The sequence below is a fragment of the Mus musculus genome, chromosome 14, assembly GCF_000001635.26.
Source record: "Mus musculus strain C57BL/6J chromosome 14, GRCm38.p6 C57BL/6J".
Lineage (NCBI taxonomy): Eukaryota > Metazoa > Chordata > Mammalia > Rodentia > Muridae > Mus > Mus musculus.
The window spans coordinates 25,829,310-25,970,404 of NC_000080.6; the positions used below are offsets into that span (position 1 = coordinate 25,829,310).

Consider the following 141,095-nt stretch of genomic DNA (forward strand, 5'->3'; position numbering starts at 1 on the left):
TGGGTTCTTGTCTCTGTATAAACTGAGGACATGAAGACTGAGAGGAGGCAGGGGAATGAGAGAGGAAGACAAAGGGAGTGTGGGCAAAGGAGACTGAGAAAGAAGAGTGGAGGGGAGAGAGAGAGAGACAGACAGACAGAGAGAGAGAGAGAGAGAGAGAGAGAGAGAGAGAGAGAGAGAGAGAGAAATGGCAAAGTTATATGGGACTGAGAAGCTGGGTAGCAAAGCCCAGGCACTGGAGAGGTTTAGGATAGCGGGCATGGTGAGACGAGCTAAGAAGAGCCAGGGTGCCAGTGAGGACTCTGTTACAGGTATCTGTGAAGCTGAGAGCACCTTCTGGCCAGCTTGTGATTTGGTATGCTAATAGACAAAATGATAGCCATTTGTTTCGGGTTTTTATTTTGTTTGTTTGTTTTAACCTGAAAGTCTCTCAGGTGTGAAGAACTTAGAGTCCCAGACTGCAAAGGGGGGGGGGGTGATTTTTAGAAAGAAGTATTTTATGATGGGGGCTTAAGAGAAAAAGAAAGCAGAGTGAGTATCTCGTCAGCTAGTGGAGCTCTGGGAAGTGGGGTGTCAAGCTGCTAGCCTGGGGTTGTTAAGGATTTATGGAAGAACCTGGGGTGAGCTGTGAGGAGGGTGATGTCCTGGCCAGCCTAGGAGGCCCAGCCAGGTGTCTGGGTGCCTCCTCTCACTCTTTGGAGTGTGTGATCTTGTAGAGGGAGCCTTTAGAACAGTGGTTCTCGACCTCTGGGTCACCACCCCTTTTGGGGTCACATATCCTACATGTCAGATATTTACCTTATGATCCACAACAGTAGCACAATTACAGTTATGAAGTAGCAACAAAAACACTTTTATGGGGCTAGAGAAATGGCTCAGTGGTTAAGAGCACTGGCTGCTCTTCCCAAGGTTCTGAGTTCAATTCTCAGCAACCACATGGTGCCTCACAATCATCTGTAATGAGATCTGACGCCCTCTTCTGGTGTGTCTGAAGACAGCTACAGTGTACTTACATATAATAAACAAACAAACAAATCTTTAAAAAATAGTTCTATATTGGGGGGTCTCCAGCACACATATTAAGGGGTCGCAGCATCAGGGAAGTTGAGAACAGATGTTTTAGATCCGTTATAGGGAGGAGCTTATTTCAGAGAGGAAACAGGAACCTAACCTCTTTACTGGAATTGCTGCTCTTGGGGGAATCTCTGCCCTCCAGGGACATTTTCTAGCTCCTGTTCTCATTATCTTCAAACTAACTAGCAGTTAGAGATGTTATCGACACACGTGTGCTTGCGTTCGTAGGAACAGCCCTGTTTTGCAGGTGAAGATGAAGAAGATACAAGATTTTTACAGCTGAATTTAGGAGAGTTAAAATTTGAATGTAGCCAAACCCATACCTTTTTTTTCTTTGATAATTTATTTATTTTTGTTCACTTTACATCCCGATTGCAGGCCCCCTCCTCCCAGTCCCACCCTCACAAATCCCTCCTCTCATCACTCCCTCCCCTACTCTGAGGAGAAGGGGGCGCTCCCCTTGGGTACCACCCCACCCTAGTCCCAGCAGGATGAGGTTCATCCTTTCTTACTGAGGCCCACACAGGTAGGGAGAGAGGATCCAATGGCAGCTAGCAGAGTCAGAGAGCCCTCACTCCAGTTAACTAGGGGACCCACATGAAGTTCAAGCTACATATCTGCTACAAATGTTTGAGGGACCTCCTAGCTCCACGCCACATGCTCTTTGGTTGGTGGTTCAGTCTCTGTGAGCCCCACTGGGCTCAGGTTAGTTGACCTACAGTCTTCTTGTGGTATCCTTGACCCCTCTGACCCCAGAGTTTAACAATAGGCCTTCTGACTCTAGAAATCTACCTACATTTTTTCCACTTTAAATTCCTCGGCTCACATAATACCAATGAACTTTAGGGTGAGAACGTGCCTAGACCTGGGGACCAGGAGTGAAACAATGGGAAACATATAGTATCTGACTCACCCCCAGGCCCTGGTGCTCCCAGTGATGTGGTCCGTGTGTGTTAACAGGAATATGAACTGGTGAGAGAAAGGAACAAGGGAGAAGACCATGTTTGTCTTCAAGATTCTGGTGTCAATCTGGGTCCTGCTGCCTGAGGCTAGGTGCCTCACAAAAGGAGGCTGATTCAGCTCACAGCTTTGGAGCTGAGAATTCAAAGAGCATGGCTTTATCTCCAGCAAGAACCTCCTGCTTTTATCACTAGGTGGTGATAGCATCACTGTGGGAATACAAGAAGGAATGAGAGATTGCATAATGGGACAAGAAGCAAAGAAGAGAAAAAGCTCCTGCCTTGTCCATTTGTAACACTTCACAATCTCAGGAACTGATAGAGGTCCCATGAGAAGGGCATCGATTTTTTCAGATGGCAGTACCCATACTGAGAGACAATACACCACACTAGGATCCTCCTTTTAAAGGTTCCACCTTCTCCATCATGGAGGCCTGACCTTCAGTCTCCTGCACAAAACTGATTTGTAGGATCTGTTCGTCTCCAATTCTGTCCCTCAGAGGAGATTCCCCAGAATTCAACATCTGCCTGTAGCAAGCTAAGCCTTTAGAGCAATCAATCTGTGGGTTGTGACCCCTTTTGGGGGGGTCACATGTCAGACATTTACAGCATAATTCATACCAGTACCAAAATTATAGTTATAAAATAGTGACTGGATGACTTTATGGCTGGGGTCACCACAACATGAGAAACTGTCTTAAAGGGTCGCAGCCTGAGAAACATCAAGAGCCACTGCTGTAGAGTATCTTGCCAATGACACACACACCCGTGTCTGTACCCCCAACTGTGGAGACCTGAATGGTTAGTCCTGTTTCTATGGTTTCCCATCATTTCCAGTTTAGCTCTCTATAGCTGATGGGGAGAAATAGGACCCTGCTCCATCTGCTGAGATGAAAAAGCGCATTCTTCTGGAGTCTCGTAGAAGGTCCCCATCTTCAGCAGCACCCCCTACAACAGAGAGGCGACTCAAGTTCAAATAACACATCGATTATCTCAATCCACGTCGATTGAGAGCTGCCAAAGTGGCAAGTGTTAAAGCAATTCCTCAAGGACTCGGTAGGGGGCACGCAAGCGCACAGCACCGCCGCTCTGCTAAACCCCACCCTGTACTTCAGACCACTAGCCTTGGAGACAGGCAGTGCTTTGAAAGCACTTAACCACTACGAGACCTTTTTCTTACTCGGCTTTGCAAAGGCACAGTGTGGCTGTGAAGCTGAGATCGCTTTAGGGTGCTACTTTCCACTGCCAATTACGGGATGAGTCATACTTTAAAAATAAGCTGAGCTGAGACTTCACTTAGACACCCAGGAAAACTCAAGCATCAGGGAGAGCTTGTAGCTGCGGGAAGGTCAAGGATGCGCTCGAAGGCAGAACTGGACTTCTCTGCAGGAGGAACTTTGAGAATCCTTCAGCATATGACAAACGGGTCATCGTTACATTAGCAATACAAATCCCCTTGGAAAAACTGTGAAGTGGGTATGTAACCACATGGCCCACTTTTCATGCTCCACACCACAACAGATCCTCCTGGTTAAACTGGCTGGGAAACTCATATACAAAGTAGCTAACACACAGGATCATTTATTTACTGTTTGTTATAATGTGCTTTCTGGGTCTGGCGGGATGGCTTAGTGGTCAAGGGCACTTCCAGAGGTCTTGAGTTCAATTCCCAGCAACCACATGGTGGCTCACAACCATCTGTAATAGCATCTGATGCTCTCTTCTGGTGTGTCTGAAGACAGTGACAGTGTACTCACACACATTAAATAAATAAATAAATAAATAAATAAATAAATAAATAAATAAATAAATCTTTAAAAAAATAATTCTATAAACCTCCTGAAAGCTGAAGATGATCCAGGAAGAAGGGACAGTGTGAGCCAGGGGCGGAGTCAGGACCCAGGCGAACTGGGGGAGGGCACATTCAGGGCACCTGGCTGCTGAGTCCGGGCTGGAAAGAGGCAGTCTACTGAGAAAACAGCCATTTTGTTCACGAGAGCCATTTCCAGTCCATAGCCAAGTTAGGGACTGAATTTGCTCCTGGAGAATCTGCGGAAGTTTCTAGACAGTGGCAAAGTTAGATCTGCATCTTGCTCACCTTGGAAGGGAGATGTGAGGGAAGTGGGATTCAGGAAGACCTATGAGAATGAAGGCCCCAAGAGGCCAGCTTAGCAGAGGCTCAGTGTAGACCACGAGGACCTGCAGCCCAGGATCTTGGGGGGGTGGGGGTGGGGGAGAATAGGGCTTACAGTCAGAAAATATAGAGGAAATAAAGTTTATAGCTGAAGAGGCTTTCTGACAGTGTTTTCAGGAAATCTACGAAGACTCTTCAGTTTTCTCAGGATGGTCACAAGGTTCATGTCTCTCCCTTGTTCCTTCTTCCTTCCTTTCTTCTAGTACTGGGGATTGAATCCAGAACCTTCCACATGCTAAGCTCTCTCTCACTGAGCTACATCCTAGTTCCTTGGTTTTATTTTGTTGAGACAGAGCCTCATTATACAGTCCAAGTTAGCCTTGAGCTTGATATGAAACACGGGTTGCAACGTCTCAAACTCTCGGTCCTCCCATCTCATCTTTTTCAGTGTTGGGATTACAGATGTGTGGTACCACATCTTGCAAAAGTTTGCTATTTTAACTGAAAATACATGCTTTTGTAGAAAAAAAGGGATCTCAACATAGCTCATAGTGGCCTCAAACTCTTGATCTTCTTGCCTCACCTTCTTAATAGTTGGTATTATAGGCATGGACCATCCATTGTAACTTTTAACATGAATTTTTTACTTTTTATTTTTTTTTATTTTTTAATTTTTGGTTTTTTGAGACAGGGTTTCTCTGTATAGTCCTGGCTGTCCTGGAACTCACTCTGTAGACCAGGCTGATCTCGAACTCAGAAATCCACCTGGCTCTGCCTCCTGAGTGTTGGGATTAAAAGTGTGTGCCACCACAGCCAGCTTTAACATGAAAATTTTAATGATAGCTGTCAGTGTTGATATTATTTCTGTACAGTTTCATGCTTTTGCCTCTCAGTGTCGAATCTTGTACTTACTGCATAGTCTTACTGTAGTGTTGGGTCAAGGTCTTTGTTATCCTTGTTGATATGTTTTATACTAAGTTATTATTATGTTTAATCTTTCTTAGTGAATGTAGGACATCAGAAAAAGTAGGTCCAATAAACCAAGATCCAGTCAAGATGGTGGTATCGAATAGCTCTTTTATCTAATTGAAACCTTCCCTCCTAAATGCCAGGTAAGGCTCAGGAAGTAACTTAAATTTACAAGCTCAGGAAGTAAAAAGAAACTCAGAAGCCTCAGGAAAGTCCTGAAATTACAAGATCCACACTTGGCCCCTTTCCAAGGTTCTATAACCAGTAACAATTATAGGGGTAGAAGAGACTCTCCGGCCAGCCCTGCTCCAGCTTTTATCCGTCTTTGTGGCAATACAGCTGTCTTTGAGTCATTCTGAAAGTAACCCCTCACCCACACTCTGGTAGGTAACCCCAACTCAACTCACTGCTTCACTAAGCTAGACTGGGGTGAAATCATTTCTTTGATTTGTCATTAATACCCCATCTGGGATGAGCATTATTTATTGTTCATATATCTCCAGGAAAGGTTACTCACCAGGCAGAGGATAAGATCCCATTTTACACACAGGCATGCTCCTATTCACAGTACTTTTATGGTTTGTGGCTTACCATGGAAAAATTCTAAGACACATTTACCAAAGTTGCTTGTAAAAAGTATTTATATTTATTTGACGTAATTGTAGATGTTTCTTTGCTGAGCACAATCCCTATAGGAGAGAATTTCTGTTTTAAATAGTATGGATGAAACATGGCGTCTCCCGCTTATGACTTTGTACACAGGGTGGTGGGAAGAGTTTCCATAGATTAGCTCCTGGTTCCATGTATGTCAACACGTGTTCCTCCTCTGTGCAGACACATTCCTGCGTGCGTGTGCTTCGGCACAGGTGCTGCTGAGATCTCGGAATCTCGGAGTCTGTTGCTGAGTCAGAAGAGCGTTCCTGGGGGGTCAGTCCTACACCCAGCAGGGATATGTAGCAGCCACACCTCGAACTGACTGTAAATGCTACCTCCGTTTCCTATCTCTGACCAGGTCTCCTGTGAATACTTTAATGTGAAATGCATGAGAAATGAGTTGCAGAGGAAGTCGGGATGGAAGATCCAGCCACCTTAAGCACTTGAACATAAGATAGTTGTTGTTGTTGTTGTTGTTGTTTTTGTTGTTGTTGTTCTCCTCCTCCTCCTCCTCCTTCTTTTTAAATTCTGCAGCAAAGTAAGACAAGGCTTAAACAAGGCTGAGCCTCTCCCTCCATAACCGTGTAAAGAGTTCATCCAGGAATGGGTCCCGCAGCATCTAGATAAATCTGTCCCTATTTATAGGTCTTGAGAAGTGATTCTGGTGAGGGAACACCGGTTGATATCAAATTGCCTGCTGGAATCATGTGGTGGGAAGTATTACACTCCAGAGATTCACAACCTGTGGGGAAAAGCGGGTGTGTGGGAAGAGGGGACAACTTTGTTTTCTGATGTGACGAATTAGATTCTGTCAGGGTCCCATGTAGACCAGGCTAGCCTCAAAGATGTTATGTAATTAGGATGACTTTGAATTTCGGATTCTCCTGCCTTACCTTCCCAAGTGTTGGGGTTATAAGTGTGTCTCACTATGGCTGGCTTGTGGAGATTTGGGGATTGAACAAGGGCTTCGTAAAATAGGCAAGCATTCTATCTACTGAGCTGCACAGCCAGCTTTACATATTTATTTTCATTTAGTCGAGATTTATTTCAGGGCCCACAAACATCTAGACTAATCAAAACAGAAGCAGTGCGATTTCTTATTGTCAGATCCAAAGGAAGCTCCGTTTCCCCAAACTCCAAATATCCGGAAATGAGGGCACCCTGAACTATAGGTGAATTTCTGGTGGTTGAACAAAAGCCTCATTCCTCAGGAACATGTGAAACTGCTTTCCCTCTCCCAAAAGGAGTCTTTTTTTTTAAAAGATTTATTTATTTATTTATTATGTATATATGAGTACACTGTAGCTGTACAGATGGTTGTGAGCCATCATGTGGTTTCTGGGAATTGAACTCAGGACCTCTGCTCGCTCTGGCTCCGCTCGCTCCAACTTCACTCACAACAGCCCAAAGATTTATTATATGTAAGTACACTGTAGCTGTCTTCAGACACACCAGAAGAGGGCGTCTGATCTCACTACGGATGACTGTGAACCACCATGTAGTTGCTGGGATTTGAACTCAGGACCTTTGGAAGAGCAATCAGTGCCTTAACCGCTGAGCCATCTCAACAGCCCCCAAAAGGAGTCTTATGGCTACCTGTGGTGCCTATTGTCATGCCAAAGCATGCTGGCTCCCTCATTATCACTAGTACCAGTTACACATTTCAAAGGCCATGCTAGCATCCCAGCCATTCTCAGCTCTTCACCTACCCTAAATTCCCTCCCTCCAGCCCACTGGCTACCTTCTCCTTATAACCCCACTATTTTTCTATTTTTGCTGTTTCCTCTCTCCTTCCTTCTCTCCCTCCCTCCCTCCCTCTGCTCTGCTTCTGTTTCTCTCCACATATTTTCTTTATTCTTTACCCTCTGCTAGTCCCACCTTTCTTGCAGACAGCCTGGCCATGTCTACTCTGCTCCCTATGTTTAGTCTTCAACTTTCTCTCTCTGCTCTGCCAGATGCCTCCGGCTATTCTTTCTCTCATAGCTACAATAAAAACCTTTGCCTTACCCGAACCATGGAGTGACCATGTCATTAGCGGATGCATTTACAGTGTGCATAAACACTTAATATAAACTTTTGAAAGTGCAGACAGTCGAGCCAGTGAGATGGCTCAGCAGGTGAAGGTACTTGCTACCAAATCTGATGATTTGAGTTTGATCCTTGTGCCTCAAGTGATAGAGAGAAAAATAACAGTAGCTCTCTGACCCCCACATGAGTGCACCCATGTGCTAACACATGCACAATAAGTAGATAAATGTGATTTTTAAAAGTTAAATACAGATCATGAAAGAAGTCTTAACACTGTATGCATTTTCCAAAAGCAATGTCTATTGAACAAAACACTAATTAAAGTAAAAGATTAATGAACTTTCAGATATTGATAGCCTCATTAATGGCTATTCACACTAAACAAACACAAATCTGTTTTTACAAAATGTTTTTAGTCTTGCTTCATAAAGCTATTTATAATTAAGGCTTTGGGGGCTGGAGAGATGGCTCAGAGGTTAAGCGCACTGGTTGTTCTTCCAGAGGCTCTGGGTTCAAATACCAGCAACCACATGGTGGTTCACAACCATCTGTAATGGAATCCGATACCCTCTTCTGGTGTGTCTGAGAACAACTACAGTGCACTCATATACATAAAATAAATAAAATCTTTTAAAAAATAATTGAGGCTTCATTCTTTCAAATATGTGAACTTTAACATTAGCAACTGTATTTTTAGGGCCAGTGAGATGGCTCAGAGGATAAAGGACACTACTAAGCCTCATTACTTGTGTTTGATGCTCTGGACCCCAGCCTTGCACTGGCTCTTAGGTCCCCAGATCAGGGGAAGCCTAGTGATGGGAATGAAGGGGGAGGGGTTTGAAGATTTTAGGGCAAGAGCTGTCTACCAGTCAGGATGAGAGAACTCCAGCATGTGATAGTTCACAGGGCTACAACAATGAGTTCTAGGTGAGCATGTGGTAGCTCTCACACAGAGGGCAGAAATAACCCCAAATATTGAGTGCATTGTTATCAATATGAACTGGTTAAATGAACTACCTAAAGAACTACTATACTCGGGTAGGATTCTTAGAACCTTATGAAAAGTGATGCTCTCTCCAAGAAACAGCTGAGACAGCAACGCTAGGAGAAAACAGGAGAAAAGAACAGATGAAAGGCCTAAGCAGCCTGTCTTGCAAGCTCAGAGTGATTTAGAAGTGAGGTTTGCATGTACTCTAAAGCTACGTTCATAAAAACTAGAACGGCCAAAAATAGGGCCACCGAGGAAGATGGCCTTCTAAAGGGAGTGCATTTTCTTATCTGCAAGCATTAAAGGGAGGAATAAATGACAAGAAGAACCGATTTCTTTACAAAAGTCTTAAATTTTAAAATAAAAATTGGAAATGTACTCATAACCCATAGATTAAGGATGAATTTCTAACGACGTCCTCCAATTGTTTATTTATAACTGAGAGGTGATGACAGCACCGAGCGTTTAAACTTGGCAAGAAGCTAAGACAGGATTTAGAGGGAGATTTATAATGAATACATTTACTAGAAAACAGCCAAGACTGTGAAAACATTCCGTCTCCATGGTGAGCTCTACAAATCTGACCATCAATGGTGAGCCTAAGAGAGGTAACCGCAAAGATAAAAGCAGGAGTCATAGCAAAAAGCTACTTCAAAATGAACTAACATGCTCAAAATAGCTAAAAGTTGATGCGTGTGCAGCGTGCGAGTGTGCTTTGTGTGGAGGTCAGGGGTCAGCATCAGGAGGCTTCCTCAGTCACTTTCTACCTCGTTGCTGGGGACAAGTCTTTTCTTTTCTTTTTCTTTTTCTTTTTCTTTTTTTTTTAAGATTTATCTATTTTAATTTTATTATATGTGAGTACACTGTAGCTGTCTTCAGACACTCCAGAAGAGGGCGTCAGATCTTGTTACGGATGGTTGTGAGCCACCATGTGGTTGCTGGGATTTGAACTCAGGAACTTCGGAAGAGCAGTCGGTGCTCTTAACCGCTGAGCCATCTCACCAGCCCGACAAGTCTTTTCTTTTCTTTTCTTTTCTTTTTTTTTTTTTTTAATTTTTTATTAGGTATTTAGCTCATTTACATTTCCAATGCTATACCAAAAGTCCCCCATACCCACCCACCCCCACTCCCCTACCCACCCACTCCCCCTTTTTGGCCCTGGCGTTCCCCCTGTACTGGGGCATATAAAATTTGCATGTCCAATGGGCCTCTCTTTCCAGTGATGGCCGACTAGGCCATCTTTTGATATATATGCAGCTAGAGTCAAGAGCTCTGGGGTACTGGTTAGTTCATAATGTTGTTCCACCTATAGGGTTGCAGATCCCTTTAGCTCCTTGGGTACTTTCTCTAGCTCCTCCATTGGGAGCCCTGTGATCCATCCCGACAAGTCTTTTCTTACTGAGCCTAGAGCTTGGCCAGAGTGGCTGGCCAGTGAGCCTCAGGACAGCCTTGTCTGTCCCCAACTATGATGCTTTGTCCAAATTTCTCCCCCCTCAAGACAGAGTTTCTGTGTGCAGCCCTGGTCATCCTGGAACTCGCTGTTGTAGTCCATGCTAGTCTTGAACTCAAAGATCTACCTGCCTCTGCCTCCTAGGTGCTGGGATTAAAGATATGCACCCCCACCCATCCACCTGCATCACCTCTGGTGATGTGTCATGTCCTGGTGACCTCAACCACAAAATTATTTTCTTTGCTACGTCATAACAGTAATTTTGCTACTATTATGAATCATAATGTAAATATCTGATATGCAGATCGCCTTGGGGTACTTCTGTGAAAGTCATTTGACCCTGAGGAGTCGTGACACATAGGTTGAGAAACGCTGCCCTAAATGATTTATTTTTACATTCATATTCTCAGAAGCATTGGCTCCACCCCAGAGAAAAGCAGCCTATCAGGAGCCTACATTCGTAGCCTTTGTGGGAGGACCAGTTAAGTGCAAGAATGGGCCAGAGGAGTGGGGTTGCAGCCAGGTGACTCCACCCCCCCCCCGCCCCCCCACCATGAGAGTGTATGATAACAGTCGCTCCCTGGAGTCCAGAAAGGCTTGGGGCTGGTTTGGTGGCAGACTTCACAAGTCCCATGTCCCCACCATGTCCCCCTGTTCTTTCTGCCCTTCTGCCTGCCCCCATGCCTGCCCCCATCCCCTTTTGGTTTTCTTTCTTTTAAAGATTTATTTATTTATTTATTAAGTGTTCCCCCATCCCCTTTTGGTTTTCTTTCTTTTTTTTTTTAAGATTTATTTATCTATTTATTAAATGTTCTGCCTGCCTACAAGTCAGGAGAGGGCACTAGTCCTCATTACAAATGCTTGTGAGCCACCATGTGGTTGCTGGGAATTGAACTCATGACCTCTGGAAGAGCAGACAGTGCTCTTAACCTCTGAGCCATCTCTCCAGCCTGGAGGTTTTCTATGTGATGTTTTGTGTTAGGTTTCAAACCCTGGACCCTCAGAATTCCTCAGTCCTTACCTTACAGCCTGTGGCTGGCATACCCTGCCTTACCTTACAGCCTGTGGCTGGCATACCCTGCCTTACCTTACAGCCTGTGGCTGGCATAACCTGCCTTCTACCCACAACTCTGCAGGCCACGGTACAGGGCTGCTTTTCTCTACATAATATAATGATTTTAGTTACCCCTCCCCCTTTATTTTGTACCTTTAGCTTCTAGCTGCTGTACCTGGTTCTCCTCTCTCACCCATCTCCTTTCCCCTCCCCACTCTCCTCACAAGGCTCTGGGTCATGACCATTCTGGATTCTCCCAGATGTGTCTGCCTTTGACTATGTCTCTTTTTTCTCTACAATAAACCTTCTCCTTCACCATACCTAGGAGTAATCATGTTCCTCTGCTATTTATTTATTTATTTATTTATTTATTTATTTATTCATTCACTCTGAAACCTTAAGCCTGAGTTTCCCGCTGTGAGGCAGTAGCCTGGCAGGCTAGCTCATTCCGATCTGCTGGAGCAAGCAGACCACACCTGCCAACCAGGCTTCTTCCGGCTCTTACAGTCCACTGGGCTCCTAAAATGCAAATGACAAATGGCTTGTTTGCAAATCAAAAGTGGGCCATGAAAGAAGTGTACCCCAGGTGGGAGCTAGATAGTGAAGAATCCGTAAGGGGTGGGGGGAGATCCTGTGCAGTCTTCCGAAGAACCTGGTTGGTCCTGGGGCGTCAGTTGAAAGGACACTCGAATATAAAGTGAGGGGAAAAAAAAATACTGCAATCCTGTTTTATAAACAAATACATTTGCTTAAGCACAGCAAGCAACACAAACGTAGAAGTGTGTTGAACATCTGGAAGGAGGTGCCTAAATGTGAGCTGGGGAGAGTAAGAGACTTAATTTTTATTTTTAAATGTTACACAATCATACTCACTATACTACCTTTTTCTAAATAAACAACCAACGTGGGTCTTCTCCTGTTATTAACATATTAGTATTTTTGCTACAATAGATGTACCAATATTGATGCATTGTTATTAAATCTATATATGGTCCAGATGTCATTGTTTTTTTTAACTTAGTGTCCTTTTCCCAGGATCCCATCCAAGATGTCACATTACTTAGTTTTCATATCTCCATGTGACAGCTTCTCAGACTCCTCTTGTTTTGACAACCTTGAGAGTTTTGGACAGTCCTGAGTTCCTCAATTGGGGCTTGTCTGATATTTCTGCACGATTACTATGGGGTCATGTGTCTCCAGGAGGAAGACACCACACGACAGAAGATCAATATAAATTACCACTGCTGATGTTGGCCCTGGTCACTGGTTGAGGTGGTAATTTTTTCCATTGTGAAGTTTCCTCCTGCCGTACACAGTGACTGTTTTAAGTTTTTTTTCGCTGTCAAACTCCTGAAAATAAACACCCGCGAGAATGTCCTCTCATCCTGAGGTCTAGAGCGGCTTTGCTCCGGAAAGCTCGGGGCTTCCTACAAAGCTACCACTGAAGCGCAACCCTCACCTGTGGGCGTGGTCCCACGCACCCCGCCCCTCCAGAGAGGCTCCGCCCATCTCGTGCGGCTCCGCCCCGGGGCGACAAACGCGGCCGCGCCCGGAGAGTTTTCCGCCTTGCCGGCTCCTCCTTCGACCGTGCGCAGACACTCTCGGGTTAGGATCCAGGAAAGCGGGAGTAGGAAGGAGTTGCTATCCGAGCTCAGTGTCCCGGTCCCTGGTGCCAGGTGCGTGAGGGTCCCGGCGGGCGGCTTCCGCATGAGGGGTATTCGCGCGTGGCGTGGGGTGCAATGTTCCCCCGAGGACAAGGCCCGGAGTTGAACGGGGTCAGGGCAGGTGAGCCTGGGACCGCAGGGTCCCAGGGTGTGCGAACTTGGGGGTGACTGAGGTCTTACCTCAGTGCGCTTCCGGGAGAAGCTTGAGCGGAGCCCAGCGGGCCGAGAAAGCTGTCTTTGGGAACTTTGCTCCGGAACTGCAGGGCGCGGGTTCCTGGACCTGCCACCCTGGGTTTATATAAGGCAGGCTCCTAAGCGGTCCAGAGAATGCACGATTGTGCCAGATGCCGTGTTGCCTGCCTGTCTTCCTTACCGCGTATCCAGCTAGGATCCCTCTGCCCCTGCCCCCGCTTCTCGTTCCAGAGTCTTCAAGAACGCTTGCTTGAGCTTGGCAACCCGGACGTCCCGTGGGCTCAGGCCAGTCTCCTAAAGGCGTACAAGGTGTCAAACAAATCTGGGGGAGAATAGCTAAACTCATGCTGGGCACATTCTCTTTAGAGATTTTTCTCCCCGCCGGCTAATCAGTGGGCGTCCTTGGAGATTGGGTTTCCCAGACCCTACACCTAGAGTGTCAGCCTACCTGTCTGATCCCTTTACAGGATTCAACTAGCTTGCTCCCTGCTTGCTCCGAGGCTGCCTTGCCCCGAGGCTGCCTTATTGCGGAAGAAAGCTACAAATGCGGCCCTGGGTTGGGCTGTTCAACTTTGTTGATGGCGGTGTGTGTCATTGTCGAAAGGATGACTAGACTTGGACCCAGATCCTTGCGGGGAAGGGCCAGGTGTCTTGCTCACCCTCAGCCTGCTCCCATTATTCTCCTTCATTATTTTCTTGCTTCCGTCAGTTGTTGGGAATTCCTGGAGGATTAACAGGGCTGTTCCCCCAAGGCTTTGTCTGTTCTCGGGATTCTCTAGCTGGGGAAGCAAGGTGAGCTCACCCACACAGTCTGTTGCTCTAAGACAGGTGTCCACTTCGGATTCCTCCATCCCTTCCTGATACCTCATTAATTTCTGCACTGTAAAATGAGGGTAATTATAATTCTTATTTCATAGACTCACTGTGAGGATTGTGTGAGTTAATTTGTTGTCTTGTTAATTTGGGGTGGGGGTTGTTGTTGTTTGTTTGTTTGCTTGCTTTTGAAACAAGGTCTACCAATTTAGCATTGGCTGGCCTGGAACTTGCTTTGTAGACCAGTCTGGTCCCAAACTTCAATATCAAGACTCATACAGACCTCTGCCTCCTGAGTGCTGGGATTAAAGGTTTGTGCCACCGGCCAGCAAGTTAATATTTTTAAAAAAGCATTTATATTATTTTTAGTTAAGTGTGTGTATATTCAGTTCCGCTGGAGCTGAAGTTACAAGTTGTGAACGTCCTGAGTCTGAAATCTGGTCCTCATCAAGAGCAGTATTCACTCTTATCCACGGAGAGAGCTTTCCTGTCCTATGGTTAATCTAGTTTTACCTTTCTTGTTTGTTTTTTTGTGTGTCGCCCTGACTGTTCTGGAACTCACTCTATAGACTCTGTTGGCCTTGAACTCAAAGATTTGATTGTCTATGCTTCCTGAGGGCTGGGATCAAAGTTGTATCCCACTACACCAGGCTTATTTTTACAATTTTTAAACAAATTTCATTTTGTATTTATAAGTGTTTTTGTCTTCATGTATGTCTGTGTACCATGTGGGTAGCTGGTGCCCTTGTAAGACAAAGAGGGCATTGGATACCCTTGAACCGGAGTTGTGAACTGCCATGGGGCTACAAGTGCTCTTAACTGCTGAGCCATCACTCCAGCCTCTTGAGTTGTTTTTCTTTTTTTCTTTTTTCTTTTCTGAGACAGTCTCTCTCTCTCTAGTTCTGACTGTCCTGGAACTCACTCTGTAGGCCAGGCTGGCATCAAACTCAGAGAGATCCACCTGCCTCTTCCTCCTGAGTGCTGGGATTAAAAGCATGTATTACCATGCCCAGCAAGTTAATGGGTTTTTAGGGTTTGGGTTTTTGTTGTTGTTGTTTGTTTGTTTGAGACAGAGTTTCTCTGTGTAGTCCTGGCTGTTCTGGAATTCACTCTATAGATCAAGTAGGCCTTGAATTCACAGAGATCTGCCTGCCTTATCTCCCAAATGCTGGGATCAAAGGTGTGTGCCACCATTGCATGGTGCAGGTTGGCCACTGCTGCCTGGCACAAGTTGATGTTTTTAACAGTTCTGCCATGCTCAGGTACTGAGCGGTTAGAACCAGTGGCAACTGATGCACTGTACCTGTGTATCACGGGTGGCTGGAGGATGCATAAAGCACACAAGGCAAAGTGGTGGTGTATAAGTAATCAAATGCGACAGCTAGTAGATAGTACAGCGATAACAAGAGCACAAGGTGCAGCCAGCTTGAACTGCCCTGTCCCAGCACACACCTCTCTGCTCTCTTTTCTTTGTTTGTCCATTCCTTACTTACAAGCCATTCTCTTTAACCTCTCTGTTATTGGCCCAGTTCTCCAGACAGGCCTTGGAAGGATTTGTATGACCACATATTTAGCCTTTGTGCCTTTGGAGGGTGGAGACTTTCTGAATCTTTCTAAGAGCCCATGTGGGTCCTCTTTCAAGTATTTTCTCTGTAGCTCTAGTTGACCTGGAACTCTCTCCGTAGACCAGGCTGGCCTCAAACTCACAGAGATGAGTGGGATTGCATATTTTGTTTCCTGAAGGCCAGAGATGATCTCTTCTTCCCTTCCTAGATGCTTTGCTTCCTCTTGAGCCCAAAGCAGTTTCTAGCATTGGGTCCCACGGGATTGGGAGAGTTGGTGTGGCTATACTTCACAGGCCTAGCCAGGGGAACACACTCCAGTTTCTATTAACCTTCTCGTTACCCACTGAGCTCATTCCTTCCAGAGCATCACGCATTTGTGTGTTGCTTAGATAGGACAGCGCTGAGAATAAATGGAATCTGGTTTCCTTGGTGGGAGTTGGCATTTCTAAGAACAGTTGTTGAACTCTGTTTGGAATGGAACCGTCCAATAACCTCTAAAACCGGTTGGCCTACATTAGGCTTGTTGACCATAACTCATGAAAGTTCCCAGGGCCACTTGGCTGGTGGTCATAGGGGAGAAGAGCAGCAATGTAGTGAAATGGTCAGCCCACACTGACAGGAGAAAGAATGGTGTTCCAGGGGGCTGGAGAGATGGCTCAGTGGTTAGGAGTACTCAATGCTCTTCTGAAGGTCCTGAGTTCAATTCCCAGCACTTATGTGACAGCTCATACCTGTCTGGTGCCACCTTCTGGTGTACAGATGTACATGCAGACAAAGTGTTCATACATAAAATGCATAGAGAGAGAGAGAGAGAGAGAGAGAGAGAGAGAGAGAGAGAGAGAGAATGGAGTGACTGCCTCTGAACAGTTAGGGGACAGGGGCTGGAGAGCTGGTTCAGTGCTTAAGAGCAGGTATCAGGTACTCTGCTGCTGCTGTGACAAAACACCATGGCCAAGGCAACTTAGAAAAGAAAGCGTTTGATAGGACTTATGCCTTCAGAGGGTCAGAGTCCATAATGGTGGAGCAAAGTCACTTGGCAGCAGAAACAGCGGAGAGCTCACATCTTGACTCAGAGAGAACTAACAGTGGGTCTTTTGAACCCTCAAAGCACACTTCTAGTGACACACTGCACCAGCAAGGCCACACCTAATCCTTCCCAGCAGCCACCAACTGGAAACCAGCTGCTCAAACATGTGAGCTTGTGAGGACTAGTCTCTGTTCAAACCACCACCCAGCACTTGTTGCTCTTACAGAGCACCCAGGCTTCCCTCCAGCACCCACATGGCCCCTCACAGCCATCTAAAGCATCCAGGGGCTCTGACGTCTGGAGGGCACCAGTCATGTAAGTGTTTACATAGGTAGATGTAGGCATAGCACCCATAAAGTAATAAAGAACTAGAGGATTAGAGGACAATTCATCTTCCAGCTAGTCGGAGACAAGCCATGTCGCCACATGGTCCCAGTTTTCTGGGTGATAAATGGTTGCCTCCAACAGAGAATCAGATGACTATGTTTGCGGAACGGTTTTGAGATTATTGAGGGAGCAGCGATGATCCTGATATTGTGGGTGTGTTACTAAGGAAGCTGGAACCTTAAGGTGGAGCATATCATGGTCAAAGCTGGCTCTGTGATTATTAGTGTTAGTTTTTTGGGGATTGTGTTCCTGAAGGTCCCACTGTCTTAGCAGCAAAGAAGATAGTCGAAGGACTCAGGGACCGGAGCCCTTCAGTGGAGGCTGGCTTGCAAGAGGAGTGAGAATTCCGAGTGAGGGAGAGAAGAATCTGGACACTGTGGACAGGGAGAACGTGAAGCCTGGTGTTCAAACCGTCTTTGGGGGAACAGGGTGTGTAACGGGGCAGGGCCAGCGTCAATGAACGAGAGCTTGCTGTGCCCACCACAAAGGGCACAGGTATTTTTAGTAATTGGGTGACAAGGCATGTTTCTGTTGAAATCTTTAGTGACTGACCACTGCTTGTCCAGCCAGTTCTGTATGCCCAAAAGGAGACCTAGTGTCCCTGGGGATATCAAGGGCTGCCCCCTCTTTGAGTTCTTAGTCTTGTTAGTAAGAGAATTTAGGAAAGGACTTGGAAGGATGTTCAAAGACAGTTTTGTTAGAGTTAGAAAGGAAAACCCAGGCACACGGTGAATCACAGTAGATACCAAGAGGAAGGAGATGGAGGAGAGGAAGAGAGAAGGCAGGCATGCCATCGAGCCTGGTGGTGGCCACATCCTTAATCCCAGCACTTGGGAGGCAGAGGCAGGGGACCACTGTGAGTTCGAGCCTAGCCTGGTCTACGGAGCAAGTTCCAGGACAGCCCGGGCTACACAGAGAAACCCTGTCTGGAAACGAACGAAACAAAATGAAAGAAAAGAAAAGAAAGACAGGCAGGAAAGAATGAAGAGAAAGAAAAGGAAGAAAGAAAACAAGCAGGTAGGTTAAGTAATGGGGGTCAGCAAATTGCCTCTTGGCTGACAAGCAGCCACATGGCCGAAGGGAAGAGAAAAGGAGTGACAAAGCAGCCCAGAGGGTCTGGAAGAGCGTGCCCAGGCTGTGTGTAATATCTGAAAGGAAAGAAGACTGGGGGCGGGGGCGGGGGCGGGGGCGGGGGCGGGGGCGGGGGCGGGGGCGGGAAAGTTGTTTTCCTAAGTAGTGCAGAGAAGTAGGTAGTTACAGTGCCACACGTGGGAAGCTCTGTAGGACTGCAGGGGGTAAGGACAGCATTCCACGAAGGAAAATCCTCCTATCTCCTAATCATGACTTTAGGAGTGATTGCAGCAATGTGAATTAACGTTTGGTCAGGTGATTGACAGGCCCAGCTCATTTCACTCTTAGAGAGGAGCCTGTAGTATCCAGGGATCTAATCTTTGGAGTAGATCAAAATGTCATGTGTCTGCCCAGAGCCAGAGGTAGATTCAGTCCATCATTTGACCCGGGAGAGAGCTTTTCCTTAACAGGCTTCCCCCAGAGCCCTGATAGCCATCTGCAGCGGCCTCCAGCCTACCGGAACGCTGGCTTTACCCTGTGTGTGACCCATGAGACTGGATGAGGACCCAGTTTGGAAGGTGGAGAAGGTCGTGAACTTTGTTTACCCTCACGTTTCATTTCAGGAGGGAGTCGTTGGAGACTAAGTGGGGGTGGAGGCCGGCAGGACTGAGGAATTGAATCGTCTGGGCTAGACAGGCAATTTTGTCTAGGTTGTATTTATATTTGAAGTCAAGGGCATGGTGATGTTAAAGACCCCCTGGGATAGCTGAGTAGAGGAAAGTGAGCAGCAGAAGAGATGATAGGTAGGTAGGCAGGCAGGCAGACTGACTGACAGATAGATAATCGATAGATAGATGATTGATAGACAGACAGACAGACAGACAGAGGAGTCTGCACAGCATTGTTGGGACAGCCAGGGATGGGAAAGAAGAGCTGGAGCAAACCTCAGGAGCAGCTGAAGGAGGAGAGGCTGAGAGCGAGCCCAGGCTCTGTCACCTGAGGAGTGTCGGTGCTGGAGGCCACAGCCCCTGTACCTCATACTGCAGCTTCTGTGTATGACTTGTTTATTGCGACAGTAACCAACTGGGTGACTGTTGCTCCAGGTCAGCCGCAGTGGAATGTTCTCATTGCAGAATTACCATAATTTATTCAGTCTTCCCCTCGCTCGTGGGTTATGAGTTCTTTTCCTGTTTTTATTGACTTAAAGCAGAGTTGGGTCAAAGAAACTGTCTCCTTGGAATGTTCCAGAATGTATTTATTTAGGAAGTGTTGATTTTTTTAAATGCTTTTAAGTTCTCTAAATAAAGAAATAAGATTCTAGGGGCTGGTGAGATGGCTCAACAGATAAGAGCACCCGACTGTTCTTCTGAAGGTCCTGAGTTCAATTCCCAGCAACCACATGGTGGCTCACAACCATCCCTAACAAGATCTGGCGCCCTCTTCTGGAGTGTCTGAAGACAGCTACAGTGTACTTACATATAATAAATAAATAAATCTTTAAAAAAAAAAAAAAAAAAAAAAAAAAGAAATAAGATTCTAGTTGCTTTCAGTAGTGTGTGTTGTGTATGTTGTATGTGTGTATGTGTGCAGAGGGCATCAATTTTAACTTTTATCCATTCCTTCCCATTTTTAGTTCACTTTGTTGCTTTCTTGTCATTGAAAAACCCTACCGCCATCAGTTCTGTCCTTTGGATATAATGCTAGCGGGTGGCTTTCCACAGTCTTAGTTACTGTTTATTGCTGTGAAGAGACACAATGACCACGGCAACTCTTATAAAGGAAATGATTTAATTGGGGCTGCCTTACAGAACAGAGGTTTAGTCCATTATCATCTTGGTGGGAAGCACGGTGGCAGGCAGGCAGACATGGTGCTGGAGAAGGAACCCTGAGTTCTACAACTGGATCCACAGGCATCAGAAAGAGAAGGACATACTGGGCCTTGGCTTGAGTTTATGAAACTTCAAAGTCCACCCCCAGTGACACACTTCTTCCAACATGGCCACACCTCCTAATAGTGCCACTCCCTGTGAGTGTGTCTACGGGGACCATTTTCTTCGTTTTGTTTTGTTTTGTTTCGAGACAGGGTTTCTCTGTATAGCCCTGGCTGCCCTGGAGCTCACTTTGTAGCCCAGGCTGGCCTCGAACTCAGAAATCCTCCTGCCTCTGCCTCCTGAGTGCTGGGATTAAAGGCGTGCGCCACCACCGCCCAGCTGATCATTTTCATTTAAATGGCTGCACATGCAAAGCACCCGGTTCTACCTTACAGTCCTGGTTACTGTAAACCAGCTCTGATATAGGGACTATTCAGGAAAACTGTCCTGAATTCCCAGTTGGTAGTGTCGTGGACAGGCTGACTGCTTCAGGTTGAGTCCTGGTTTTAGGGGACTGTGACTAGCAGAGGACAGCAAATGTCTCTTTTCGACTGCATGAAGTCCTCCTTGTAGCTGATAGTGTTAAAGTGTACCTTCAAATTCAACGTGATCTTTTCTTATCACTGAGAGATGTATCAGAAATTCCCACTATAAAACCAATTCTGGTGGCATGGACCAGTAGTCATAGTGTGCTGGAGGCTGAGGCAGGAGGCTCATGAGTTCAGGACCAACATGGACTGTATATAAAGTTTAAGGCCGGCCTAGGTTGTATATAATCAGTCCTTAAAAAAAAAAAAGACTAAATAATTCTCACTGTAAATCAAGCTCAATTTGTCCTTGGCAATGGTTCTGGCTTTTACGAACTTGGCTTTCATGTTTCGAGTTAACAGGTTTTTCAGGCCTGCTTTGTGGTTTGTATTGTGTGATCTTTGGTGTTCAGGTCTGTATTATTTATGTTTTAGGAATAGCCAAGAGGTGGGATAATGTCTTTTCTTACAATCCTAAAATTAATAAAAACACATTTTATGAAACAGCAGGACCCAGGCGTTTAGAGGCAGTGTCCTGACAGACTTCAGGCTATGCCCCTGTGCCCTTCAAGCTAGGCACTGGTGGAATAGTTTGTAGTAGGGTCTTGCTTCTCAGCCTGCTGATGACAGTAAGCACCCCTCCCTCAGTGTCCCAGTGGTCCTTGTCCTTATGACAGCCAGGCTTTTGGAAAGAGTGGATAAAACAAGACTTAACCTGTAAACGCTTGGGGGTCTTAGTCTGTTTCTGATGCTATAACAAAATATCTGAAGCTGGGTAGCAAATAAAGAGAAGTTGATTCCGCTCTGTTCTGGCAACTGTTTGCTGCCTCACAGTATGGCAGACTAGGAAGGAGAAGGAAGAAAGGATGAGGCCACTGGTGTTATAATAACCAGTTTCCACATCTCCCTCAGCCCACTTCCTAAAGCCCTGTCACTTCTCAGTGCCACTGTACAAAGCATCATGCTTCCACTAAGTGGGCCTTTAGGGGACAAACCATACAAGATCTATACCAGCACCATGGCAGGAAATCCTCCTCACCCCCAACACACACACACACACACACACACACACACACACACACACACACACACACACAGCTTTGGGCCCCTTCCTAGGTGTCCAGGGATGTCAGGGCTGGCCACACATCCTGGGCATGCATCCTTTCTCATCTGAGGCAACAAGATGGGTTTTCTCCGTCCTGGAAATGCCAATGCAGTTACTATACAAGGGTACAGAGGGACAAATGAGCAGAAGCCTGCTGTGGAGTATCTATGCTCTTTTCCTTCTCTGGACTGTGCTGGCCTGGAGCCTGGTTTTCTAACTCTCACTGAGCTTAGACATTTTCTAAGGCCTATGCTTTCAGGCAGACAAACAACTGAACACATAGCTGGAAAAGTTCTTGGTTTGCTGGGGCAGGATTATGAAAAAAGTACTCAAGGGGAATGTGGGTGTGTGTGGGTGTGTATGTGTCTCTGTGTGTGTCTGTGTGTGTCTGTGTGTCTGTCTGTCTGTGTGTGTGTGTGTGTCTGTGCCATGCACACGTGGAGATTTAGATCGGATGTTGTCCTCTGTCACTCTACTTTGTCTGTTGAGATAGTGTCTCTCGCTGCCTCTAGAACTTGCCAATGTGCTGATTTATTAGGCTGAATGCCCAGCAGGCCGAGTGATCTTCCCGTCTCCACTACACTCCAAGTGCTGGGATTGTTGGCATGTCCCTCCACACCTGGCATTTACATGGGTGCTGGGGACTTGAACTCAGGTCCTCATGCTTGCAAAGCATTTTATCTATTGAAATATTTCAACCATCAACACATTTTTAATATTAATATTCCACGCCTCATGTTTGCTTTCTTTGTATCTCTTTGACTTATCGTGAATTTTTAATCATTTACACTTTAAAAATGTGTTTCTCTTCTAATCATCTCATGTTCTGGGCTTGGAGAGAAAGGGGGTGGCTGGAGGCTGTGCCTGCTACCATCCTCTCTGGAGGACTTTGATAGAGGGAGTGACACTCTTCCTGTTGTGGCTGGCTGTAATTTGATTCTGTGTTGTCCTTGCTGTTTGTTAGGCATGGAGGTTGTTTTCTTTCCCGTCTTGTTTCTTGCTAGATCCATTCAGTGCCTCATCACTCCTCTGCCCCTGCTGTTAGGATTCAGACTTATTCGTTTATCAAAGAAGACTTGTCTCTGTCTCTCTCCAGACGTCAGAGGCTAGGTTTTTACCACAGGGTAGTCCAGGCACCAGGCTCCTAACATTAATCACATCAGGCATTTTCTAAGGCTGTGTTTTTCACACTTGAACATGTGTGAGGCTTGCTGAAACACAGTTCTAGATCCCAGCTGCTGACCGGGGGCATGTGCCTGTGTGTCTGTATATCTGTGTATGCGTATGTGTCGTCTGAGGGTTTGAATTCTGGCGGGTGTCCAGGATGTACTAATACATCCAGTCCCAGGATCACATGTGGGTGATGCTCTCCTTCACCCGTGTGGTCCAGATCAGCCTAGTGCAGTCCTCACTGGCAGGCGCTGCAGAGCGGATGGAGATCCAGGAAACATGGTTTTGGGGTTGCTGTGTGCCGGGTTATAGTGAGCGTTCTGTTCCTAAAAGTGAGACAGGACAGATGGTTCAGGGGTAACAGTCAGAAGGTTTGGGAACACCACCCACTTTTCTCCTTAGTACAAAATTAAGATGTTTCTCCTCTTGTCATTGGCTGAGCTGGCACTACACAGGTTAGGGAGTGGGAACTGAGCCGTATGTCGTAGCAGCCGGAAGCCATCAGGGCATACAGCAGGGCAGCTCTGTCCCTGGGGGTTAGGGAACATGCTGGCAGGCCTCTATTCCTCCGCCCTCTTCTAAGAGGCCTAGCTTGTTGGCTCATGCTGTGATCTGCACCCTCAGGTCTTCCAGTCCCCATGAAACACAGTGGTTTCCAAGACCCAACTTTGGGATGGAAAGTCCTTACTATGTCACCTTCTCCCAGGTTGCTTCTTTAACTCTAAATATGGCATGTAGGGCACTCTTGTCATGGCAACAGTCGTGAATGGTGAGCTGAGGCCAGTGGTCTCTATGGGTCCTCACATTCACGAGGGATACATTTGCGGCTGCCCACTCTGGCTTCTCTGCTGTCATTCTTAGCTCCCTGAAACAGATGACACTCTGTGTATAACTCAGTTTATGTGGGAGTTGTTGGGAAGGTTACCGTCTGTACCTCAGTTTGGTTTTCTCAGGTTGACCTTCATGTCTCTCAGCTTTCCCTCCAGCCGGGTTTGAGTGTGATGAAGCCTAGAGAGCACAGTGTCAGCTCGGGCTGAGATGCTCTAGCCAGGAAGTCAGCAGATAACGGTTTCAGGCCTTGTGTTGTCCTCAGCCAGCCTGGAGAACTCAGGTCTATCTCTCCTGCTCCCTGGGCCTTGGCACATACCAAATCAAGTCAGCCACAGACTCAATTGGGCTCAGTGATGGCACAGTTCTGGAGCAACCCAAATGCCACTGGGGCTGGCTTTTTATTTCTAAGAAGGTTCTTTCAGGTTTGTTCCCTCAGGCTCTGCTCCTTGGTGGGGCCCTAGCAATTGCTGTGGCTACTCTCCTGCCAGCTTTGCCCAGAATTTCTCTAGGTTGGGCTGCCCCAGAGACAGTCTTGGATGGTGGCGTCTGCCCTGCCGCCCCGAGAATGATTGATGTCAATTCTGCTATTTTTAATTCCTGGTATGTGGGTGGGGAGCTGAATGCCTGCCTCCACCTTCAGTGGGCCTTTTGTGTAGTGCCTGGGAAAATGGAGTCACGGTTGGTGAATGCTGCCTGAGGGCTCTCCGGCTTGTGTCAGTCACCTAATGGCACTCATGACCCACATTGGGGAGGTTAGTGTCCCATGATCACAGGGTGTGGGACTGTAGACCTGCAAGAGCCAGGATGTTCGTACAACTTCTTGCATCATTTAGGGTCCTGTTTGGGATGGGAGGGAGAAGGGAATCTTCTAGATTGTCTGGCTTGTCTCCTAAATTCCTAGAGTCTATTTACCAACAGGCTCTCAGGGCAGGAGCCAGCTAGAGCGAGGAGAGATGAGTCGGGAACTCGTGGTCCTAGTGGGATGCGGCTAAGTCTAATATCCCAATGGCAGCTCTGCTGGGCCTCGGTGGGAAGCAGCAAGGAGAACAGGCTATCTGATAATACGTAGCACCCATCATCCTCCTGGGTGGCCCAGTGCAAGCCATCCTGGCACCGCCCCTTGACCTCCGAGCTTTGTTCCCTGGTGTATAAAATGGGAGTATGGTGGTATGCAGCCAAGAGATTGCTAGAAAGGTTGATGAACCGTTCAGTGAGGAGATGCCTAGCCTAGAAACTGGAAGGAAGGTGTGGACAGAGAGAGAGCATGCTAGGCTGAGTGCGGCAAGAGTTCCAGAAAGAGGCATCATTGTGAGTGGGAAGGACACCCCTGAAAGGGGTGGGACCTCATGTGTGGCCTCCGGGAAGTTGGCTGACCAGTTGTCTAAGATGGAGATTGCCAAGCTTGGATAAATGAGGAACAGAATATTTCCTGGCTTCTTCCTGTCACGTGCATTCCTTGGGGGTGTCTTTTGGACCTCCTGTCTTTTTGCTATTCCTCAGTGGCTCAGTGTAACCCCGAGTGCAGAGGGCCAGGATCCGACAGAGAACCTTACTCCTGGTTGATCTGCGTGTTCTTCGGGGACTTCCTTTCAGTTTCTGGCCTTAGCACTACAGAAGACTCGACTCTAAGGGCTATTTAAACCCCAAGGCTTCTAGGCAGGGCTGCACGTCGGTGTGTTCCAGGTGTGAAGGCACTGAACGTGCAGGGCAGATGAACGGCTGATGAGCACGCGACAGTGATACAGGATCAGAGCCCCTGCAGTCTGTAGACCAGGGTCTCAGCCTCCTGCCCTCTGTCCCTTGCTGGGGCAATAGGGTGTAGCAGTGCCTTCCAGAGGAGAGAGATGGCCTCTAGGGCCCAGCCCCTCCTGTTCCACTTCTGAAAAAGTTTGAGTCCTAGATTCCCTCTTCATTCCTTCTGTTTCTCCAAGGAAGTAACTTTGAGCCCAGAACCTTCCTGATGGTGGATACTTTCACGAAGCCCAGGCTTCCTGGAGAGGGGAGCTTGAGGAACCGTGGGGAGTCTGAGCCTACCTGGGTCCACTGGAGAGAATCATTTCCTCACACCCTGGTGTAGTCCCCAAAATTACATTCCACCCTCTCAGGCTTTCCCCACCCCCACGAGGGAAGGAAGAATGGCTTTGAAATGCCGTGTGTGTTTTCTGGACACAAATGGACATGACAACATTGGCATAAAGTAAGGTGTTTTATGTTCTTTCCTTAAGTGGGCTCCTACAACCCTGTACGAGGTATGCTCCACAAACCTCTATCTATGTCTGTAGATGTTCATAAACCAAAAACTCAGGGACAGGTGTGTGTGTGAGAGAGAGGGGGGGGAGAGGGAGAGAGAGAGAGTGAGAGAGAGTGAGAACAAATGGTGTTTCAGCTTTCAGCTAAGAAGTGTGTTTATGTTTCAGAGAGTAGTTGAATACTGGAGCTCAGGTGTGCTGACAGTTGTCCATTTTTAGTTAGGTGTCAGGATCCCTGTCCTGTGTAACACTTTATGTAGCTGCATTATAAAACGCATAGCTTGCTGAATGAGGAAACTCAACCCTATTGGTCTGAAGGGCTTATAATGAAACCAGCTGTCTGCCCATGCACCCGCCCCTTTGTCTGCCTCTGTATAGATAACTGTCTCTCCTTAATATGTTTAACTAAATGATTGGCTTACAGTTCTGCTTGCTAATTTGTCAACTGAGACATTATTTGCTGGCGTGCTGCTTGGGTAGATAGGAATCAATACATATCAGGATTTAATTCTTGCAAAACTACGACTGCAGTAGGTACTGCTCACTCCTGCCCCAGGCCATCCGTGTGGTTACGCTGTGCAGGGCTACCAGGTGACTTCCTGTCCTGCGGTGAGTCACTGTTCTCTTAGCTTTGAGTTTTTTCCATACCGGTTGCCCTGAGCTGGACAAGTTGTTCTCCAAGCCTGTCACTCAGTTATCATCTTGGGACCACCTTTTAAACATCTGTGTTAGATTCCCTTTGTGTTGGGGGGAGGTAGGCTGCTTTGTGCCTTTTTTAAAGTCTTTGTGGAAAAGTCTGCGGCATCCGGTTGCTAGGTGGGTGATTTAGCCGGCCTTAGGAATGAACCGCTGAAACCAGTTTCTCCTGAGAAGCTTGAAGGGAGGAGCTATCTCCTAGTTCCCACCAGGAGTCGAGGAGTCCAGAGCTATCTTCCCCTGAGGAACCTTAGGTCCTTTCTTCTCCTCAAAGCTTGTAGTATTGTCTCTCTGCCTCTGAGTTGGCAAGTGTCCGCTGGGTGAGCTTTGCTGATGGTGTCTTTTCACCTTATGCTTTCTGCTCAGGTGGTAGTGTTATATCATCACCACCATCACCTAGTGTGTGTGTGTGTGTGTGTGTGTGTGTGTGTGTGTGTGTGTGTGTGTGTGTGAGATATAGACATGTATGTGCCTATGTGTGTGTACAGAAGCCAGAAGAGGATACTGAATGTCCTTCTCCATCACTCTTTCCTGTTCCCTTGAGGAATCCCCAGGGATCCACCTGCCTCTGCCTCCCCAGCACTCACATTCTAAGCATATCACCGTGTCTGGCTCTTGATGTGAGTGCTGGGAATTAGACCCTGGTCGTCATGCTTGTGCATACACACATTATGATTGACTATGGCCTCTCTCTAGCTGCTGTTTGTTGGCTTGCTTCTGTCTTCACATAAGATCCCATGCAGTAAAGCCAGGTCTCAGTGACTTCCAGGTCCCCTGCCTCTGCTACTGAGTGCTGGGACTGCAGGCATCGCTCACAACACCCAGCTTCCTGTGGCTCTTTTTTCTCTGGATTTTTCCTGTGCTCTTTTCTCTAACCCTTGTGTTGAATGGTTGAGTTGTCTGTTTTTCAGTTCCTTAACATGAACATTTCATTGGCTGCTGATCTATTGAACTTTGATTTTTTTAAAAAATAACATTTTCCCTTTTCAGTTTCTAAGAGACTTTACTGCTTCCTCAGTGTTCCATGTGTACAGCATTTCCTTTCTGTTTTGCTTTATGAGTAGATTTCCTCTGTGTCTCCGAGCATATCACTTGTATTCCCTCTGATACGTCTCATCAATGGCTCTCTACCCTCTGAGTCTTCTCTTGGTCTCTCCTGTTCTTACTGGAGATCTTGTTCAGTGTGCTGGGATCCTGCATTGTCAATTTACACACAAACAGTGCTGAGTCCTTGGGCGTGGCTCGAGGGAGGTGTCAGGCAGGGCTCTATACCACTTCTCCCTGTGTAAAATCATCCTTTGGTCTTGCTGGTCTTCTGCACATTACCTACCTTAGGTTGAGGCATTGGGCCTACCTAGAACTCTTACTCTTTCAGAGCTTTTGATAAAGGGAAGTGGGTCCCTATTGAGCTGGGAACCTGTGCTGGTGCCACACCCTGTGCTTCATAGTACTTGGTAAGGAGGCAAGAGGTCCAGGGCTGGCCCCTTGCTGTGTCATGGTGGCAAGCCACTTCCTCTCTGGTTGTCAGTTTCTCCATATGTAAAGGGTGGGGGAGAAAAGGGGTCAGCTTTGGCTGACCAGCTGGCCAGAATGCTCTGTTACCTGCATGCTTAAATCATGTCAGGTGCTTAGTTCCCCTCCCCATTGCTGGCTGGGTTTGTTGCCTGACCACAGAAAACCCAGCTCTTATTGTGGTGACTCACGGTGACCATGGTGACTGTGTTGACCTATCACACAAGTGAGCGAGCCTTATCTGAGCCCCTTCTCCAGGGCAGGGGGAGCGCCCTTTGGCTTTTGTTGTAGAAATGATTTGTTGTGGTGTCAGGGCTTTGGTGCTTCTCCTGTCAAAGAGGCTGGCCAGGCTGTATGGGCTGGTGGCAGACCTCAGCCAGGAAGGGGTCTGGAGGAAGGGAGAGGTGGCTACTGTATAGGCTAGTCTGCTATTCCTGTTCTTGGAGACAAACTTAGTACATGTTTTGGTGGTAGTATACATGCCATGAGGTTTGCCGTGTTGACTAATTTTAGATGTGCAGTTCAGTGACATTGAACATTCACTTTGTATGCATCCCTCACCACAGTCTGTTTCCAGAACTTTCTCATCGTCCCAAGCTTACTGTCCCCATTTAACAATCTTCCCATTTCCCTTTTGCCCCAGCCTCCGAGGCAGCCATGTCTTTCTGTCTGAGTGGAATTAGGCAGCACTTACCTTTCTGTGGCTGCCTTATTTCAGTTAGTGTGCTGGCTTCATCCGTGCCATCGCACGCATCAGGATGGCCCCCGTTTTCAGAGTGAGCAGCTGATTTTCTTTATCTGTTCATCACGTGGCTAGCTGAGAGAGGTCTTGCTTTTGCTTGTGGGATCCTGTGGCAGTTCTGTGTTGAGTTTCGTTTTTAGGAGCCTTTACTGTTCTCTGCAGTCGCTGTGGCCTTGTGGCTTGTCTAGCAGTTTGATCTCACAGTCTAGTCTCATGATTGTGACTGTCATGTTAAGGTGCTCACAGAGTTGTTCCTTAACTGGGAATGATCTGATTGCTTGGTGTCTCTGGTGCTGGTAGCCATCCCGGTCTTTGTGGCCCATTCCTCTTCAGGTGGGGCCATTGTTGGCTTTCCATTGTTGGTGTTCCATAGAGGGGAAGAGTTTCCACTTGTAAGGGCGCCTGCAGTTGGATTGATCTGTCCTGGGTAATCCAGATTCAGACCACGCTCACCCAGTGTGTAATCTCAGTCACTCTGGACTGACTCTTCGGCCATAGGAGGCGGCATTTTCAGGTTCTCTGGAGCACTGGGACTGAAGACTGTATCTAGGATAGATTTGGAGGATAATGGCCTTGTATCAGGCTTTGGGGTACCCTCTCCTCCCTAATGGCCAATCAGCCTGCCCACCACCCTATGGCTCAGCTCCTGGTAATTAGATGCGCACACCAGTTTGATGAGCTCGCGAGTTTTGATCCTTTATGATCCTATCCCTCTTGAGTTATTGGAAGGATGGTGTGGCACAGAGGCAGTGAGTGGGCACAGCAGGACTTAGTGTATAGAGCATCTCCAGCCTGGGGGATTTGGGAGAAACCCAGCTGGGCTTTGCCAGAGCTGGAGAGACCAGACACCTTGGGTGTGTGTGGGGCACTCTCAGATATTGCCATTGCTCCACAATGCTGAGCCCATGGCCATCAGGTCCCTTTGACTGTGCTCCATAGATAGTCCTAGTAGACCCTCTTTCAGACCTGGGGCATAACCAATAGTGGGGAATGGTGACACAAAAGAACAGACCTGGGGCTGGAGAGATGGCTCAGTGGTTAAGAGCACTGGCTGCTCTTCTGAAGGTCTCGAGTTCAATTCCCAGCAACCACATGGTGTCTCACAACCATCTGTAATTGGATATAATGCCCTCTTCTGGTGTGTCTGAAGACAGTGACAGTGTACTCATATACATAAAATAAATAAATAAGTCTTAAAAAAAAGATAGGGTTTCTATAAAAAACAAACAAAAAAAACAGACCTGCACTCCCATATCCAAACTGTGCTCAAACATAACCTAATCTCTCTCTCCTTCTCCCTCTTCCCCACTCTCTTGTTTATGTGTGTGTGTCCTTCTGTCTCTGTCTGAGTGTGTATGTGCACATGTGTGTTCAAGTGCCCAGAGTCCAGATAGATACCTGTTTTGTGTAAGGCCAGAAGCAAGTGTCGGATCTACCCGCTGGAGCTAGAGTTCCAAGTAGTTGAGGGCTGTGATGCAGGGATCAGAATTCTGGTCCCGGTGCTCTTAACTACCTGAGCCATCCTTCCAGCCTTGCATACGTGTTTCTTTAAGCTTGCCTCGGTCTGTTTGAACTGCTGTAATGGAATACTGTGAACGAGAAAGGCTTAGACAGCAGAAGCGTTTTGCTCACAGTAGAAGCTGTAAAGCACACATCAAGTGTCTGCTGAGGAATTGGGTCTGGCTCTGTAGCTTGGCCACTTCCCTCCGTGTGCTTACAAAGTAGTCTCTCTCTGTTCGGAGAGCTCTGCTATTGTGACCTAGCCACCGCAGTGCCCTGCTTTCTCATTGCTTCTCGATGGGCCTCAGGATTATAATGGGGTTCATCTGGGAGACAGGTGCACTCTGCTGCTGCCCGAAGCAGTCAGCTAAAAAGCCATAAGGATGGCTTCAGAGGTCCTGCCTGGGCTGCTGCTTTGCTCATCACAGTGCACTGCGGTGTGTGGTTGTAGCATGCTTACCCCATGGCAGCCAAGATGCAGTGAGGAAAGGCTTGGATCCCAGTGTCTCCTTCACAGACATTTACCCAGTGGCCTAGGACCTGCCAGCAGCAGTCTCTCATCCCCCAAAGGTTCCACTGCCTACCAGTATGCCCCAGGGGCTTGGGACTCAGCCTCCAACAGACACGGACCTTTGGGGGCCTTTCTAGACCCATGTGGTAGCACTGCCCTTGCTAGCCTCTGCCTTTCAAACTATTCCAACCTCACCCCCACCCCTTTGCCCTGCCAAGTCCCTCTTTGACTCACTCCCCCAGCCCCCACAGCTCTCCTTAGCACATGCCCCAGGGGCTTCTGGGACCTCCCGAACTCAGTTTGCTGTTTTATATCGGGACAACCCAATGGATGAAAGGCAAAATGATACAATGAGAGCATACTCAGTAGGGGAGACTGTTGTATTCCTGTTTAATAGAGGTGAGAAGCTGGCCAAAGGAAGGCTCAGTAATTTGACCAGGACCACCCAGCTAGTAGGAACCCCACTTGGATTTGAACTTACGTAGTCTGCCTTCAAATTTTGTGTTCATCCTGTTGTCCTACATTGCCATTAAGAACACGGGGTTTAGCTGGGTGTGGTGGCTCACGCCTTTAGTCCCAGCAGAGGCAGGTGGATCTCTGTAAGTTTGAGGCCAGCCTGGCTGGTCTACAAAGTGAGATTCAGGACAGCTAGGGCTACACAGAGAAACCCTGTCTTGATAAAAAACAAACAAACAAACAAACAGAAAAAGTGGGAGCTTGGTTGGTGATCATTGGCTATAGAAACCACAGGTGTGTCCTGATTCTTAACTCCATGCTATTCTGTCACATGAGCGTGAAGCTCAGCCTCTGAGATTACTGTTGCCAGCATCAGTAGGTCCTGTGCAAAAGTATAGTGTAGTGGCGAAAGCCCTGGGATTCAAAGCCAGGAGGACAGGATTTGAGTCCTGCCTCCACCATTCACAGATACCTGGGACCATAGAGGCTTGCTCAGGACTCCCTGGTCCAGGTCCTTGGTAGGTTGGGCCTCTGGTCCCCTTGCCTGGACAGGTACCTTCAAGTATTCCATGCTCCCACTTCCCCTAAGATAATCAACACCTGAGTGCTGTGTGTTGGCTGTCATAGGAACTCAGGGTTAACATGTAGTGAGAGAGAGAGAGAGAGAGAGAGAGAGAGAGAGAGAGAGAAAGAGAGAGAGAGACAGACAGAGAGAGAGACAGAGAGAGACAGAGAGAGAAGACATACACTTAAGAGTTGATAGTACTTAGAGACATGAAAAATTACCCAGGAAATAGTTTATGGTGCCTGGAATTTTCTTAAACAAACAAGCAGGGCAGTGGATAGGCCTAGAGCAGTGGTCCTCACCCTTCCTAATGCTGCAACCACTTGATACAGTTCCTCATGTTGTAGTGATCTCCCACCTATAAAATCATTTTTGTTGCTACTTCATAACTATAATTTTGCTACTGTTATGAATCATAACCTAAGCATCTGATATTCGGGATGTATTTTCATTAATATGAAATGACCCAAGGGTCATGACCCACAGGTTGAGAACTGCTGGTCCAGATGAGTGGCAAAATTGGCCTTGAAGCAATGTTTTTTGTTTTTTTTTAACTTTAGTTCTTTTAATACATCATTTAGTTTTATCTTATGTACAATGGTGTTTTGCCTGTCTATCAGTGTGAGGTGTCAGAAGCTCTGGAACTGGAGTTGCTTACAGACAGTTGTAAGTTGCCATGTAGGTGCTGGGAATTGAACCCAGGGCCTCTAGAAGAGCAGTTGGTGCTCTTGACCACTGAGCCACCTCTGAGCCATCCATCCCTTCAGCTCCCTGAAACACTGCTTTGCTGAAGCTGAGGGTTGAGCATCTGTTGTCCTATTCTGCTTATAGATAGTCTACATGCCAACCATTGCTCATCAGAGCCTCGATCATATGAGTCATTTCGTGAAACTGCAAACCATTGCTGCGTATGCGTGGTACGAGGCCAGCCCTGATGACTCTGAGTGTGTGCTTACGTAGGGACTGGGTGTATCTGACTGCCCTCTTCCCTCAAGCCAGTAGCCCGATCTTCCCGGAGAGGGAAGGAAGTTCTGTGGGTTGAGACGCTAAAAGTTCTAGAAACCTCCAGTTTAAAACCTGTCCCCTGTATCCCTGTACCATTTCTCCTGTCCTTGGAAGGAGGCTCTGTCAGCCTCCTGGGGCCATCAGACCAATGGTTACCCGTGTAGGGACTCAGCCCTGTTTGGGAAGAGGGCAGCTTTTCTGACTGCTACCCCAGATCACGTTCTACCACATCCTGGCTCCTTGATCTGATGTGCTCTAGTGACAAATCCAAGGGCTGTGGGAGCCAGATAAGTCTCCACCTCCATCCTGGTGACCTGAGACAGATAAGTAAGTTCCAGGGTAGACACACACTGCACATAAATTAGTAAAGAAATAACATACGTACATATAGAATTAAAAAAGAAAGGGAAAGGGTTTGAGGCCAATCTGGGCTGCATCGCAACACTGTGTGTGTGTGTGTGTGTGTGTGTGAGAGAGAGAGACAGACAGACAGACAGACAGAGACAGAGACAGAGAGAATATGAAAGAAAAAACTTACCTGTTTTCAAACAGGTGAACCAAATACATATGTGTGTATGTTTTTATATATATGCAGATGCTTTGTAAATATATGCATACATGTATGTGTGTGTTAACTTATAGGTTCGAAGGCTTAGTGGTTGCCTCTGGGAGAGGGGATAGTGTCCTGTCCGTCTGCCTTGGGTTTCTATGGATTGCTTATATTTTGTATTTTCAAAATAAAATTTACAGACTCTTGTCTTTTTGAGACAGCGTCTTCCTGTTTAGCCCAGGTTGGCCTTGAACGCATGATCCTCCTCCCACAGCGTCCCTACTTTTGCCAGGTGGATTATTTGCATGCACCAGCACCCCAGTTTGTGCCGGGCCGGGGATCAAGTCCTGGGCCTCACTGAGCCAGAGGAAGCAAGCGCAGGACCAGCTGCAGCCCGGCTGGCTCATTGCTGGCTTGATGTCCGGTAATGCTTAGTTTTCTGAAGATTGGATTGCAGTGTATCCATCCATCTGCCAGTGGGCAGTTGTGGCTAACACTGCTACACTGGGATCTGAGCCACAACCCCAAAGGCTTGCTTGTAGGAAGCGTGTGGGGTCTTCATTAGGGGTGCTCTTGAGGAATGTATCGAGATTCTAACCCTCCCTTTTCTTCCTCTCCACCCCTCTATTGAAACTTCTGAAACCCTGTCTTAAAATGAACCTTTCTTCCTTCTAACTTGTTTATCGCTGGCATTTTGTTACAGTGACAAAAGGCTGGTTCACACTGTCATCCTATAAGTTTTTATCTCACTTGGCCCAATACCAAGATCATGCTAGTTGCTGGTTTCACAAAATATGTTTAGTTTTGTAGGAAAGTGCAAAAAATTCTCTTCCTAAGGTGTTGTACCATTTAGCATTCCCCACAGTATTTGCTGGCTCTCTCTCTTCTGGGCATGGACATTCTTATAGCTGTGCCGCCTGTTTCCATTTATAACAGGTTCCTCTCTGTGTACTGTCACCTCTGTGGACCTTCTGGTAAGGGACCTTCTCCCGTCTCTTTCCTATTATTTGTCTCTATCACTATATCAGATCTTTTAGGAATGTATTCAGCCATTGTGTAGTTTTGTGGGGTGGGTTGTTTTTGTTTTGAAACAAGCTCTTGTTATTTTGCATAGGCTGGCCTCAAATCCTTGGCCATAAGGAATCCATCTATCCTCCTGCCTCAGCTTCCTGAGCAGTTGAAATTACAGGGTTTATTTTAGCACCATGTCTGGCTTTCTTTCATTTACTTGGGGAAAAAAAAAATATGTCAGTAAGGATTGTCAGTGCCGGGTGATTTGAACTGTTTATTTACGTGTTGAGTGAGAGCAAGTGGCTCTTTATAGCCAACAGCTGGGGAAAGCAGAGTGGTAGACCACAACCACCACCCCCCCCAAGAAAAAAAATGTAAGTCCTGATTTGTCTGCTTGAGTGCCAAGGGGCTCTGGGCCCTGGTGTGGCTCTTTAGACCTCTGCCTGTCAGCATCAGCCTTTTGGACCTGTACTTCAGGCCTGGTACTTCAGCCAACCACCTAGTTCCTCCTGGCTTCCCTGCCCTGCTCTTGGTCAGCTTCCATCCCTTTGCCGAAAGGCCAGACCATTCTTCCCCAGCACCTGCAGCCAGCTCTTATCCTTTCTGTACAGAAAAGCTATTGACAGCCAGGCGTGTTGGTGCACGCCTTCAATCCCAGCACTTGGGAGGCAGAGGCAGGCAGATTTCTGAGTTCAAGGCCAGCCTGGTTTACAAAGTGAGTTCCAGGACAGCCAGGGCTATACAGAGAAACCCTGTCTCGAAAAACAAAAACAAACAAACAAAAAAAGCTATTAGCATAGTGGGAGAGGTCTACAATTTACTCACTCTGAGCCAATCAGCAATGGGAATGGCAGCTTGCTTATTAACATGATAATCGCAGAGGATCTTCTCCTGTGCGGGTGAGGAAGTGTCAAAAATTTACCTATCCTGCCGCCAGGCACCCGGCTGATGCCCTCATAGCAATTAAGCAATTAACAATTAAGAAAATAGGAACTAGGCTTGGTGTGGTGCCACATGCCTTTAGTTCCAACCCTTGGTTGGCAGAGGTTACCCTGGCCTACAGAGGTCCAGGACAGCCAGGGCTAGCTATACAGAGAAACTGTCTCCAAAAAAAAAAAAAAAAAAAAAAAGTGTTCACAAACTTTCATAGCCAGTTGATAGAACACGTGTGGCGTAGATTGTTCCCTAAAGCCAGTGAACCTTAAATTTCAAGGGTCACTACTTTATAGGCAAAAATCTAGACATAGAACAAGAGGAAAAAGAATGGAATTCCCCTCCCTAGACTCAGCCACCCCCCACCCACCCATCCCATGTAAAACCTCGTGCTTCCCACCCTAGTAGGAAGAGATGGAGACCTGCAGCAAAATCAGCCTATTTGTACTCTCCCGTTTCTAGAGGCCCTGAAGAGACTGCCCCATCAAACAGGCCAACAGTCTTAATACTATACAGGTGTCTCTGTGTCTTTATTGTTGAACCCCAGAGACTCCCCAAAGCCCCTGACAATACAAGCCCTCACATACTCCAAAAGAAGCCGCCCAGGTGGGTTCTGTATCGACAGGATACCCTGAGGCTTAGTCCTAAAGGATGCTGGATGCCAGGATGCGGGGCTGCGTTTGGTGCTCTTGTATGAAGGAGCAGTCCCACACTCATCAAGGCCCAGCCGTCTGGGTTTTATCATTCTCCACAAAGGACTTTTATGGAAGCGCGGTGTCCTGGGTAATTTTACTTCAGCTTGACACAAGCTAGACTCATGAGAGAGGAGGGAAGTTCAATTTGGAAAATGCCTCCATAAGACTGGGCTGTAGGCAAGCCTGTGACACATTTTCTAAATCAGTGATAAGTGTGGGAGGGCTTAGCCGGTTGTGGGTGGTACCATTCCTGGGATGGTGGTTTTGGGGCCTCTGCGTCAGCTCCTGCCTCCAGGGGCCTGCCCTGCTTGAGTTCCTGTCCTGACTTCTTTGATGATGAACAGTGATGCATAAGTGTAAGCTGCAATAATTCCCTTTCTTCCCAAGTTGCTTTTGGTCATGTTTTTATTACAGCAATAGAGACCCTAAGCCACCTATAGTTGTCTTATAAGATGGAGAGGGCCACAGCTGTTTGAATCTGCACAGCTGCATTTGCATGGTTCCAGGGAGGAAGGAAGGGTGACCTTTGTGCTGTAGTGTTCCTGAGAGAGTCAGAGCCAGAAGCTAGAAGTTCTCTAGAGGCAGGGTTATCAGAATTAGAGCCAGATGTCTGTCCTATGCAGGTGGACTCTCCATGAGGTCCCATGTTTGAATGCCAGAAGGAGGCATATGGGACAGATGTGCCTGGCTGTCCAAATCACATTAGCCTTGGGAAGTATCACTCACCTGTGTATTTTTCTTCTCTGTTGGAAGATAAAGTAAGAGAAGGCTTTGGTCAAGTGGAAGGTAGCAAGTGGGTCTATTGGACAGTAGCCCACCACATTGTCCCATTTGTCACGGAGTGCGAGCACTGGAAAGGGTGAGGTCCCCAGATGTTCTCATTCTGCCCCCTTGGGAGCTGAGGCGAGCCCGAAGGCCTTGCTGCTCAGCTGGTGATTCTTGCCCTGGGAGTTGTAGGTGCTTAGCTGCAGAGTATCGCACATGTGGGTTAATTATCTCTGGGTCCCAGTGAGTACACCACCTAACAGAGTATAAGAGGGGATGTGTAGGCTGCCATGATGGAGGAAGCACAGCAGGATTCGAATGCAAAGCAGAGGCTCTTCACATCCCTGTGGACTAGGGAGTGGAAAAAGCAGGCCTGGGACCTTCATGGAGCTAGCCTTCCTTCTAAGGGCTATCCCTATTGGCTTACTGCCTTCAGCCTGCCCTACCTCCTGAGACTCTACAGCCTTCTAAAATATCACGCTGTCTTAAACAGGTGTTCATATTATGAAAGGGACACTTGTGATTCCTATCAGTTACTTGGAAGAACATAATGCCGTGCACACCAAATCGGTGGTTACGGAACAGCTGAGAGAGCTAAGAGGGTCACAGTGAGTCACCGTAGCCAGAGACTGAGGGGGGACGGAAAACTGGCAGACCCACCCACAAGAGAGAGTTCACAGGAGTCCCTATAATGGCTCTATCACCCAGAGAACCAAGTTCCCATGCAGTGGAGGGGGAAGCAACCCACCTGCACTGGGATCTCGGGCTACCCTGTGCTTCGGGTCCTGACAGGCCTCAGGAGGGAAAGAGACGAGGGAACAGATTCCAACAATTCCAGATGGAAGTTGGTGTGAAAATGAACGAGAGGGAGAGGCTGGAAGCTAAGTCCGGTGGGAGGAAGGACCCAAGGTCACTGCGGGAAGAGTTGCAGTGGAGTGGCCTTGGCAGGGCTCCTTCCAGGAGCTGGGTGCTGCTTTAGCCAGGGAACTCCGCCACAGCTCTCCCTCCCCGGAGGGAGGCCTACCCTCCGGTGTCCCGGCTGTTGGTGCTAAATGAGCTCTGTGTGTGTCATTTTTATTTGTGGAAGGTACACCAAGGCCGTGTGGGATGGAAGGGGGTAGCTTCGTGTGTGGTTAGAAGTGCCTGTCTGAATGAATCGGACCTTTTCTTAAAGTTGCTTTTACTAGGCAATCATGAACACATCTTGTCTATACATGGAACGCATCTTGTCTGTTTAGCCTGTTTTCCTTCCAGAGGTGACTGGCGTTATCCAGTAACTGTGTACAGTGCCAAGGGTGGTCTGTGCATGTGTATACCCCACACCTCTTAGTCTGCATGTTTCTGCCTTCTTTCTTTAAAAACAAGTGTGTGTGTGTGTGTGTGTGTGTGTGTGTGTGTTGCATGTGCACGGGTGTCAGGATCACCCTGGAGCTGGAGTTACAGGCAGTCAAGAGTGGACATACATGTTAGGAACTGTACATACATAGGGGTCCTGAAAAAACAGCCGTGTAAAGGGCGAGGGTCTGTAGGCTGCCAGATCTCCATCCCTCCAAGGCCATTTCCTATTGTATTGTCCACTGTCCTCTCTCAACTCAGAGGCCAAAAAGTGGGATAAAAGTCAGGTCCCCTTTGTGGGACCAGTGATACCTTAAGGAAATTCTGCGGCTTCCCAGGGACAGCATCCTGAGTTCTTCAGGGAAGCCAACGATTGGCAGCTAGAATATCTTAGACGGAGACTGTCTAGACAGTAGTTATTAAAATGGGGACCCCAGATCTAGTACTGTGACCTGGGAACTTGTTCAGAATAGGGACCAAACAAAGGTGGAGCCCTTGACGTTTTAATAGTCCCCTAGCATAAATAATGCCCCTGTGAGAAACAGTGGCTGTCCTGGAACCTGTGGGCATGGCTGTTGAGACCACGCATTTCTCGTCATGGCCTTGGCCTGCACCTCTGTGCTTATTACAGCAGCAGTAGCTGCTGTGTGGCAAGAGCAGGCAGGTTGCAGGGCAGTGGCTGACCTTTGTTCCTCTGGGGCCTTTTAATTGACATGGGACGTTGCTGAAGACTTGTGTACAGCGGGCAGCGAGAGCAGGTGTTCTGTCTGCTTCCCTGGGCTCTTTCTTGCCCTTGTGGCCTCATTTCCATGTAACTCTTACTTTCTTTGGGCTTTGGTACCTGCCAGGCCCTTCTGAGGGCATCTCTTGTTTCCAAGAATGATGACTCCCACAATAATCAGGTTATTTTATGTTAGTGGAATGCTCAGGAGAGACACAGACCTGCTATTAAAGATTGTGACAGCCAGTCTATGCTTGCAGCTTGCAGCTTGCATCTTGCATCTTGCATCTTGCAGCTTGGGTCTGACCCAGAGGCGCGCGTGTGTGTGTGTGTGTATGTGTGTGTGTGTGTATGTGTGTGTTGGTTGGTGTTGTGGTGAGCTTGAGGGTTGTACATGGGATGCAGGGAAACAGGGTCCTTCATTGTTGTGGAAGGATAGTAATAAGGACAAGTAGACTCTGAGTCTTGGGCGATGCTCTACCTAGAATATGATGTCAGAGAGCGTGTTGGTGGAAACAGAAACCAGGCCTGGAGGAGCAGTTGTCAAGGAATCAGGCAGCTGGATTATGGTGTTGTCCCCTCCTGTAGCTCTGGGTGGGCCTGATGAAGCTGGGGACACCCCCCCCCCCCCCCGCAGGAAGTGTGGGCTGGGGCATGGGAAGCCAATCCCTTCTATAGTGGCCTGGCCTTGGGCTCTGTTCCCAAGATGCAGATCTCAGCAGGCCTGCTCGGAGCCCCTCCACATGATCTGAATGCACTCTCTCTTCTTCTCCAGCTCTAGCCATGAGCTACCCAGGCTACCCTCCACCTGCCGGTGGCTACCCTCCAGCTGCACCAGGTAAGAGGACCCAGGGGATTGACTCTTTCTGCAGACTGGGGGCTGGAGAGGACTGGGGAGGCCTGCTCTACTCTGAGACTCTTTCTCTTTGGCAAAATAGCTTGACGGCTCTTTCCCTCCCCTGGCTGTCCCCAGGGGACAAGACAGGGAGTCACAACCTACAGGAGTATCCTGCAAAGTGTTGCTACTAACACACCCACTCTGTTTCAAGGAGTATGATTTTGGATTTTGCAGCATCGGGGTCTCTCCTACTGAGGCCAATACCAAAGGCCACTGTCCCTTTCTGTATCCCCTTCCCCATGGCTTCCAGGATCCCCTGGTGATGGGGTGAGACCACCCAACTGGGGCAGTGACTCAGCTAATCTTCCTTCTGAAGACTCGCCTGCCCTGCCCTACCCTGAACTGTTTCCTGAAAACATTTGGTTTCCATGGTAGTAAGGAAACTGAGGGATTCTGGGTAAGGAGACAGGGGCCACTGCACTGCAAAGATAGTTACCATTGAGGGAATCCAGCAGAAACGAACAAACGGACCAGGGAAGTACCTTGATCACTGTCACAGAGCATATCTAGCCAAGCTAGACCTTTCTCTGATCTGGCAGTAGTGACCTCAGTCCCCTCTTCAGCAAAAACACTGCCGTCTGTGACATCACATGTCAACTCCTCAGCCCTTACCTCAGCAGCTGGAGGTCACACTTCTGCAGACATGAATGAGTGGTTCAGAGCCTTGCCCCAGGACACACAGCCAGCCATGTGGTCTCCCAACGGGCTCCTTGATACCGTCCTTCACAGTGTCCCTGCCCTCTGACGTGGCTTCATTTCTCTCCATCTGAGAATCCTCAGCATTCCTGGAGTCCATGGCTGTCACATGCTCAGCTCCGCACAGAGCCTAAGGATGGATCTGTCCTCTCACCCAGTGGTGCTGGCTTTGAGAGGACAAAGCATGCCTGACTCCCCACTGGGGCTGGACCTGCCTTCTTCCTCTGCTTTCCCTGGCCCTCTTGTTCCATTCTTTCTGGGTCTTTATAACATTGGCTGGATGCTGGTCTTCCTTGGTTATCACAGCAGCCCCTCTGCAGCCCTCTTTTCTGTTCTGTCAGTGGGCCAGGGATACAGAGCTAATAATGGCTTGGTGTTGCTTTCAGGTGGTGGTCCCTGGGGAGGTGCTGGCTACCCTCCTCCCAGCATGCCCCCTATCGGGCTGGATAACGTAGCCAACTATGCGGGGCAGTTCAACCAGGACTACCTCTCAGGCATGGTAAGTCAGGCCCCTGCCAAGGTATCCCTGGGCCAGGGCTATAGGGATCAAGGCTGCTTACCCCAAGTTCTCAGGGAGACCTCATGCCTGTTTCTGTGAGCATAGAATGCTGAGCAGCAACTTAGAATATGAGGTCATCTACTTAACACCCACCCTACTCTGGCTCCCCCCTCCCCCCATCTATATTAGAGGAAGAGATTCTTGGCACTGAAGGTCTCTCAGGTCCGAGGAGATTGGGTTAGGCTGGTGCCTGCAGGAAGTTTATTGGGAATTTCTCATGAGCTGAGCACGAAGCCTGCAGGGAGGTGAGCATATGTGTGGAGAGCTGCGGGGGCGAGCACGTACAAGGCTGTTCTGGTTGGGTCTTGGTGCCGTGAAGCAGGTAGGTTAGAATGTACATGCTTTTATTTGTTGTTTTGCTTTTTAAAGGATGTTATTTTATAATCGGAAACCAAATGTGTGTTTAGGGGAAACACTGCTACTAGAAGGTACCCAAATTTATGCCAAGGCCCAGTTCTAGGTGCTGGGAATATGTGAGTGCAGCAAACAAAACCCCTGGGCTAGAGAGATAGCCAGGTCTAAGGTGCTTATTCCATACCAGCATTAGGCCGAGTGCAGTTCCCAGGACCCATGTGTACAAAGGCAGGCGTTGTCCTTGTAATCCCAGTGCTAGGGAGGCAGAGACTGGCAGATCCATTGGACTGGCTGACTAGCCAGTCTAGCCTACATGGTGATTCCATGACCAGTGATAAATACTGTGCCAAAAAAGGAGGACTTCTGTCTCCACATGCATCTGCGCACACACAAATCTCAGTCCAGGCACACTTAGCATCTGTGTCAAGGAGACAGGACATGATGTAAGTTAGCAGGTGACAATACTGATCAGTGGCAGGCACTTCTGGGCATCACAGCAAATGCTTAACATTTGGTAGGTGAATCTGTGAAGATGAAGACTTCAAACTCAGCCTGGGCAACATAGAGAGGCCCGGTCTTCGAGGGAAGGGCAGAGGTGGTTGAGGGAGGGAGAGAAGAGCAAGAAGCTAGGAAAGTAGATACACGGCCCTGATAGCATAGGCCTCTAACCTTAGCTTCTTGGAAAACTGAAGCAGGAGGATCCCAAGTTCATGACCTGTTTGGGCTACAAAGTGAGTTCAAGGCCTCCCTGGACAACTTAGACATTGTCTCAAAATAAAAAGGAGAAAAGAAAAAGAAAAGGAAAAGGAAAAGAAAAAGAAGCAGAAAGAGAATGGGGATGTACTGTTAGTAGTAGAGTGCTTACCTAGAATATGTGAGGCCATAAACTCAAGCCCCAGCCCAGGGCGGGAGGGATGGACAGGACAGTAATAATACAGGAGAGGTTCAGAGGTGCTGGTGGGGACTGGAAAGGGACCCTGAGCCAGGTGGTAGTGGTGCACACCTTTAATCCCAGCACTTGGGAGTTCAGGGGCAGCCTGGTCTACAGAGCAGGTTCCAGAACAGCCAGGGCTACACAGAGAAACCCTGTCTCGAAAAGTTGTTGTTGTTGTTGTTGTGGAGGAGGAGGAGGAGGAGGAGGAGGAGGAGGAGGAGGAGGAGGAGGAGACCTCAAACAAAGATCTGACATGGTAGAGAAATGTACTATGCAAATTTCTAGGGATGGCCAGTCCTTAAGGTGCCGTGGACCTGATGACCTTGGGGACAGTGAGCAGGCCTTGGTCATTAAAGAGGGGACGTGAGGGATAGGTAGGGTGAGGGATGAAGATATTGGGACCCATTTCTCAGTGGCATAAGAGGCTGAGGTGAGGATTCAGGCTTTTGTTCTGGGCATGTGCCGGGCCTCACCTACCTCACCTTGACTGACTGTTAGCAGACTGGTGTGACAGGGCCACCTCATGCCTGCAGAAGGAACCCCTGTACTTTCTGGGTCTTTGAGTGGTTAGCTCTACCTAGTTAGTGGCTCTTGGTTGGAAGAAGTAGCTTCCTCTTTCAGGTTCCCATGCTTCTTGCAGAAGGGACAGATTAGAAGTTCTGGTTCACATGCAGAGTCCATGTCAGAGCCCAGCTGCCCTGCATACACTGAGCCAGTGTACCATCATCAGTGGCCAGATTGTCCTTCTTGTCCCATAGTGGGGTGGCAGCAAGCCTGAGCCTAGCATTGTGTGCTGAGCCTAGCATTGTGATGCCTGCATCTATTGCTAGGTATACATAGTGCTGGGGGAGTGGTGGGGGGCGGTTCTGTAGGAGGCTCCCTGCCTAGAGCCATTGCAGAACTCTATAAGGGAAGGGTAAACAGACAAGGTGCTGTCTTTCTGGGCCTATGTTTCTCAGGCTCTGTTTTGTGTACTTGGCAGGCAGCCAACATGTCTGGAACATTTGGAGGAGCCAACGTGCCAAATCTGTATCCTGGGGCTCCTGGGGGTGGCTATCCTCCAGTCCCTCCTGGTGGCTTTGGGCAGCCCCCTCCTGCCCAGCAGCCTGTCCCTCCTTATGGAATGTATCCGCCCCCAGGAGGAAACCCACCTCCTGGGATGCCTTCATATCCAGCCTACCCAGGGGCCCCTGTGCCAGGCCAGCCTATGCCACCCACTGGGCAGCAGCCCCCAGGGGCCTATCCTGGGCAGCCTCCAATGACCTATCCTGGGCAGTCACCAATGCCACCCCCTGGGCAGCAGCCAGTGCCAAGTTACCCAGGATACTCGGGATCTAGTACCATCACCCCTGCTGTGCCACCAGCCCAGGTAAGTGCTTGTCCAAACTGCGTTCAAGCACAGATCTCTGGTCTAGCCAACAAGTTCTTAGAGGATTGAAGGGAAGGCTCAGGCCTCCAGCTACAACATACAAAAGAGCTCTAATTTCTCTTGTGTGCCCACCGAAGGCAAACACACAAGGTCTGGAAGCACAGCCCTGGTGGTTGCTCTTCCGTGAGATTACTCCAGAGGCTTCCAGCATCATGGCCTCATGCCCAGTAGGCCCCTTCTGTGACTTCCTAGACAAATGTGAAGGAGTCTCAGAATCCTCTCTGGATAGGGAAGATTGGCAGCTCCTCCAGGATTTATTTTGGCTCATTCTGGAGATCAGTTTGTGTTAGCAATGCCTGGAATTCATTGTCATGGTTACATGGCCAAACCAGCCAAGCACAGGGCTGGTGGTATGCGCTGGCTGCCTAGTTTTAGACTATTCTAGAGGGTCCATCACCTCCTTGCTTTCATTCCACTGCAACACTGCCCACTCTTCCCCACCCTGAGCGGCTGCCCACTGTTGCTCCCGTCTGTTCCCCATCATGCCCCTTATTGCGGTGATAACCAGCGTGTTCTAGCCACTAGAAAGGCCACTCACTAGGCTACAATAAGCCTGTTTGTAAACACCTGAGGGGAGCACACCTTAAAAGGAGGAAGGTTGATTAGGGCTCATGGTTTCCATCGATGGCTTCTTGGCTTTGTGACTGTGGGCCTGTGGTGGGCAGAACATTGTGGCAGAGAACACTTGGTAAACCAAAGCATAGCAGACTGGAAGTAAATAATGAAAGGGGCTCGGGCCCCAATATTCCCCTCAAGGACCTGCTCCGTCTCTAGTGACCTAATATCTTTCCAGCCGCTACTTCCTAAACACCACATTGACCCGTGAACCTTGGGGCTATTTGTCCAGTGCTTTTGATTTCCTGCTCCTTTAGGTACCTCAGTGCTTAGAGAAGGGGGTGTTTGTGGGATACGAAGAGGTAGAAGAGTCTTACACCTCGGGGCGGCATGGGTGGGTCATCTTACCTGTGGCTATTTGTCTGAGTAGTTTGGAAACCGAGGTACCATCACTGCTGCTTCTGGATTTGACCCCTTGCGAGATGCCGAGGTCCTGCGCAAGGCTATGAAGGGCTTTGGTAAGAGAGCAGACTGACTCCAAACTCACCCCTGCCCCTAGTTCCCTGTGCAGGTCACTGTGTAGGCCCCTGGGAGATGGAGGAGGAGCTGTGTTATGGAAGGCCCTAGGCCGGGAGAGTCCATGGCCACTGAGCATCCTCATATCCCACAGTGTGCCTACTCCTGCCTCTTTCCTAGGAACGGATGAGCAGGCCATCATCGACTGCCTGGGGAGCCGGTCCAACAAGCAGCGTCAGCAGATCCTCCTATCCTTCAAGACGGCCTATGGCAAGGTGAGGTGCAGAGAGGGAGGGCAGGAAGACAGTGAGGGCCTGCGCCAGCACAGCTCCAGGCCCACTGACTCTGCTGAGGCTGGACCTCCAGGATGACCATGAGCTTAGTTAGGGTAGGTTTGCCAAGATAAGCCTGTAGATACAACACTTCTTCCCTGCCCGGCCTCACTTGCCCCTCCTCTGCTTTCGGGCCTCCTGGGAGGTTTAGTTGGTGTAAGTGTTTGGAGGAAAAGGCTTCCAGTACACGAGTACTGCCTGTGTTAGTGCTCCAGCTCAGGGTGCTCCCCGTGGCTGGTATTGACACCGTCGGCTCTATCATCTCCAACGCTCTTCATCTGTGGAGCTTTCATTTGTTTATCCAATCAGGATTTGATCAAAGACCTAAAATCAGAACTGTCGGGAAACTTTGAGAAGACTATCCTGGCCCTGATGAAGACCCCGGTCCTGTTTGATGTCTATGAGATAAAGGAAGCTATCAAGGTGTGTCATTGTGCTTGTGTGAGTCCGCATAGCCACAGCCCAGGCGGAGGGGGGCTGGGCGCCGTGTTACCCACTGACCAGTTGCTACCTAGCCTGACTTCTGTGCGTTCCTGGCTACAGCCCATGAGCGTTAGAAGGAGCAACTGGTAGTTTTTCCAAGATGCAGATAACATGCCATCTTCTCACAGGAAATACCTATGTCTCCATTTCAAGAAATGGCCAGGCTAGGGTTGTGGAGGACATGGGTGATAACAAGAAGGGGTGCCAGGCTGTTGCAGGACTCTTACTAGCAAATAACAGCAACATGTCTAAGGGGCCCAAGCAGCAGAGGCAGGGACCCAGGTGAGGTGGGAAGAAGTAGGGCTAGAACGAAGACAGTGGAAGACAGAGAAGTCCTACCAGTCCCCGAGCTTTCTGAGCACCCACCTGTCTGCCATGTCTGTCCCCACTTCTGTGTACACCCCGACATCCAGCTCTAGATGAACCGAATTCCACACAGGCCCAAATCCCGCATCTTAGCTTGGGCTCGCTCTCTCCCTAGATCTAGTTTGATTTTGACCAGGAAGCAAGTCCTGTCAGGGCTTTACAGCCATCTGGCGGTGTGTGTTCTGTGAGTAGAGGGTCCTTCTCTAGTCAGGCACCATGAAAGAACTACGCACTCAGAGGCACGCTGGGCACGGAGTCTACCTCCACTGGACGATGAGAGTTTTGTGCATGATCTGGAAGGGAAAGGAGACTGGCTGAAGCCCAGCTGCCTGTTAGAGTCTAGAGGGTGGTAAGGGGTGGGGTGTGATGGGGGGCACGTTGGCAATGGCCTGGGCCCAGGAGTGGCTAGTACCCACCTCCAGCACGAGAAGTTGGTGGAATGCTCAAACACAGCAGGCAAGGGGCTAACTGTGCTGGATAGCTGTTGTGTACAGGAATATCCATGATGGAGACAGTGGGTGTTCTTTCAGGACACACAGGTAGTTTCAGGTAAGGGGCTAACATGCACATCCTTTGTAAGTCCCAATAAGCTGCTGGTAGCATTAGGGCAGTACTAAGCATAAAAACACCAGCGTGTCAGCTGTTCGTTCCGCATAGATGAGCCCATTTAGCCCCATTAAGGACTCCTTAGGAGGTAGGTATATATACGGTCCCTTTATAGCCAAGAAATTTGGCACAAGAAGTTAAGCACTTTAGCTGAGGTCACACAGTAAGCTGCAGAGTCAAGATTCAGCCTGATATAAAAGCCAAGCCTCTGCCCCTACTTTCTATCTTCTGCTATCCGGGGCACAGCCATTCCGTTCCTCTCTGCTGCCTTCCTTTCCTTGCTATCTCCAGACAGTTCACTCAGGACTCTAACCTTTTTACATCCATCATGATGGTGCTTTTAGAAACAGAAGATGATCTGCACCTCAGCCTGACCCAGCACGCCGTGTCCATTGCACAGTCACTGTACACACACATACACACACACACACACACACACACCACACACACACACACACACACTTACACACATGCACACGCATACACTCACAACACCACACTCACACACACACACACACACACACACACACAGAGGCACGCACTCACACACACTCACACACACTCACAACACTCACACACACACACCATTAAGTTTCCTGGCCCATGTGACCCTCATGTGATACCTACTCATTGTCCTTGTCCTCATCTCATTGTCTGGGGCTAGGAGGGGAGCTGGCTTTTGAGACATGAGTTTTGTGTGTGTGTGCGTGTGCGTGTGCGTGTGCGTGTGCGTGTGTGTGTGTGTGTCAGGGCCTCTGTTGCTGAGTGGCACCTGCTGTCCTTCCTGGATGCCAATATGAGCCTGGTCACCAGCATGAGATCTGTTCTTTCTATACTGTCATAGGGGGCTGGTACTGATGAGGCCTGCCTGATTGAGATCTTCGCTTCCAGAAGTAACGAACACATCCGGGAGCTAAGCAGGGCCTACAAAACAGGTCTGAAGCTCCCTGGTCACACCCTCTTGCCTTCGTCCTTCTTGTCCCCCGTTTCCTGTCACACCCAACTCACTGGGCTTTGACCCAAGGCCTAACCCTGCCTGCTGTTTACACACAGGGCAGGTGCTTACGGTTGGAAGGGGCTGAGAAAATCTTAAGTGGATTTGGGCCAGGTCTGAGCACAGGCCAGGTCACCCTGGAGTCACAGCTTGTATGAAGCCTGGAAAGTTACATAGGTCACCTGTCACCTCCAGCCCGAGCCCTCTGGACCCTTGTCATGCCAATGTCCCCTACTAACTATGTATGTCTTTAGAGATAACAGACCTGTAGGATAGACCCTGGTGTCTGTCTTTTCAGAGTTCCAAAAAACTCTGGAGGAGGCCATTCGAAGCGACACATCAGGACACTTCCAGCGGCTCCTCATCTCTCTCTCTCAGGTACCTTCCTCACCACAGGATATTAGAGAGGGAATTGGAAGGGGGATATGGGGGGAGGTTGTGGGTGAGAGGGACTGGGATCAAAACACTGACAAATGAGTTAGGAGGGAGAGGGTATGCTCTTCCAAAGAGTGGCTAGGCCTTATACCCTCTTCCTTTCAGGGAAACCGTGATGAGAGCACAAATGTGGACATGTCCCTTGTCCAGAGAGATGTCCAGGTGAGTCTGGTGGCTGGCGAGGTGCCAGTATGGGCTAGCTGAACCACCACACTGTGTGGGGTCACGCTTCTTGCTTTGTGGCGAGGTACCTGAAAATTGAAAAACCATGGATACTGGTGGGTTCAGGGTGCTGTGGGTTTCTGAGGTGCTTGGGGACTTGACATTGAGCAGGGCTCCCAGTTTTCTGGGTTTCCCACCTGTGAGAGGGACACAGGGTAATAAATGCTGCAGCTGTTAAAGATCACAAGGACATGGGATGTCATGTGTCCTGGCGCTTTCCCACCCCAGTACTGTTAGGTGTGCGAAGGACCTGTCTATCCAGCTGCTGAGTTCCTGGGCCTAGAAATGAGCTGCCCTTAGCCCTGCATCCTTAAATTTCTGCCCTTGTTACCTTATGAATTACAGACAGAGGGAGGAAATTCAGGTGTCTGAATTCCTAGCTTTATAAGTTTGTATTGCATGGTGGCTAGTTGAGACTGTCTTACCTTCTTGGTGAGATGGCCAGACCTCGCCAAGCCTTTCAGGCAAAAGCTGACCTTGGTTCTCTCTTCCTCCCTTCCCAACCTGCTCAGCCTCACCTTGGCCTGAGGAATCTCAATCTGAGAGTGTCCTAGAGTATCAGTGCCCTTCATTTCCATGATTGTCTGAGGCCTCAGAGGCATCTTAGAGGTCTGGGGCAAGGTCACAGGTTGGCAAATATCTGGGGCTCAGACCTTCATAGGTTTTACCAAGCTGTTATGCTGTTCAGCAAGCATAATGATGTACATATGGAGGAAGGACTGATGAGGCCCCACATCTGGGGAGGTTTTTTTTTTTCAAGATTTGTTTGTTTGGAGACAGGGTTTCTCTGTATGGCCCTGGCTGTCCTGGAACTCACTTTGTAGACCAGGCTGGCCTCGAACTCAGAAATCCGCCTGCCTCTGCCTCCTGAGTGCTGGGATTAAAGGCGTGTGCCACCACCGCCCGGCTCAAGATTAATTTTTATTTTATGTGTGTGAGTGTTTTGCCTGCATGCCTGTCTGCATGCCTGTCTGAGAACCGTGTGTGTGTGTGTGTGTGTGTGTGTGTGTGTGTGTGATAGCCATTGTCACACATGCTTCTTATAGAGAGGGAAGCTGCTTTCTGTGATGAGGAAATCTCACATAGAAATCTGGCAGCTGGCTTCAGTCTGGCAGTTGTGATGTGGCTCTATCAGCTGAGGACCTGTGTTCCTCTGTCCCACTGAGAAGTGCTGGCCCTGAAGAGTGGGCCAGGATCTCTCTCAGCTTTCCCTATTCATCCTTTTCTCTAAATTATGTGTCCTTGTGGCTTCAAGGCCATGATATTAAGTAAGACCTAATCCTTATATATTTTTGTATGAGGAGATTGAGGCCCAGGAGCCAGACCCTGCCCAGCATCCCACCGCACGCTGCTTCAGAGCCAGGACCCGAGTCCAGGCTTCTTCTTCCTCCTCTGTGGTGCTGGATGCTGGCTGAATCCTCTGTGCTACGCACGGACAGATGAGGGGATTGCTGGGGTCTGGGTCTGCAGTGAGCAGAGCCAACAGGCTTCAGCAAACTGGTGCCCCCACTGCCAGGGCCCTGCTCCTTCCCTGTGGGCTCAGATGCTGCCTAGGTGCTCTGAGCCTGGGACCTGGAGGATGCTTGCTGGACACATGCATCTTCCTTCTCCTCCAGGAGCTGTATGCAGCTGGGGAGAACCGCCTGGGAACAGACGAGTCCAAGTTCAACGCCATCCTGTGCTCCCGGAGCCGGGCCCACCTGGTGGCAGGTACGACAGTCCTGGGTCAGTTAGATGAAAGCAGGCAGGACATTGTATTGAGAAAAAGCCTACAGGATATTTGCCTGATGTGCTCTGGATGGACCTTCACTTCCTCAAGAGCCCCCTGGTGGTGTCTTAAAGGACAAGGCAAGGAAATGGATTGCCATGCTCTGAAATAAGGGATGTCAGAGTGGTCGGGCAGGCAGAATCACAGCCTCTGATCTCTACATGGCATGTACCCAATAGCAGCAAGTGAAGACGAAAAGAGAAGAGAAAGCATTGCAGCCATGCTGGGAGCATTAGCTTATTTTATTTGAACATTAAAGTGGGTTTCTGTCCATCCGATGGTGATGGTGGAGTGGTGTGGTCTCCGTCATGGGGTTCAGCTTCATGTCAGGAGACAGCTACACAGTACCACCTGGAGCTGGTGGTGAATGTGTGGGATGGGTAGAAGGTGATGGAATGGAGTTGGGGGAGGGGCTGGGGCAGTCGTGTGGTATGAGGCTGTATGATCAAAAGCCCTGAAAGGACAGGCACAAAGGCCCCGCTGGCTATGGCCCAGGCGTAGCCAAGGGGATGCAGGTATCCGGAGCAGATACAGTTGCAACATCAAGACGTGGGGTCAGAGGTGGTGGACAGCTCTGCTGACAGTGTAGGGTTTGGTGTTCATCCTGAGAGGAGTCAGAAGCCACAGGAAGGCCCTCAGAGGCGTGTGTCCTTCCTTCAGCTTGCAGAGCAACGTGCTGCCCAGATTCCCCAGAGGACCTGGGCCTCAGCTGTGGTGCAGGGAGAGTGAAGGATCCACAGTTGAGTTGATGAGGTGGAAAGCCCTGCAGTGACCTGGGGGGAGCTGGTGGAAGCCTGGATGGGGAGTGGAGGAGAAGGGACCAGAATCCAGCCTGCTTGCTGAGAAACTGGGCATGGTGTGTTGAAGCTCAGATGTCAGGAGAGGTTTTGGGCTTGGATGGTTGGGAGCTGTGGGGGGTCAGGCGGCTGAGGCTTTGGGACTGTGAGAGGTCTTCCTGGGAGGGGACCAGAAAGAGAGCAGCAGTTTGAAGGTGGGGCCCTGAACTATTGTAGGAACATACAGAGCAGCCAGTTAGCTGGGAGGGCCTGGAGAAAGGGAAGCCATGGTCACCTGTATCTGAAGGCCCCTGTGGGCAGACAGGTGAGAGATGAGAACAGAGCGGAGTCAGCTTGGAAAGGCTGTGGGCGCTGCAGGGTAGGATCAAGGCAAGGGGGAAGGAACGAGGCAAGGGGGAAGGAGCGAGGGAGGGGGAAGGGCGAGGAGAGGATGGTGGCATTGCTGCTCCTGGCCCAGGACCAGGCAGTATTCCCTCCCTCGGTCTCAGGACTGGCCTGAGGCTGACATGGCTATGGACCTGGCTACTTTGGGCTTGAGCCCTGTCCCCAAGGCATGCTTTTTACCCTCCTGGCTGCGTGACGGAATGCGCATGAACACGTGTTCATTGTCAATTTTCCTGTGTGAGAGGTTCACTTATGCATATAATGTTTTGATCTGGTTGATGCCCCCATACCCTCCCCATACTCTCCATCCCACCCCCACACACACTATGTGTGCTCTTTTTGCTGTTGCTTTGGTTGTTTGCTTTTTGAGACAGGGCCCTACTAGGTAACTTTGGCTGTAACTCGCTGTGTAGAACAGGCTAGCCTCAAACTCAGTGATCTGTCTGCCTCTGCTTCCTGAGGGCTGAGGTTAAAGCATGTGTCTTTAATCTCCCCTTCCCTCTTCCTCTTCTCCTCCTTCTCCCCCTCTCCCTCTCCTATGCCACGGAATCTACCTATTGTTACCATTATATACGCTGCTGTAGTGCCGGCTACTGAAGCGTGGGTAGCTTCTTAGGGACCATGTTCTTAAAGAAAACAGACTCTAGCATCCACCCATCCATCCATCCATCCATCCATCCATCCATCCATCCATCTGTCACTTGCTAATGGCTCCTCCGCTAGGGTTGGGGCTTCCTGAGTCCCTCTCTGTCCTCTCTGTCTGTGCTAAGCTTTTTGACTTGATCTTGGGAAGGTCTTGTGCATCCAGGCACAGCCTCTGTGATTTCATCTGTACAGTGGCCCTGTCATGCCCGGTAAATATTTGCTGCAGCCCTCCACCATGTTGGCTCTTCTGCCTTCTCTCCTGCGGTGACCCCAGAGCCTGGGGAAGAGGGGTATGGAACAGATTTCCCCATGAGGGCTGAGTACTCCAGTCTCATATTCAATGCACGCAGAACACTTGTGATATGGATTTATCTTCATTTGTTTTAATGAGTATAGAACACTTGTGTCACTGTTGAGTTTCAGAGCATTATGACATGGGAGAAAAATGAGGAAATATTCAGGAAAATATCAGATAAGCAGAAACCACAGCTCTGGTACGCAGAGGACACGGATCTGGAACTAGTTGGTTGAAACTTGAGGCAGGGGTAGGAGGAGAAACTGATGCCTGTGTTAGCACTAGACTCGGGCTCCTGGGCTTGCTAGCATGGCTTCTTCCTATAGGAGACAGCAGCTTGTTCTGCGGCCCTCAGCAGCTCCTGGGTTATAATTAAAGGCTTTCAGCACAATGGAACAACGTGGGTTGTGTCTGAATGGGGCAGAGCTCACTTGGGTCATAGTGGGGAAGAGCAAGGTGAGCCTGCTTCGTGAAATCAGAGGGGCCGGGGCTGGGGATGAGGAGATTTGAGGAGGACACTCGAGTGTGGGCTGAGATTGGTCAGCAGACTGACCGCTCTGATAAAGGGATCATCTGACTGCAGGCTGTGCAGCGCAGAGTGGAAAAGAGGCGGGACTCTTCAGGGTGTGTCTCCTCTCATGGCTGGGCTTAAGCTACAGGAATGTGTTTTCTTAAGAGTTTTAGACACTCGTAAGCTTGCCAGGATTAGTTTCTCGTGAGGCCTCTCTTTCTCTCTGAGGTGAGCCTCCCGGTTCTTGTGACCTCATGTGGTCTCTTCCTAGATAGGTGTTCCTCAGTGTTATGATGAGATGCTATCCAACAAACCCATTTGAAGATGTTGTATTGACACAGATCTGTAGTCCTGGACACATGAGAGGCTGAGATTCATGGAAGCAAGAGGGTTATAGGGTATGACTCCATTACATGCAAAGCAACAACAACAACAAAACAAAACAAAATAAAAACAAAAACCCAAAGATGGGGGCTGGTGAGATGGCTCAGTGGGTAAGAGCACCCGACTGCTCTTCCGAAGGTCCAGAGTTCAAATCCCAGCAACCACATGGTGGCTCACAACCACCTGTAATGAGATCTGACGCCCTCTTCTGGAGTGTCTGAAGACAGCTACAGTGTACTTACATATAATAAATAAATAAATCTTTAAAAAAAAAAACCCAAAGATGCATTTATTATGCCTAACATCATGAAAGTATGGTTCAGCCCAGTGTGACTTACAGAGACTCATCATTGATTGACATGCAGTAGAGCCTTGTTGATATAACGTACGGAGTACTTAGTGGGGCTTGGAAAGAGCTGTGCGTCTATGTGAAAAACAAGACAATAGACCCTACAGCAACCCATTGCAGGCCAAGATTTGTCAGTCCGTACCATGTGTCCTGACCTGTTTGTAGATAGCACTGGTTAGCTCGTTGGCTCAGGGCACACCATCATGGCATTGTGTTTACTATATAATCCAGGTTGCTGAGGGTCGGGACTAGCACATGGAAATCTGAGAGAATGTGATTAAGGCTATGGCATGCCCCCTTCTATTTCCTTACTAGTTTTCAACGAGTATCAGAGGATGACGGGCCGAGACATTGAGAAGAGCATCTGCCGGGAGATGTCTGGGGACCTGGAGCAGGGCATGCTGGCTGTGGGTAGGTGTCTGGCTGAGGCTTGCCTCACCTGCCTGCCTACCCACTGGGCAGTGTGGGTTGCAGGCTGGGTGCTCAATGTCCTGGGGTCGAGGGTGTAGTAGTGAGAGAAGCACGGGGTCTGAGCTTGCTAATCTAGACCATGTGGCTGGTGGGTTCCATGGCTCTTGTGTGTCTGCCGTGCAGCTCAGCAGAAAGGAGCTGGGATCTGGGCATTAGTGGGAGCCTGTCCAGCTGCTCTCCTAGAGGAAGGTGACTCACATCCTGCCAAGTTTCCTCTAAAAATACATCCCTGTAGGCAATTGTCAGCTGTCTCTGATGGAAACACATGGAAGGCTTTTTTATTTGCAACAGCAAAACAAGCCCATTCTAGAGAGTGCTTGGCTGAGCTTCCAGCGTGGGGAGCGCCTCTTCCAGCCATGTGCCCTCTACAGCAAGTCTCCGAAGCTCTAGGAAGCTCCTCCTAATATGGAGCTGGGTTCTTGCTCTGCGTCCCTGCCACCTCCCCTTATACTTGCTGAGGGACATTAGTTTGCCCATTTCTTTTAGTTTTGGGGGATTTTCCTGGCTAGAACAGGAAATAAATGGATCCTCATTTCCTGGCATGGCCCGAGAATGACACACATCCCCTTGGCCACCCTCTCTCCATGAGCGCTTTTCTGTTTGACCCCCTCATGCTTAGGGACCCATGAAGTGGGTGCCTCTTCACGCCCCCAGGCTATGCACAACCCCAGTGTCTTTTGCTCAGTGATGGTTGGGCTGGTGGTCCTACTGTGTGTGGAGCTGCGTTCATGGGATCACAGCAGAATAAAAGGAGATGGCTAGTGACAGATTTGATGTCCAGGTTTCCTAGGAGAACACTGAGGTAGTGCGTGCCCTCCTGTGTCCGGCAGGACTTAGGCTGTGTTTCTCTTGCAGTGAAATGCCTCAAGAACACCCCCGCCTTCTTTGCTGAAAGGCTCAACAAGGCTATGAGGGTACGTAGTTCTTGTATGCAGGGTGGGGGTGGGGGTGGATTTAGGACATCTTAAAACCTCCTGAGTCTAAGGGGTCCACTGTGGGCTGAGGGTAGAAGATACAGGAGGGTTGGAGCCGGTGGGAAGCCCCGTGCACATACTCTGGTGACTATTTAGGGAGCAGGAACAAAGGACCGGACCCTGATTCGCATCATGGTGTCTCGCAGCGAGCTTGACCTGCTGGATATCCGAGCAGAGTATAAGCGGATGTACGGCAAGTCACTGTACCACGATATCACGGTAAGGGATGGGGCCAATAAGGCCTTCTCTTCATCTCCACACCTCCAGGCCCTTCCCGTCTCCTTTCCCTCTCTAGAACAGCTTCTTCGTCTAGTCACCTGCAAACTAGTCACAAGATCCTGAGGACAGGACAGGGCATGACCCTGTGACCCCATGTTCCTACCCTCCGGGATACCAGTGCCTAGTAACTCAGCAGGAATGTCTGCTAATGGTATAAAGAAATCTCAGGCCTTCCCCTATCACGTCCCTAACCTTCAGAGACCCCATCAATCTGGAGATATGACCCATCAAGGAGAGCTCATGTCCCCAGGGTCTGTGGAGCTCAGCTCTTCCTTTCTGAGTTCTGGCTTTCTCCACATTCACTTTATGGTGGAGACCACATCGGTAGCTCAGCCAGGGGCTGGTCCTGGTTTTTCTGCTTGGTAACCTCATGACCTCGAGCAGTGTCCGCAAACCTCCCGAGCTCTGGTGCAGCATCTCTGAGGATAACAGTTCTTCACGGGTGTGGTGGCAGTCTACACAGAGCTGGGCTGGCAGAGTTGACACTAAGTCACCAGCAAGCACTGCAGGGCCTGATTTCAGACTTGGGCTCATCTTTGAAGAGATTTCCCATTCCCGTGCTGTGAAAATGAGGCTGTGTGTAGCAGAGACTGTCTTTACTGTCAGAGTTTGGCCTGGGTCGCTAGTGTTCTGTGACAGCTGAAGAAGCCACAGACCTTGTCATCAGAAAGCTTCAAAAAGCTTAGGGTGGCAGAAAATCATCTGAAATTAGCTAAGCCTGAGCAATCATCCCAGAGAGAGCATAGTGGTGTCAAACAGAGATGTGGAGAAGCGGAGGTTGCAGTAGCAATGATGTCCTCCATGCCTGGCCACCAAGATGATGCTTTCAAGGAAGAGCACAGCATTGCTTTACAGTAGAACCCAGACAAAGAGCAGTGATGATCAGCCCTGGGTGGGGTCCTTTTACTGTATGTATGTATGCATGTATGTATGTATGTATATAATGTATGTATGATATATATATATAAATGATGTATGCATAATGTATGCATGATATATTTATGTATGATGTATGTATGATGTATATATAATGTATATATGCATGTATGTATAATGTATGTATGATATATTTATGTATGATGTGTGTATAATGCATGTATAATGTATATATGATGCATGCATATATGATGTATATATGATATATATATGTATGCATGCATGATGTATTTATGTATATATGCATGATATATGTATGTATGCATGTATGATGTGTTGTATATAATGTATGCATGTATGATGTATGTATGTATGATATATATGTGTATGTATAATAATGTATGTATGTGTGTATGATGTATGTGTATATGTATGTATGCATGTATGTATGCCCATATGCACACATATGCCTGTAGAGGCCACTGTCAACACTGAGTATCACTCCTCAGAAGCTATCCATGTTGATTTTTAAAAGCGTTTCTCACTGGGACCTAAGGCTTACTGGTTAGGCTAGATTGGCCTAGCAGCCCCAGGCTTCACCTTCCCAGTGCTGGATTACAGACATGCCATGCTGCCTGGCCTTTGGCTTTCATTTTAAGTAGAATCTGGGGGCTGCTGGGCAGCACGTATACAGGGGAGATCTGCATTGTATGCTCTGAGTGGGAACTCTTGCCTCTAACAGGCCTGCCTCCCCACAAGGTCTCTCGGGGCCGTGCCTCCCTTAACCCTTGCTCTTGTTTCTGCAACCAGGGAGATACTTCTGGAGACTATCGAAAGATTCTACTGAAGATCTGTGGTGGCAACGACTGAGCTGTGGCAGTGGCTCACCTGTGCCCCCTGCTGGCATTGGCCAGGAAACGTCCCAAAGAGCACACTTCGGTTTCCCTATCTAATAACCCCAAATTACCGCCGCCGTCTCCCCCCCCCCCCCCACGCAAGGCCATGGCCTTTCCCTTCTGGTCCCCCCTCATCCACATATTGTGCCGAAAGGGCCCAGGAGGGCTGGGGTTCTCAGGGGGCATCTCCCTGGCCCTCATAGCCTCTTGCTGGCAGATCAGATGTTTATCTCTCCGGTTCCTGCACTCACTCCTTGTTGCTTGTGGCTAAGACTCTTAGCTTCGTGGTAGACATGCGATTTTGTATTTTTATTTGAAAATGTTTTTTAAACCATCGTTGCCAGTCAGATGCATACGAGCGTATTTACTGTATCGTGTTTGTGGGAGGAGTGATGGGTGAGAGGGGCTCCCCATCCTTGCCTAGGACTTTTTAAAAGGGAGGCCTTGTGACGGTACTGTGGTGTCTGGTGAAAATGTGTCATGAGGTTTGTTTTTGCCAAACTCACTCCTTTTTAGAAAAAAGGGCAGAAAATCATTTGTTCCATTTTTCCATGCAAAACCATGCAAGAATTAAAGCCACCCCCCCACCCCCCCCCCGCCAATGACAAGGCTCCTTGTAGTTTGTAATGTGCCTTAAACCTGAATGTCTGTAGCCAAAAGCTGTTTCCAAATAAAAGTCAGCCAGTTCTGGAACATTCTGGAAATGTCTTTCTGGTGCCAGCATGTTTTCTTCCGCTTTATGACTCAGAGATCCCGGCCCTGTTAGCCAGTGGAAAATGGGTATGCTGAACTAGAAACATCGTCACTGCTGTGGGAGTCCCAGGCACAAGCTACCTGGCAGGGATTGTGTTTTGCGGATATACAAAAGATGCTTTCCAGATTCACACAGGGCCCAGGTAGTGCTGAGGCACAAGACCAGAGCCGGGTGCAGGGTTGGCAGAGTTCCTGAGTGAGGTCACCTAGGTCCTGGGAAAGGACAGAGGGGGTGTTCATGTGCTTTCTAGGGTGACCTCTCAGGGAGACTAGTGAGGGGACAGGAACAACACTGCTCCAGCTACCTAGGGGCTTCCCATGAGAAGGGCACTCTTGGCTCTGGCCCTGCAGGCTCCTGGCTCCTTGGTGTCTGGAGAGGGAAACTGGCAGGACAGTTTCTAGGATTCATTGTCACCATGTCCAGGAGCACAGAGCTTGGCTTGCTGGCTGGAAGCCTTCCATCATTTCTCCTGTGTTAGAAAGCTTCGGACAATGACATGCTAGAGAGACAAGGGCCTCTCTAGCCTCCTGAACCCTGTCCAGAACCCCAGAGAGACCTCACCTGAGCTGCAGGGATACCAATCCTCACGTCTCCCCAACAGTGGGAGGACGGATGACACTCGGGAGTAATAAAGCGACTGTGAGCTAAACACTGATGTTATGGTTTGCACCATTATATTACACATTATACAGATGGGCGTGGTCCGCTGATACACTAGAACGTCATTTTGCACATATGAAGGAGTGACTCCCTGCAACATGGATGAGCTCTAAGGACTTGTCTGGCGAAAGCCTGATACAGAAGGATTCGTGGTCCCATTCACAGAAGCTGCCTACCATGGGCAAGTCTAGGAACACACACTGTTGCTAGAGTGTTGGTGTGGGGAGAGGTGGAAGGGAAGTGACTCTTGTATAGGCTCAGATTTCTTTCTGGGGTGTTGAAAACGTCCTGGAATTAATGGTGATGACTCCTCAGGCACGCTGGAAGCCACAGAATTTGTGCAGGTTAAAATGGTAAGTTTCGCTGGGTGTAAACCTTTATCCCAGCTCAGTCTACATGATGTGCCATTCCCCCGAGTGAATTTTATATATTAAGAACTTTGTTTACTGAAATATATACATATGTGTGTGTGTGTGTATTTTTTAAAAAAGAAACTGGAAATGCATCTCTTTGGATTTACAACCAGGGAACAGGATTCTTAATGCACACACAACTCCTTACTGCCAGGAGGGCAGGGCAGGGAATCACATAAAAGCAGAGATTCTGATGGGGTGAGTTGGATCTTGTGTTTTTGACAGTCTCCTTGGTGGCAGTGGCTGCTGTTTTGTGGCCTGGGCAGCAAGGCGGCATAATGGGCCTTCTGTGCTTGGTTACCACTCTAGGCCTCTGGTGTCTCACATCCTGTCAGTCAGTTCCCAGGGTCTGTCTCTGAATTAGAAAGTTGGAAGTGCGGTTGCACAGGTCACCCAGGTCCACGTGCTAGAACAGCAGTGTGGGGTTCAGGGTGCAAGAAGGAGCTGGAGCTGCGGCAACAGAGGTCATGGCTAGCAGATGGGTCCAAATCGGAGCTTTTATTTCACACAAAGGTGGGGCAGGAAGGCAGGAAGACCTGGCTTGGTTCTCTGAGGGATGACTTCAGCTGGCAGGCTCCACCATCCCTGGAAGTCAGAAACCATCTGCAAGGAAAGGGGGTGCCCTAAGAGAGCAGCAGAGGATGCTGAAGGAGTCCCTTGCCCTTGCTGTGCCCAGCGACTGCCTCTTTCCAGCTTTCTGCTCCCTTGGGACAGCAGAGCCCAAACACAGGGCTTAAGGAGCTGGGAGATGAACTCAGCATCTGTTGGGGGTCAGGGCCCAGCTGCCAGGGTGGGGAGAATAGATGGAGAATAAACAGAATAGACAGAGAATAGATGGAGGAGCCCAGAAGCCAGGATACTTGAAAACTGAGTGCTCTGCCCAGGACTGCATAACATACCCTGTGCATTCTGCTGCCAGAGACCCTAGGTGACAGGTCCAGCAGACATCCCTCTGCTATCTGAGCCACTCACCATCTCCAAGCAAGTCAGGTTTGGGGCTGAAGGGCCCTGTGGGAAGGTTTGAAGCCAGTTCCTCCAGCAGGCCCAGCAGACCTGTCACTTCCGCCTCCAGGTGCTCCACTGTCTTCTCCACCGTCTGGAGTGGGAGGGTGAGGCAAAGTCAAGTACAGAAGTTGGGATGGCCAGCTTTAGCTTAGCTTAGTGATGTCCCCAAGTCCCTGTGTTCAGTGGAGAAGGAACTGGGAGCTGTCCAGTCCTGGCTCCCACCCAGTCTCTGCTCCGTTTCCCCAGGTGAGAACATCACAGGCTGCTTGCTCCCTTTGCCCTTTTAAGGATCCCCCTGTCTGGCACTCAAAGGTATCAGGCTTGGCACAGGACTCCTAAGCACCTTTTTGTTTGGGAGTAGGCTGGATTCTTTTGTTGCACTGCCCCCTTGTGGCAACTTTCATAAATGACATATTTGGGATTTTAAAGTTTTTCCTAGGGGAGTTACTTTTAAAAGGCTGCTTGTTGCTACCGATCCTGCTGGCAACCCAATAAAGCCTACCAGCCTCATGTCAGGACTGTGTGTTCATGATTAAAATAGAAAAATAAGGATACCAGCTACACTGTAATAGCATTCAAATATTAAAAAAAATATATATTACTTTAGTGGTTGATGTCGTTAAGGTCAAAATCTTGAGACAGGAGGATGACCACAAATTCTAGACCAGCTTGGGATACAGAGAAAGACTGACTCAAAAATTATTAGTATTGTCTTGGGGGTTGGGGGCAGAAAGGTCAAAAATTAATCAATCTTAGGAGCTGTCCGTGAGTGTGTGTGTGTGTGTGTGCACACGTGTCAGGGGTAGGGGGCACACTCACACCACTGGGAGTGCATGGAGAGGTCAGAGAACAATCTTCAGGAGTCAGTTCTCTCATTTTGAATGTCCTGGGGGCTTGGCAGTGGCGGTGCACACCTTAATCTCAGCACTGGGAGGCGCGCGGGGGGGGGGGGGGATCTCTGAGTTTGAGGCCAGCCTGGTCTACAGAGCAAGTTTCAGGACAGCTGGGTACACAGAAGAGAAACCCTGTCTAAGGAGAACAAAGAAAGAAAGGCCACCCTGGTCTACAGAGTGAGTTCCAGAGCATCCCTGTCTCAAAAAGCAAAACAAAACAAAATGCTTTCAGCAATGGAGATAAAACTTTGCCCAGAACAAAGTTATGGACCCTAAGTTATGATTCATCACGAACTTTGATGGTTGAATCCCCCCTCTCCCCCCAATGCCTTAGTCAGGGTTTCTATTGCTGCAACAAAACACCACGACCAAAACAAGTAAGTTGGGGGTGGGGGTAGGATTATTCTGTTTACAATTCCACATTGCTGCTCATCACCAAAAGGAAGTCAGGGCAGGAACCTGGAGGCAGGGGATGATACAGAGGCCGTGGAGGAATACTGCTTACTGGCTTGCTCCCCGTGGCTTGCTTAACCTACCTATAGAACCCATGACCACCAGCCCAAGGATGACACTACCCTCAATGGGCTGGGCCTTTCCCCACTGATAACTAATTGAGGGGAAAATGCTTTATAGCTGGGTCTCATGGAGGCATTGTCTCAACTGAGGCTCCTTCCTCTTTGATGACTCCAGCTCATGTCAAGTTGATGCACAAACCAGCCAGTACACACAACTAAGGAAGAGTCTCAGGCTGTGCGCAAAAAGCGTCTCCTGGGAGGTAGGTTGTATAAGATGAACATCCCACTGAGAGCATGGGGTCACTAACCTGGCAGTGGGGGAACAGGACTGGCCTGGGTTTTCTGACATTTGTAATCCACAAAGCTTCCGGCCTGGCAGATGGCCACGAAGCGTCATGATCCCTTCCTCCCACGCCCTCCTTACCTCCTCCATAATGTCTAACCGCCTTTGCACAGCCGCGTGTCTGTCACAGCCTGGGCTCCCAGCTAGATCTCCAGGGGAACTGGGGGACTCGGCAGCTGTAGGGAAAACAAATCTTGTCACTGTGGAGTCGGGGCTTCCCTTGTGGAACTGGAGGGTTCTGCAAAACACCAGGCTTAGGAGACAGGAGATTCTGAAATGAGACACACGGCCACGCAGAGATGAAGACATGAGCCACCACCCTAACCACTCCCGTCACCAGACCTAGGAGGGCTCTCTCCAGGAGGCAGTGTCTAGGCTCTATAGTGTCAAGACAGGGAAGGTTTTGGCTGCTTGCAAAGACATGGAGAGAAGTATATTTTCCTTGAACAAACCATCCAGGGAGTTGGAATGCCTGCAGAGAAATGGGGGGGGGGGGTCAACCAGGAAGGGGTCTCGGGATGAAAGTGCTTGATCGAGCACTTCAATCCAGGGACCTGGAGAATGTGGAGGAATGCGGCTTTGGAGGGAAGCAGTGGCAGCCATGGTAATCTATGCTAGAAATGACAGTAGCAGGCAGAATCCAGGAGGACCCTGAGCAGCCTCATCCCTGGGAACCAACTAGTCTGAGTTGCTGCTTACCAAGTCCAAAGCCACACTGCAGCGAGAGGATCAGAGGTTTAATAATCTACTATGCTGACTGTCCTTGGTGATCCACTTGACTAATTTGGAATTATCTAAAACCCAAGATGCTGGGCACACCTGTGAGGGTTATCTTAATTATTTGGATTGATTAATTATAAATCCAGATTTTAAGGTAGGAAGATCTGTCTTTAATAGGAGCTCTACCTTCTGTTGGCAGACTGTATGAAGGACCTGGAAGGCCAGGCAGTGGTGGCGCATGCCTTTAATCCCAGTGCTTGGCAGGCAGAGGTCTTTAGACTTCTGAGTTTAAGGCCAGCCTGGTCTACAGAGAGAGTTCCAGATCAGCCAGAGCTACACAGAGAAATCCTGTCTCAAAAAAAAAAAAAAAGACAAAAGAAGGCAGCTTGCTTTCTTTGCTTTCTTGCTCCACTGGCAGATCCATTCCATCACCGGCATTAGATCCAGAATAACTGAAGACCAGCTGAAATATACATCACCAGACTAAACATCTACAGAGTTCTGGACCTTTTGTTGGCAGACATCCATTGTTGGATTAGCTGGACCACAGCCTATAAGCATTCTAATAAATCCACTTTCTATATGTCAATAGGTTAATTCTTAGTCATGTGTCCCCTAGAGGGACAGAACTGGTAACCTGACTAATACACCTTCTCCACTCTTGACTCATGATTCTCCTTATCCACTGAGGTTAACCTGACACCACCAACTCCAACACAGAAGTGTCAGTGTCCTGCTTATGAACTTGGGCTGCAGTGGGTCGATCTGAGGCATTAGATGTGGCTGAGCCCTTAGGAAATGCCTGTCCCTGGGAAGCAGGAGAAAGAAGAGAGGGTTTTTCAGACTGTAGGGAGGGCCACGAGCCTGAAATGGCAGGAAGGGTTAGCACTGTGAAAAAGAGAGCCAGGAGTGTTCCTGCCCAGCACTAGCCGTTCCTGATGATGTACATAGTGTTGCAGCATGACGGGAAGGCGAGGTCAGAAGCTGGAAACTCGGGTCCTGGGAAATTTCTTCAGGGAGCTTGGAAGAGAGGGAGGGAGGGAGGAGGAAAGGAGAGAGGGAGGTTAGGAAGGGAGGGAGGGAGATCAGCTTGCCATGGCCAGAGAATTGTGTACTGTTGTCCTGGGTGTTTTCTTGGGCTTTGGAAAACACAGCCATGCTTATAGGGACAGGAAGGGAGCAGAAGTGAAAGAATGCACTTCCTGCAGGGACAGGAAGCCCTGGAATCCAGGATCAGGGGAATCAGAAGGATACAAGAGAGAGGAGGTGTGGGGACCGAGTCAGAAGCAATGCTCACTGCTACAGTTCAGATCTTCAATGTCCTCTGAAGGCCCATGCTAGAGGCCTGGTTCCTAGAGTAGGGCATTGGGGTGGGGTGGAGGAGGGGATCTGTGTCCATAAGTTGGTGTGGACTGTTGTGAGATAGGGCGTGGAGGAAGGTTGTTAAGTTATTGGGGTATGCCCTCTGAGAGCATTGTAGAACCCCGGTCTCTTGCTCCTTTTCCCGTTTCCTGGCTGATACGGTGAGTGGTTTTACACCTACTGTGATGCATGCACGGCCTCGACAGCAGCAGCCACCCAAAAGCAATGGGGTCAGTTGACCACGGACTGAACCTTTTCATTCAGGAGCCAAAATAAACCTTCTCTCTCTTTTCCATAGGCTGCCTTTGGTATTTTCTTATAGTGATGACGAGCTAACTAAGAGAACCCTCTGTGAAGAGCAACATGATTCCCCTTCACTGGAATTTAGAAACCCTGTCTAAAACACAATAGTGCTGCTACTGATTTGAAGGAGGGAAGAGAATGTTAGAGTGGTGTTGTGATTTAAACATGAAATGTCCCCCAAACGCTTATGAGTTTGAATACTAGCCCGGCTACATTTCCTCTTCTCCCCCCCACCCCCCACTTCTAGACTGCTCATCACGTGCTCTGATGGGCTAGCTCATGCTCCTACCCCATGCTTTCCCCACCACGGCAGGCTGTGAGCCCTAGAATGGTGAGCCAGCATAAACCGTTCTCCCAGAGTCGTTTTGTTGGAGCATTTTTATCATAGCAACAGGAAAGCAACCAGGCTGAGTGGTGTGCTGCCTACATTTGTAGAAATGGGTCTTTGGGAGATCCACATTGGATTTCTCACTGCTGAAATGTTAGTCTTAGATTTCCTTCAAAATCACCCGGGCCTGGTGAAGGGAGAGCAAGAAGCATCGATGGGCAGAGCAAAGATTCCCCCTGGGAGTGCATTCAGCCATCCCCTCTGCTTTTGTGTATATAGTTTGTTTTTGGTTTTTTTTTAATGTGTATTTTTATGTGAGTGTCCCTTCCTGCACGTATGTGCATGCAGTGTCTGAGAAGGTCAGAACAGAGCATCAAATCCTCTGGAACTGGAGTTACAAACAAGATGGTCATGCGCTTCCTTATAGGAACTGGGAATTGAACCTCTTCAAGAGCGACAAGTGCTCTTAACTGCTGAGCCATCTCTCCAACCCAGACAGTCATTTTAAATTATGTGTATGTGTCTGCATGTGTGCATGTGAGTGCAGTGCCTACAGAGGCCAGAAGAGGGCGTCTGATCCTCTGCAGCTGGAGTTACAAGCAGTTGTGAGGCACCCAGTATAGGGGCTAGGAACTGAACTTGGGCTCCTTCGTAAGAGCAGCGACACACTGTTAATTACTACCTGGTGGAACTGTTAGCTAAAAGAGAAGCCGTGATGGGCTGAATAGGATTCAAAATGCTGAGGTCAAGAAAGAGACTTGCTGGAAGGCTGTGCTCCATGATCTGAGAAGGCTGTGAGAGACAGAAGAGATCCAGACCGGCCTCAGTGAGGGGACGCCACATTTGCTTCAGCTTCAGCTGAGCGCTCAGCCAGGAGAGAGGTATAGGAAGCAGGAAGAGCTCTTCTTACTCCAGGGTCGGCTGTCGGGGGACTCTGCAAACACCCTCCCTGTTTGCCCTGCCTGGAGGCCTTCAGCCAGGTTACTGTGGGTTCTTTGGGGTCATATCAGATACCATGGCTACCAGCTATTTACATCAACTTGTTACAGTAGCAAAAGTACAGTTAGGAAGTAGCAGTGGGATCATTTCATGGTTGGGAGTCACCACGACATAAGGAACTGTATTAAAGGAGCACAGCATAGGAAGGTTGAGGAGCACTGGGCTACGAGGATCACCTGCCCTTGCTGGGTCCCCTTACCCAGCAGAAGCTGCCAGCTGTGGGTATCTTGAGCAATGCGCCTCTGCTTCTCTTCCACTGTTCTCCAGAGTCTGTGATGAGGCCTGACTTGGCTCCAGAAGCCCTCCAGGGAAGAGGCTGGGGTGACCTCACTCCCCTCACTCAGCACTAATCCCTCACATCTGGATGGAGCTGTGCTCTGAGCTCATCCAGGCCTCTCTGCTGAGGCCTCATCTGACAGAAAGCTTGGAGCACAACCCTAACAACTGTCCTCCAAGGCCAGCTCCTCCACTGCAGAGAATCCCAGCATTGCTCCGCCTAGAAAACACCCTGAAGACCCTTCTCAGCCTACACCCTCAGCTGTTAGCTTTCTGGCCTCCACAGCTCGTGCTATCAAACTGGGTGGGGCTAGTCTGAGGCTCTGTTTCCCAGATGGATAACATGGAGGAGTACAAATATCTTTCAGAATTGGCTTGAGGCCTCAGAGGACAAAAGCTGGGGTGAACTATGGACAACCAACCCTTGGGTAAATAAAAAACTGAACTATCTCTGTGTCTCTATCTCTCTTTGTCTCTGTTTGTTTCTGTCTCTCTCTTTCTCTGTCTCTCTCTGTCTCTCTGTCTCTTTCTCTCTGTCTCTCTGTCTCTCTGTCTCTCTCTCTCTCTCTCTCACACACACACACACACACACACACACACACACACACACACTCCCCACTCTCTGGTAGAACATAAGCTCATCAATCAAGTATGGTGGAAAGGCCAAAGGATTGCTGTGTAATCTCACAGGACCTAGGCTGTGGGCACTCCCTCCCTCTTTCTTCTCTGCCAGTTAGAAATGGGTTTCCTAGGGCATGGGGGTTCTGCTGGCCGGACTCCTGCTTGAAAGCCTTGTTTGTACCCTGGATGGTGGCCATGGATGAGGCAGCATCCTGGGATGGGGGTGGCCTAGACACCAGGAGAGGTGCTGGGCTGATTGACTTAACTAAAGAGGTTTGGGCACCGATCTGTCCTCTATATGGCCCGCCAACCTGGTGTACCTGGGACTCATACCGTGAGGAAGTACCCCCAGCAATCATCAAAGCTGCACTCTGTCTTTACCAGCAACCCCAGCCACTTGGGGTTAATGGTATCTGATCACATTCAGTGCAATAGAATAATAAACTTTACCACATCTAGTACTTGTATAAATATTTGTGACGCGGTCAAACCCAGAGAAGCAGAATCCTATTCTAAAGGATTGTATGAGTAGTTGTGCACGGAGCTCTGACCGGCCAAGGGCCCCTGGAGGCCTTTCAGAGAGAGCTACATTCCAAGAAACTTGTGTTTTGTTTGCTTTTGCTGGGAGGGGGCGTGTTCTATCCCTTCTCTTGTTCTGAGTCTCTCTCCAGCAGGGGATTTTTGAGACTCATGGCTGACTGGGGAACGGATCATGGATGCAAGTCAAGCTGCCTTAAGGAAGAGCCCCTGTCAACCACCACACCCTGCCTATTTCCCCCTCATGTGTCCGTTCAAGCTAGACTGGCTGATGGTCAGGCTGGTAGGCAGCTCTGAGGCTAGATGTGACCCCCTGATCCCGTCTTGCTATCTCATATCTCTTTAAACCACTAATTACAATAAACTAATCCTTCCCAAATCCCAGGATGTCGAGGCCTCAAACCCACTGAGGTAAACCTCGCTAGCATACAACTGGAAGTCAGAGGCACAGTCTATGGGAAGCTCTTGCAAGGGCTTCCTCGTGTTGACTGAAAGGTCTGTCTGCCTGCCTTGCCCCATCTCCTGTGCAGGGTTGCCATGATCCTGTACCTGAAGAGGGTGGATGCCACAAAGCAGCTAGGGTGGTTAGTCTGTCAACTTAGTACAAAGTAGAGTCACCTATTGAGAAGGAACTTCTGCAGAGGAACTGAGCCTTTCAGAAAAGCCTGTGGGCAAGGCCGACCGACATTTTTTTTTTTTTTTTTTTGACTAATGACTCAATATGTGAGGGTTTGGCACTCTATGCCTCCCCCTCCTCGGGCAGGTGGTCCTGAGTTGTGTAAGAAAGCATTCTAGGGGCTGAAGAGATGGCTCAGTGGTTAAAAGCACTGACTTCTGTTCCAAAGGTCCTGAGTTCAATTCCCAGTAATCACATGGTGGCTCACAACCACCTGCAATGGAATCTGATGGCCTCTTCTGGTGTGTCTGAAGACAGCGACAGTGTACTCACATAAAATAAATAAACAAAATCTTAAGAAAATAAGAAGGAAGGAAGGAAGGAAGGAAGGAAGGAAGGAAGGAAGGAAGGAAGGAAGGAAGGAAGGAAGGAAGCATTCTAACTAAGCCACGGAGAACAAGCCAGTGAGCAGCAGTCCTTTACAGCCTCTGCTTCAGTTACTACCCCAGATACCTGCCTTGAATTCCTGTCCTGGCTTCCCTTAATGGACTGTAAGATGAAATAAGCCTTTTTCTCCCAAATTGCATTCGGTTACAGTGTTCATTACAGTAAAGGAACAAACTAGGATGGGGCATTGAGCAGATACAGGCTCAGAATGATGCAGCAGGTGGGTCAGGGAGTCCCTTGCTCTGCCTCTCCCGTGGAGTCTAAGGCTCAATGTAGATTGTTTGGATCAGGTCTCAGGATAGAAGGACATCTCTCTAGGGCCAAATCTATGCAGAAATCAGGAGGTGCCACCCTACAGAGGGTCTTCTTCAGCAAGGATGTAGGGGCAGCCCTGAACTGACTGGATGATCTGCTACAGGCCAGTTCCATTTGTTGGGTCCTGGCTCTTGCTACTTCTGTCTTCTAAGTTCTATTGCTTTGTGGTCCTTTATCATGTTGAGTTTCTTGCTGAACATGTATGTGGCTATGTGTCAGTCATTGAATTCTAGTTCTTTTCCTGTTTTATCTTCTCCCTCTTCCCTCCTTCCACACTTTCTCATAAACTTCTCCTTGATCTCTTTTAAATTCATGGCCTTTTCCCATTAATTTTTACTACATACATACTTGCATATACTTATACATTCCTAAATATAACCTGCTCAATCTGTATAACATATCTTTATGTATGTTGTCAGGTTGACCATTTAAATAAACAAAGTCACTTCTTTTCTTTCTTCCCTTCCTTTTCCTTTCTTTCTCAATCCTGATACCTCAGCCTTCCAAATGGCAGGTTACACACTCCTCTACCTTAGAAAGATTGTTTTTATACTGAATATGGGGTATTCCTGTAATCCCAGCACCAGAGAGGCTGAGGCAGGAGAACTACAAGTGCAAGGCCAGCCTGGGATACACAGCAAGAATTTCTCTCAGCCAGAGATGGTGGCACACACCTTTATTCCCAGCACTCAGGAGGCAGAGGCAGGCAGATCTCTGGGAGTTTGAGACCAGCCTGGTCTACATACTGAGTTCCAGGATAGCCAGGGCTACACAGAGAAACCCTGTGTTGGATGGATAAATAAATAAAAATAATAATTTTTCTCAAAAACAAAACAAAACCCAAAATTATTATTGTTGTTGTTTTACGAAATCAAAAGTTTAAGTTATGTACATAAGATTACACAGCAAGAAGGTGGTGGTGACAGGATTGGAATCAACTGTCTGACACTGTCCCTTTTGGTGGTATGGCTGTGTAAAGTAAACTTGTCTATCTTGGGGGTCTTCACTCTCTCCCTTTGTAAGAAATAAATCATTGTCTCATTTTCAGGGCCTTTAGAATTCAGTGCTGATGGAGTGAGCACACACACACACACACACACACATACACACACACACACACACACTCACTCCTGTCTTCCCTAGCCAGCAGTTGGTGCCTGCTTCCTGAGTGATTTTTAGTTTATTTTAGACTTGAAAAGTTACAGAGAGTAGGCTGTGTGACTGAGCTCCTGCAAAGGAGGGCATCTTGAACTCCAGGTTCATCTTGAACATCAGATAGGGCTTGGTTTGCATTCTGAAAGAATAGGTTGGGGAGTTTGGAGGGGGCAATGCTAGACACCAGGAAGACTGCACATCCCTAAAGAACTTAGCTGATGAGGATTCATGGGGCAGGAAAATATGGTTAGGAATATACAAAAACTGTGCCAAATGTCGTGTCAGCCACTTTTATCGTTTCTGTAGCCTGACACCTGACTTTATAGGGTCAAAAAATAATCTACCTTGATATCGTTTCCTGCATCCCCAGTACTCTTACTTTGAAATGAAGGCCACTTTTTCTTCTACCATCTGTAAAATGGGAGGAAACACAGAGGTGGTATGGGCAACAAAATACCTTTCTTACCTTTCTGTTTTTGTCTCTATCTTCCATGTTGGTTTGGCCTCACTATGTGTGTGTGTGTGTGTGTGTGTGTGTGTGTGTGTGTGTGTGTGTAGTAGAAAATGCTATAATCCAGAGGTGTTGGTGAGGATGATTCTACTTGCTTACAAGAAGAGAGAGAGATAGCTCATGGTTAAGAGCACTGGATCTTCCAGAGGACCTGGGTTCAATACCCAGCACCCTCATGGTGGCTCACAGCCATCTGTGACTCCAATTCTAAGGCATCTTCTCCTGAGCCCCAGGCATGTATATGGTGCACAGACGTACATGCAGGCAAAACACCCATGTAGATCAAACAGAGTTTTAAAATGACAGAGGAGACCCAGGGCTGAAGAGAAGGCTCACCTGTCAGGTTTATTGCTCTTCTGGAGGACTCAGCAATGTATCTCCAGTTCCAGGGGATACTATGCCCTCTGGTCTCTGAGGGCACTTGCCTATGTATGAGACTGCCAAACAATAAGAACTGAAAAAACAGAGTGATGGGGGCTGGAGAGATGGCTCAGCGGTTAAGAGCACCGACTACTCTTCCAGAGGTCCTGAGTTCAATTCCCAGCAACCACATGGTGGCTCACTACCATCTGTAATGGGATCTGATGCCCTCTTCTGGTGTGTCTGAAGATAGCTACAGTGTACTCCTATAAATAAAATAAATAAACAAAACAAAACAAAACAAAAAAACCCCCAGAGTGTTGGAATTTCCTTTAAAATAATCCAGGGATGACAAAAGATGTGAAATTATAAATGAAACAAGACTGCTTATGAATTAATACTTAATTATAGTATAATTACATTAGACTAATCTATTAACAGTGCACATGAATTCACACAGGCATACATGCATGCATACAGACAGACAGACAGACAATTTTTCAATTATAAAAAGTAAGGGAGGGCTGGCGAGATGGCTCAGCGGGTAAGTGCACACTGACTGCTCTTCTGAAGGCCCTGAGTTCAAATCCCAGCAACCACATGGTGGCTCACAACCACCTGTAATGAGATCTGACGCCCTCTTCTGGTGTGTCTGAAGACAGTGTATTTATATATAATAATAAATAAATCTTTGGGACTGAGTGAGCAGAGTTAACTGGAGCTAGTGGGGCCAACCAGAGCGAGCAGAGGTCCTAAAATTCAATTCCCAACAATCACATGAAGGCTCACAACCATCTATACAACTACAGTGTACTCACATACATAAAATAAATAAATCTTAAAAAAAAAAGTAAGGGAGTCAGGCAGTAATGATACATGCCTTGGTCACAGCACTGGGGAGGCAGAGGCAGGTGGATCCTCCTGAGTTCTAAGCCAGTCTGGTCTACAGAGCCAGTTCAAGGACAGCCAAAACTACACAAAGAAATCCTGCCTCAAAAAAAAGTACACAAGTAAACAAACAAACAAATAAATAAGAAGACATGGAAGAGTCTTCTGACAATGGAAACAGGAACTGAGCTGAGGTTGGCCTCTGAATAGTCCTGTATGAGGGGGTTGCTAAGACCACTCATTGGATAACAATTACCCAACTGCACAAACCCAGAGACCAGAACTCTATCCTCAGAACACACATAAAGGTGGAAAAAGAGAGCCAACTCCACAGAGCTGTTCCCTGACTTCCTCACTCCCACTGTGCAACTCTGAGCACAATAATAAACAAATTACAAGAAGCACACAAATGACTACTACACTTTTGAAGAAAAAAAGTCTATCCTTAGCAGAAATCAAAGACATTCAGTTAAAAATAATAAAGATGGCCTGGGGATGTAACTCAGTTGGCAGAATGCTTGCTTTGAAATTTTGAGGCCTCAGGTTTGCCCTCAGCACAACCTAAAAACAGAAATGGTAGTATACATCTTTAATCGAGGCACTTGGAAGGTAGAGGCAGGAGGACCAGAAGTTCAAAGTTACCCATGTCTACGTGGTAAGTTCAGCACCAGACTGAGCTACAAGAGACCTTGTTCTTTAAAACATATATTAAAAATAGCCAGGCATGGTCCCGATATTCAGGAGGCAGAGGGAGGCTGAGCTCGGTGAGTTCCAGGACAGCCAAGGCTACACTGAGAGACTCCGTTTTGAAAAACCAAATATATACCAAATATATAAATACTATGTAGAAAGTAATTTCTTTGCAAAGAAAAAAATCTAACTGGGATTAGATTAAGCTTCTATAAATAGCCATCATTTTTTTAGACAACACACACACACACACAGAGAGAGAGAGAGAGAGAGAGAGAGAGAGAGAGAGAGAGAGAGAGAGAGAGAGAGAAAACAGTTGAATGACACCCAGGAATCAATCAGCAAAACCTACACCTCTCTCTCTCTCTCTCTCTCTCTCTCTCTCTCTCTCTCACACACACACACACACACACACACACACACACACACACACACACATTAAGTAAATTAACTGTACCCGTGAGTGGTTGTGGTGGTTGTTGTTGTTGTTTCAACAGAGTTTCTCTATGGTAGCCCTGGTTGTCCTGGAATTCACTATATAGACGAAGCTGGCCTTAAACTCAGAGATCTGCTTGCTTCCATCTCCCAAATGCTGGGATTAAAGGCGAGCACCACCACCCACCTGCAAAACTTTTCTCAACAACTGATTTCAAGAAAAAAAAAATGAAAGGAAGAATAAAGAGAGATTACATATTTTAACAGCAGACATGTCAGCCAAATTTAACCAGTCATGTAATCTTGCTTGGATCAAACAAATTAAATGTCGGAGGGGCAGGAAAGTGACTTTTGGGGCCAGGATGCAGGGAAGGCAGGACTACCTGACTACTTCTGTCTGGTGGGGAGGGAGACGGAGCAGGGGGGAGGCTCCAGCTGAGCTCTGGTCGCCACCTCTGTAGCCCAAACAGAACTTAGAGGAGGATCTCAAAGGGAAGGAAAAGGGAGGACGGCGCCTTGTGAGCTGACTTTGGGCTAGACAGAATGCCAGTCACTCCTTAACAGATAGGGAGCCGGGTGTGGTGGCGCACGCCTTTAATCCCAGCACTCGGGAGGCAGAGGCAGAGGCAGGCGGATTTCTGAGTTCGAGGCCAGCCTGGTCTACAAAGTGAGCTCCAGGACAGCCAGGGCTATACAGAGAAACCCTGTCTCGAAAAAAACCAAAACCAAACAAATAAAAGCAGATAGGGAAACTGAGGCTAGATGGTCTGAAAGAACTAGTGTTGTGCATTCACTGGTGGGCGCGTCCTTTCTTATGCTCCCTGAAGTCAGCCTGTGAGATGAAAAGCGATTCACCCCACAGGGACTCCTTTAATGATCTGGGTTAATCTCCCCTCTCTCTGTGGGCCCTGAAAAGCAACCAGAGCTTTAGTCTTGGTGCCAGGCATTTCTGCCTGTCTGGAACAAGAACCCGAGAGAGCGAGAGGCCTGGGGCTTGGTGTTGGGTCTGCCTCAACACAGCCTGCGCTCACTCCTCACCTAGACAGCCATAGTTCTTCAGCCGGTCTGGGCACCTGAAGGATGGCCTCCTCAGCTCACTACAGACTCCTCAGGCCTCCAGGCAGGTGAGACTGTACCTTTTTTCTGTCTGTCTCCACAGTGGTGGTGCTGGCCCTACCTGGACCGTTGACCCTTCAGGCTCCCCTTCCAATAGGATGCCCTTTGGAACCTTCCTCTGGACGCTCTGGCGGGAGGGCGGCCACACCCTGCAGCTGAACCTCCGCCCTCTCTAGACATCCGGTTGCCACATTCCTTTCCCCAAATTTTTATTTCCTCGGTGGGTCCTGCCATTCCTATTTCTTTCCTTGTTTGTGCTTTTCTCAAACTCCCTCCTCTTGCTCTCCTCACCCACATGCGTTTATCTCGAAAGCTCTCTTACTCATCTTTCCCCTTTTCTGTCCTTCGATGTCTCTGATTCTTTCTCCATCTCTGTTCCCTCCTCTTTTCCCGGTGTCTCTGTCTCCGGCTCCTCTCTCATTCTTACCTCGCCGTCCGGGGGTGTCCCTGGGACCTTGGCCCCATTCGCCCGTCCCGGCACGGAGCAGGGCGAGCCCGGCTAGCGCGCAGAGCAGCGCCTGCATGGTACGTAGCCACCGGAGCCACCGAGTGAAGCAGTTTGTCCGTAGTCGCCTCCCGGGGATCACGCCCGCCCGGCCCGAGGAAATGCAGTCCGAGCCAAAATTCCTGGGCGGCTCCGGGTTTCTGGCGCTAGAGAACCCGCCCGCCCCCTCTAGAAGCCCCACCGTGCCCTGCAAGAAGGCGCAGCCCGGGATCCCATCCCAAAGGCAACAGCTCTGTCAGGGCCTCCCATCCAGCGTCCCACCTACCCCTGCCCTTCGGGACCAGGCACCTAAGTGGGGAAGAAGGCTCCAGGCTCTGCTTCTGAGCCCATTTCATAGACAGCCAGATTGAGCCCAGGAATGAGAACCTTCCTCTGTATTCCTCCCAGGCTGGCACAAGTTCTGAATCCCGGACTAAGTCCTCTGCCTGCCTCTGAAGCTAATGAGACCGCATAGAGGGAACTGAAGGCTTAGGGTCTGCCCTCTGCAGAAACCCACTGATAAAGCCCATTTAACTCCTTCCCAAAGAGAAAAAAACAAAAAAACAAACAAACAAACAAACAAAAAACCGTGAGATGCTACAGGCTGTCCAAGCCGCTGCCCAGACCCAGGATATTCACCTGTCTGTGCAATTGAGGACGCCTGGCTTTCCCCACACAGTGAGCAGCGGATCCAGCAGTAAAGTGAACCTACCACGGGCAGAATTTACAAATCTAAAGAGAAGTTATTTTGCATCTTTATCAGTTACTTACGAGTTACATCTTCAAAGCAGTTTAAAAGCAAGAGATATTAGCGACATGGTGGGGGGGGAGGGCGGGGGGGCGGGGCAGGTCTTTAATCCCAGCAATTGGGAGGCAGAGGCAGGAGGATCTCTGTGAATCTGAGGCCAGCTTGGTCTACACAGCAAGTTCCAGGACAGCCAGGGCTACATAGTGAGACCCTGTCTCAAAACAAAACAAAAGAAACAAAACTATTTTTAAAAAAGCAAGGAATGGCCCAGAGACCCAGTAAATTGAAGTCAGAGCAGTTAGCAAGTGTGCTAGCCCTGCACTAGCCAGTGTTTGGTAAGTGAAAAAATAAATTAAAAGGGGGACATGACTACTCATAGGTATGGTGAAGGTGAGAGTCTATTGTAGCTAGAAGAGAGAACACAGCCAGAAGCAGAGATGTCTGGGAGAGTCCAAAGCAGACATAACTCTGCACCATGTGAGGAGTGGGGAGAGGAAGAAAGAAGGGAAAGAGAGAAGCCAGTTACAGCAGCCAGGAGGACAAAAGGCAAAAAGTGGAGGGTAACCAACATGGCTGGATTATGTGGGGAAGAGGAAGGGCAGCCCTGAAGCTGGGCTAGAGATTAGGAGATGGGGGTAGAAGATAGGGTATGCCAGCCACACCCTGGAGTAGGTGGAGAGTGAGACTGAGGGATGGTGGGAGAACCTGGGGGCCAAGCCCTCTTTGATATTAAATAGGCACCTCAGCCATTTGTCCCAGGGTTTGAGACTTAACATTTGGTAGTCTCTAGGAAAGGTGAGAATGGAAATAAGCCACATATTCACATAGGTATCTAGTCTTTAAGGAATTCACATACTGAGCAGTCATCACGCCATAAACAGGAGCTAAGCCATGAGGAGTCGCATCTGCCATACTACCTCCGATCCTCAGGGGTAGTCACAGGGGCCTATCATCACACCCATTCCAAAGATCACGAGGATGAGAATCAGAGAGGTTAAAGAAACTCGCTGGTGGCCATACAGTTGGATGATATGGAGTCAGGGTTCAAATCTAATTCTGCTGCCTCTGCCAGCAAACTTTTAGATAACAACATACTCTATGCTGAGTTCTGTTCCCATGCTAAGCGAGCTGTTGGGGAAGGGTGGGATGGAGGTAGGGAAGGTTTGTGTCTTTTACTTAAGATTGAGCTGTTTTGTTTTGTTTTTGTTTTTGTTTTTTTCCCCAGTGAACTTCAAGCCATCCCAGACTTCCTGTAGTCTGAACACTGCTGACACTTCCCTTGGGGAACACATCCATCCAACAAGTGTAAAAACAAACGATAAAGCAAGTACAGTGGCCAGGTGTGGTGGCGCTTGCCTTTAATCCCAGCACTTGGGAGGCAGAGGCAAGCGAATTTCTGAGTTCGAGGCCAGCCTGGTCTACAAAAAAAAACAAAAACAAACAAAACAAAACAAAACAAAAAAAACCAAGAAACCAAGTACAGTGATGCTAATGAATCTGCCGAGCCAGCCCACTCCCAGAGTGCCTAGCTTCAGGCCAAACACCTTTGTGGCCAAGCATGGGCGAATAGTTTCACTGTACGTCAATCTGGGCTCAAGAGACTGTCTGAGGGTCACGGCTGTTAAATTACACGTCTGTGTCTGAACGGTACAGACTCCCACAGAGGGAGTTGGATACCCTGGACCTGGAGTTACAGGCAGTTGTAACCACCCTTAATGTGAGTGCTAGAAACCAAACCTGGGTGCCCTGCAAGAGCAGTGAGTGCTCTTACGTGCTAGTCCTTCTCCCCAGTGTCTGCAGCATCAGCATGCTGGGTCAGCTGTGCAGCTGGTGCACACAGCAAGGGCTCTGTATTCATCAGTAGCTTTTCCTCCTCGGCTCCCCCTCGCCTGTAGGCCGTGGGCTCTGACACAGAAATCCAAACTAGGAGTCTGCCACCAAGACTTGGATCTAATTCTTAAAAAGCAACACACACACACACACACACACACACACACACACACACACACACACACCCCGCCCCCAAGAGGATTAGGATGCCCAGATGAGCTGGTTTCAGAGGAAGGATTTTTCTCAGTAATGCCAAGAATTGGCTATACATGATAGGGCGTTCTGATTTAGCTTAGCCAGGCATGAGATTGTAGAACAAAACGAAACCTAAATCCACAAGGATTTGTGCCGCTTAGAGCCAGTGAGCTACTTAATTATTTGAATTTAAAATAAGACAACACAAAACCTGGCACTGGTGGTACATATCTGTAACCCAGAACTCAGAAGGTGTAGGGAGGAGTGTATGAGGTGAAGGTTAGACCTAGTTACATAAATAAATTAATAAGTGAATAAATGAATAACGTATGCAATAGGATACTCATCTTTGTGAAATCACAGAGTATGGGCCCATGCTCGGTGGGTAAAGATGCCTGCTGGTCTGTGTTTGCACCCATGTTGGGGATAGCTCTGACCTTCATAAGTACCATGTAGTGCACACACACACACACACACACACACACACACACACACACATACACACACGTACACACCACACATATACACACATACACGCACATAAAAGTAATTAAATTAAAAAATAAATCAATTGGAGCTGGAGAGATGGCTCAGCAGTTAAGAACACTCACTGCTCTTCCAAAGGTCCTGAGTTCAAAGCCCAGCAACCACATGGTGGCTCACAACCATCTGTAATGAGATCTGATGCCCTCTTCTGGTGTGTCTGAAGACAGCTACAGTGTAATCACATACATAAAATCAATAAATCTTTAAATAAAAATAAATCAATTTGGTAGCACTTGGAAGGCAGAGGCAGGTGGGTTTCTGTGAGTTCAATGTGGGTCTATGTAACATGTTCCAAGCCAGCCAGAGCTACATAATAAGATTCAGCTTCAAAAAATTAATTATAAAAAGCAAAGTGATGAAGTACATTATGTAAACCATGAACACCCTCTGTCACTCGCTGTCCCTTCTCCACCACCATAGTCCCTGCAGCTTAGGGTCTGCTTCCTAGTCTCTGTCCACAAATTCTGCATCTATTTAGTATACATTCAGACATATCTAGAATGTCAGATATTTTGTTTTTCCATTTCCATTTACCTCAGTTATATCGCTAGCTCTTGTGAGGCCATGAACAGCTTGAGATGAGTGAAACTGCATCCATTGGACTCCTCTGAAGAGCAGAAGAAAGAGATGGATTAGTTGCTTAGCACAGAGGGCATGGCAGCTCACAAGAGTCTCTAACTCCAGTCCCAAGGAATGCCCTCTTGTGGCTTCTGAGGGTTCTGTGCCCATGGTGATAGGAATACACGCAGGCAATACACCAATGCACGAAAAATAAAATTAAATTAACAATAATTAATTAACTAATTAAACAAACAAACAAATAAAACTAAAAAGCAAGAGCTGCAAAAGCCCCCAGGAACAGATGCACACATCACTATTTATCCAGGGTGTCCTCTATTATTAGTCCAAAACTAATAGACATGTTGTGATTGGCTTTCCACACTACAAAATCCCATTTTAAAAAGTATATATGTATTTTTATTTATATGTAGGAGTCTTGTGAGTGTGTGCTGCGTTTGTGAGGTTGACAGCAGGTGTCAGAAGAGGGAGTAGGATTCACCAGCTCGCCGAGCTGGAGTCAGTTGGGAGGCACCTTATATAGGCTCTGAGAACGAGACGCAGTCCTCTGGAAGAGCAGCAGGGGCTCTTATCCACGGAGCCACCTCTCCAGCAGAGGACACATGTTGAACTAATATGCAGTTCCTAGCGCCAGAGGCTGAAGGGGAATTTGCCAATCAATATTTTAATGTTTGATTTCTCAGAGACGCCACTGTACCAGGCCAGTAAGGAAGAGTGTTTTCTCGCCCTCCACTAGAGGGCGCACTCTTCCCAGCGGTTTTTGTGGGCATTTGCCTCCCATGGTTGGATGTATAGGCTTCGTCTGAGCCCTGACTTCCATACATTTTCCTTCTTTCCCAATTCTTGCCCCCTTGTTCTATTGGAGCATCACAAGACAGAGGTGGCATTGGCCTAGAGAGCCAGGGATGCCTCAATCTTCATCTTGTGAGTGAGTGTGTGTGTGTGTGTGTGTGTGTGTGTGTGTACATTCCACAGGTATGTTATGTCTGAGTGGAGATATTTTTTGTTTGATTAGAGACAGGATCAGTATGGCCTGGAACTCTCTAAGTAGGCCAGGAGGCCTGGAACTCAAAAATCCACCTGCCTCTGCCTCCCATGTGCCCGGTTAAAAGGCATGTGCTACACTATGCCTGGTGTTTTGTTTTGTTTTGTTTTTGTTTTTTTTAAGAGCTATCATTGAGGTAGGCCTTTATCATTTTGTCTCTCTGTAAGGATGGCGCTGCAGGCAGTCATTCTTAGGAGCCATCAGTTTAGGAGGGCCCTGAGGCCAGGGGCATTCTCCAACACTGGTTATTTAAGTTTTGATAGTTTGATGATGGAATAGGATACCCTGTTGTGGGTTTTATTTATATACTGTTTATTGGCAACTGGGCTTCACTGGCCTTTCAAATACCGTTTTCTACTTTTCCTTTTCTTCTTTACATATCTTGATAGTATGAAAAATACCTTCTCTGTGTACTACCTACCTTTTCTCTGTCTTATGTGTGTGTGTGTGTGCGTCTGTGTGTCTGTCTTTGTGTGTGTGTGTGTGTCAGCCTGTGCATGCAAGGGTCAGGAATGTCAGAAGAGGGAAGAGGGTATTATATTCCCTGGAACTAGATATGGATGCTAGGAACTGAACCCAGGTCCTCTGCAAGAGCAGCAAGCGCTCTTAACCACTGAGCCATCTCCCTCGGCCCCAAGAAGAGGTGAGAGACAAAACATTGCTAATGGTAGAAAATTTTTGCTTGTTTTCTTACAAAACCCAGCAAAACTAGAATGACAGGAATCACTCCATCTAGCTGGCAGAAGAGCAGTGTTTCTGCTCCGTCACCCGCAGAAGTCACTCCAAACATTCCAAGGAATGCTTACAGGACAATAGTAACTAGCCACTTCAAGGAAGGGCCTCCTGCAGCATTCTTCAGAAAGGAGCGCTGACATTGGAATGGGAGGTGGACGTCAATGGAAAGAACTAGAGGAATGGATATGCCAGGCAGCTGCTCGGTCGAGTGCAAGCTGGCTGGGCACAGTGGGAGTGAGTGCCACCATTAATGATTATTCTGCCATTTTTGAAATATCTTCTCTGAACCTCGTGCTCAGCTAAGACTGCATACATAGGTCTTAGCACAGCGAAGCAACCAGGTAGGATCTGCAGCCCTGTTTTTGATATTTGATATAAAATGTATTAAACAGTCTGGGTACTCATGGCCACCCACAGAGGGAAGTGTTCTTTCTGGAGGAGCTAGCCCATCCTGCAATGTTCCCATTTCCCTGCTGCAGAAAGCCACAGAGAGTGGAATGTGAGGCTCAGAGGACCTCAGGGGTGGTCGTGGTTCGTCATTTTAGGGACTCCAGCAGTTTGCTCCAATGTCACCTCAGGACGTGCATGCTACAGACTGATTCTGGGTCTCCTTAGCCTAGCTGCTGGAAGACACATGTCTGGGAATCTGGCAGGGGCTTGCTCTCCCTGCTCATGGCCAAAGGCAAGGGGCCAAGGGCAGCAGGAAATAGAGGCTGGCGGACTTCTGGGCGCAGTGGTCGGGTGCGAGGGTCTATCCAACTGGAAGAGCCTGGGTGGCTGTTGGGGGGCGGGGGGGGGGGAGTGTGTGTCTGGAATGAACAAAGCTTTCTTGTCCTCAGCTTTTGGGCTTTTGGTACCAAGCAAGGATTTCCAAAGCCACGGGGAGGACTGGGCTACAGGAGCCTCCTTGGCAGAATGAACACGGCCAGCTTCTCTGTGCACAAAAGGACAGCAGTGGCTGGCCAAGGCACACAGAGTTAGCAATCAGAAAAGGTGTCTCTAGGTCGGCATGGACGTCTGCAGTAGGTTGGGAAATGAGGCAGAAGACATGAAATGTTGAGATTCAGTGCTGTTGTTATTATTATTAATTATGTTGTTGTTTTGTTTTGTTTGTTCTTTGTGTAGTGAGAGGCCAAATCTTTTAAGTTCAAACTCCATTTTAGAGAACCTGACCTAAGTTTGAACTCAGATAAACTAACAAACTGGTACCTAGCATTAGTTTCCAAGTTGTCCCCCAACAAAACTCGAGCCTAGCTCCAGTCTCTAGGCCAATCTCCAACAAGACCAGCATCTCCAGGTTATTACTCCAACAGATCTGCACCCCTGGGTTACAAGCCTATCCCTAGCCTAACAACCACCAATGTAGAAGGGAGCAGAAATTAAGTTTATGATATGGCCCAACACCAGTCAATTATGTTAAAGGCCACAGTAGCTTTCCAATTAGATACTTGTACATGTACTCCCTGCTTTCTGCTTACTATAAAGTCTTGCCCTGAGAGATATTCAGGGTTTCCTCCCCTCACCCCCAACCATCTTGTGTGACAGTGGAGCATTGGAGGGGCCCCAGCTTGCTCGAATAGAATAAAGACTCTGCTATGAGTTGCATCAGATCAGCTTCTGTCTGTTTGTTGGGGGATCACTAACATTTCCCTGCAATTACAGTAGCCTGGAACTAGCTCTGTAGACCAAGCTGGCCTCAAACTCACAGAGATCTGCCCGTCTCTGCCTCCCAAGCACTGGGATTAAAGCTGTGTTCCACCATGCCTGGCTGAGACTTAGTGCTTTTTAAAAGATGAATATCTATTTATTATTTTATTTTACTGAGACAGGGTCTCATGTAGCCCAGGCTGGCCTTGAACTCATGTAGCCGAGAATGATCTGGAACTTCTAATGCCCCTGCATTCAGTTCTGGAATTAGGAAAGTACGCCACATGCCTGGTTTATAAGGTACTGGGCTTTGAATCCACGTTTGGTAAATGCTAAGCAAGCACTCTACTTCCTGAGCTACGGTCCCAGCTGTTTCTGGGTCCCCAACACTCTCCGGTGGAGAGAGGTATAGGAAGATGAGGGGATCAAGAAGTGTACAGTGAGGAGAAGGGGGGATGCTAACAGTGGTGTGGTACCTGCCAGCTCAGCTCTGGGGTGTTCACAAGGGGTGCTCCCGGTGTATCACAGAGCTAATCAACAAAAACATGTTGTGAGTTTCCCAAATGCTCTAGGATCCCCTGTAGAGATGGGAGGCAGCTGGCATCCCACCCCCAGCCCTTAGAGAGTGTTCTCTGCTTCACTCCCTAGAGAGATTATCTCATTTTGATTCCTGGAGGTGGGTGTTGTCATAAAAATGTTAGCTGTCTGCAGACAATGCTAGGATGAAGGCTAGAAGAATCTAAGTGTTAGTTAATGTTAGTAATGGAGGCGAGGACTGGGTTCAAATCTCAATTGTCTTTACTGGCTGCATAGCCTTAGGCAGCCCCTCCACCCCCACCCTGCATCTTCATTGTCTGTGTTCCCAGGTCTCTAGGGAGAAGGAGGAGGATTGACAGTTCAAGGCCAGCCTGGGCTACAAAGCTAAGAACATGTCAAAACCAAAATACAGCCGAATTCCTTTGCCTGCCTCTGAGTTTCCCTGTCCTTTGGAGCCTGCAGCTATTCAGTCAGGCCCTTGCTAATTTCAGCTTTCCTTAGGTGCTCACATTCAAAGTCCCCAGGGAAAGAGGTGGCAGTGGAGGTGTGGCAGGGTTTAACTGCCCCATGACAAGGTCGCAGCAAACACTCATTCTTTTCCTTCAGAACCTGAGCTTTATGTAGTCTGCTTGCCAAGTCAGCACACAAGTGCACACTTTTACAGGCCATCATTTTGTGCACAGAGTTGGCGTAATGTTCAAATCAAGGCAAGCTAAGCAAACGCTTACCATTTCTTTCCCATGAGAACTTTCAAAATCCTTTGATTTTTTTTTTTTTTTGTTTGTTTGTTTGTTTTGAGATAGGATCTCTTCCAGCCCAGGCTAGCCTTTGAACTTGCTCTGAAACCAGTATGACCTTGAACTCCTGATCCTCCTGCCTTCAATTCCCAGTCCCGGGACTACAGGTGTTTGTCCTCTATGTCCAGTCATCCAGTGCAAACTCCTTTGTCTACATTTTGATTTTGTTTGAGATGAGGACTCATTGTGTTGTCCAAGCTGGCCTCAAAATACCAGGCTCACTGGGTGCAGCCTCTAATCTCTGCATTTAGGAAGAGGTCGAAGTTATCTTTATCTACAAATGTAGTTTAAGACCACACACACACACACACACACACACACACACACACAGAGAGAGAGAGAGAGAGAGAGAGAGAGAGAGAGAGAGAGAACACCCTGCCCCAGCCTTCCTTATAGCTGGGGCTATAGATGTCACTACACACACGCTCTTCCAGGTTTTTAAGTTCTCTTTTAGAAGGTTTTGAAGAAGGGCGTGTGCACACAGTACACATAGGTGCGGGTACTGGGCTTCCAAGTGACTGATTATTAGAGGGGAAAGGGTGCGTAACCCAAAACCAAATGGAGTCCAAGATTACTCAACGGTCTCCTGTGTGTGCCCGCCTCACCAGCACCTAGGAGCAGCAGAGGGGACAGAACCACAAGTTCATGGCCAGCCTAGCCTATCTAGCAAAACTCTCAAATCAAAAAAACAAATAAGCAGGGCTTGAGAGGCAGAGGCAGGCTTGAACTCTATGAGTTCAAGGCCAGCCTGGTCAACAAAGGGAGTTCCAGGATAGCCAGAGCTGTTACACAGGGAAACCCCGTCTCAGAAAACCAACCAACCACCCATCCTGCCAATCAAACCAAACCAAACCAAATCAAAAGTCTTTTTTTTTTTTTTAAACCAATGCATGGGATGGCAGCTGATAGTTTACAAATAAGGGGATCCTCAGTCAGGTAAGTTTAAATTTCTTTTTTTTTTTTGGTTTTTCGAGACAGGGTTTCTCTGTATAGTCTTGGCTGTCCTGGAACTCACTTTGTAGACCAGGCTGGCCTCGAACTCAGAGATCCACCTGCCTCTGCCTCCCAAGTGCTGGGATTAAAGGCGTGTGCCACCACCGCCCGGCTTAAATTTCTACCTTAAATGGTTGACAGTCCCTGCAAGGCAGGTCAACTGGTCACTAGGTGATGTTAACTCCACACTGTCCCCAATCCCACCCCCTCTGGACAGTGGAGCCCTGGGCAGTTCGTGGCTCTCTTTTGTATCCTCCCGCTAGGGAGAGGCTAAAAGAATTCATCCTCCCAGCCGGGCTTGGTGGGCGCACGCTTTTAATCCCAGCACTCGGAAATGAGCCCTTAATGCCTCCTGGGCTGCCAGGGAACCGTGCAGTACAGAAAGGATCCAGAATCTCCAGGAAAAGAGAAGGTAAAAGAAAGAGAGGGGTCGACCATGGCTACATGGAGAGAGGGGCGGAAGAGAGGGAGAGAAGGAGAGCTAGAGATGAGAGTAAGAAAGGTGAGAGCTTAAGAGAGCGAGGAGGAGGGCTGGTGAGATGGCTCAGTGGGTAAAAGTACCCGACTGCTCTTCCAAAGGTCCAGTGTTCAAGTCCCAGCAACCACATGGTGGCTCACAACCATCCGTGACAAGATCTGACGCCCTCTTCTGGTGTGTCTGAAGACAGCTACAGTGTACTTACATATAATAAATAAATTAATTAAAAAAAAAAAGAGCGAGGAGGAGCCAAGCAGCTCCATTTATAGTGGGCTGGGCTACCTTGCTGTTGACAGGTAGCTGTGGGAAGGGGCGTACCTGGCTATTGTCAGGTAACTATGGGGGTGGAGTCTAGCTAGAATGCCAGGAGCTGGCTTACAGTTCCATTGGAGGTTCCGTCCATTGTCGTCGTAGTGAGAAGATTTTGTTTGAGATGAGGACTCATTGTGTTGTCCAAGCTGGCCTCAAAATACCAGGCTCACTGGGTGCAGCCTCTAATCTCTGCATTTAGGAAGAGGTCGAAGTTATCTTTATCTACAAATGTAGTTTAAGACCACACACACACACACACACACACACACACACACAGAGAGAGAGAGAGAGAGAGAGAGAGAGAGAGAGAGAGAGAGAGAGAACACCCTGCCCCAGCCTTCCTTATAGCTGGGGCTATAGATGTCACTACACACACGCTCTTCCAGGTTTTTAAGTTCTCTTTTAGAAGGTTTTGAAGAAGGGCGTGTGCACACAGTACACATAGGTGCGGGTACTGGGCTTCCAAGTGACTGATTATTAGAGGGGAAAGGGTGCGTAACCCAAAACCAAATGGAGTCCAAGATTACTCAACGGTCTCCTGTGTGTGCCCGCCTCACCAGCACCTAGGAGCAGCAGAGGGGACAGAACCACAAGTTCATGGCCAGCCTAGCCTATCTAGCAAAACTCTCAAATCAAAAAAACAAATAAGCAGGGCTTGAGAGGCAGAGGCAGGCTTGAACTCTATGAGTTCAAGGCCAGCCTGGTCAACAAAGGGAGTTCCAGGATAGCCAGAGCTGTTACACAGGGAAACCCCGTCTCAGAAAACCAACCAACCACCCATCCTGCCAATCAAACCAAACCAAACCAAATCAAAAGTCTTTTTTTTTTTTTAAACCAATGCATGGGATGGCAGCTGATAGTTTACAAATAAGGGGATCCTCAGTCAGGTAAGTTTAAATTTCTTTTTTTTTTTTGGTTTTTCGAGACAGGGTTTCTCTGTATAGTCTTGGCTGTCCTGGAACTCACTTTGTAGACCAGGCTGGCCTCGAACTCAGAGATCCACCTGCCTCTGCCTCCCAAGTGCTGGGATTAAAGGCGTGTGCCACCACCGCCCGGCTTAAATTTCTACCTTAAATGGTTGACAGTCCCTGCAAGGCAGGTCAACTGGTCACTAGGTGATGTTAACTCCACACTGTCCCCAATCCCACCCCCTCTGGACAGTGGAGCCCTGGGCAGTTCGTGGCTCTCTTTTGTATCCTCCCGCTAGGGAGAGGCTAAAAGAATTCATCCTCCCAGCCGGGCTTGGTGGGCGCACGCTTTTAATCCCAGCACTCGGAAATGAGCCCTTAATGCCTCCTGGGCTGCCAGGGAACCGTGCAGTACAGAAAGGATCCAGAATCTCCAGGAAAAGAGAAGGTAAAAGAAAGAGAGGGGTCGACCATGGCTACATGGAGAGAGGGGCGGAAGAGAGGGAGAGAAGGAGAGCTAGAGATGAGAGTAAGAAAGGTGAGAGCTTAAGAGAGCGAGGAGGAGGGCTGGTGAGATGGCTCAGTGGGTAAAAGTACCCGACTGCTCTTCCAAAGGTCCAGTGTTCAAGTCCCAGCAACCACATGGTGGCTCACAACCATCCGTGACAAGATCTGACGCCCTCTTCTGGTGTGTCTGAAGACAGCTACAGTGTACTTACATATAATAAATAAATTAATTAAAAAAAAAAAGAGCGAGGAGGAGCCAAGCAGCTCCATTTATAGTGGGCTGGGCTACCTTGCTGTTGACAGGTAGCTGTGGGAAGGGGCGTACCTGGCTATTGTCAGGTAACTATGGGGGTGGAGTCTAGCTAGAATGCCAGGAGCTGGCTTACAGTTCCATTGGAGGTTCCGTCCATTGTCGTCGTAGTGAGAAGCTCGGCAGCATGCAGCAGGCATGATTAGAAGATTATCAAGAATTAGAAGGCAGCAGGCCTTCTAATTCTTGATCTGCAGGTAGCAGAAGAAGACTGACTGTATGTATTACACTGGGCATAGCTTGAGTATAGATAAGATCTCAGCTGCCGGGTGTGGTGGCGCACGCCTTTAATCCCAGCACTCGGGAGGCAGAGGCAGGTGGATTTCTGAGTTCTAGGCCAGCCTGGTCTACAAAGTGAGCTCCAGGACAGCCAGGGCTACACAGAGAAACCCTGTCTCGAAAAACCAAAACCAAAAAAAAAAAAAAAAAAAAAACCAAGATCTCAACGGCTGCCTCCAGAGTGACATACTTCTTCTAACAAGGACACACCTCCTAACAATGTCCTTCTTTTTATGGGCCAGGCATTCAAACACATGAGTCTATGAGGGCCATACCTGTTCAAACCACCACACACCCCTCACAGCTTTTCTTCTTTAGCCCTATCTTTATGTCTCCTGTGAACAGTTTCTGACTCTCCCAGGAAAACCCAGTGGGGCTGGAGCGGCCGCTCGGCAATGAAAGAAACTTACCGGTCTTGCAAAGGATCCAGGTTTGGTTCCCAGCATTCACACCCTGTTGCATCAGGAGGCTCACAACACCCTGTAGCTCCAATTTCAAGGTATATCACGCTTGCTTTCTGGTCTCTGGAGGGTTTCTGCACGTGGTGGACATAGATTCACACAGGTACACAGATATACACATAAATAATAAAAACAAGGAATCATTTTTTAAAAGAATGGAAACCCAGGATATTAGAGATTCTTTCTGACATCTCTCAGTGGTAAACACCATAGCGATTTCTCCTGCTTCAACTGTAAAGAGCCATCTACCTTTGGGTATTTCTGAAGTACTTGAGCTGATTAGTTTTTACAGTCTCCACTCAGGAAGGCTGTGTAGCCTGCAACCTATGTCAAATAAACTCATCATCTGCTGGAAGTTATCGGCTGCAGTAACAGTTTCCAGCCTTGTTCTGAGGTTTTCTGTCTGAGGTCCGACTGAATCTGGAATTAGACTCAGAGTCACATCATGCCTTGGAACTTGTGGGGTAGGGGGATGAAGGGGAAAGGGGATAGGGGGGTGAGGGGGAGGTGGGATGGGGGGGTGAAGGGGGGAGGGGGAGAATCCCTGCAAGTGGCATGGCTGGTAGCAAAATTACCAGGAAGAGATGAGCGTGGAGCTCAGGTTATGGTGGGTGTAAAGCCACCTGTGTGGGTGCTGGTAACCAAGCTTGTGCCTTATACATGACTCCTGAGCCATTTCTCTCTAGCCAGCTATTCCCCTAGCCTGTTAAGTGGAGTCTCAATGTCTGCCTTGACCCTGACTGAGGATGGGTGGTTTTTGGTTGACAGTCCTTGGAGGGCAGTGTGCAATTATTGATCTGTTCCTTTTAGTAGGGCAGAAGGTACCTGGTGGCTAGTTACAAATGAATTCTTTGGGGCCATCCTCCTCACAGTGAGGACTGGAGGTTCCGAACACTGTATGGACATGCAGAGGAGAGTCCTGGGCATCCTTACTTCTACCCCAGGAGTCTCAGAGCTACTAATATGAACTTGGACTAGTGTCTTAGACTCAGTCACATCAGCCTAGTCATCCCAAACTGCATGTCTGACCTAGCCTCTCTTCCTCATTCTGAAGGTTTAACTCCTAATGTGAGAAACCAGAATCATCATTGGAGTCACCTACAAAGTCCCAGGGGACAGTGCACAGTGGTCACTCAGTACTCAAGTCAAGTTGGTACTTACTTTCCTGCTGGATGCCATTTCAAAGAGGCATCTCAAAGGGCTCTTTGTTGTGGGAAACTCTGCTAATTAAGGTCAAAGTCTACCATTGATTGGATAGCCTTCTGGGGCTTGGCAAGTAATGGGGGAATCCCTTTATTATCGGGGCTTCTCCTTCTCTGACCTTGTCTAGGGAATTCTAAGCCCACACATATGCCTCTACCAGAGGAATGCCACATAGCCTCAATTAGATTACAGGATCAATTTCCTTTCTCCTGATTAAGACCTATTCAGCTAGCTCCTATGATTCCTGAAATACTTTCCCATGCTAATGAGGCATTTTAGTACCCTAAGCCTTCAGTCTGCCAACACTGTATAAGCCTTGACTCACCCTACATAAAGGTGATCTGCATCCTGATGGGTGGTCCAGATGTGGTCACTGGCCATACACACTCAGCCCCCAACCCATCATCTCTGCTCCCTTTTCCTGCATGAATCGTATCAGCTGACAATCCACAAAAGTAGGGAGAACCACACTTTGTTCTAAGCAGTGGAATAATTTTCATAAAAGGAATTGGATAGTGGAGTCTACTTCAGACATGACTTTCGTAGAAAAACACATTTCACTGTGAATGTACAAACAGTGGGAATGACTCTAAGGCCTGGTTAGTCATCACCAGGCAATCAGCCCGGCACACTTGTTACAGGACCAGGCTTTGGAGCCGTGGGGTCTGGGCCTAGGCTTTGGAACTGCGAGGTTTGGGCTTGATTCCTGGTTTCCTTACTTGCTAGTCCTTGCTTTTGTTTTGATTTCTTGAGAAACATCTCAAACTAGGTAGCCCAGGCTAGTCAGAATTTGATGTGTAGCCCAGGCTGATACAGTCTCTTAGGGTTTCTATTGCCGTGGACAGATTCCATGACCACGATGACTCTTATAAGGAAACATTTAATAGGAGCTGGCTTATAGTTCAGAGGTTTAGTCTATTATGATCCATGTCAGGAAGCATAGGGGAATATGGTCGGACATGGTGCTGGAGAGGTCGCTGAGTTTTACATTTGGATTGGTAGGCAGCAGGAAGAGAGTGAGACACTTAGCCTGGCTTGAGCATCTGAGGCCTCCAAGGCCCACCTCTCAGTGACACACTTCCTCCAAAAAGGCCATACCTCCTAACAGTGCCACTTCCTATAGCCCTATGAGGGCCATTTTCACTCAAACCACCACAGCTCTCATGATCCTCTTATTTCTTAATTTCTCAATGCTGGAGTGTTTCAAGTTGGACGAACTGGGCTAGCAGTAATGTTTCTTGTCTCATATTTGCAAATATTCAGCATTTCTCACAGGCAGCTTGGTGAGATCAGGGATCTGGCTGTGCCCAGGGGTTAACTTGGTATTATACCAGAGGCAGGCACAGCTGCTGGCACAACCCCTGGCACACAGCGAGTGTCCAGTCGAGTTTGCTCTTACTAACATAGAAGCCATTTTGTGGGATTCTGCTGATTCCAAGGACAAGATGGGATTGCATAAGAAGCCCTCCTCGGGGGAAGGTATGTCTCAATGCAGTCCTGACACCATGCCAGGGTAACAGTAGTGACACATAAATCACTGGAATTTCATGATGTATTTATTTCCAGTTTCTTGGGAAATCGGCTAACACTTGGAGCATAAGCCCCTGAGCCCTGGCTGTGCAGATGCCAATGCTTCCTAAAAGCTGTAAACATCCTGGGCTGCTAAGAAACCCTGGGACCTGCAGAGAGCTTATGTTATTTGTGCATTGCTATGGATACACACAAAGGCAGGCGTCAGGAACATGGACAGGATGCAGGGATTTAAGGCAGCTAATGACAGGGACCATTCTCCCTGCAACATATTTGGGTCATGAGGCAGACACTGCTGAGAACATGACTTTGGATGGTTCACTCCACACTCAAGACAGGCAGCTTGGGGAAATGTTGAGAGGCGTGTGTGTGTGTGTGTGTGTGTGTGTGTGTGTGTGTGTGTGTGTGACAGCTTGTGTGGGTGTGTGGGTTAAGGGGTTGGGGGTGGAGGATAGGGGGACATAGTGTCAGTTGACAGCCTGCAGGAGTCGGTTCTTTCCTTCCACCATGTGGGTACTGGGCTCAAATTTAGGTCATTAGGCTTGGTGGTGTCTTTCCATGCTGAGCTGTCTCACCAACCCCTTAAATTATGTGGTTCAAAATAAAATAAACTTTGGAGGTGTCCATGATTCCACGATGAACTGTATTGGCCAGCTCTCTCAACAGAGCTTCTCTGTGTGACCCTGGCTATTCTAGAGACAGCTGTGGAGCAGACTGGCCTCACAGAGATCTGCCTGCCTCTGCCTCCTGAGTGCTGCGACTAAAGGCGTGTGCCAGCATGCCCTGCTCTAGAGCTCTAGGCTCCCTTTGGTTTCTCCTGCTCTTTTTTGTTTTGTTTTGAGACAGGGTTTCTCTGTATAACTCAGGCTGTCCTGGAACTCACATTGTAGACCAGGCTGGCCTTGAACTCGGAAATCCGCCTGCCTCTGCCTCCCGAGTGCTGGGATTAAAGGAGTGCGCCACCAAGCCTGGCTTTCTCCTGCTCTTTACATCTAGCTGTCAGTTGGCTCTTGTACTGTCTTCAAGACAGACTGTTCCCTCTCTAAGGAAGCAGCAAGAGATGCGAACAATTCAGCTCTTAGCAGACTGCCAAGAATTAAATGAAAGTCAGACAAGTACTCAGAGCCCTTCCTGAGATGGCGAAGTTAAATAGTGTCTGGCATGTCATAACACAACAGGGCCTTTCCATTACAAACGAATTGCTGTTTATTTAAATTGAACTAAAACACACACACAAAATAACAGTGCATGTCTACATGACAGGCAGCTCTAACACACAGGGATTGTAGCCCAGGATTGAAGGCAGCAGGGAATGGGGATAAAAGGAAAAACAAAGGGAAGAAGACAACAAAGAGATGATGTAATTCTCTCTAGGCGACACAACTCTTGAGAGTAATTTGACAGAGCTGTCACTCAGCGGTGTGAACCCCTGCTCACCGCCTCCTGCTCACAGGAGAGAACAGCAGCAACAACAAAAGACTGACCTGGGTTTTGCCGTGTAAGTATGAAGTGCATCACGTTGTATGCTAACCTGAAAACTGAATGAAACGGAAAGGTGTCCTGTGAACCTCAGGCTCTCAGAGGATTGCTGTGTGCAGCCTTTTCCTTGGGAAGTATAGGTTCATGAGTAGCAGCTGTCTTTCTTTTTGCGGGGAGGGAGGGGCTCTGCCTCTTTTTGGTTGGCTCATCTTATTCCCAGTAGCATCAAAAGGAAAGGAAATAAATTATGACAGTCTTAGCATAAATGATCCCAGATCAATGAAACAGTATTGGACTCTCAGGAGTTCAAGCAGAAAGTTCTTGAAGATATGGTTCTTTTAAAATATTGTCAGAGCCAGGCAGTGGTGGCACATGCCTTTAATCCCAGCTCTAGGTGTTAGCATTCTGTCTTAAGCTCTGTCCCAGTCACCTGGCAACAGCCAAGTAGGCCTGACCCACTATAAAAGGGGCTGCTTGCCTCTCCTCCCTCTCTTGCTCTTTCTGTGCTTCCCCCCACACACTCCTGTCTCTCCCCATTCCCTTCCCCCTTCCCTCTCCACGTGCTCATGGCCAGCCTCTACTCCTCTACTCCTCTACTTTTCTCTTCTCTTCTCTTCTCTTCTCTTCTCTTCTCTTCTCTTCTCTTCTCTTCTCTTCTCTTCTCTTCTCTTCTCTTCTCTCTCTTCTTCTTCTTCTTCTTCTTCTTCTTCTTCTGCTTCTTCTGCTTCTTCTTTCTTCTTCTTCTTCTTCTTTCTTCTTCTTCTTCTTCTTCTTCTTCTTCTTCTTCTTCTTCTTCTTCTTCTTCTTCTTCTTCTTCTTCTTCTTCCTTCTTCTTCTTCTTCCTTCTTCTTCTTCTTCTTCTTCTTCTTCTTCTTCTTCTTCTTCTTCTTCTTCTTCTTCTTCTTCTTCTTCCTTCTTCTTCTTCTTCTTCTTCTTCTTCTTCTTCTTCTTCTTCTTCCTCCTCCTCCTCCTCCTCCTCCTTCTCTCTCTCTCTCTCTCTCTCTCTCTCTCTCTCTCTCTCTCTGCCTCTACTACCCTCTTAACTCCCCTCCCCATACCCTGAATAAACTCTATTCTATGCTATACCATCATGTGGCTGGTCCCTCAGGGGGAAAGGATGCCTTGAGGATGCCTTGGCATGGGCCTGCTGAGACAACCCCTCTCCCCACACCTTACACACCCATAGAACATATCCCCCTTTCTCTTTATCTTTTTATAAACACATCACATAGCCTGTGGGTCTTGCGTTTATAAGCCCATTTCTAGTCAGCCAGTGGTGGTACAGGTCATTAATCCCAGCACTTGGGAGACAGAGGCAGGAAGATCTCTTGAGTTTGCGGCCAGCCTGGTTTACAGAGTGAATTTCAAGACAGCCAGGATTACACAGAAAAACCCTGTCTCAAAAACAAAAACTCATAAAATAAATACCTGCCAGTATCCATGCACCTGGCTAGTGTTTAATCAAGCTTGCTTCAGATTTGGCTCAAAGATTGTGGTCACGGTCTTATTTTCACCTAGTAGGATCAACAACTTCTAATTCTTGATCTGCAGGTAGCAGAAGGAGACTGACTGTGTGTATTACACAGGACATAGCTGTTTGCCCCTCCTCCCTCTATTGCTCTTTCTGTGCTCCACCCCCCACTCCTGTCTCTCCCCATTCCCTTCCCCCTTCCCTCTCCATGCGCTCATGGCCAGCCTCTACTCTTCTCCTCTCCTCTCCTCTCCTCTCCTCTCCCTTCCCCCTCCCCCTCCCCCTCTTCTTCTTCTTCTTCTTCTTCTTCTTCTTCTTCTTCTTCTTCTTCTTCTTCTTCTCTCTCTCTCTCTCTCTCTCTCTCTCTCTCTCTCTCTCTCTGCCTCTACTACCCTCTTAACTCCCCTCCCCATGCCCTAAATAAATTCTATCCTACACTATACCATCCTGTGGCTGGTCCCTCAGGGGGAACGGATGCTTCAGTATGGGCCCCTTTTCCCCATACCTGACTACACCTCCATAGTGCATATCCCCCTTTCTCTTTATCTTTTAATAAACACAACACTAGGGAGTAGAGGCAGGAGGATCTCTGAGTTTTCAGCCAGCCTGGTCTACAGAGTAAGTTCTAGGATAGCCAGGGCTACACAGAGAAACCCTGTCTTAAACAAAACAAAACAATCTAAAAATATTCATTGAGACCCCTCAAATGAATATTTTCATTTATTCAACAAAGAGTAAGAGACTATGGAGTTTGGAATGTTCATCTCTAAACTGGAAGTTCATCTCTTACACACACACACCCCTTCCCCAGGCTTAGGATCTTCTAGAAGAGGGGTGGATGAGTCTGTCAGAGCTTGAGGTGTTGGAAAACAAGGCAACAGCATTCTCTGGATTCAGAAGGGTGTTTCCACATAGAACTCGCAGTGACTGTGACAGCATCCACATTATGTGTACAAGCTCAAGCCAGACAGAACCCCAGCACAGAGGGGCTTAGGTGGGTACACAATCCCACCACCAGCTGAAGAGCTAGTGGTATTTGAAAGCTGCAGGGGGTGGGGGTAGGCAGTTTCCTCACTGGTATGACCCCTAGAGGGTAGACCATACATCAGGGAGAGCCAAGCCACACTGCACAAAAGAAGTTTGATGGAAGATGGAGAAGAAGAAAACTCAAAATTGGGTGGGGAGGAGTGGGAGGGTGAAGGTGATGGTTATGGATAGACCTGGGGGGGGGGAGTGGACGTGTTTAAGATGCAATGTATGACATTTTCAAAGAATTGGTAAAAATATTAAAATATTTGACAATTTCACACATGTACATAATGGACTTTTGGTTGTGTTCAGCCTTCTATTATGCGTCTCCCTCCCCTCACTGAAAATTGTCTTCTAAGCAATCTCTTATTTCTACATTTTTGTGAGTGTGAGTGGGTGGGAGACCCATAGAGAATTATCATGGTGGCTCAAGTTATGGAGCATCGATGGGGGTGTATTTACTTCCATATGGGTGTCATCAGTGGCCACATCACTGAAGAGCATGCTATTCCCTCTAGCACATTCATTCGCTTCCCATCAAGATGGGGAGTGTGGGATGTCATTTGCCCCTCCCATGTGCATGGTGAAGTAGGTGATAAATCCAGTCTTGTGTAGGTCACTACAGCTGCAATGAAGTCACAGATGCAATGCCTCGTCGTGCCCCAGGGACACTGCTGCACAACGCTCATCCCTGTCTTCTGGATGTTCCATTCCTGATGGCTTGTTTAGAGGTTCTAGCAGGGGAGCATGGCTACTCATGCACCTTTGACTGAAACTGATGGTCTTCGTTTCTTTTCTATTGCTGTGAAGAGACACCATGATCGAGGCAACTTATAGAAGAGAGTATTTAATTTGGGGGTTTATTATTCTATACGGTTAGAGGTGGTAAAATAGACAGTGTTGAAATAGAAAGCTATAAACCCTGGCAACCAATGGGGTGACAGATGTTAAAACCAGATTGCCCTCACATCTATGGACGGCTCTTTCATTCTCTCTGTCCCCTCTGCCTTAATTTTCCCTTAGCTTTGGAGGTCATATAGATGTCCCGTTCAAGGACACGCAATCCACAGTCATTTATTTCATACTTTGACCAGCTGTCTCTACAGAAGACACTGTGTATGGGATTCTTTATAATCCTAGGAAGGGACACCCACACCAACCTAGGGTATTTTATGACAGAGCCTCTGTCCACTTTTGTCTATAAAAGGTGACGTTCCTTTTGTCTTTTCCATCTCCTTAGGCCCTGTCTGTTACACACATTTTAAACCCCTCCCCTAAATTATGGGGCGTGGGGTGGGACTGAGCTGAGAGGGTTAGGGAGGGAAGTTGGACTTCTCTGAGTTCTGAGTACACCTTCTGGTGTAGCTTCACCTTTGAGGCTTTATCAGCATTATGGATATCAAGGGTACACTACAGAGAGAGGAAGAGAAGAAAAAAACCTAACAGGTAATTCCAATTAATAAACACACTTACCCCACCCCCAATACCAATAGCACGTTCAGGAGAAACCAAAAGAACTCAGATGCATGTGGAACTGATGTTATGTGGAAGTTTTACTTTATCTTGGTCCAGAACCAGAAAAAGTTTGGGGGTAGAAGCTAAGATATCAGTGGGGAGGAGGGGAGGGGGTGCTAGTCAGAGCAGGGAGTGAGTGTCTTAATTAGGAATTTCATTGTTGTAAAGAGACATCACGATCAAGAGAACTCTTACAAAGGGGAACATTTAATTGGGGCTGGTTTATAATTTCGGAGGCTCAGTCCATTATCATCATGGTAGGAAGCATGGCAGTGTCCAGGCGAACATGATCCGGAAAAGGAGCTGAGAGTTCTACATCTTGATCTAAAGGCAGCGGAAGGAGACCGTTTCACACTGGCTAGACTTGAGCAAATATATGAGACCTCAAAATCTGGCCTCCACAGCGACCCATTTCCTCTAACAAGGCCACATACCTCCTAGTAGTGCCACTTCCCATGGGCCAAGCATATTCAAACCACCACACAGAGCATAGGTGCACCCACAAATAAATCTAGTGTGTTTTAGCCAAAAGGCAGGAAAATGACTCAGCTAAGGACCTCAGGAAAGTGGCCTGAGGCCATCTTCAGGCAGGAGGTCTGCAGAGCTGGAAGGGCAGGGTCTTTCTTATTTCTTTCTTAAACAAGAAAGATCTATCCAAGGTTAGTCAGAGCACCAAAATAATAGTAACCAGAGGGTCTCAGGCAGGTTCTTCGACAGACACTGCCTAGAAGACAGGGAGGCCATCATGGTACCCAGGGCCCCACTGAAAGGAGGGCTTGAAGAGGTGGAGAGAAACTTGCTCTCTCTTTTTTAATTGTGTTTTTGGCGCTTTGATCTGTAAGCAATCAGGATGGAGAGAGAGGCTACACCAAACAGAAAAGTCTGTAGGAACCAGAGGAGCTGGGCCTGGACGTCTGTGATTCCTTTACGCCTGTAAGACAGCAAATTTAAACAATAGAATTTTAATGTTGGTTCCGGGAACAACTGTATTCTTTTACTTTTATGTATAATTCTGAGGTACAATCTATGAGGATCTCATAAGTTTGGGGACATTTAATTTACGTTGACCCACAGCACTGTTTGAGGAGCTTTAAGAAGAAACATATACCCGAGTCTGAAGCAGGGCCTATCAGATCACAGTCTCTGGGTCTGGAAACCAGGCATGTGTATTTTTGAAACAGCTCCTCATGTGATTCTATTTTGACATTGGATTGAACAATCACCAGCCTAGAGGAGTAACTCAGTTCTTTTGCAGACTGGAACACAGACTCTTGGTTCCAGTTGGTTAGGCAGAACTTTTTGAAACACAGCAAAAAGTATCCCAGTTAAATAACTAAATCATTAACCGGAAACACAAGAAACTGCATTCACTCATCAAACATTTAATGAATGCGTCTGTCCCAGGCTCAGTGTTAGGTAGAGGGATTCAGGCTGCAGTGGAGCAGGCTCTCAGCCTAAAAGTGCATGAATTATTTAGACATGGCTACTCGTGACTTACATCAGATATCAAGATAAAAGTGGTAAGTTCCTATTACAAAGACTTACTTGCATAAAACCAAGGCATACAAGGACTCTCCCACATGAATTAGCCAAGCAAGCCAATACCTGAAACCAGAAAAGGAAAGAAAAAAAAAAAGTTTTTCTTTTTTTCAGTTTAGGGTGATAGTTATTTGCTAATCAATTCTAACACAGAAACTTTAAAGATATAGGCACCTGATGGCAAACTAGCATCACTGTTGTTGGTTATCTAAAAGGAACTGCAGGCCTTCCTGGTACCAAACACCAGGAGCTGCTGTGCCTGCCCAGAACAGCTTTCCTTACCCATTCCTTAGGAAGGTGTGATAGTGGTCCACCAAATACTTCGTGAAGGGACCCAGGGGCCCAAGGCTCTGATAAGGGATGCTCTGAGGCCAGAAGACAGCCCACTGCAAGAGAACCACAGGCACAGAACATTTTCAGGACATGGTTATTATGAAAGCAGCTATGAAACAGTATTGATTGTACAAAAGCTATGCACCAAAGAACTCAACAAGTCACACAGTCCTCCCCTTCCCAACTGTCATGTTCGCAAAGTCGCTTGTGAGACTTAGGCAGAGGAAATACGCTTACCAGAGTCACTGTATGGGGTGACCGTTTCTCTTAATGGATATCAGCAAAACACTATTTTATAGAAGTTATTAACTATTTTTTAAAATAATTTATGTGCCATGACTAGACTGCAGAAATTACAGCTTGAGCCAATCTCCTATTCGATTTAGAGCCACTTCTCTTTCGATTTTTATACCCCTAAAATTAGGGATGTCCTCAGCATAGGGGTGGAAAGGAAGTAAAAGCAGGTTTCTGAAGTTGTGATTGCAACTGCTTGTTTGTGCAAGGTTTCTGTAGCTGGATTACCATCTTCCCCGTCTGTCTGGTAGTTTCTGAAAAGTCTCAATGCATGCCTCTGCCTATGGTGAAATTAGGTTAGGGGTGATGACCCTTGACCCCAATAACACCGTAGACATGACAATCCCAGGGTCTCCTGGGATATCTAAACAGCATTTCTTCGTATTTGTACCAGTTGAGCCCAATGTACTTCCTAGCATCTTTCCCATTATTCTTAAAACAAAATCTTCCTCAGATGGAAAGCGCCACCCTTCCTCAGTGCACCTGTCTTCTTCCACACCTATGTCCAGTTATATCCTTTTCCTTCCTTCTTACCAATATAAACTCTACCCATCCATTAGGTTTATCCCAATTTTGCAAGCAATTCAAGCTTATTCAAGCACTCTGCTTCGATTCTTATACTGAGTTGTTAGGTCTACTGCAGTGTACTAATTTCACTTTTCTCTTCCCGATTGGATAAAACTTGGTTAAACTTCAATGATCGTGGAATAGGGCGCAAGGACAGGAACACCATCAAATAGAAATCCTTCAGAACCCACCGAACTTCCGTGTACATCAGTAACCCAGGCAACCGCCGTGCTTGCGCAGAATTGTCCACCCCACCCCCACCCCCACCCCCTAACACCCTTAGCTCAAACAAGGGCTAGAGCTGCCAGCACTCCCCCAGCACTCCCTATGCCTACCGCGAAGTAGCCCAGCCCTAGGGCGGTGATCAGTGAGGGCCAGAGTCTGGCTACACGGAAGTATGCAGTGGGGTCCCTACGGGCCTCCGACTTCGCCACCACCATCTCGAGAGACCTAAACACTGAGTCGCAGGGCCAGAATCGCTTCCAGCCCAGGTCCACACAGGGAAAGCCTGGCGAACCGGTTCCCCAGGCTTAGCCCTGACTAGCCAGTGCGCTTGCGCGGCGCCTGCCAGCCGCTCCCGGGCTTTACCGTGTAGTAGCCGAAGGAGACGGTGATGACTGTGAACCAGAACAAGCTGCCCCTCTGGAAGTAGCCGGCGCCTGTGGCCGTCCCCATCGCTGCAGCGATCCCACCGGATGGTCACTTGCATCCAGTGCAAGGTGGCCCGGGCGGGGCGAGCGGTTTCCTGTGCACCAGACCCGGAAGGTTTTGGCTGCGGTGATCTGGGGACCGAGTCTCGGTCTTTTCCGGTGCAGGAGGCACCTCTCAATTTCAGTTAGAATAGCCGCTGTTTTGCCTCCTTGATAATGGCGAGTCAAGTTTCCGAGCCATTTCAGTGAGTTGAGACGGTGCGGAGCATTGCGCCTCCTCATTTGCTCTCCTCATTTGGGCGGAGCCATTCATAGCGCTGGCTTAGTGAGTGTGGCTATCCCTACCTCGCCTCATTTGGGTGGAGCCTTGCACAGGGATGGCCTACAGAGTCAGGCTATCCCTACCTGTCTACTGCTCTTTTTGTAAGCTTAGTGTAGCTTCCTAGCCCACTTGTTTTTCACTCTATCCGTAAAAAAATGCCATGAGTTAGCCCAGGTCGAGGCTTTGGGTTTATCTAAAAAGAAAGCATTAAGTTTCTAACCCATACTGCCTACTAAGTATTAGTGATTAATATTAACTCTACCTCCTGGTTAAAACTTTAGTGTATGCATTCCCCCCCCCCCCCCCCGCGCGCTTAGTTGCATCTCTGTGTAGTGGGAGATGTAGGGTACCCAACTGTTTTGGATTGAGCATCTTCAGAGAAAGACAAGTTTTACTTGGGACTGAAAAAAAAAAAAAAGATTAAAATAACCCGATCCCGATGTTGGACTATGTTTGTAATCCCAGAACTCAGAAGGCAGAGAAGGAATGGCCTGAGGTTGAGGTCTTGTGGGCCCAATGGTGAGATCCAGGCCAGCCAAAATAATAATGCCCCAGAGGGACTAGGACTGTGGGGGACTAGGACTGTGGATTAGATAGTAAGCAGAGAGCTTGCCTAGCCTGCAGAGCGCCCAGGGTTCAGCCTTCAGCACCACGTGAGCAGGTGTGTTGCCCCAAGCTTCTGATCCCATCATTTAGGAAAATGAGGAAGTCAAGGCCATCTTCAGATGCACAAGTTCTGACTAACCTGGGCTGCTTGAGACTCTGTCTCAAAACCAAAAGCTAACCGGAAAACCACCCAAGCATTGCATGGTAGCACACACCTGTCTCTCCAAGACTGGGAAGGTGGGAGCTATGGCTGTTTCAAGCCCCTGCCTCCAAAATGCAAGAATAAACACTGGGAGTTTACTAAGTACAGAATGAGGTTTAGTTTCTTCACTCCTCAGCACATCTGTGGGCAGCAGACTATTGTTTTAATATCAACAATAGCAGGCACACAGAGAGTCAGTCGCCTTTATCCTCTGATGGGTATGGAAGAGGGAAGATAAAAGCCAAGCAGTCCAGGCGGTGTGAGATGAATATTCCCAGAACTTGAGTTAACATGCAATGCCGTCCAGGGCCTGTTTCCTTATTTAATCACCCGTCCTGGGCAGCAGTGTTTTAAAGAAGGAGTTCCAGAAGGTGTGATCCAATCCGTTTCCCAGATAAACCATAGTGCACAGAATCCTCAGACTCATCAGTGATGAAGTGGGCATGGCAGTCCAATCTACATCTGGGGTGGAAGTAAGAGATGCAGGGGTTCAAGGCCAGCCTCGGTCACCCCAACACCAGGTTTCTGAAAAATCTTCACATATGTAGTGGTGCATGTTTGTAATCCCAGCACTAAGGAGGCAAGGGCAGTTTCAGACGTTAAAGGCTAAGCTTCAATAAACAGTCACGTCCCCCAGATACACACACTATGACAGTGTGAATTTAGTGCTTCTCATCAATTGGTCCTGTTTCCCAGCCTGCCTTTTATGTCTTGTCTCCTAGGTGAAAGTCTGTCTTCTCTTGTGTATCCAGGGCTTTTGAGATGCCACTTTCACCTCCATCCGGATGACCCTAGATTGGTCTCTTGAGCCTTGGTGTTTGTTTCCTGTTATTGATGATCATCTTGGTGTTTGTTTCCTGTTATTGATGATCATCTTTACCCAAGCACCTACCCACACCTCAACACAAGAAATCCACTGTCATTTTCCAGAGTCAGACCTCATCAAGCCCCCCGTGGATGTCCATGGAACCCTTCTCCAACATATACATAAAATAGGTATTCAAAACATTACAGACAATAAGTCATAAAGTAGCTTAACAATTTTTGCTATATATCCAATTTTAACATTTTTATCAATGACATTTCCAAATGTACATACCAGTGAATAAATGTTGCCTGTTGATTTACATAAAGAAATCCTGGGCTGTCAAGATAGCTCAGTGGGTTTATGTTAAGTGTTGTAGGCTGAGTTTGAGCCTCAAAACCCACATGGTGGATGTCCAACATGGGAGGTACCCATGCATAGAATGGGCAATCATTATTTAAAAATTGATTCAAGGGCTGGAGAGATGGCTCAGCGGTTAAGAGTACTGACTGCTCTTCCGAAGGTCCTGAGTTCAAATCCCAGCAACCACATGGTGGCTCACAACCATCCATAATGAGATCTGATGCCTTCTTCTGGTGTATCTGAAGACAGCTACAGTGTACTTAGATATAATAATAAATAAATTTTAAAAATTAGAAATTGATTCAAGTCTTGGCTGAGTATTTGATGCTGCAGAACAGAGATTGTTTTCAATAATTTTCAGAGCTAGTCGATACTTTAATTTCATCATAGCTAGTGCCAAGAGAGAAATTGTTGGGAATTTTGTCCTAATCTCAAGCCAAAAGCCATTAAATAGTAAATGTAAAATGAAAACCAAGCCAGCAACTTGAGCAGCAATTTTAAAATTAAATATCCTAGCCGGACAGTGGTGGGAGTCTAGCTCTCAGGAGGCAGAGGCAGGTGGATTTCAGTGAGTTTGAGATCTTCCTGGTGATCTACAGAGTGAGTTCCAGGACAGCCAAGGCTACACAAAGAAACCCTGTCTCAAAAACCAAAACCAAACTAGTGTTTCTAGGGGGTGGAGAGATGGCTCAGTGGTTCAGAGGGCTTGCTGTGCAATCGTGAGACCTGGAGCTCAAATGTATGTAATTCCACTCTGAGGGATCTGACACCTCCCCTGGCTTCTTCATATGCACTGGTGTGTGCATCATTGGCACACACATACAGACACACATAAATATTTGGAGCTTTGACGATGTCTCAGTGAATAAAAGCCTGACAGCCTGGATTTGGCCCCTGGCACTCCTGTGAATTAGTTACTTTTCTGTTATGATAAAAACTATAACCAGGGCAGGGAGTTGGCTCAGTGGTTAAGCACACCTGTTGCTCTTGCAAAGGACTGGGGCTTGATTCCCAGCACCCACCCGAGGGTTCACAACTGCCTGTAGCTCCTGTACAAGGGGACCTGACACCCTCTTCTGACCTCTTTAGCCACCAGGCATGTGTGTAGTACACAGACATGCATGTAGGCAAAACACTCAGATATAAAATAAATCTAAAAAAGTTTTTAAAAGCAAGGAGAAGAACAAAAACTACTTTGATAATAAACAACACATGGAAAGAAGAGTTTGTTTCATTTGCAGCTCTACATGGGAAATCCATAATGGAAAGGAAGACATAGGGACAGGAAGCTGGCCAGTTTTCTCCAGCATAGAAAGCAGAAATTAGAAATTGAAGTAGGATGTCTTAGTTAGGGTTTTACTGCTGTGAGCAGACACCATGACCAAGGCAACTCTTATAATGACAGCATTTAAGTGGGGCTGGCTTACAAGTTCATTGGTTTAGTCCATTATCATCAAGGTGGGAGCATGGCAGCATCCAGGTAGCCATGGCACAGGAGGAGCTGAGAGGTCTACATCTGCATCCGTAGGAGCAGACTGGCTTCCAGGAAGCTAGGATGAGGGTCTTAAAGCCCACGCCCACAGTGACAAATCTACTCCAAGTAGGCCACACCTACTCCAAGAAGACCACACCCCCTAATAGTACCACTCCCTGGAGGAACAAGCATATACAAACCATCATATAGGATGAGGTTATGTCTTTATTACGGTTTTATTGCTGTGAAGAGACACCGTGACCATGGCAACTCTTATGAAGAAAACATTTAATTGGGGCAGACTTACAGTTCAGAGGTTTATCATCATCATGGCGGGAAGCATGGCAGCATGCAGCCAGACATGGTACGGGAGAAGTTGATAGATCTACATCTTGATCCTTAGGCATCAGAAGGAGACTGTGTGCCATACTGGGCTTAGCTTGAACATATGGGACCTCAAAACCTACTCCCCCGGCCCCGCCCCCACCCCCCTACCCCCGTGGCACACTTCCTCCAACAAGGCCACACTTCCTAATAGTACCATTTCTTATGGTCCAAGCACAAAAGCATGTGAGTCCGTGGGGGGCCATTTCTATTCAAATCACCACACGTTATCTATAAACTATCATAGTCCCTCCTCCACTCCCCTACTAAAAGCTCTACCTAACATATTCTAAAAGTTCTATAACATCCCCAAACAGAGCTATCATCTAGGGACCAAGTATTTGAACTTGATGTCTTCTATCACCAAGCCCCAAACCTGGTAAATTGGTGTTTCCCAACCCCACACTCCTGATCATGGAAGGAAGTGAGGTATAGCCCCACAGCCCAAGGATCTGATTGTTAAGTGTGCTGGCTAGTCTTATGTCAATGTCACACAAGGTAATGTCATCTGAGAAGAGGAAATCTTAATCAAGAAAATACCTCGATGATGAGATTGGCCCGTAGGCAAGTCTATAGGTCATTTTCTTGACTGGTGATTGATGTGGGAGAGCTGAGCCAATTGTGGGCAGTGCCCCACACCCCTGGGTAGGTGGTCTTGAGGTGTATAAGAAGACAAACTGAGCAAAACAGAAACAGGCTAATAAGCAGATTTCTTCATGGCTGCTGCATCTATTTCTGCCCTGATTTCCCTCAGTGATGGAGTGTGACTGAAAGTTGTAAGCTGAGATATATCCTTTCCCCTCTGAGTTGCATTTGGTCTTTATCACAGCAGGAGAAACCTGAAGGAGACAGCCTTCACATACATGGCATCCAGAAGACATGCACCAGAGAACCAAGTCACTTGGTTGGCGAGAAGGCCTACTGTTTTCTCTAGGTTGGCAGGGGTCTCACACATGGATACTTTCTCCTTTTCCATTGTGGTAATGACCAGAGCGCATGGAAAATGATCAGGGAAATAGAGACCAGTAACTTCACAGTCCTTGGAAGGAAGACAAGCTGTTAGTAAATATTAAAAAGCAACATAGAGACCTGACATACTGGCGTACACCCTTGATCCCAGCTCTTGGGAGACAGAGGCAGGAGGACCTCTGTGTGTTCAAGGCCAGCCTGTTCTCCAGAGAGAGTTCCCGGATAACCAAGGCTACACTGAGAAACCTTATCTCAAAAACCCAAAACAAACAAACAAACAAACAAACAAACGGCAACATAGATCAGAATGAAGGGAGCAGAATTTAAAACTTCATACTTAGTGTCAGGTCTCAAAGAATCCAGAGACAAGGCTCAGTCAGTGGCTGTGGCTCCTCCCAGCAAGCCTCACCCAGCTGCTACATCTCTGTCACCCCGGAGCTTGGCCTCCCTTCTCCCTGCTTCTCCTTCCTATATAAATGTTCAGGGGCCAGGTGCTCTCTTGGTCCTTGGCTCTGCTCTTGGTTTGCTTGTTCCCTCCCTTCCCATACTCCCCCCCCTTCCCTTTCTCTCTGGCTGCTCCCCACCCTCCAACCCCCTCCTCATGGCCCAGTTCAGTGTGGACTCTTCCAGATGCCACTGGATTCTTCTTCCCAACCGTATTCAGAGTGGTCACGCCCTCACTTTCATTTACTCAGCAAGGTACAGTGGCACAGCACATTGCTGTCATCTCAGGGCTTAGGGGGTAGAAGTGCGAGGATCACGAGTTCAAGGTCATCCTTAGCCTTGTAGCAAATTTGAGGCCAGCTTGGGTTATATGACCCTCGTTTCAAAAAACCTGGTGTAGGAGCCAGGCTGTGTCGGTCACACCTTTAATCCCAGCACCTGGGAGGCAGAGGTAGGGGCATCGCTGAGTCTGAGGTCAGTCTGGTTTATAGAGTGACTTAGTCACATAGAAACCCTGTCTTGGAAAACAAAACCCTTCCTCACCACCTAAACAAAATGAAATAAAAAACCTGGGGAAGGTTTTCATAAGGCGCCTCATCTGGAAGCCACAGGGAAGCTGTGGCCTGACCCTCAGTGGGTTTGACCTCCTCACTCGTTGAGCACATTCATGCCTACTCACAACAAACAGATACATTTCTCATAAAAAGATCTCCTCCCGACACCTGAACAACAAAACAAATTCCCTTGTTCTTATGAAAGTCACCATAAAGTTAAAAGACTTCTAGGCAGTCTTCAATGTTCATAGTGGGAAAAAGAACCGTAGTCAAGCACTGAGCGTCCTCAGATGCCTTGACTGGGATAGAAAAGTGAAAAGAAAGCCAAGGGTAATGACCCTTAATCTATGCAAAAGACGCATAAATAATCTACAGGCAGCTGGGCACAGCAGCACCTGCCTCTAACTCTGGCACTAGATGGGAAGAGGCAAAGACAGGAAGGCAGGGAGTTTTTAGACATCCTGAGCTATGTAGTGGGCTTTACCTCATAAAACAAAAACAAAATAATACCTTTGGTATTTGATCTACAAAAAGATCATCAGAAAATAACTCCAGACATAGACCTGTATGATCCAAGCATTGATTCCCATGATGGAGGTAAGCCTCAGAGAAGACAGGAAATGAAATGGGTGGGCAGGCCATCAGATGATTCTGGGACAATTAGTTACCTATTGGGATGGGACAAGAACAAACCAAGTATCTGGAACTCTATGCCCAAACCCAGATACACAAACAGGTTTGCATCTAACAGGGCAGGGAGCTCCTCTCTCCCACCTGCCCCAGGAGAGTACTGATGCTGGTAGGACAGTGGACTGGGCGTAGTGCAGGGGCAGCGGGAACGGTCAGATATAGCTCTTCCATTCAGCAGACAGAGAAATAGAGGCTTCTCTCCTGCAGAGGCCTGGAAAATTAAGGCATCCCCCATTCCATTCAGTACCTAAGCTCCCCCCCCCCAATAAATTGTTTTTAAAGCTTTAGCACCTTAAAGCTAGTTTTCAGAAATAAAGTTCCTCATGCTACCCTAAGGAGCATGCAACCCATAGCATGACTGAGAGGTGATCTTCCTTATGACACCAAAATTACCCAGGAGAGAGCAGAAGCCTTCTGTAACATGGGAAGTGTGGGAGCCTGTGGTCAGAACTCGGGCACCAGTCACCTGAGGACAGTTTTCCCACCCAGGTAATCTACAGCTCTCGCGCTAAGCTTTTGGGAGTCTCCTTCCTAAATGATTCCCAGGGCTCTTCCAGCTTGTTCCTGCTAGGTGCATGGAGAAGGTTTAAGAGTATGCCAGCAGCAGACTCCTGAAGATCAGCACGATCCCTCAGCTGAACGCCAAAACCATCAAAGACCTGGCCTCCCCTCTGCTGGGCAGCCCCTAGGCAGCCGGGCTTCCATCCTGAGCTTCTCAGATCCTGTATATATTTTATTCTAGTTTACACCACAAACCTCTTCTCAGACTAGTTTTCTAATTGTGTATTGATGAAAAATAAAGCTAGTGATTTTCTTATAGTGTCCTGTGTATATTTGTATATTCTACACTGAAGAAATGTAGAATGGCCTACCATAACTCTGCTCTGTATTGAAGGAAAATAAAGCTATTGATTTACTGAGAGAGAGAGAGAGAGAGAGAGAGAGAGAGAGAGAGAGAGATTAGCTAGCCAGAAATAGTTTTTTTTTTTTAAAGATTTATTTATTATTATATCTAAGTACACTGTAGCTGTCTTCAGATGCACCAGAAGAGGGTGTCAGATCTCATTATGGGTGGTTGTGAGCCACCATGTGGTTGCTGGGATTTGAACTCAGGACCTTCGGAAGAGCAGTGCTCTTAACCACTGAGCCATCATCTCTCCAGCCCCAGGAACAGCTTTAAGCAGGCTGACCTGCTGAGAGGGATGCCAACATAGAAACAAGGCGCGTTGATTTGGCTAAAGACAGTAGCATTTAAAATTTCTGGCCAGATTAAAGGTGTAAAAAAAAAATCTGAATACAGGGGCAGGGGGGACAGCTCAGCGGGTAAGAGGTTTTCCAGACAACTTGGGTTCAATTCCCAAAACCCACATGATGGCTCATAAGCAATCGGAAGCCCTCTTCTGGCCTAAGCACAAGGGGTGTACTTTGGTGCACAGCCTTTTTGTTTGTTTGTTTTGTTTTGTTTGTTTGTTTGTTTTTTGAGACAGGGTTTCTCTGTGTAGCCCTGGCTGTCCTGGAACTCACTTTGTTGACCAGGCTAGCCTCGAACTCAGAAATCCGCCTGCCTCTGCCTCCCGAGTGCTGGGATTAAAGGCGTGCTCCACCATGCCCGGCTTTTGGTGCACAGTCTTACATGCAGGTAAAAACACCCACATACATTAAACAAAGATTAAAAAGTTCCTGCTTGTGAGAAAATCCTGCCGTCTCTTTCTCATAAGCTGTCACACCGGAGAGGAGACTATCTTCGATTTCGAGCATAGTTCCTGAAGGGTTGTAGACCCATGCCCTGAGGGCACCACTACTTGGGGAGGCCGAACCTGGGAGTTTGACTGTGCTTATCCTACACTGCTTGCTGGGCTGTTGGGAAGCTGTAGGGAGTCACCATTCTGGGGGTGGGAAAGTGTAGACTAAGACTTGGGAAAGCTGGAGCTGGCTCAGGAGTTCCTGGGCCTGCAACAAGGCCGGGCCTGGCCATGGGATTCTCAGGCTCTTGGACATCCAGGAGCAGAGAACAGAGTCGACGGTTGGGGTGTGGGGGCTCTCGGCCCCGGGGCCCAGGCTTGTCCCAGTCCTTGGCTTGGCAGATGCAGGCTTGCTGGTGGTTGTGACTCGGAGCACAGAGAGGCCTTCTATGGGAGATTAGGCAGCGGCTCTGTAGGAGAAGGCCTTCTTCATGGCTCCCCACAGCAGATCTCGATGAAAAGAATGAAAAGAGACAGCCTATGATTCTAAACAGTTCATTGTCATGGTGGAAAGTAGATGCCTAAAACCATATCCCCTTTTCAGGGTGGGCCTGAGATTCCTATCTTTTGCAGGGAGGAATGTCTGGGAAGGGAAGCTTACTGGCTAAGCCCTCAGGGCCTCTAGCTAACTCATTAGCATGTAGAACTCTGTCTTGACCTTACAGGCACGTGTTCCAAGTCTGGAGTCTGGCAGGGAGCTGTGAGCCACCTAAGCCTCAGGTGAGTCTCACCGAGTCTCCGGGTCTCGACCTGCTCTGCCTTACCAAACTTCCTAGCATGGTTTTCCGTCCCACAAGTCCCCTTCCCAAATCCACATCCTATCAATTCAGGGAAGAGGACACCCCACCCCACCCCCCACCTTTTTTTTTTTTTTTGAGACTGGGTTTCTCTACATAGCTCTGGTTGTTCTGGAACTCTCTTTGCAGACCAGGTTGGCTTCAAACTCACAGATTTGACTGCCTCTGCCTCCCAAGTGCTGGGATTTAAATATGTGCACCACTACTGTTCAGCTAAGGACATTGGTTTTTGATAGTGGACAGTTAGCTGAATTCCCTACAACTTTCTAACTTTCAGAATCCTGAGATAATTAAGCCCTGGCTTTCTGCCAGAGGACTGAGGGGGCCTCCTGCCTCTTGCTTATCTGTGACTCTTCTGTGAACTCTCTAAGCACACCTCACACTGAAAACGAACCATAATGACTTATATTTTACAGGAGGGACAAAAGAAACATCCTGTTTCTGAGCCAAATAGGAATGACTACAACCTGGGAACACAGATTCATGTTACCGTGAACGTCAAGTCCCATTATGGGAGAGGTGAAGTTTTATAGTCACAGAAAAAAGAAACTCACAAATCAATATGCTTACCCAATACATTGGTGGGGATATCAGGAAGGAAGGTTGCAGCAGGAGAGTAGGGAATGTTAAATTTTAACCTGGGGCAAGCAACTGAGGTGCCTATTCAACAGATCAGATCAGACCTGGCCTCCAGGTTCTCCCTGTATCCCCCAATCCCTACCTGCTATGGCAGGGCGTGGCTGGCATACCCAGCCCTCTACCCTGAACTCTCTGTCCCAGAGGCTGGGCTGCTCTCCTATATATAATCCAGGCATTTTGGTTACCTGCCCTCTTTTGTACCTTTGGCCTCCTGGCTGCTGCATCTGGTTCTCCTGTCTCTGCTCTGCCTTCTACTCGCCCTCTCCTCACAGGGCCCAGCACAGTCTGGGTCATGGCCACTCTGGACTCTCCCAGATGTGCCTGTCTCTGGCTGTGCCTTTTCATCTACAATAAAGTTTCTTCTCCGCCATACCTAGGAGAAGTCATGTCCTTTCCTTTCTATTTCTTCTTTTCATTCAGGGAAACCTCTCTGTTTGGGTTTCAGCTGTTATGACCTTTAGCTCTAGGGTTGATAGACAGGGTTTTGAGACAGTGTCTTCTTACTACGTAGGCTTGGCTGACGTTGAACTCACAGATATGCACCTGCCACTGCCTCCAGGGTGCCGTGCAACATCACACTCAGTGTAAATGGCTGCTAGTAAAATAACTCAAGATGATTTGAGCTCTCCGTTTGCAGCAGAGCATATCTCCACAACGATGAAGCTCAGATGAAAGTGCAGACCCTTCGATGGATGCGGCCATGGTTTCTTTACGCTGTGAAGAACCTGGGTCCCGTGTGACAGCTCTTCTTTTGGTGTTCTGTTTCTGACTCCCTTTCCACTAAGAGGTGACGTCATTATGTCTGGTGCTGAACCAGCCCAAACTCCAGCCACTTCTTTTCCCAGTTCCAGTATCATAGGATGATGAAATCTAAGCAAACCTTTAAAAGCGGGGCGGGGAGAGAGAGAGGAGTGGGAAGGTTTTATTATTTGTTTTGGCTGGAAGGAAATTACTTGAAGTGGAAGAACAGGACAGAGACAGTAGGAGCCTGTTCAAGAATGGGGTTGGTACTAAACTGGGGGGCTTTTGGATCCTTTAGTTGAGGTGAGTTACAGGTGGTTTGTGTGTTTGTTTTTAAATTTTTCATTAGGGGATTAAAAATGTGTGGTGGAGGCAGGGCTGGAGAGGCAGCTCAGCAGTTAAGAGCACTTGTTGCTTTTGCAGAGGACCCAAGTTCGATTCCCAGAACCCACATTGGGCAGCTCACAACTGCCTGTAACCCCAGCTGCAGGGAGTCTGACACCTCAACCTGCACTCACACACACAGTCCCCCTCCCAACATATGCACACAATTAAAATAAAATAATAGATTTTTTTTAAAACTGGAAAATGATAGATTAACCTGGAGGGAAGGAGGAGAGGCTGGCACGAGGCTGGTGTATCCCTTGTTATTCTGGACTAGAAGGAGCCATTCAATGTAAGGTGTAGTACTGGCATCTGTGAACAGGACAAACGTAGTCAGGTTTAGAGACAGGACTGTGGGATTCTAATACAAGGACCCTTTTTATATTCTTTTATGTTCAAGATAGAGTGCCATGGATTTTACGATAATCCTCCTGCCTCAGGTTCCCAAGTGCTGGGATTACAGGTGTGAGTCACCATGCCTGGGCCTATTTTATGCCTTTTGGGGTGGGGGTGGGGAGCAGGAACTCACATTGCCCAGGCTGGCTTTAAACTCACTACATATAATCTGAGGCTGACCTTGAACTTCTAGTTCTCTTGTCTCTACCTGGGTGCTGGGATTGCAGGCATGAGCCTTCTGTGGAATTAGGGGAACAAGGCTCAAACGGAGGGCTTCATACAAGCCAGGTTAGCACACTTTGAGCTTCACCCCCAGCCTCTATTTTGTATTAACAATGGAAGGCCGTGTTTCAGGAATTGCAAACAGAAGCATCCTGGGGCCACCTTTATTCATTCTTCATTCAAAGTGTTCAGTTTTCTTTAATGACCCCCATCTCCCTTGAAGGGTAGGTGCAGGCAGCTAGGTGACTGAGAAGACGTGTTCACCTGAAGATCTTGCCTTGATTGATGGTTTTACCCATGTATGGGAAGGCCCCCTCCCAGGAAAAGTACTCTCGAACCAGAGTCTGGGTCTCCCTCCCCACCAGGATCCATTTTCCGCCATGGATACAACTCATAGTCCACCAGCCAATCTGGTCTAAGCAGAAAGGCGAGCTCGTGGCCTCTGAAGACCTCAACGCCAGAGATGGAGCTGCTGTCATTGGTTCCAAAGAGAATAACACTAGCAAAGGCATTCTTCCTCAGTTTGTCCAGTTGGTGGAACATTCTAGTGATGAGGTTGCAACTCATGGAGGTCTGGGTGAGCTCTTCGGGGAAGCGATACTCAGCATACCACAGGGACCAGCCACGCTTATCAAAGTGCTCCCAACAATATGGCACTGCCACAGAGAGGGCTCTGAGGCAGACGAGTGAAAGGGTCCTTAGCCCTGGGCTCAGCATCCACTGCCTGCTCACACTCATCCATCTCTTCCTTGGGGGCTGGGCAGCTGCCTCTTTTCCTCTTTCTGCTCAGCCTGGGGCTTCTGTTTCTCTTCTCGTGAACCCTTTTCTTTCCTTGGGGCATCTTTTTTAGGCTGGCTCTCTGCAAACTTCTTAGCATCAAGCTGCACCATCTTCTCACACAGCTTCACCTCTCCCAAGATGGTCCTGAACTGGGGCTGGTTAATGCAGGTAAGGAACCATCAGTTGGTACTGGGGAAGGCCTGGCAAAAAGAAGGCTCTAAGACTTGTATCTAGAGCCACAACTGGGTACAGACAACTGTGCTATCAGCCAGTGTCACTTGCTCACCCACCAGAAAAGTCCGTGTCTTCAAGTGAGTGTCAGCAGCCCCAGGATTCACTTCGCCTCCTCTTTTGCATCTTTGGTGGCCTGTTTGCTGTGGTGCATAATGCCCAGGTGCTAGCTGGAGGAATAGTGTCACTGTCAGCAAAGCTCACTCCCTGTACCTCCTGAGCTGGCATACTTCCCCGAAACTTCTTGTTGCTTACATAGTAGGCGATGACGTTGCTCTCAAACACACAGAATACGTCATCACCCTCAAATGCTGGAACCTTGCCAGCAGGAAATTTTTGAAGAAATTCAGGGGTATGGTTGGTTTGGCCTAAGTGGTGTGGAGAGCACTCATACCTGAACCCCACTGTACTAAGCAGAAATGAGGGCCTTCAAGGCCCTCCCTCCCTTATTCTCCTCTTTAAAGGTCAACTTTCTAGGTAAGTAGCTAATAGTGAAAAATATATTATATTAATATATTTTTTAAAAAGATTGATTTATTTATGTATATGAGTACACTGTAGCTGTACAGATGGTTGTGAATCTTCATGTGGATGTTGGGAATTGAATTTTTAGGACCTCTGCTCACTCCGGCCAACTCCACTTGCTCAGACCCTGCTTGCTCTGGCCCAAAGATTTATTTATTATTATACATAAGTACACTGTAGTTGACTTCAGACTCACCAGAAGAGGGTGTCAGATCTCATTAAGGGTGGTTGTGAGACACCATGTGGTTGCTGGGATTTGAACTCAGGACCTGCAGAAGAGCAGCCAGTGCTCTTACCTGCTGAGCCATCTCATCAGTCCTATTATATTAATAATTAGTAACTAATCTCTTTGAGTTTCTAAGCAGCCAAGGCTTGAAACTTTTATGTCACCAAGATTGGCCTTGAACACCTGATTTCTGAAATCCTTACCTTGACTTCTAGAGCACTGAAATTACAGGTTTGAGTCAACCCAGCTAAGACATACATACCTGCAGATTCAAACCAGGTTGCTGGGAGATAATGAAGGAAGACCAGCCCTTCTACCTGCAACGGGGAGGCAAACTGCTTATACACCTGCAGAAAATTATTTGAGAACAAAGAGGAATTCAACACCTTTTCTTCCAGATGAATTAATATGATGCAGCTGTGAGGTGTGTGTATTTTCTGTACCCTGATTATAGAAAACGACTAACATTGTAGGTTTTCTAGCCTCCTACACATTGAGCAAATACAAAGGTGCTAGATAGAACTATGAGAAAAACGCAAAGGCATCCAGTTTCTCCAACGTGAAACCCAGGTTTGGGCTATCCCCCGTTCTCCCTTCCTCCCTCCCTCCCTCCCTCCCTCCCTCCCTCCCTCCCTCCCTCCCTCCCTCCCTCCCTCTCTCTCTTTCTTTCTTTCTTTCTTTCCTTCCTTCCTTTTATCTCTGTTTTTTTCAAGACAGAGTTTCTCCGTGTGGCCTTGGCTGTCCTAGAATACACGCAGTAGACCAGGCTGCAGTCAAATGTCCAGACACCCACCTACCTCTGCCTCCCAAGTGCTGGGATTAAAGGTGTGCACCATCACCACCACCTGGCATCTTTCTCCGTTTTAAAAGGTGAGGTCTTGCTAAATTTCCTAGGCTCATTTTGAACTGTAGACTCTCCGGACCCTCGTGCTTCATTTTCTTCATTTATAATTTTTTCCCCCTGAGACAGGGTTTCCCCACGTAACCCTGGAACTTGTTCTGCAGACCAGGCTGGCTTCAAACTCACAGAGCTCACCTGCTTCTGCCTCCACAGGGCTGGCATTAAGGGCAGGTGACACAATCTTCTCCACCACCCGGCTCTCTCTCAGCCTCTTGAGTAGCTTGGAATTACAGGTGGGAGCATCGGGAATTTCATCTTCTGCTCCTTTAGAGAACTGAGGCTGACTGGGGGTACATGACTCTCAAAAAAAAAAAAAAAATTGCCGATAGAATACATGAGTCTTATAACGGCGAGCACTCTATTGCCTATATTCTCAGTGTTCCTTTATTGAATGTTGTGGGCCCTCTGTGACTTCGATAGACTTCCTTCCTTGCATAGCTGTCACCTGTACCAGGTCAGCAGGATATGGCAAGCTTATGGTCTTGGCACCCTGTCTCCACTGCCCTCTGGTCTAGGTGGGGGTAAAACAATGCCATACTATAAAGATAGCACAGAAACTCAATAGGAAGACTCCTTTGGTGTGTGTTTAATGAATGAAGGGGCTTTGTTTGGAAGACTGATTTGGTTTTTGCCAGTAGGTGTGCCTAAGGTGATCCTGGTGGAGGGTTTGGCTGGGTCAAGGGTGGAGCCTTTTTTTTGTGTGTGAAGATTGGGTGGGGTGCTTAGGGTGTGGCTGGGGAGGGGAGCAGCATCTGCTTATATTATCAGTAACCAGAAAAAGTTATTTCTCTCTTCTGCACCGAGCAAGGTCTGAGATTGGAGGTTTCCAGCATGCTTTCAAAAAGTAAGTTGCTTGGTAAGGGACCAAACTATGGCTTCTGTAGCTATCTATCTGATGCTCTACCCAGGGATGTCTAGCCTCTATGGTATTTCAATGTATTTATCTACATATGTGTTGGGCTGCATTCAGAGCTATCCCAGGACACATTCTCCCTACAGCTTGGACGCGCACTGCATCTGGGTTTTTGTTTGTTTGTTGCTTGTAGGGATGTGAGTTCTCATCTCTGGGTTTTGTTTGTTTGTTTGTTTTGTTTGTTTTTCGGGACAGGGTTTCTCTGTACAGTCCTGGCTGTCCTGGAACTCACTCTGTAGACCAGGCTGGCCTCCAACTCAGAAATCTGCCTCTGCCTACCAAGTGCTGGGATTAAAGGCGTGTGCCACCACTGCCCGGCCTCATCTCTGTTTTTCTTTTTCTTTCTTTCTTTTTTTTTTTTTTTGGTTTTTCGAGACAGGGTTTTTCTGTGTAGCCCTGGCTCATCTCTGTTTTTTAGCTCTTTTTTTAAAAAAATTATTTTATGAATATGAGTACCCTGTCACTGTCTTCAGACACACCAGAGGAGGGCATTGGATCCCATTACAGATGGTTGTGAGCCATCATGTGGTTGCTGGGAATTGAGCTCATGACCTCAGGAAGAGCATTGAGTGCTCTTAAGTGCTGAGCCATCTCTCCAGCCTTTTTTTGTTTGTTTGTTTGTTTGTTTGTTTGTTTTTTGAGACAGGGTTTCTCTGTATAGCTGTGTCTGTCCTGGAACTCACTTTGTAGACCAGGCTGGCCTCGAACTCAGAAATCCGCTTGCCTCTGCCTCCCGAGTGCTGGAATTAAAGGCGTGGGCCACCATACCCGGCCTTATTCTTTTTCTTGTTTCAGGGATTGTGGTAGTCCTGGCTCTCTTGGAACTCCCTATATAGGCCTTAGAGAGAACTGCCTGCTGAGATTTTAGGCCAGTGAAAGTTAATGAGATGGGGCAGGAAATGGAACTTGGTAGCACAGCACTTGACTTGATCCTTAGTCTTGTAAAACCACGTGTAAAAATAAAGCTGGGTGTGGCAGGTGTGGTGTGTCTCCACTACTGAGAGGCAGAGGTAGGCAGATCTCTGACTTGGAGAGCAGCCTAACCTGGTCTACACAGTGCGTTCCTGGTTATCCTTGGCTGAAGGAAAATAAAATTAGTGAAAATAAAATAAATGAAAGGGAAAGAGGTAATAGAGAGAAATAAGAGGCAAAAATCTTATAAATGTTAAGCTAGGGCTATATGGTGCTTGAAATTGCAGCCTTTTAATAACTTTTAACATTAGTAACATTTTTTGCTAAAGGATTAACAAAAGTAGCTGTCTTAACGTCTTGTGTCAAAGCAATTGCAGAAGCAGTGTTGCTAGCTATTAATGTAATTAAAGCTGCTATACCAGCAATAATCAAGCCCACACTACCCTCTCGCTTCTGTTTAGAGCCTGACTCACTTCTCCCAGTACTTGTAAGCTTTTTTTCAGAATACGAAGGTCCTGTAATACTCACAGGTAATAAAACAAAAGCTGGCTGATAGACACCATAGCTGACATGCCAGGTTTCAACACACTAACACAATTAGAAAGTGTACAACTTACGTTGAGTACTATAGAATAAATAAAAGTAATTTTAACATGACCAATTAATAAAAGATTAGGAGTCTTAACACATGCACCAACTCCCAGTCCAGATCCTACCCCAACTTTATCCACTGTAAACGTAACTTTATACCAGGCAGCTGTCAATGTCCAAATGTCTCTGAAAATGTCCAGAACCAGCCTTTCAAATGAAGACTATTATTTCCAATATTGGATTGACTTCTAGGTCAGTCTATGTTTGAGTCAGAATAACTGGTCACATTAAAGGAAAGAGAAGTGTCATTATAATAACTTCTGTTTGGTTAAGTTTTTGAAGGCAAGTTTCCACAGTCCACATGTTCTCTGTCCCACAAAGTCTAAAAGCTTGAAGCAAGGCAGCTTGTCCAATCTGGGATATAGGCAAGCAAAGGTGGGCCAAGAACAGGTGTCCTATACAGCTTTCCTGTCACCATTGTCAGGGCACTCAGCAAGCTCACAGTCAGCATCATTCTTTGTCCCAGCATCAGCATGTCTCACAAATCACTCTGGCAGCTAGCATGCTCCTTACGCTCCTTCAGCATCCTGGGGGGAAAAAACACAAACATGCTCTCTTCCCCATATTAAATATCTGATTGGGACCATGCCATGTGCCAGTATGTGGATCCTTCCATTTCACCTAGGCATAAGTATGCCGAGTTGTAGGGTGCCATGGACACTCAGCAGAGAGAGTTCCTTGGCATCCAAATATAAAATTTTAAAATGAGAAGAACATGGTTTAAATAATTGTGTGGTGTATGGGGGATATAACTCCCCCTTTTTATTTTATGAAGGTATTGTTTTAAAGTTCCACAATACCTTGTCCTTGAGGATTATAAGGAATCCCAGTAATGTGGGTAACATTAAATTGTCAATAGAAAGTCTCAAATGCTTGACTGCAATAGCCAGTTCTATTATCTGTTTACTCTGATCTGAACACCCAGTATAGAAAAACAATGTAGGCAATGACTAATTAAATTAAACTTTTAGCTGCTTCTCTTGTTAAAGCAGTTACAACTAGAAAGTCTTAGAAGGTGTCAATAGTCACATGTACATATTTTACTTTTCCAAAGTCAGAAATATGAGTAACATCCATTTGCCATTATTGATTAGGTATGAGTCCTCAAGAATTAACACTATTATATAGTACAGGAAGAAATTGAGAACAAGTCTTTACAATTTGACTTTCACATTCTTTAGAAATACCAAATTATTGTCTCAAGCCTACTGTCTCAAGTTCTATCTCCAAATCAGGTTCCTGCCAAGTGGCCCCAAGATCTCTTGTGCTCTGAGCAGAGGTTCTCATGAACCCTGTGGGAAATTGGTTGCTAGGATTTTAGGTATGAACCCTACACCTGATGACGTTGCTATTCTAGGACAGTAGGGAAAGCTGGGTTGTGCAATGAAACCTGGGGGAATGTGTTCTTCTAGAGTCACTAAACCTTGCTTCCTTTTCACCAGCCCCTCAATTTAGTTGCAGATAAGATTAAATATACCCCCAAACTCAACAGTCAAGAATTAATTTCATTTAGGTTGTTTAATGGCCTTGGCATGGAACATTTTTTCTGACCTGTATTTTAAGGTGAATTGATGTAACTGAGAATCTGTTTGGAAACAAGGTCTTACTGTGTATGTAGACTGGTTTGGTCTTGGCTCACTGAGATCTGCCTGCCTTCTGTTTCTTGTGTGGGGGTTAAAGGTATATGCCACAACACCCAGTCATCTGAAAAATGAATGCCTTAGAACCAATGAACTGTCCAGTTCTTTTACAGTCTGTTACGGTGTTTGAGACTCTGGAAGCAAAGGGTGAGAACCGCCAGCTTATCTGCTCTCAGAATGAATTTGGCTTTATTCCAAATGGTCCTGGGTTTAATACCAGCCCCACAGAAAACGGGCCTGGTGGCACAAGCCTGTGATCCCAGCACAGGGAGGTTGAAGCAGAGGGATCATACATTCAAGGTCATGTGTTACTTGTCAGTTGGAGGCTAACCGGGGATCTGTGAGTTATGATGGACATGTAACATACACATTGCATGACTTATTTAAGGAATTATGCTTGTGGCTTTCTTCCTGAGAAATCTCGCTAAGGTGAATGCTGTGTCTCCTTCAGGAGAGAGAACAGTGGAGCCAACATTGAAGGAGGGCTGGGGACTTAGAAAAGTGGTAGAGTATTTTCTAGGCCAGTGCAAGGCCCTGGGTTCAGTCCCTACTACCAGAGAAACAACTAAACACTAGTACTGGCTGGTGCAGGAATGTATATCATAAGAACCAAGGACCAATTGGGCCGGTATAAAAATTTTCAGAGCAATGTCAAGGGGTCACCTTTGGGCTTTCTAGTGTAAAGACTGATTTTTTTTCCGTCTATATGAGAAATAGTTTTCAAGGCCCAAGAAACCAATGGGGGTACACTGCCTAAGGCAAGCAATGTAAATGCTAGACCTAGAGGACATCTGGGAATGTTGGGACTGGCCAAGAACTCTGATTCTCTGGGTTCAAAATGGTTCTGTGGCTTTAGCTGACCTCAGATAAAGGTTCTTATCTTATCCTTGTCCGAGGACAACCGAACATTCAGTCTGCTGTTGGGTTTAAGGACCAGCGATGCTACCTGTCAGCCTTGTAGGTATTTGACACACGCTCACCTCTTTTCTTCCCTCGGCTGCTGGAATTTGACACTCACCTTGCTTTCCTTATGTCTTCCTCTGATCTTTGCTACTATGACAATCGCAGAATCTGGGTTGTTGTTTCTCTTTTTTTTTTTTTTTTTTTTTTTTTTATAGTTCTGATAGTCGGAAAGCCCAAGAATGAGGGCTGGTGTTTGGTGCGGGACTTTAGGCCTTGTGGCCCTGTGACAGGAAGGCGGGATTGTGAGAGTGCCAGAGCTCACTCTCACCATGCCTGGATCTCTTTATCTTTAGGTTTTCTAAAATTTATTTCAAACTGTGGTGAAAAATAAAACTTACTGACTAAACCTACAGAGTTTATGTTGCAGATAGCCCTGGGGCTAATTATATTTGATGTTAATTCCGTTCTCCTGTGAGGGGTTGTGAACAAGGAATGAGTCTGCACTCAGGTGATTTCCTGTAAACCTGCTTCCCACCTTAATTTCTAAAATAATGGCTAGAGGGGCTGATTGGGCAGAGAAAGAGGGGAAGGTGGAGCTGAAAGTCTTGGGAGAAAAGGGGAGAGAGAGAGAGAGGATGGGGGAGGAGAAGGAGGGGGAGGAAGAGGAGGAGGAGGAGGAGCAGGAGGAGCAGGAGGAGCAGGAGCAGGAGGAGGAGGGAAAGTGGAGCACCTGGCCTGGAGAAACCACAGGTTCTAAGGGGTCTCTTATATGGGGAAGATGGTAGTGTAGTGGTAGATCTGCTCAATCTAGGTGCAGAGCATGTATTCATATTGAGTTGTGTTTTCATTGCCTCGGCTTATCTGGGTTGGAGATTTACTGCAGCAAGTTTAGTAGTGTTTCATTCACTTTGTTTTATCATCAAGCACTTTGTTCAGCAAACCAGGACTATGATTTGTTTATACGGCACTTAAGTAGATGGCACTCAGAAGTTAGAGGACAACAGCCAGGGAGTCAGTTCTGTTCCCATGTGGGTCCCACGGTCAAACTAAGATTCCCTCAAGCTTGGTGGCAAGAACTTACTTGCAAAGCCATCTTGCTGGCCCTATTTTATTTACTTTTAGATGCATGACAAACCCATTCATTTCTTTTTTATTTTAAGGTTTATTTATTTTAATGTATATGTGTACACTGTAGCTGTCTTCAAACACACCAGAAGAGGGCACCAGATCTCATTACAGATGGTTGTGAGCCACCATGTGGTTGCTGGGAATTAAACTCAGGACCTCTGGAAGATCAGTCAGTGCTCTTAACAACTGAGCCATCTCTCCAGCCCCCGTTAATTTCTTATACAAATTCAATGTCTGAGATACCTTGTTTTTTTGTAGTTTGTTGTTGTGTATTGAGTGAAGCTGACTACTATGGTCAGCGCCCCCAAAAGTTGTATGCTAAAAAAAAACCCTTAATGTATCAAACCAAGGGACCAATTCAAGACTAGAAGATTTGACTCTAAATACTCAAGTTCCCTCTTGTATTGAAATCACCTTTAAGCTACTAAGCCATATCACATAAGGCATTAGCCTACACTTTGAGGCTGCTCACTTCTCGCAGACCCCACCCCTTAGTACTGATACATCAAGTGCTCTTAACCACGGAGACTTCTTCCAATTCCCTTAACATTTTGCTTTTTAAACTTTTGTTTTGAGACATGAGATTCCTAAATTGCTTGAATTCTCTGTAGCCAAGCAAGCCTTGCTTCTCCTCTTGCTTCTTCTGGAACAGCTGGGACTGTAGGGCAGCACCCCCAGCCCTGGCTGTCTCTGTTCTTTGTTATTCAGTTAATGTGCAGTTGTTCTTGAATGCCTTGAACAGTCTCAGTCTTGGCTAATTGATTATTCTGTTCCTGGGCTCCTCCAGATTTTATACAGATTTGTATTGCCAGAGATTGACCTGGTCAGCTTTGGGCTTGTACATGTTTTTTTTTTTTTTTTTTTTTTGGATGTACTTAAAGATTTATAGGGGGTGATGGTGGCCTGTGCCTTTAATCCCAGCTTTGGTAGCAGAGGCAGGTGGATCTCTTGAGTTCAAGCCTAGCCTAGTCCAGGACAGCCAAGACTACACAGAGAAACCCTGTCAACAAAGAAAGACATATTTATTGACTATGTATGAATGCTTTGACTGCATGTGTGCTTGTGCACCACATGCATGCCTATGGATGGTTGTGAGCTACCACTTGAGCACTGGGAACTTGTTAGACCTGACGAAAACATCTCCACAACTGTCTGATTAAGCAAACTTTATTTAGACTGGCCAGTTGGCTGCCTCTCCCAAAGTTTCAGAGAGCAGCCCCTCACTGACTTGGGGTCCCTTTTATGGGGAAGAGTTAGGGTTGAATGAAAACAGCTTTCAGATTAATTGGCTGTTAGTACCCAGACAGAAGAATGGGGGACTCTGGGCTCAAGACTGTCTGTGGGGTAGATTAGTGCAAGACTCATTATGTGAAAGGTATCTGGTAAGACACATTTCATAAGGCAAAAGGGCTATCATCATATCACAGGTTCAGGAGTTTAACAAGACAAAGGGCTGAGTATACGTCATGGGGTCACAAGTTCAGCATAGGTTGAAAAACATGGTTTGCCCTACAGACAACTAACCTGGGCTCAGGGGTTCACAGAGACTGAACGGACAATCAGGGAGCCTGGGTCTAACTGAGGCCCTCTGCATATGTTATGGTTGTGTACCTTGGTTTTCTGTGTAACTCCTAACAGTGGGGGCAGGGGTGGTCTTCCACTCTTTTGCCCACTTTTGGGACCCTTTTCCTCCCACCAGGTTGCCTTGTCCAGTCTTAACATGAGGGGAGGCACCTAGTCTTACTGCAACTTGTTATGCTGTGTTTGGTTGAGGATTGGGGCTTTGGGGAAACAGAGGACTGCAGTCTGGAGGTAATATGAGAGAATAGTAAGTAAATTAGAGGGGCTGGGGAGATGGCTCAGCGGTTAAGAGCACTGACTGCTATACCAGAGGTCCTGAGTTCAGTTTCCAACAACCATATGATGGCTCACAACCATCTGTAATGGGATCGGATGCCTTCTTCTGGTGTGTCTGAAGACAGCGAAATTGTACTCATATACATAAAATAAGTAAATAAAGCTTTAAAAAATAAGTAAATTAGAAGAAAAGAAAAACATGGTTTGCAGGCTTAGGAAACAAACTTATTCTTCTAAGGCATGGAAATTTAATAACAATGTATTATAGTGTGGCTCCTTAACAACAAAGAGTCTTGTTTTTCCACAAGCTGAATCCCGGTCTTCAACAAGTACTCTTTTGTTTGTTTGTTTTTCAAGTCAGGGTTTCTCTGTGTAGCCCTGGCTGTCCTGGAACTCACTCTGTAGACCAGGCTGGCCTCGAACTCAGAAATCTGCCTGCCTCTGCCTCCCAAGTGCTGGGATTAAAGGCGTGCACCACCACTGCCTGGTCAGCAAGTACTCTTAACTGCTGAGATATCTCTCTAGCCACTTATACTGAATGTTTTGAATGTCTCCAGTTTGTAAGTCTTCCAGTGTAGGCTTCTATTGTAGCTCTTATTGTCCTAGCTCTTATTGTCCTAGGCACCTGACTCTTGTATTTGATTTGTAATGTTCTCAAGTCTAGGGTGCTGTGCCCCCTTCCCCTTAATTAGGAAAAGAACCTGAGAAAGTTCCACACTGTGAGGATAGGCTGTTGAACTTTAACCTGGCTTTAGTTAATTTTTGTTTATTTAATTTTTGTTTGTGTGAGTGTGAGAGAGAGAGAGAGAGAGAGTCAGAGACAGAGACAGAGACAGCACAGAGTGTGTAGATCAGAGGATAACTAAGGAACTGTTTCTCCCTTCCCATTATGGGTTCGAGAGACTGGATTCAGGCTGTCAAGCTCTTGTGGCAAGTGTTTTTGCCTACTGAGTCTTCTTGCTAGCCTAAGAACAGTGCTTTCTGACAACCACCACACTGGACAGTCGGGAAAAGACCCCATTTCAATGGCTAGCAAGAAACAAACCAAAATGGTTCTAAAACAATAAACATAGCCTTAATGCTATTATTCTGTTTTTTTTTTTTTCAGAAAAAGATGTTTTAGTTGTGTGTGTATTTCTGTGCCTCTCTCTCTCTCTCTCTCTCTCTCTCTCTCTCTCTCTGTGTGTGTGTGTGTGTGTGTGTGTGTGTGTGTATGAATTCAGGCAGCTGCAGTTGTGAGCCACCTGACCTGGGTGCTGGGAATTGAACTCTGTCTGGTCTTCTTTAACAGCTGAGCCATCTCTCCAGCCCCACCTACACCCATAACACTTAAATTGTTATCAGGTTAATGTGAGTTGGTATATCCTTAATTACTAACATAAATGGGTGTCATTAGGATCTTTCTGCATAGTGTATACAATTTTGTTAGGCAGAAGAAATTCTTTCCTATGTTAGTGACTATAAATAAACTCTGACCCATCCAGCAGGTCAAGTTATTCGAGGGTCTCAAGGGGACCTTCTTCTGCGAACCAAATGGGGGGGGGGGGGGTAGAGAGAGACAACGAGGGCCTTATGCGAATAACGACATGGAACCGTTCTGAATTGCATCAAAGCCCCAATGTATTAGCCAGGCCCTAGGTTTAAATGCACAAGCAAAAGGGGAAGTGCCTTTCAGCAGGAGGAATGGGGCAGAGGAAATGGCACCTCAGCAGGAGGGATGGGGCAGCAGAAAAAGAGGAAGTACTTCTCAGCAGGAGGGATGGGGCAGCGGGGAAATTTTTCTTTTGGCGACTACACGGGGGAAGCAGGAACTTGGCGGTATCAGGGTACATCTTAAGGTCAGGACATCCGGCGCTGACTTAGGGCTGGAACAATCTGTGGTTGTTCTCCGAGCTGTGCGTCCAGTGGCCCGCTTTTGACCTCCTTTTCTTCTGGGGGGGCGGGGAGGCCCAATTCAGAGATCAGGACAATAGCATTGCCTTAATAGCTCCCAACAAAACTCAATTATCCTCATCAATTTAAAGTTGAGTCTGTAACCTTTTGTGGGTAGAAATGAGGTAGAGCACCACTTTAAGAAAACAAACTTTACAAATCAGTCAACAAACAAGCCTTTCTCTGGATGCCACTTACGTTCGATGCATTTCTGTTTCCATAGATTTTCCTGGCGCTCCAGAAACAAAAGACAATCGCAGCAAAGCAAGAAAGCGATATGGAAGCAGAAACTCAAAACCGAGACATAAATTTTCCAGAGATGAGCTGAAGAGACTTAAACAAGAATTTGCATACGCTCCTTACCCGGACTTCACCACCAAGGATGAGCTGGCCCGGCAGTTCCAGTGTGAAGTGAGCGTGATTGACGTAAGTCAGAGAGCTGAAGCTTCCCTTTGGTGAAGCCATTTCATGAGAAAGCTGACTGTCAGGGGCAGTGTTAACATGTCTGTTTTCATCTTTTAATGTGACTGAACATAGTATACACAGCTTAGGGAAAATAACCTATTATGAGGAAAAATTGGAAGCAGAGACACCTTAAGGAGCTATGGTCATGGGACTGGAGAGAACCTTAAGAGCTCTGGCTGCTCTTCCAGGGGAGCTGCGTTTGAGTCCTAGCGCCTACTTGTCAGCTCATATTTCTGTAACCCCAGTCCCAGGGCTTCTGACATCCTTTTCTGACCTTCACACACACATAGACATACCCGCAGGCAAAATACCATACACAAACAATAAAATTAAAAAAAAGAAAATTAGGCCACACCGACTTGGGTCCTGTGAGAATCAGGCAGATCGGGTCTGAGTTTGAGGCCTGTCTGATGTACAGAGCAAGTTTCAGTACAGCCAGGGCTATAAGAAGGCACCCTGTCTCCAAAATAACTACAACAACAACAAAAAATTAAAAGTTATTGTTATTACCTAGGGTGGCAACTGTGGGGGTTTCATACTGTATTTGCTGTGGGAAGAACATTTTACTTTTGGTTGTGAGCCTAGCCTTTAATGGCTGAGCCATCTCTTTAGCCCGGGAAGAACATTTTGGAACATGTTGAACATGTTTGCATGCATGAACAGGTTTGCTGAGGTGTTAGGTATAAAGCGAGGAGAGGGTAGACAAAGTTTGCTCCCCCAAAAAGAAATAAATGGAAGACTGCAGTTGTCTCTGTACTACAGAGGCCCAATAGGGGGCTGTTGACTAACTACTAGCTTGGTCATATGAGGGTCTCCTGTAGGTATTCACAGCTGCTCTGTGGCTATAATTGTTGTTAACCAAAGCTATTTGCTTGAAGTGAGTTTATGGAGGACAAAGCTGTGTCTTGCCTGGAAGACTGCACTTTGCAAGCACCCTTCCCTTCCTCAGTGATGTCCCTGAGCCTTGAAGGGGTTTGTTGATGTAGATCTCCCTGTAGTGGGGGTCGAACACGCACAAGCACTCAATGCCTTGACAGATACGTAGTAATCTGCATTAACTCTACTGTTTTCTTTGACCAAGGTTGAAAGTAGCACAAATCTATGATTTTAAAAGGGAAGTATTTTTAGCCTCCCTACTAGAGGCCCTGAACTCGGAATCCTCTTGCCTCAGCTTTCCAAGTGCTAGGATTACAGGTGTTTACCATCAAGCCTAGTTATTTAGTTAGAGTCAGAATCTTACTTTGTAGCCCTGACCATCCTGGAACTCACTCTGTAGACCTTGAACTCACAGAGAGATTCTCTTGTCTCTGCTTCTTGAGTACTGGGATTAAAAGTGTGTGCCCCCATGCCTGGCCCCCCATCTTAAATAATATTTAATCACTTCTACAACTCATCCCCCTTCAAAAAAATTGGACAATAATTTTCATGTATAATTGTTTTAAGGAGGCTATAAGTAAAGCCTAAATGTGCTTAGGACCAAATACCAAGGCATGACAAACATTTGCCAAGTTTTCCATCTCTCTCTCTCTCTCTCTCTCTCTCTCTCTCTCTCTCTCTCTCTCTCTTTTGAGAAAGGGTTTCTCTGTGTAACCCTGGCAGTCCTGGAACTCACTCTGTAGGACCAGGCTGGCCTCGAACTCAGAAATCTGCCTGCCTCTGCCTCTCAAGTGCTGGGATTAAAGGCATGAGCCACCACTGCCCTGACAAGTTTTTCATTTTTTTTTTTAAGATTTATTTATTTATTATATGTAAGTACACTGTAGCTGTCTTCAGATACCTCAGAAGAGGACATCAGATCTCATTACAGATGGTTGTGAGCCACCATGTGGTTGCTGGGATTTGAACTCACGACCTTCAGAAGAGCAGTCTGCGCTCTTAACTGCTGAGCCATCTCTCCAGCCCAAGTTTTTCATTTTTAAATGTAACACACAATACAATTTGTAATACATTGTATCTTGGTTGGGGGCAGCCTGGTGGAGTATCTGGGATGTCATCTTAAGGGACAGTTCCCATCTGCTGTCTGGATACAGAGGTTAGAGTAGGGTTAGCTGGAGCTGACTTCCATGCTTGAACATGGAAGCAGGGCTGGGGGCTGATTGGAAGGGTGCACAGCTCACAATCTCCATGGAAATGTGAAGGCATAGAAAAGGCCACCTTCATTTCTTCCCCCCTGTCTTTTCAAGGTCAGGAAGGCTGAGTCTACATGACTGTGACACTGACTATGGGGCATGGCAGAGTGGCAAACACCTTTACTCCTAGTACTCTTTGGGGGTCACTGAGTTTGAGGCCCACCTGATCTGCATAGTGAGTTCCAGGACAGCCAGAGCTATAGAGTAGAGAGAACCTGTCTCAATCAAACAAATAACACAAGTGAGAAAGAAAAGAAGCACTGTGGGGATAATGTGTTAGAATAGGGGCTTGAGTCTGGTCATACCACACCAGGCCAAAGCAGTTCCACGTGGAAGAGGTACTGGAGACAAAGAGGGAAAAGAGAGAAAGACAAAGGGAAAAAGGGTGTAAGTTACATCTTTTATTTAGGCTGTGACATAAGGGAAGTGTGGGAAGTGGACTCAGGGAAGGTATGTGGTTGTCATGGCAACAGGGGTCACCTATGTGTGACATTCCTGAGTTTGGAGCCCATCTACAGAACTGGTTCTTTAGTACCAACAGGGGGCACTGCTAGAAAGCAGCTTTGATGAACAATTTTCTTTTTTTGTTTTAGAACTGGTTTCAGAATAAAAGAGCCAGATTGGCACCAGAATTGAAAAGCAAAATTTCTGCCATGAGAAGAATGCGCAGGTGCCAAGACTACATGCGTACAGGTCACCAGGATACCCAGGTACAAGCTTCAGATTGCAGCCCTGGGCAAATCTCTTACACCCAAGTGTCACCAAATCTCTCACACCCAGGTCCCTTGCTCTCTTTTGTGCAGCCCCCAAAAGCTTCTGGTGAACAGTACAGCTCATGTGACTCTGTGGTCCGAAGCATCGGAAGGCAATCAATTGGCACTGTGGAGCATCAAGGGGCCGCTGGAAGGGAATCTTCTTTCAGACCAACAAACTTTACTTTTCCCCCTGTGTATGAGCAGTATTATATGGGTGACCAGCTTGAGACACAGGAAACCCAATATTTCACATTCTCTTACTGACAATGTTCCTTGTAGGCAGGGGCAAAGGTGGGTGGATTGTAACTGTTCCCCAATGCTCCCAGGACAGCAGCAGAATAACTGGGAATATCAGCAACCACTGCAGCATCCTCAGAGCTACCAAGAGAGGGTCCCGATGGCAGACTGGCTCGTTGTACACCAGAGTCAGAGAGATGGAGACACAGCAGGCACTCAGATGCTCCTTGGCCAGCTGCAGTCAGTGTTCCACCAAATGCTGCTTTGGCTACATGGGCAGCAAGGGACTGCTGACAGTGTTACTCCTCAGGAGAGCAGTCCTGTCAAAACACACAAGCTTCAGGAATTTAGAAAGCAGCATGAGGGGCTAAAGTGGAGTCCAGGAGTCTCAACAAAGATCCAGGGTTCCCATGAGTGATTCTAGAAGAGGAAGGTTGTGACCTTGTCCTAGCTATAAGCCTTTTTTTTTTTTTCCTTCCCCTCACTGTCAGGCATATCAATGCTTTTAACTTCTATGGACCAGATTGGCCAATCTTCTAGGACTCCTGGCAGGTGCTGTTAGAAAAAAGGAAAGCGCAGGGCCAGCTTGTCCAATCCAGCCTCCAGGGCCTCAGTAGCCAGTGGCAGCCTAAGGGGCTTTGACCTTCTCAGTGGCTCCAAGTCTGAGGGAGGTCTGACATCATGTTCCCCAGAGTATTGAGCTCCTGGGTCAGCTGTCAGAGCCTAGCTACAAGTTTAGATGGTCACTATTGGACTGTTCCAATTTTAGATGTAGTGGAGAGAGTTATCCAGAGAGCCAGTGCTCATTTGGCCAAATAGGCAAATAAGAAGTTTACCCTTGTTAACCTGGAGGTTATTATTGTTAATGTCTTCCCCTCCTAACTCCCTTGAGGGTTTTTTGTTTTATTTTATCTTAGGATGCTGCTTAGATTATTAGAGGTTTTATTTCTAGAGGAGACAATCAACTGTTGTAACACTTTATAAGACGTGAAAAGGTGGAGGGAGTGTATTCAGAGTATGAGACTGTGAATACACATTGTATACAAGTGTTACGTTGTCCAAGAATGAATAAAAGATATTAACTTCCAAACCAAAATACCTGTATGTAGACTTTTTTCTTTAGCCAAATAAAGATTCAATCTCTTAGAGAGTGGGTGTGTCACCAGGTAGGTGGCACACACCTTTAGTCCCAGCACTCGGCAGCCAGAGTTCAAGGCCAGTCTGGTCTACAGAGTTCCAGCCCCTGGCTAAATCATAAGTTATTTCCCAAGGATTTCTGTCAACTTACATGTGATCCATCTGGATTCCAGGTTTCTTTCATTCAACTGGTGAGACAGGAGTTTTTGATGTCCTCTGCAGTGGAAGCTAACCAAATTTCTGAAGCTCATTTACATCAAAGCATTTTGTAGGGAACTCTGCTCGCTGAGCCCCCACCCCCATTTTTTTTAACATAAAATTTTTAAAATATTATTGTCGAGGGGTCAGGGCTGCATGCCTGCATTCATGGTGGCGGGGAGGGGGCTGGGGGTGGGGGGGTGGTTGAAGGATTTCTGGGAGTGTGTACTTCCACTGTGAGTTTTGAAGACCAAACTTGGGTCTTTAGGGCTGAGCGATCTTTCGGCCTAAACTGAGGTTTTTGTTTTCCTTATGGAATTGCAACTGTGTAGCACTACACCAGTTTGCTGTGGTGCTATGGAGTGAGCTCATGCCTTTGTGCATACATTCACATTTTTTTTTCTTACTAAGTGGCTTAGCAAGGGGGCCAGAGAGATGGCTCAGCAATTGAGAGCACTTACTGCTCTTGGGAGGAGCAAGATTCAGTTCCCAGCACCCACATGGTGGCTTACAACTTTCTGTAACTCCAGGGAATTCAATGTCTTCTGACATTGAGGGTACCATGCACACAGGCAAAACACTCCATACACATAAGAAAAGTGCTAGCCATTGAGCAAGGCAGGCACTCAGAACAACGCCCAGATTAATACACCTGCAGCAGCTGAGCTTGGCCAGAGCCATTCCTGACCTTACTCTAATCGTTTACACACGTGTTCCATGACCTTGAGCTAAACACGCTCAAATATGTCTATTCTGGGTTGTTCTTAAATTGTGATGATAAACCAAGCACGCATGCTCAGGAATGCTTGCCAACTCCTGTGAGCATGTGTTGGCTCCCTGGGTAAAATCTCCCACCTTGTTCCAGGAGGGCATTGCTCTGAAAATAACTCTTGTGCTGTCTTTGCCTGTTGCAGGTAATATGTATTCTCCAACTCTTAAATCCTGATTATGCCTGTTTAGTCTTTGCACCGAGAGATGTGAGTTTGTTGTGCTCAGTCACAGAATTCCAGCAAATTTCAAATACCAGATTATATATTAGGGACTCTCGTCTTTATGTTGCACATTGGCCAATCAGAATAACACCCTTCAAGTTCATCCGTGCTTTGAACAGGGTTTCTTTGCTAGGATCAGGAGTATTTGGGACAGGGGTCTTGCTCTGTTGCCTAGGATAGTCTAAATTTCTTGCAGTTGAGCTAGGCCAGTCCAAGGCATTCCTTGAGGCCATGATGTGTGGAGAAGGAATGTAGCTTTGTCAGAAACCAGGAGCATGCTTGGCAGGGTTAGTGATAACCTGGGCTGAGGTTATCAGACCTAAGGCTTCAGAGTCTCTGTAATGGCTTGGAATATCTCCTGTTCCCTTTGTGCAACATAGGATTAGCTTCCTACAGACTTTGTCCCATTGGCAATAGTTTGCACTGGCTTTGTTCCACTACAACCCCCCAACCCTGAAAGCTGTGTAGAAGAAGTTGCGTAAGACAGCTTGTGCATGACCTCATGCCCCAAGCTCTCCTAGCTTCCTTACCCTCTCGTGCCTTTGTTCACACTCTGTTCATCTGTTACTGAAGAATGACCTGCTGGCCCAGGTTAGACTACAGTGATCCCCCTGCTTCAACCTCGAGTAGCTGGAACTACAGGTGTGTGCCATGATCCCTTGTTAATTTTCTTAACTGAAAAGCTGAATAGTATTTATCCACTCATTGGCCAAGGACTACTTAATAGTGGGTGCCCGCACAATGACGTCCTTGGGAGACAGATGTTGGTAGAAAATGACTAAGCTGGATAAGACTTCTGCTTTTAAGGCATCTAACCAAAAGGGTTATGTGGAGGACACGTTGGCAGCTTTGTACAAACTGCCTAGGGGAAGGGAGGAACAATGGCCGGTCACATTACTAGGACCCTCCGTGATTACAGTTGAGCACCATGACATTGCTGTCTCCAACATTCCCTGAGATGGTTTGTATCATTTTCCCTCAAAGCTTTGTTCAACAGCAATGGCTTGGTCTCAAGAAAGATCTGGGTTCATTGAGGATACAGGTGCTGTGCAGAGGCACCAAGTGCAAGTCAACAATTTGATTTTAAGGAACTCAAGGTTGCCTCTTTTCTATTCCTCACTCTGTGGTGTAAACAGCCCCCCACCCCAACCTGAAGCTGATGAACCAGACCTGGACTTTGCTGCCACTAAGGAGATTACCTAGGGTGGGGCCTGCCTCCCTAAATCACTCTATTGTTCAGCCACTGTAGCTGTTCCTCTTCAAGATACTGCTACCTCAATATATATCAAAAGATGGCCTAGTCGGCCATCACTGGAAAGAGAGGCCCATTGGACTTGCAAACTTTATATGCCCCAGTACAGGGGAATACCAGGGCCAAAAAGGGGGAGTGGGTGGGCAGGGGAGTGGGGGTGGGTGGATATGGGGGACTTTTGGTATAGCATTGGAAATGTAAATGAGTTAAATACCTAATAAAAAATGGAAAAAAAAAAAAAAAAAAAAAGATACTGCTACCTGCTGAGAGGCCCCGGATCTATTCTGGAGACTACATCCTATTCTGCACCTGCAGCTGGCTCTGAAAGAACCTAGTGGGGAAACCCCCACTCAATTCTCATTCAGCGCACACCCAAGAATCACGAACAGAAGACCATCTTGATGTAAAAGCATGAGGTAGTTTAATGACGGAGCTCCGGGCCGGCAAGCATCTCCCGCAGGAGACAGAGGTGTCGACCACGTGGTGGAGCCATAATGGCGGAGCTCCGGTTCGAAACGTATCTCACAGAGGAGACAGTGGTTTCGACCCCGAGACTTGAAAGCTAGGGACTTTTATAGAAAAGGGGTGGGGCTGGGGGAGGAATTGGCGTGGTTTCACATGATTGGTTCATTTAAACATCAACAGACTGTCAGAAGGGCGGGAGATAGGGAGGCACTAGGCCAGTCAGGACATGTGATGACGAGTCTGCCCGGGCATGACCTGGCCTGTTCTGCTATGTTCTCAGCCCCATGTTTTAAAGCTCACAAACAACTCTTTGGGCTATTTGACATAAATTACATGAATCACATGTCTCAAGTTTTATTTCCTTTCAGCTCCAAGGATGAATTGGCGGGAATGGGTCTCCCCCCTCCTTTATAAAGCGTGTCCACCATTAAACATTTGAGCTTTGATCAGAATACTGTCTTGGTTCCATCTCTCTCTCTCTCTCTCTCTCTTCCACCTAGTTTCCCTCTCTTTCAGTGCCGGCCTGCCACTCAGGTGTACCCGTCCTTGTGAGCCGCTGGACAGCTCGCAACACTGTGGGAAACACAGAGTAGTGATTTTGTATATAATGGACAGTTCTTGGCTCTTAAAGGGATACCTGAGCAAGCTGGGAACCATTTTTCTTTAACACAGGCTATAATGTCGCTTTGGTGACTAGCTGAAGTTTAGGTTCCGTCGGAAAAAAAGACTAGTTTAAACCGTATGAGCTGTAAGAGCAAAGCAACAAGTCTGATTTGAACATTGGGTCACTCTCAGAGTCAGAATGGCTCCTGAGAACTGTGGCCAACAACATACACAGCAGCATTTAAAGAGAACGGAAGCAAAGGAGAGTTTAATGTCGCTCCGTGTCCTCTCCACCACTTGGAGAGGCAGAATGCGAGCAGTCTGACTATGCTTACTGCATGCCGGTGCTGCACTGTGGGTGGGAAAGAATAGTCTAAGATGTGGGAAAGTTAGAGCTGGGCCCCTAAGCCTGCGACGAGGCCAGGGCATGGGGTTCTCAGACTCTTGGACATCTAGGCACCACTGGGGGTCAAAGAAGAGCAGAGAACAGAGTTGGGGGCCTGTGAGCTGGGGACTGTCTAGCCTGGTGTGTGTGTGTGTGTGTGTGTGTGTGTGAGCTGGCTTGTTCCATGGGTGATTTTCATCAGCTTTGGAGGAGGCAGGCTTGCTGGTAGTTGTGACTGGGAACACAGAGAGGCCTTCTATAGGAGAATAGGCTGCGGCTCTGTAGGTGAAGACCTTCTTCATGGCTCTCCACAGTAGATCCTGATGAAAAGAGACAGTCCGTGGTTTTAAACAGTTTGTTAAAATGGCAGAAAATGGTTGCATAAAACCATACCCCACTTCTCATGGGCCTGAGATTAAATACCTTTTGCAGGGAGGAATGTTTGGAAAGGGAAGCTTCTTGGCTAGGCCGGCTGGGCCTTTCGGTACCTCATTAGCATGGAGAACTCTGCTTTGGGTCTACCTGACCTTAGGACACATTTCTTTTATGTGGAAAGCAATGTACGAGTTCCAAGTCAGGAGCCTGGCAGGGAGCTGGGAGTTGCCTAAGTCTCAGGTGTGTCCCACGGAGTGTTCAGGTCTTTACCTTCCTAATCTTCCTGGCATGGTATTACATCCCAAACAGTGTGAGTGCACGGATACTTCAGGAAGCTCCTCCCCACCCTCCAACTCTAGAGACAAACAACCTGTCTTTTCCTGTTCTTCCAGTCAGAGCCATCTCGTGGATTTGAACAAGTTGAAGGTGCAACTCAAGCCTCCTGGCCAGAGCTATTCTCTGGTGTTGGCTGAAGGTTCCTCTGGTCCCTGTCTAACCCTACAGCCCGAAAGGGGTGTTGGCAAAGACTCTTTATCTAACTTCTCCTTAAAACAAAAACAGAAAAAGCAAAAAACTGGTAATGCAGCAGCCACAGGGCGTCTGCCAGTTCTTAAATCTGCGGAAGGCTTAGGGTTTTGGACCTCTGTGACCCTTAAAGCCAATAGGCCAAGGGAACGGTCCCGTTACACAAGACATTTATTCTGTGATGGACAACTTGTCATTGAATAAAAAAAATCCCCCAGGCCAGGGAGATGTGTCCTACTAAAATCCCATGGAATAAAAATAGCTAAAAACAAGGCTTCTTATTTTGGGAGGAAGTCTTTGAGATAGTACCATGTATGGTCAATGACAGTATCTATAGCCCAGACTCATGGACCTGAGTAGCTTCTCTCATCAGAAGCAGAGATACCCAAGGAGGAAAACCCCCCTCCCCCTCCCATGATTTTTTGCTGATCTTAGCTGCAATTCAGCAATGCATAGGGCCATCTAAAATAGGATAGACCGATAGCGACATGGCCCCTGAGCCCCCTCAGTCAGATGAGCCCAAAGATCAAGGCTCTAAAAACCACCCTATTTCAGATCTTAACTGCCCTTACCCAACCAATAAAATCCATCTGCCCACTCCTGCCTCCTTATCCCTCAGAGGAAACACTAAATACACCATCTGCCCCTCCTGCCCCTCCCTCTCCCACCCAAGGACAGGGCTGCATTAAAAAACAAATGAGCTTCACCTGCCTCTCCCAGACTCCACCTTCCCCCACCTAGCCAGAGAAAGGTATCCCCACTCCCCTGTCCCAAAGCCACAAAAGCAAAAGTCAAAATGCTTAGACAAAACCCTGCCAAACTCCAGAGTCCCCCACCCCCAACCATTTACCACGCAACCTCTTTGTAATTTTAGTGACTCCCTTGCAAAAACAAACCCTGCCTCCCATGGTACTCAGGACTCTGATACAGAACTGGGATCCCAAAACACTCAAGCATTCCCCATTAATGTTATCCCAGTCGAACTAAACTACTCAGCTGGTACCCATTCCAAAATTCAGACTTAAAAGAACTCAGGCAGGCAGTGAAAGAAGATGGCATCCCTGGACAAAAATCTCTCCTAGAGAGCCATATTGCCAACCTAACCCCTCAGAATTGGAGAGCTAATTGCCACCCCTCCCAGCCCAGCCCAATGTTCTTGGCCTAGGAGGCCTCATTTAGAGATGAATGCCATCAACAGGTCAGGCAAAATCCCGAGTGAGGTGACACACCATGGGGTTTTGATGAACTCTTTGGCCAGGAAGACTTTTCTACTGGAGTGAAAGATCCTGACAGAATGTAAAAGGTCACAGAAGCCCTGAAATTGGCAAAATAGATTTCATTGTTAGTAGAACTAGCTTCACTGATTTAGAAAAATAGAGGTGCACAATGCTCTGGCCACTCCTCGAACCTGTGTGTCTGCCAATGTTCTGACCAGGTATGTGCCCATTGCTGCACCTCACTGCCAGGTGTTTGTGATATTGGTTGCTGGGAAAGAGTCAGGAAATCTCCCCAGCAACCATAGTTGGGGCCAATCCAATCCGGAGTGCTGCACCTTCATTAGACTCTTTCCTTGTTTCCCCTCCCATACCCATTTCTTGAGGAATCAATTATTTTAGAATAGACATTGTTTAGATCTGGAAATCCTCTACTCCCCTCCCCCCTTCCCCTTTCCCCCCTGAGGGCCTATAAAAACTGGGTCCTCTTTCCCCTCGAGGTCGACTCCTCTACCCCTGCGTGGGATATGAGTCGTCCCCAGAGCTCTGGCTTTCCCCAAATAAAGCCTCATGTGGTTTGCAACAAGCTTGGTCTATTGTGAGTTCTTGGGTGTCCACTATTGTCCTGAGGCCTGAGCGAGGAGCTCCTCTCATTGTCTTTCAGGAGCATAGCAGCCAGCAGGGTACTATGAACAGGTCTGCCTTTGTGCAATACAAGCTTGGGACAGGCTCACTCCACCCTCAGGTTCTCAAGACCCTGCCTCCCCTCTGCTTTCTCTCCATCAAAAGCCAGGAGAACCCCTATCTGATTTTATTCTCAGAACCAGAATGAGCCTAGAAAGAAAAACCCCCAACCCCACAGCTAGAGAGATCTCCTTCTTAAAACTATTGTATGGGAAGGCATGACTTTGGAATCCAGACCAGCCTATCAGGGTCTCTGGGAGGAGCACTATGATAGGTGGATTGTGGCAACCCAAGATACAGGAACCGTATCACACCAGAGCCATTACATCTGTGGCTCAGGTGTTTGTGGCATCAGTAAAAACAGAAGGAATCTGCTTCAAATGTGGACAGACAGGATATTGGAGTGTCCACAAAACTCCTTCCCCATAACAGATCCTAATCCCCCTAAGGAAGTTTGTTCCTGTTGTAGGAAAGGTTTCTATTGGAAGAGATACTGTACCTCTGTGTATGATAAGGATGGTAAACCACTGGAGACTTTAAACTTCAGAAGGGGCAGCCCTCAGCCTCAACAGTAAGAGGGAACAGCTACTCCCATAGAAGCCTTATGGGTGCCCAGCATCTCAGAAGGCTCCCACCCAAAATTAACTAAAATAGATAATAAGCCATTCAAGTGCCTTATTGATCCTAGAGCAAACAAGACAATTTTAAGACAACAAGAGATCCTACAAGACTGGCAACTGATCTCTTGGCCCCAGCTCCTAGGCATAGGGAGCACCTCTCATGTATTCATCACCAAGCAGGCCTGGCCTACAGATGGGAGGGCCCTGATGGAGCTACCAGATTCATACACCCCCTGGTAGCTCAAGTAGCCACCACTCTTCTAGGGAGAGATGTCTTTCAAGCCCTAGAGGTAGTGCTTACCACCCAACCAGAAAGAGATCACATCAAAGTAGAGGGCATTACATATAATGAAAGTTATACCCAAGGATACCCTATACACAATTCTAGGGGCCACTGTTAGATTTCATACTCCCTGCCTTGATTGGCTCTCCAATGAGGCCAACAGTGGCCTCTATCCCACAGTGGCTTCTTTCAGGAGAGAAGCTTAGCGCGCTTACACAGGTGGTATTAGAACAGCTTCAGCTACAACTCATCCGCCCCTCCCACAGACCTTGGAACACCCTGTGTTCACTATAAAAAAGAGCTCAGGGGGTGGAGACTATTATAAGGCTTGAGGGCAATTAACAAAACCATGTGAGTCTGGGGCTCCCCACAAAGAGGGCTACCCCACATCTCAGCCACCCCTGCCAATGTCTCCCTATCAGCAATAGACATAAAAGACTGCTTCCCCCCCCATCCCTCTCCTACCATGAGACTGCAAACTCTTTGCATTCTCAGTACTCCCCCCCCCCCCCCAATTAGCAACTCTGGCCCAGCCTCACGATATGAATGGACTGTTCTCCCACAGGGAATGGCTAACAGTCCAACCATCTGTCAGGAGGCTGTAGGCACTGCATCGAAACCTTATTTAGATAAAGGACTCAACTTATACCACTATCTGGATGATATATTAATATCGGGAGACTCTTCCACTTCCCTGTCCCAACTTAATGCCTTCCCTATCTGCCCTAGAATTCAAAATAGCCCCTCACAAAATCCAACTTATTTGCCTATTCAGTTTTTAGGAACAGAGATCTCCCTTACTTCAATATGCCCCCTCAATTCTACCCTTTCCTTCCCTCAAAAATTAACTCTTGCCTCCCTCGAGAAGTTTTTGGGCCACTTTAATTGGCTTTGACCCTGACTCCCCCTTCCCACGAGTACCCTTTAACCCCTCTTTAACCCTCCCAAAGAATACTGTCCCCTGAAGCAATATAAGCTCTAAATTCTGTCAATGCAGCCCTAAAAGGTATGGCTCCTGCTAGCTACGACCCAAAAATACCCAATGGATGGTGCACCCCACATTTTAAATGAGGTGGATGCACTTGCTAGCATGATTGAAAATGGCAAGGACAGAGTCTTACAAACCCTAGGAAAAGAACCTGACATTCTTGTCACCCCCTTCTCCCTCTCTGACATTAAATGGCTAATCAAAAATCACTCCCGCTTTGCTGTCAGCTTAATAGGATTCCCAGGACAAATTGACAACCATTATCCTGACGAAAAATGGGCCCCTGCGGATGAACCCCTTATTCGCTGATTCAAAGAACTGCCCCATCACTCCCTGAGTATAAAGAATTATATGCCATCTCTCTAATTCTAAAAGAAGCCAAGGGCCCCCCTTAATCTCTTTTCAGACAGTGTATATGTTGTCAATTTTCTCCCCTGGTTGTCAAGATCCTTTGTCAAACTAGATGCCAACCCACTTTCCCCTCTACTCACACAGGTCTCCACCCTCCTACAGGAAAGAGCCTCTCCTCCTCTACATCCAGCATGTCAGATCTCACATTCTCTGCCAGGTCTGACTTCTGAGGGAAATGCACCACCTCAGCAGGGACAGTCATCTTCTCCTCTGAGCAAGCAGATAGATTCCACTTGTGCGCACACACAAATATAAAGGGGCTGCATGCCCACTTCCCCTACACTCCCTTTGCTTAACTTCAAAGGCATAATAAAAACACAATGCTCCCTTTGTTCATCCCTTATTACCACCCCAGCTTTACAAATGATGGGCACCAATCCCAGAGGCCTCAAATCCAATGCCTTATGTCAAATTGATGTCACCCATGTTCCCCAATTCGGTTGACAGAAATATGTTTTTGTCTCCATAGATATATACTCACATTTTATATGGGCTATAGCCCAAACAAGTAAAAATTCAGAAAGGTTCATTCACCATATGTTCTTTGCCTTTGCTATGGGCATTCTTCATCAGATAAAAACTGAAAATGGCCCTGCCTTCACTAGCTCTCAATTCAAAACCTTCTGCACACACTGGGAAATTGCCCATCATAGGGGAATTCCCCACAACTCCCATGGCCAAGGAATAATAGAAAGAACACATCAAACCCTAAAAGCCCAACTCCTAAAACAAAAGGCAACCACCTATCCCCCTAATGTACAATTAATGATGGCTCTGACTACCAAAACACCAAACATCCTCCTATCTCCCTCCATTGGCACACACCAAAGTTATGCCCCATTCCCATGCTTGTCTGATGGTATGATCCTTTGGAATTTGGAAGGGGCCAGACACTTTCTTTATAACTGGGAGGGTTTTCACTTGTGTTTTCCCACAGGACCAGCCTAATCCTATCCAGGCTCCTGACAGAAATGTCCGACACCACCCCACCAACCAAGACGGCCCGCCTCTCGATGGCAGATCAAGGACAGAGGAGGAGGAGGAGGCAGAGGAAACAACACATCCACAAGGACAACAAGATCCCCTGGGAGGACATCCATGACCTGGTGACTGCTGCCCAGGCCATGTGCCCTCCACAAGCCCCCCTCTCCTCTATTCTCTTGGCTGTTTTTGTCATTCTCCATGCTAACTCTGCTACTGCCCAGCCTCTCCCTAGCCTTTCCAACCCCTTTCCACTGGAGACTCTTCACTAGGGAAACCTACACTGGACACAACAAAGTTATAGAGACCCAGGACTGCCCACTTGAAGGATGTCAGGTCAGGACTGAGGTCCTCCTACCCCCAGATTCATCTCCACTATCCCCAGCCCTTTCCTCTGCTTTCCTTACCCAAACACAGGCAAACGTCTCCATAAATGGAGATTGCAGATAGTGGAGCTGCAGAAATGGACTCTGTACCAGACTGGCCTCGAACTCAGAAATCCGCCTGCCTCTGCCTCCCGAGTGCCGGAAGTCGAGCGCCACCAAGCCTGGCTCACAGATCTGCAATTTAACTGGTCCCAGCTTAACTAGTTTTTACTAGAGGCAGAGTGCAATGGCTATTTGTCACCAAAATAAACAACCTAAAAATCTAAACCATATGTTTTCAGTCATCGAAATTGTCTTTCTGGACTGGAGAGATGGCTTAGCGGTTAAGAGCAGTGACTGCTCTTCCAGAGATCCTGGGTTTGATTCCCGGTAACCACATGGTGGCTCATAACCATCTGTGATGGAGTCTGATGCCTTCTTCTGGTGTGTCTGAAGACAGTGACAGTGTACTTACATAAAACAAATAAGGAAATCTTTAAAAAAAAGAAAGTCTTTCTTTCTTTTGAGATTTTGTGCTTGCACGAATGCCTGTGTATGGGTGTTTGCCTGCATATGTTTGTAACCATGTGTGTGTAGTGCTTAAGGAAGAGGTCAGAAGAAAGTGCCAGAGCCTTTTGAACTGAAGTTACAAATGGTTTATAAATGCCATGTGGGTCCTGGAGATTGAACCTGGGTCCTCCGGAAGCACAGCCAGCACTCTTAACAGCTGAACAATCTTTTTATTTATTAATTGTTTGTTTGTTTCAGGACAGGGTTTCTCTGTAAATCCCTGGCTGTCCTGGAACTCACTCTGTAGACCAGGCTGGCCTTGAACTCAGAAATCTGCCTTCCTCTGCCTCCCAAGTGCTGGGATTAAAGGCGTGGGCCACCACTTCCAGGCTGAACAATCTTTTTAGCTTCCTTTCTTTTGGAAACAAGGTCTCAAGTGTCCCTGACTAGTTCCGAACTCCCTATGTGTCAAACTTATTATGTAGCTGATGATGACCTTGAATTTCTTTTTTTTCTTTTTTCTTTTTTTAAAGATTTATTTATCTATTATATATGTAAGTACACTGTACTTGTCTTCAGACACACCAGAAGAGGGAGTTGGATTCCATTACAGATGTTTGTGAGCCACCATGTGGTGGCTGGGATTTGAACTCGGGACCTTCAGAAGAGCAGTCAGCGCTCTTAACCACTTGCCAGCCCCAACCTTGAATTTCTGATCCTTCTGCCTTGGCTGTTAGGATGAAAGAGTTGGTGAAGACAGGACAGAGTTTGGTGGGTGTCAGGGCGTGAAGGTGGGAATGTGGGTAGCAGGGTAAGGCCATCCTGAGGAGGGTGAGATGAGTCCAGGCCCCTAAGGGCTGCAGCTCTAGCTGCCTCATCCAATCGGTTGTTTCTCTTGGAGACAATAGAGTCACCAGTCTGGTGGGATCTGCAGTGGACAATCACAATAGCTGTGGGGAGATGGGAGGCCTTTAGCATGGCCATAATGTGGTTTGCATTAGTTACTCATCCTCCTTTTGTGGTAGGTAACCCTTGTTCCTTCCAGATAGCAGCATGGGACAGGAGGATATGGAAAGCATATCTGGAACCTGTGTAGATGTTGAGAGACTGTCCCTTTGCCATTGAAAGGCTCACACTAACAAAGGAGCCAAGGCAGAAAGATAAGGAGTTCGGAGCTAGCCAGGGACACTTGAGACTTTGTTTCAAACGGAAATAGAGGCTCCCAACTTAGCTAAAAGATGCCTTCCCAATAACGGGACAGGACATGTCGGCACTACCAAAAAGGAATGGGTGAGGGGTATACCCCTAAATATGCAACTAAGTGGTAGGGTCTGATGAGGAAGACTAGGTTGTCCTCTTACCGCCGATGATAGGAAAACTTGAAGGTGAAGTGGGTCCCCAAAACCCCATCAGGACCGAGCAAGTGGCCCCGGTGTCTAAGAGGAAGAAGATGGGCTGCCCACATACCATAATAGCTACCTGGGGCTCCCTATTAGTGATGGGTGTGGTCGGGTCAAGGTAGCTCTGGCCCCTTCAGTCATCCATAACCAAGCCTAGGATGTCAGCCGGAGGATTACCTGGGAGTGAATGTCCCTCTGTTCTGTGTGAGTCGAGGGCAATTAACAGCCCAATGTCCCTCCTAATGGCACTTAGGACATGGTCCTCTTGGCTTGTGGGGGGTAGGGCAAGTCCTTGCCCAGTGACCTTGCTGACCACATCTATATCAGGGAACTGGTGGTCTCTGGGCCTTAGAAAGCCAGGAGTCCCAGGGTAGTAGCTGGAGCTGGTCGGACAGCCTTTGCCAGCAAGTGGTATTTGTGTTTTCAGGCTTTCTCATCTCTCTCATAGTACACCTTGAAGGCCAGTGCCAAGACGTCTGCCTGTGGAGTTAGGGCCCCCCTCTCCAGCTTTCTAAGTTTGGTTTTTATGTTGGGGTAGCTCTGGAAAAAAAATTAGGTCATCAGAAATTGCTTACTTTCTGGAGTTCCAGGGTCCAGATTAGTGCATTGCAATAAAAACCTTTGTGAGGCGTTCTAAAAATTGAGATGGGTTCTCCTGTTTGTCCTGGACAACCTCTTGGAGTTTTTCAAAATTTACTGCTTTTAAGGCTGCCTTTCTTAGGCTGGTCAGAAGGCATGTAACAAACCTGTCTCTGGCTTAAGATACCACCTGTGGAATTGTAATTCCATCGGGGATCCTGGTCAAGGACTGCCTCAGATCCGATTGGATATGGTCCATCTGTTCGGTGAATTTCATCTGCGTGCGTTTTTGCCTCTTCCCAAACTCACCTGCAGTCTTCAGGAAGTAAATTATTAGTAAGAATCAAATGAACATGATGGAAAGTCAAGCTAAAAGACTGAGTGATGGGCTGGAGAGATGGCTCAGCGGTTAGGTGCACTGATTGCTCTTCTGAAGGTTGTGAGTTCAACTCCTGGCAATCACATGGTGGCTCACAACCATCTGAAATGAGGTCTGACACCCTCTTCTGGGGTGTCCAAAGACAGCTACAGTGCACTTACACATAATAAATAAAATAAGTCTTAAAAAAAAAAAGACTGAGTGATGTACTGGAACTCCTTAATAAAGCTGGAGGAGTTAGAAGTGTAGGAACTCAGAAGTGTAGGAACCTATTTGAGAAATTTCACTCAGCGAGAAAGGAACATGTATTCCGACTGGACCATCAACACCAGCCACTTCCCTTAAAGGATCGATGCTGGGTCAGGTGTTCCTGGAGGTGAATGACTTGGGGGGTCAGGCTGTGGCCTTAGAACTTGTGATAGGGGTGAAGGTCGGTGCCAATGCAGAGTGTTTGGGGTGACCTGCATCTGGCATAGAAGGAGGGGAGGGGCCTAGAGAGGTGGAGCTAGTAGGATCTGCGGCCTGGTGAGGAGAAACTGAGGTCAGTCATAAGGACTGGGGCATTGAAAGCCAACCCCTTGGCCTAAAAGAGGCAGGCCAGGCACTATCTGGGAGTAAAGGGTCCCTCCCACCAACTGGAGAAACTCCTTAGCAATCAATATGCCAGTGTGTGTTTGCGGGCTTCTGCAGTTGGGTAGCAGCAAGTGATCAGTGTGGCCAGAGACCTGTGGTGGGCCACAGTGGCACAGCTCACGTGGTAGAAGTCTGAGAGTCTCGCAG

At 47.5% G+C, this 141,095-nt stretch overlaps 4 protein-coding genes and 1 pseudogene across 9 annotated transcripts; 2 read left to right on the forward strand and 3 right to left on the reverse strand.

Annotated features, from left to right (window-relative positions):
* The first annotated feature begins 12,817 nt into the window (after nt 1-12,817).
* Anxa11 (annexin A11) lies at nt 12,818-57,495 on the forward strand. 2 transcript variants are annotated; one of them, XM_006518451.4, is made up of 16 exons: nt 12,818-12,986; nt 13,398-13,475; nt 39,555-39,617; nt 40,760-40,872; nt 43,203-43,589; nt 44,635-44,722; nt 44,901-44,995; nt 45,362-45,475; nt 47,352-47,442; nt 47,800-47,879; nt 48,042-48,098; nt 49,775-49,868; nt 53,607-53,702; nt 54,618-54,676; nt 54,833-54,955; nt 56,702-57,480. In XM_006518451.4, the coding sequence occupies exons 3-16, from the start codon at nt 39,563-39,565 to the stop codon at nt 56,759-56,761; spliced, it is 1,512 nt and encodes a 503-aa protein (XP_006518514.1). In that variant the 5' UTR covers nt 12,818-12,986; nt 13,398-13,475; nt 39,555-39,562; the 3' UTR covers nt 56,762-57,480. The 2 variants fall into 2 exon arrangements, with proteins under 2 accessions (XP_006518514.1, NP_038497.2); NM_013469.2 differs by lacking the exon at nt 13,398-13,475 and having other exon boundaries at nt 12,846-12,986; nt 56,702-57,495.
* A 1,598-nt stretch (nt 57,496-59,093) lies between these two features.
* On the reverse strand, nt 59,094-73,584 carry Plac9a (placenta specific 9a). The gene is made up of 4 exons (NM_207229.1): nt 73,477-73,584; nt 61,452-61,546; nt 59,587-59,710; nt 59,094-59,217 (listed from the first exon to the last, which is right to left on the reverse strand). Exons 1-4 carry the CDS (start codon nt 73,571-73,573, stop codon nt 59,207-59,209), a joined length of 327 nt encoding a protein of 108 aa, NP_997112.1. The 5' UTR covers nt 73,574-73,584; the 3' UTR covers nt 59,094-59,206.
* A 20,404-nt stretch (nt 73,585-93,988) lies between these two features.
* On the reverse strand, nt 93,989-98,363 carry Tmem254a (transmembrane protein 254a). 3 transcript variants are annotated; one of them, NM_026679.2, is made up of 4 exons: nt 97,989-98,363; nt 96,489-96,592; nt 96,213-96,272; nt 93,989-95,598 (listed from the first exon to the last, which is right to left on the reverse strand). In NM_026679.2, the coding sequence occupies exons 1-4, from the start codon at nt 98,073-98,075 to the stop codon at nt 95,478-95,480; spliced, it is 372 nt and encodes a 123-aa protein (NP_080955.1). In that variant the 5' UTR covers nt 98,076-98,363; the 3' UTR covers nt 93,989-95,477. The 3 variants fall into 3 exon arrangements, with proteins under 3 accessions (NP_080955.1, NP_079587.1, XP_030103780.1); NM_025311.3 differs by lacking the exon at nt 97,989-98,363 and adding an exon at nt 97,736-97,941; XM_030247920.1 differs by lacking the exons at nt 93,989-95,598; nt 97,989-98,363 and adding an exon at nt 97,736-97,958 and having other exon boundaries at nt 96,209-96,272.
* Gm19013 (predicted gene, 19013) lies at nt 109,970-111,236 on the reverse strand (annotated as a pseudogene).
* Nucleotides 112,250-127,065, forward strand: Cphx1 (cytoplasmic polyadenylated homeobox 1). 3 transcript variants are annotated; one of them, XM_017315769.1, is made up of 6 exons: nt 112,250-112,416; nt 112,517-112,680; nt 113,256-113,291; nt 122,607-122,809; nt 125,571-125,687; nt 125,781-127,065. In XM_017315769.1, the coding sequence occupies exons 3-6, from the start codon at nt 113,279-113,281 to the stop codon at nt 125,994-125,996; spliced, it is 549 nt and encodes a 182-aa protein (XP_017171258.1). In that variant the 5' UTR covers nt 112,250-112,416; nt 112,517-112,680; nt 113,256-113,278; the 3' UTR covers nt 125,997-127,065. The 3 variants fall into 3 exon arrangements, with proteins under 3 accessions (XP_017171258.1, XP_017171259.1, NP_780551.1); XM_017315770.1 differs by having other exon boundaries at nt 112,601-112,680; NM_175342.3 differs by lacking the exons at nt 112,250-112,416; nt 112,517-112,680 and having other exon boundaries at nt 113,235-113,291; nt 125,781-127,056.
* The last annotated feature ends 14,030 nt before the right edge of the window (nt 127,066-141,095 follow it).

What these genes read in the sequence shown, in the direction of transcription:
- Plac9a (NM_207229.1), bottom strand. Translation starts at nt 73,573, where the DNA reads ATGCAGGCGCTGCTCTGCGCGCTAGCCGGGCTCGCCCTGCTCCGTGCC. An exon ending in GGACACCCCCGGACGGCGAG is followed by an intron (nt 61,547 to 73,476) that starts GTAAGAATGAGA and finishes TTTTCCCTACAG; the next exon opens with CTGCCGAGTCCCCCAGTTCC. An exon ending in GGTTAGACATTATGGAGGAG is followed by an intron (nt 59,711 to 61,451) that starts GTAAGGAGGGCG and finishes CTCCCACTCCAG; the next exon opens with ACGGTGGAGAAGACAGTGGA.
- Anxa11 (XM_006518451.4), top strand. Translation starts at nt 39,563, where the DNA reads ATGAGCTACCCAGGCTACCCTCCACCTGCCGGTGGCTACCCTCCAGCT. An exon ending in CAAGGCTATGAAGGGCTTTG is followed by an intron (nt 44,723 to 44,900) that starts GTAAGAGAGCAG and finishes CCTCTTTCCTAG; the next exon opens with GAACGGATGAGCAGGCCATC. An exon ending in AGATAAAGGAAGCTATCAAG is followed by an intron (nt 45,476 to 47,351) that starts GTGTGTCATTGT and finishes ATACTGTCATAG; the next exon opens with GGGGCTGGTACTGATGAGGC.
- Cphx1 (XM_017315769.1), top strand. An exon ending in GTGAAGTGAGCGTGATTGAC is followed by an intron (nt 122,810 to 125,570) that starts GTAAGTCAGAGA and finishes TTTTTGTTTTAG; the next exon opens with AACTGGTTTCAGAATAAAAG. An exon ending in CAGGTCACCAGGATACCCAG is followed by an intron (nt 125,688 to 125,780) that starts GTACAAGCTTCA and finishes TCTTTTGTGCAG; the next exon opens with CCCCCAAAAGCTTCTGGTGA.
- Tmem254a (NM_025311.3), bottom strand. Translation starts at nt 97,840, where the DNA reads ATGGTGGTGGCGAAGTCGGAGGCCCGTAGGGACCCCACTGCATACTTC. An exon ending in TAGGGCTGGGCTACTTCGCG is followed by an intron (nt 96,593 to 97,735) that starts GTAGGCATAGGG and finishes GTTCTCTTGCAG; the next exon opens with TGGGCTGTCTTCTGGCCTCA. An exon ending in TATGCCTTGGTTTTATGCAA is followed by an intron (nt 95,599 to 96,212) that starts GTAAGTCTTTGT and finishes GCTGTCTTACAG; the next exon opens with GCGTAAAGGAATCACAGACG.